Source organism: Podarcis raffonei, chromosome 1 (genome assembly GCF_027172205.1).
Source record: "Podarcis raffonei isolate rPodRaf1 chromosome 1, rPodRaf1.pri, whole genome shotgun sequence".
Classification (NCBI taxonomy): Eukaryota; Metazoa; Chordata; class Lepidosauria; order Squamata; family Lacertidae; genus Podarcis; species Podarcis raffonei.
Genome location: NC_070602.1, coordinates 74691908 through 74820622, shown reverse-complemented (window position 1 = coordinate 74820622; position 128715 = coordinate 74691908). Strand labels below are relative to the sequence as shown.

The following is a 128715-nucleotide window of genomic DNA, read 5'->3' as shown; positions in this document are numbered from 1 at the left end:
CGTCTGGAGAAGGCATGGGCTGATTCCATGCTTCTTCTTTTGGCAGCAGGGTGGAGATCTCTGATACATGATACACTGAATTCATTTAAGAAGCCAGTAACAACCATAGTAAAACATTAAAACAAAACTATAAAACACATAAAGCACTGCTGTAGACACAACCCAGAAAACATATTATGGCCAAGATTACCTAAATCTGTAAATAGTCTCCATAACAACATGTGCATTTGGATGTGAAAGCTGCCTTATCCTGTAGATAATCATTAACAAAACGCTAAGCATTACATAACACTGTTGTAAGTATCTACTTTGGACATGGAGGATGAACTTTTCTCTAGACTTTTGGTTAGCTTACTTAATAGCAAAAATAGTCATGTAAGGCACATGGAGGGCTAGAAGACTTTTGCTTAAGTGAATGCTGTCGGTCTGTGATGGTTGGTGAGCACTAGGTGACGGGCACATCCTGCCTGTTTAGGTGGGGGTTGGGCAGACTGAATGCAGTTGCAGTGGGGAAAAGGCACTGGATTCTCTGCAGTTGGCTGGCAAGAAGGGGCCTTGGCATGTGTGCAGAGGCCTTTGAAGGCATGGTCTTTCTGTGGATCATCCAGAGGACTCTGTTGACTGAGTGGCCAACAAGAGTTCGAAATAAATAAATTGTTGCCTTGCCACATTTCTTTTCTTTATACCATTGGTCCATCTGCCTCAGTACTATATATATGGACTGGCAGTGCCTCCTCATTATTTCAGATGAGGCATTTTCCAGCCCTACCTGGAGATGCTAGAATTCCCCCCCCCATGTTATTTGTTGTATTATTATTATTATTATTATTATTATTATTATTATTATTATTATTATGGACTGCAGTAAAGTTAGCAACTTCTGCTGATGGGAACAATTTGTCTGCTACATTGAAGCACCTGCTTTGCATCTGAAAGGTAACAGGTTTCATGCCAGGCAATACTGGTGTCTGGAAGGACATGTCTGAAACTCTGGAGAGAGAGTGCTGGTTAGTGTAGATAAGAATGAGCAAGATGAGCTTGTAGTCTAACTTGATATAAGGTAGTTTCCTATGTTCCTATGCACACTGATGGAGGATTTAACTTAGCAATTTGCTGAACAATGAGTAAAAAGCACATGTAGTCCTGAGTGTTGAGGAAACCTAGGGCCCTTGCTAGCCTGGGCTTAATCAGCTTCTGACAGTGCTCCCATCCTCCACTTTTTAATGGAAAAAGCCTGGTGGAACCAGAACCTATTTGTCTGCACCAGTGGTCTCTCACAAGCAGAGACTCTTCTGTAAATACATCTCATATGAGCAATTAGCTCAGACAATAAAGCAGAACATATCCCTGAAGATTACCTCAGGGAAATGTAATTTCAATAGAAGGGAAGCAGGCCAGGCCTTGACTGGAAGAGCTACAGCAGCTCTCCTCTCCACTTTCCCACTTGGGCGCACAAGGAATCCCCCAGCATCTCAGAAAGGGTGCAGCTGCCTTAGGATTTGTCTATACATCTCTTGCAACTACCTGAAGAGGTTAAGTAAGAAAAAGGCACAGATTAATCTTGGGCTCTCTGTGGTTCTGCGATCCTATGACTTCAAAGCAACTTACATTCATACATCTAAGTATGAATATAAAGTTATAAGAGAAAAAAGTACTTATTTTAGGGCTCAGGAATGTAAATCTGATGCCACTAAAATGCACTTTCCACTACGCTTGGAATATTGTTAAATAGATGTTGTTACCTGTTATGTACACATCCTGAACTTAAATTGGTTTCTTCATTCTTTCTGTGGTCACTTCTTGAGCACTTGTTTAGGTTGGTCTTTGATTGGGTGTGATCTTCTGAATAACAGAAGTTTGGGCCAGCCTGATGAAAAAGTGGCCTTGGATTAGGAAAGCAGCTGAAATTCTCCCTTACTGTCTCCAGAAAGTCATCACCAGCCTGGTTCACTAAAAAGTGGTGAGTAGTACTACATATTCCAACAGCTAGGGTGACTGGGTTTCTTCTCATCCCATTGGCCAAAGCAGTAGTTAATTATTGTATCTTTTAAGATAAGAGAATAAAATGCAATTTCACCACCTAATGGTCATATATAAAAAAGGAACAAAGCCTATTTACCCCACCATCACCCCCAGCTGATAATGGGAGGGACTGAAGTGGGGGGAAAGGAACTTACAGGATGAGTGTAAAGAGATTTTTTTAAAAAAAAAATCTGTACTCAGGAAACTTCACATGGGAAACTTCTCTTTTCTGTCCCGACTTTCAAACCACCATCTTCCTGCCCAGTCGAGAAAACAAGGTCCAGAGTGTGGCCTGCCATGTGCGTGTTGGGACAGGCCCATGGTTGTCATGGCAGCCATGAAGTCCTGCGCTGCCCCAGAACCAGCTGCCTTAGCATGGATGTTGGGGTCACCCAGAACCAGCAGTCTGGGAGTCCTCAACACTGCCTCCGAGACTAGCTCTGTCAGCTCAGGCAGGGAGACTGTTGGCCAGCGAGGCAGGCGGTAAACCAGTAGAATCTCTAATCTGTCCTGATCGCCCAACACTAGGAACACACACTCTAAATCCGCCCCCCCTGGACAGAGACCCTGAAGATAGAGAATCTCTATAGACCACAGCAACTCCCTCTCCCCACCCCTCGAGTCTGGCCTGACGCTGCACCCAAGTGGGCCAGGTGGGCACAGCTGGGTGAGACCAACCCCACCCTGTTCACCCACCCAGGTTTCAGTGATAATGCCAGATCAGCCATAATCAGATCATGGATGAGGGAGATTTTGTTCCAGGCCTACCTGGCATTCGACAGCAGCAGCGGCAGACCTGAGGGCTGGCTGATTGCAGTTGACTGCTTGCTTTCCCATTTTGTACAGCAGGGAGCAGAGCTTTAGTTGAGTGCTGACTTCTGGCTTTTTTCATGCACCGCCCTCTTTTTAGGATTTCCCAGTGGAGAATCACTGTGCAGTTCGACTCCATCTGATAATTAATGAGACTGGGCATTGAGCGGGGATTTAGCCCTTTCATCCCATGTGGCAGTCCTGAGGGAAACCTGTCTTCTGAAACTAGTATTTGCTTTGGAGGTGGGGGAGAACTTCCACTGGCATTCGAAGAACATAAGAAGAGTTCTGCTGGATCAGGCCAAGGACCATCAAGTTCAGCCTCCAGCTCTCGCAGTGACCATCCAGATGCCCAAGGTAAGCTCACAAGCAGAACCTGTGTGCAACAGCTCTCTCCCTGCTTATGATGCTGAGCACTTGGTCCTCAGAGGCATCCTGCCTCCCAAAGTGAAGGCATAACATAATAATCATGGTTAACAGACATTCCAATCCCATTAATTACCAGTCCTTCCCCCAGCCAATGCAATTAGATCAGACATGCCTAACATTACATTACTCGCCCCATCCCAACACTTTACTTTCACTGTGCGGTTATTTTCTAAACCCATGCAAACCTCCACAGGCTAACAAGTAATAAATTCTGTACCAAGGGTGCCCCTTGATTTTATTCTCTAAATACAGGAGCCCCTTCAGTTTGGAGGATTTGATATTTGTAGATTTCTTTACAAATAAGTTGCAAAGAGGCTTTTAAAGGTAGCCAGTGTGGTGCTCTTCAGATTTGCAGACTACAACTCCCATCATCCTTGTCCATTGATCATGCAGGCTGTGGTTGATGGGCATTGTATTCCAAAACATATGGAGAGCACTCTGCTGGCTACTCCCGACTTAACTGGTAGCAGGAGAGCTAAATATCATGGCTGGGATCCAAATAGCTGCTGTGGCTCATGCAAGGGCCTTGCTGTGGCCCCTGGGACTCGGGCTCGGACTCGGAACCAGAGAAGTCTCAGTCCGCACCAGAACCTTTGCCTCAGGCGGCATCAGAACCAGGTCTGGGGCCTGATTCTGAAGAGCCCCAGTCTGCACAGGTTCCCCTTCAACAAGTACCAACTGGGCCGAGTCAGGGGCCTGAGCCTGCCCTGGCTCCAGTTGTGGGGATTACCTCGTTGCCTTCAGCTGGGCCATCACTTACAGCTGCTCCACTACCAGTTGAGTTGGGTCAGGAGAGGCTGAGGTGGCCTCTGGGTCTAGTAACCCACCAACATCTCCCGAGCTGCAGAGACTAAGGTCTGAGAGAAGGAGAGGAGTGCTCGCCTTTGGGCAAGACAGGGAGGTGAGTCACCGGGGGATCAGGACCGGCCGTTACCCTGAAAAAGATAAAAGGCTGTCGGACCCCGCCCCAGGTTGCAGGAGCAACATTGCTGTTTGCTAGAACCTGCCTGAGACCCTGTGCCTGACCTAGCTTGGTTTCCTGCCTTGGCACTGTCGGACTGAGTCCTCACGGAATCCTTGGATTTGGGACCAGACCTGGACTGCATTGCTCAGGTTAACACCCGGGCCCAGCACAGCCCCACAGAAATAGCAGCTCATGATAACACATGCAAGCTTTTTAAACTTCCCTCAGGGCTCCCTTCTGTTTGATGAACAACAAATCTACTCCCCCCTTGGTGTCAACCTCTGTACTTTATGTACTGAGTAGCACATGAATTCACCACAGGAAGATAACAATGTAGCACCTTCATTATTACACTATAATAGAATTATAAGATATACACTGGGAGTGTTGTGATATGTGTGCCATATACTTTATGAGGGACTGTTGCACTGAAGTCACAGAAGCAGTAACTAAGGGGGCACTGGATTAAGAATGATTTTTTTAAATAAAAAGTATTGTGACACACTTTACAAACAATCCCTTGCATATATTTGCAAGGCAAGTGGCCATTCCACAGTCCCCTAGTAGTTGAGATTAAGAACTGGGATTTCAAACCGGGAGTTATCAGTGTGGAATCTGAATTACCTCAGGCCTGATTTTAAAAACAACCATTCTTCACCACCTGTGGCTCCTTCCCCGTCCCACCCCAGTAGCACCATGACCTCATTGCAGCCAAGTACCCCAGACCAATCTGTGCTCAATGGCTGAAATGTAACTGAAAACAAGCATTTTCTAATTAGTCATTGCAAGGGCCATGTGCTCATGTTGTCAGGCTCCAAACTAAGCCCCACTTATTTTGAGGAAACGTACTTCTGATCTCAGGGTCATTTCCCCAATAGACCTTGGAGAATAGAAGTCAGAAACATTTAATATTCAGCAAAATGCTTGACACGCTCACTTGATAGCCGCACTTTCAGCTACTGCTTCTTTAAATCCCACTCCCACAGCCTCCCTCACAGAATAACACCACAGAGAATATATGTAGGAGAAGGAAAAGTAGAGATTTCCTGAAACAGAAGCCCTCAGGGGGAAGTTTAAGTGGAGGGTGATCGATAGCTAAGCTTCCGAGAGCCTCCCAGACACTCCAGATCAGCTATAATGGAGGGATGACTTCATTGCTAACAACTCCGATAGATGCCAGACCCAAGGGCACCTACTGGCTCAAGCAGAGGTGAAACGTGGGTATCATTTCTGTGCATCCCTGTTAGTCAGCAACTATGGTGGTTCACTTCTCTTGGAGGCAGGCAGACAGAATGCTGCGCTCAGAGGCCATGCGATATGTCTTAAGAGAGCGCAAGGGCAATGATGACAGTCACCTTACAGAAGCAGACAAGATGGTTGACATACTGCTATGCTTCTAAAAAGGCTTTGCTTAGGTGCTTCAATCTGCAAGGCCTGAACTAGTTTCCTGGGGGGCTGTTTCAGAAGCTGCAGTGCTCCTTTGGGCATTCATTTTCTGCAATGTTGTCCAATGAGTAGGCTTCCTGAAGAAAACTCTCTGTGGAGAAGCAGTAAACATTACCACATGGGCCCAAGTTAAATGCATTTTTCTTCACCATCTTCTTGCAGGCTGGCCTCTCACCCACCAGGAAATCATGCTCCATTCTTGTGAGCAGGGCCTTCTCCCTGAAGTGTCTCATTCATCACTTGAAAAAAAGACAATAAAGGAGAACGCACCCTCACTTGGGCCCTCCACACTACCACTCCAGTTCCAGTGCACAGGAGAAAACTCCAGCCACGAGGACATGGTGAGGAAGAGAAGCACCCACCCAGCATGCAGAGTCGCTAGTGCTCCAACGGATGGGGAAGATGATAGGATAGGTGGACCAGAGGAGAGGCCCAGCTTTTGCTTTTGCTTTTTGGAAGAAAGTTGCTCATTCAGAGCAACTCCATGGGTGCCTCCTGAGGACCAGAACAGAACCAAGGGGACAAGAGCAGACCTGAGCTCAGTCCATGAAGTTAACTGGATGAACTTATCCAAGCATCTTACCAGAACAGAAGGATTCAATGGCCAGCCTGGGTGCGTGGAGTTAGTCCTCTGCCAGAAAGATCGTCACTGAGAAGCTGCCATCTACAGTTCAATAGTTCACCACACAGCACTGCTGCACCTAGATCAACATCTACTGACAAACATAGGTTAGCATAGGATAGATCTACTCTTTATGAATTGTGAGCTCTGATATAGTGCTCAAAGTATGGGCAAGGTATGCCACCCTGAACTCCTTGGAGGAAAGGCAGGATATAAATGAATGAATCAAAGAAAGGAAGGAAGGAAGGAAGGAAGGTACGTTACAAGGAATTCAGGACACCCAATCACAGGAGTCAGCAAACTTTTTCAGCAGTGGGCTGGTCCACTGTCCCTCAGACCTTGTGGGGGGCCAGACTATATTTTGAAAAATAATAATAAATGAACAAATTCCTATGCCCCACAAATACTTTAACGCAGAGATGCATTTTAAATAAAAGCACACATTCTACTCATGTAAAAACACCAGGAAGGCCCCACAAGTAACCCAAAGATACATTTTAAATAAAAGGACACATTCTACTCATGTAAAAGCACACTGATTCCCGGACCGTCCGTGGGCCGGATTTAGAAGGTGATCTGGCCCCAGGGCCTTAGTTTGCCTACCCATGCCCAATCATGTCTCCCAAGTTAAAGCTGAACTTCCTTGAATTGCCACTAGATGATGCCAACATGCCTCTTTATCAGAGCTGGATTTTCTGAGAGGAAAATCCAATCGAATATCTAAAGGGAAATCCTTGGGTGCTTCCAAACAGGTGGCTATTTGGGGACCAGTGCTTCACAGGTGTCCAAGTTCCCCGCCCCCTTTGCAGCAGCCACATGGCACTGTGAGCATCAAAATGCTAGATTGTGTTCCTTTCCCACCCCCTTTAATTCAGGGGAAATCCGGTAAGTGAAACAAACCTGTTGCTAACCACCCTTTTGCGACTTCCAGAGCACCTGACAATAAGCTTATTGGGCATTTGGGAAACACTAAAGAAAATGCCGTGCTTTGGCAGGTGTCAATCCTCGATGTCTTTATGAAATAAGATGATTTGGCCACCTGCCAAAGCTGGCCTACAAGAACACAGTTATATCTGAGTGCAGTTTCAGTTCAAAACTATGCGCACAAAAATCTGTGGTTTACAGAAAAAATAGCACAAAATATGTATTTTTCTTTAAAAATATGGATAGGAGATGAGTGTGTACGATGAGTGTGTACAAAATGCATACTTTAAGGAAAAGGAACTTTGGATGTGATAAAAATGGGAGCTTATGATAGAAAGCATGTGAAATAGACTGACCTGTCTACCATACTGCCTGTAAATAGGGGGCCAAAGTGCTGCGTGGCATTTGTGTTCCTATACCTGCTGAGTGTTGAATGCACTCATAGCAGCTTGATTTTTTACAGCATACTTCATCTCCTATTGCAGTACACTGGAGTGTCCTGGCACACTGTTCAGATACCATTGGCAGAATTTGTGAACTTCTACAGGATCAACTAGGGCTGCAACACAGTTTTGGCCAATTAATTGATGAAGTACGTACAGCCTCGTTTTCTAAAATTGCCATAACCACATGAGGAATGTCTTTGCTTAAAGAGCATCTTTTCAGGGATGCAATTTAGACATTTTTTAAGTGTTTGTGTATGTGCAAACTGTTTTGGCTAATCAGGTGTTACACAATAACATCTGGGTCAGATCAGTGATTCTGCTCGCTTGTTATTCTGTCTATGGTTTTAACTTTCAAAAGGAACACAAGCCAAAGCTGTGATGATTTTAGTGGACCTTTTTTGTACTTCTTGAGCCATTGCAAAGGTGTTGAAACAAGCATTTGTATATATCTATTCCTTAAAGGCATATCCTGCCTTTCTTTCCCACTGGGAATTCCAGACTGCATTTTAAAATAATAATAATAATAGAATAAAACTATTTGCATAAGATGTTCTAAAAAGGGTCACTCCATAGTCATAAAATGGCATTTAATGTTGAGATTTATACTGAGATCCAAGAGGCTGATTGGGTCCACTCCCAAAAAAGAAATCCTGGGATTATGGTGAATAACTGCTTACTGAAAAGACAAAATAAGCAACTGAGAATAATATTTAAAAGATGATCCTGATGCTGTTCTATTAATCTAGGCTGCAGCCATAATTGGAATACCGTGTGCAGTTCTTATAGCCCCACCTTGAAAAGTGAAGTAAATTCCATTAGATTCAACAGGACTTCCTTCCAGGTAAGTGTGTAGAGGGGCTGCGGCCAGAAAGCTGGAAAGAGGAACTGAAAAGGATGGTAGCAACAACTTCCCTTAATTTCACTGTCATGGGTTTGAGCCTCACATTGGGCAAAAGAGTCCTGTATTTCAGGGGGCTGGACTAGATGACCCTCGTGAACTCTTCCAACCCTGCAGTTCTATGATTCTATGACTGATGTTTTTACATCTAGAAAAAGATGACAGAGGGGACAAAATAAGCATTTATAAAATGTTGAGCAAAGCAGAAGGTGTAGGCAGAGATTCTCTTACCCCTCATCCCCTTATAATACTAGAATTTGGAGTCACTTCACGAAGCTGATTGGGAATAGGTTGTGAGCAGACAAAACAAAGTTTCTTCAAAATGCAATGCATAGGTGTCATAAGATGTGGTGTTGGCCATTATCTTAGGTGATTTGGAGGAGAGAGACAAAGTCAAATCTTATGCTATGCTGATTTCAAGAATTGCCATTGGTTCAGAACGCTGAGGAAGAAGGCCCAAAATGACTGTCCAGAGCTGTGATTCCATTTTTCTTATTTTGGACTGGAACTCAGAAGAAGCATTAGAAACAAACCTCAGGGAATATAATATACGGAATCAGTAGTGACAACCAAGTCTCTCCACAAGTGTGTGTGTGTGTAAAAACAGGACCCCAGTGCAAAAGTTCAGCCAGATTTGCCAATGCAAATCAGCTTGTCAGCATAGAGATAATGGTCACTTTATGCCTGTGGAGAAGCTTCGTGATTATGCTTGCCATAGTGAGTCACTATATTTCTGTAGCAGCTATACCATTGTTGAATTTTATTTTATTTTTGTTACTTCCTTATGCACATCATGTGAGTCTGTTCCCTTGTCTTGGATTCCTCAAAAGACAACCAAGGGAATGGCTATAACATCCATCTGCATTCACGTAAGCCACTCATACTCCAGTCAAGATGGGAGGCTTAAGTAGACACATACATGTGTGTTTGTGCGTATTTTCTTAGTGAAGTAATCCTCCAAGCTGGAGTGACACGATGAAGTAATGCCAGACCATTACACACCCTGAGTAAAGGATTCCAGTCTGTGCAGATAACTCCTGGTGCCTGGCACTGTGTCGCCATCTCAGTCTGCCAGAGATGTCTTGTTCAAGCCTTTCTCATAGCCTATAAACATTTCTCCTTTTAGCTATTATGGCCCTTTAAGTGGTTTTGCTTACAACTGTTGCCAGGGCTCTGCGTGACACAAACCAGTATCTCCAACCCAGAGCAATGTAATGGCACCAAATAAACACACTGATTTCACGTTTTGTAAGAGGGAGACCGAGAGTGCATGAGCATACTCAGAACCTTTTCACCCTCCTCCAATGTGAAATATTTTCCCTGTTGTCTGGACCAGCAAGGATGCTGTCAATCACACCATCAACAGGTTGATAACTGCACCTTTGGGAGACTGACAGCAGAGTTAACATCCATCGATTTTCCGGGGCCACTATGTGTCCATACATGTGCATTTGTTTACTATAAAGAAGAATGTCACACTCTTCTGGTTGTTCTCACTGCAGAAGCATTTCAGCTTGCTAGATGAATGATTCCCATCTTCTCCTCCTTTGTGCTGGTCCAGGGATTCCCCCCAAACTCCCCGAGCCAATTTTGGAAGAGGGGGGCACACAGGGGGAGGAGAGGGGCAAACACCCCCTAAGAAGTCACACACACACAAAGTCCTTGTGCAAGGCTGATCCTGTCCTATATATTATGCAAGTTAGTAGTGCATATTCCCCCCCCCCCAAAAAAAATGTGTTCCTTTTGCCGAACTACAGTTGGCTCACTTAAAGTGCAGCTAGGGATTTATGGGACTTTGCTGATACATGTGCCAAAGTAGGTGTTAGGAACTTGTGACCCACCAGATGTTGCTAGACTACAATTCCCATCATCCCTGAGCACTGACCATGCTAGCTGGACTGATGAGACTTGTACTGGAATAATACTTGGAGGTCTCCCACTTCTAGTACAGTGGTACCTCAGGTTAAGTACTTAATTCGTTCTGGAGGTCCGTTCTTAACCTGAAACTGTTCTTAACCTGAAGCATCACTTTAGGTAATGGGGCCACCTGCTGCCGCCGCACCACCGGAACATGATTTCTGTTCTTATCCTGAAGCAAAGTTCTTAACCCAAGGTAAGGGTTCTTAACCCCAAGGTACTATTTCTGGGTTAGCGGAGTCTGTAACCTGAAGCGTATGTAACCTGAAGCGTATGTAACCCGAGATACCACTGTATAGGGGATTGGACTTAACCGTCCAGGGGTCCTTTACCTTTTTAGTATAGGGGAAGGGTGCTGAAGGACCTCTTAAGTCTGTGTTAGCTGTTTGGAGGCTTTTACCACTCCTGCATGCATCTCAGGAGAAACAAAACAAAACAGCCATGGACCAGCAATTTCCAGGCCTGTGTCAATAATGAAAATTGACTTAGCACAGATCTAACTGAAAATCTGTTTACCATCCACAGGGATATTGTGGTAATGTTTGTTATGAGGTACTACTAACTTCAGTGATTACAAATTTTAAAAGTGTGTGTGTGTTGGTGAAAGTACAACTGGAATTAGATTACTGCAGATCTATCCGTTTGCTAGTGTTACAGGTTTATGAATTATTTAAATAAATAAATGTTTAAAATTATAAAACAAAACCTGCAGATCTTAAAATGATAGTACGCAGATGCCTTTCCTTCTAGAAACCAAGTTAGGGAATGGACCATAGCTCAATGGTAGATGCAGATGCAGAAGTGCTGGGAATATGCTGTGCCTGAAACCTTGGAGAGCTATGGCCAACCAGTATGGACAATACTGAACTGGACAGACCAAAGGTCTGACGCAGTGTGAGGCAGCTATCCATCTTCCTACGTCCAAGTGCAGATTATGAATGCACATCCTGAAAGCCATTAGGAATTGAATAGGCTATGGAAAGCCTCCACAATATGTGACCAAATCGTGATCAAATCAAGCCTACAAGACTGGACTCATTGCCCCACACTCCTGCTGGCATTCTCCTTGCATAATTGTTTTTGAAGTTTTAGCTACTTTATCGAGAGTTTGGGTTTTCTTTAGGTCAAGGAAAGGAAGGCAGAGTGTGGTGCCCTGGCCTCCTCCTCCTCCTGCCAAACTCACTCATCTGCTTAACTTGCCTTGATGCTTTGCCAGCAGAGGCTCCCGGTAGTTCAGTGAGTGGGCTCCCCTCATTATCTGGCTCTAAATTTCTATGCCTGGCTAGTTCATCGCAGCTACTGTAGTAGCCAATGAGGTCAGGAGGTGTGGTTAAAAATCTGTTAGCCCCCTGGCAATGGGGAGTGAACAATGGGTGTTGATTAGGAGTGAATATGGCTCCTATAGGTGCACTTTTAATCTTTATAAATTACAAAAGGGAGTGGAGGGTCAGAATTCAAGTGTGATAACTGTAATAACATTATAATTTATCAAAATCAATACTCAGGACTTTTAAAAGACTTTGACAGCCTCTGAAAAAAATCTCTGCTACCTCTTATTACACAAAGAAGTTCTGCTCACAAGGTAGTCCCTAGAGCCAATCAGTACCTGGCAGCCAACCCTATCTGCCAGATCAGGAATAAAGAGGTCTGGGTGGCAGGGCTGTAAATAATGTAATACTGGTGATTAGAATTGGAGATTTGTGCGTGGGGGGGGGGGACCAAAGTTCCTTCGGCTTCATTTGCATTGGCTATACAGTTCTGTTTACATGGCACAGACCCACTACGCTGATGTCATCTGTCTTTGCTGGAAGGAGGCTGGCAATGACTTCAGTGCAGTGCAGGCAGGAGCCAAAGCATTTGCGCCTCGTTCAGCCACACATCATGGAGGAGCCTTGGAAGATAAAGGAGTCTGCCGGCAGGCCCAATTGCTTTTTTCTACCTGCAATAATAATAACCAAATAAATAAATAAGTAAAAATAAAACAACTAGAGCCGGGGCTTTGGTGTTTTCTTAGGCGGTGTATGTGTGTAAAAATCCTGCATACTTTTGAAACCACAGATTTCATCTGCTGCAAAACGAAGCAGAGTAGTGTTATTAGCTGAGAGTTCTGACCTTTGGATGTCAAAATTGATACAGTAGTTATGCACACCTTTTTCTAGAAGACTTAATCCTTCATTAACACATGTGACTGACATGTTCTGAAAATCTGGAACCCAAGTAATTATGTAGGAACTGCTGAGTTATAAAGTCAGACAAAAAATTGGCCCATACATCAGTGTTTAGGTGGACACAAAGCCTTTTTCAATATCAGAAGACATTATATTGAAAAAGTGATCGTGGGAGTCCCATAGAATGGCTAAAATTCACTCATGGCATGCTTGTTACGATGATTTGGAAAAATGGTCATGTATTATTTAATTTCTCCCCCCTGCCTCTGCCCTTGCTCCATACACAAACATTCAGTTCTGAGAGGATTGGAAATATTTGTGTGGAGTCGGTGCATGCGTCCATTTAAAATGTGTATATACCTTTAATCCTTATGCCCAATAAATAACTTTGCACATAATTTTGTCCCAGCAGCGTTCAACATGGTACACAGAAAAAGGATTGCATGCAGATATTTGGAACCTATACAGTATTGGACTGAAGCTGCTAACAGAAAGCATTATGAAAATAAAGAAAATGAAAAAGAAAAGAACAGCATGCATCTTGGAAAGAGAGCCTTGGCTCCATCCTAGGGCAGCCTAGACAGATGAGTAATGGGCACTTTTGAGTAATGCCATGGCCGGCCAGCTCTGAGTCACTGAGGAAGCAGACCCATGCTGGAGCCTCAACATGGCTATTCTCAATCGCAGTCTGTTCCCAACAGATGCCTCACAGGGAATAAACAGGTTGAAGGATCAGAGGTGTGGGAAACTGGTCTCCAGCTTTGAAAAAGCTCCATGCTTTATTTTGTTTTATGACCATCTAACCTCTTCTTCCTTTCCTGGTCTTCCGTCTGCCACTTCGATCTCCCCATAGGAAGTCTGCTTGTTTCCATGATATACATTGATTGCCTCCTCAGGATGCTTATGGAAAGAACAGGCTGCCCCGTTTGCAGTTCTTCCAGTTGCAGTCCAGAAGTTCAAGGCCTTGTCAACCAGCTCATGCCAGGGATTCTGGGCACTTCAGATGGGATGGCAGAAGCCAGTTTGTAAATAGCATGTGCTCCATCTGGGGCAAATCCAGAGTGCATCCTGTTCCTCTCTGTTTCACCAGAGGTCTGAATGATCCTATTGACACCACAGAATTGTACCCCCCACCCGAGTCTGTGATCCCTGAAGCCTTTGCCCTCATCACTTTATAGTGAGACTTACAAGCTAAGTCAAAGTACTCTGTAAAATGGCAATGCCCAAGAACTGGCAAGTGTGGGTTTTCTAAGTTTCAGGTGCATGGAGCATGCTTGCAGGTGATAGCAGGTGTTCTGCTAGTGTTCTGACATTGAAAGAGGTTTTCATGCTGGTTTTCTTCCAAATTGCACCCTTGAAGCTGCACAGGAGAATTCAAGTTGCACATCGTCTGCCCATGACTCCTAAAAGAAACGACTCTGATATTGAGACTCTTTAAGCCGAAGAAAAGAAGGGTAAATGTGAGGCCTTCTGAATGTGAAGCAATACATGCGCCACTACTGAGACATAAGGTACCTTCTGGAAGCATGAGTGTCTCAGTAGGTACCTGTATTATGAATGGAGGATGGGGGAATAGCAGTTACATAATTATGTTCAAAACACCAAGTGCCACAAAGCTAGGAAAATTGCACCAGAGAACTTATTTCCAATTGTGCACATAGATTGCATAAATCTGTGTTCTACCCATGACAAAACGCCTGCTTTGCATCAGTGTTCTTCACTTTGAATGCTTAATTCTGGAAGAAGTGTTGGCGTTTTGGCACAGAATGTGACAATTCTGTAAGGAGCAATGTGTCAGGAGAAGCACATTTTAAGTGAAGGGAAGTGGGTTCACATTGGCACCCAACCTCAAAAAGGAGATAAGAACCGAGACTTTTGGGTGGCCTTTATGGCAAAGAAGATGGCTTCCTCATCAGTGCCCCTCCCTGCCCCATTATGGGATGTTCTTTCTGCAGCGCCTGCTTGCCTGGTGCCAACGTTGGTATTTTCAGTGCCAAGCAAAGACTTTTCTGTTCTCCCAGGACTTTCAACATTCTTTTAGCATCCTCTCATTCCTAATTAGCATTACTGGATATTTTCTCTGCTTGTCTTGCGGCTGTGTTGCTCTTAGCTGCTACGTTCTTAGCTTGTGTAAGATGGTCCCAACTCTCGCATACATGTAGGTGGATTTGAGTGTAGTTGTTGGATTTTTGATCCATACTGTTTTGGATTTTATTGTTATTTTATTGCTTTATGAATCAACGGAGGGGTTTTGCCTTTAGTATTCAGCTGCCATGAGTTCAAGATCTGGGAGAAAAACAAGACATTCCCTCTCATACCGAGCCGCGTATTACAGGTCAGAAGGGCCCACCAGCCTCCCATACAGGACTCAATGGAAGCTGACTCATGAGAGCTGCCCCACCAACCTCAGCCAGCCCTCATCTGCCCTGCCTTTCATGCTACAGGGGAAGCACTAGCTGTCAATTTCCTGCTCCTTAGTCCCATGCAGAACTGAGCAGGGAAGAGGATGGGGACAAAACCAGCATTTGTTGGCTCTGCCTGTCACTGGCTCTAGCTCCACTTCCTGCCCACCTTCTGCGTACCTTCTGTGCCACCACTGCTGCCCATACATCTCCCAACATGCTTTGTTGTGCTATCAGACCGGCAGAATTTTCCTTTAAAGGCCACTCATTCATGACCAGAGCAAAACAGGTACACATTCTTACCTTGGCTCTCTCCCCTCATATTTATTTGTGTGTGTGTGTGTGTGTGTGTGCGCGCGCGCGCCTGTGTGTGGTTTTATATGCCAGGAGCAAATGCAAAGCAATTGATAGAAAATGTTCCAAGCTAATAGGCTCTATTTGCATAATTAGGGAGCAATTTCCATAATATGCAACTGAAGCTGCCAGGATTTGGGAGAATTAAGGCTAGGTTGCCTCTATCAGAGTTAGTAAGAAGTTGACAGGCATTGCTGTAACCCACCCTGGGGTTTTAGGACAAAGGGCAGGATCTCAGGGTTTTTTTGAACCAATAACTAAACAAATAAATTCTCAATGCCCTATAGAGAACTGCTGGAGGAATGCAGATGCCACAAGCAAGCACCTGTGTCACAGATTGCCTATTACTGCCCTGAACAAGATGGAAAAGCCCCCCTCTCGTTGCGGGGCAAGGGCTCATGAAGATTGCACCTTGAGGGGTCAGTTTATGTGCAGAGGTTCAGCAATGCAACCTCCTTCCGCTGATGCACTGCGGCGCCTTGGCCTGCTGCCCTCCATGGGTGGTCACAGCACGATGGGGATAAAGCAGTGATAGATTGGATATTGGCAGCCTCTCATGGAGGCACCAAGCTAAATAAATAGACTGCAGCCTGTTTCAGTAGCTTCTATATTTAGCATGAGAACATTTATTTATAGGTTTGGCAGCCGCTCCGAGTCAATAAAAGCCTGAGTACTGGAAAAAGGATGTTCCAGTATTTCTCATGCAATAAATGCTGCTACCACTGCCACCTGAAGGAGGCTTTCCCCACATTCATTTACGAAGTCGTATCCTATCTTGTCCTGATGGCTCACGATAGGCTGCTTTTCCCAGTATATTGAAAATGTATATAAAGGGGTTACTAAAAATTGTTACTTTTCTATGCAATGGGGAAACAATAGCTATCATGGGATTTGCTTTGCAAGCTGATTATGTTATAGAAAGGTCAAACGATCTATATTAGAGCTTCAGAGTATTCCTTGATTAGATTACGAGACTAGAGACTGATGTTGTGGTTCTGGTGGATCCTGCTTCTTGGTGCAGTGCGGAAAACTGAATTCAATTATGACATTGATCTAATCAAGTGTAACAAAAGCAGGGAAGGAGCTGGCCAAGAACCTTTGTCCTGGATGTGCTAGCTTTCTGTTTGCATGGGGGAGCATTCAGAGCCAGTGTGGTGTAGTGGTTAAGAGCGGTAGTCTCGTAATCTGGGGAACCGGGTTCGCGTCTCCGCTCCTCCACATGCAGCTGCTGGGTGACCTTGGGCTAGTCACACTTCTTTGAAGTCTCTCAGCCCCACTCACCTCACAGAGTGTGTGTTGTTGGGGAGGAAGGCAAAGAAGATTGTTAGCCGCTTTGAGACTCCTTAGGGTAGTGATAAAGCGGGATATCAAATCCAAACTCCTCCTCCTCTCCCTCCCCCTCCTCCTCTTCTTCTTCAGAAATCATATCCCCTGTGGATACCATGTTGGTGTGGTTTTACCATGTTGATTGCTTGCTGTTCTGTGTGCCCAGACTGAGCACCACTCTGCTTTGTCCCCATGAAGTATTGCCCAGCAGAGTCAAGGAAGGATAAACTTAATTATAAATTATAGAATCAACCATGAGGCTTAAATTGCTATACATATATATATAATATACAAGTTGGGTTTGGGAAGAGACCAAACAGGATTTTTGAACAGAGAGGAAAACATATGAAGACTGTGATCCTATGCGCTTTTGCTTGGGAGTAAGCCCCAATGAATTCAGTGGTATTTCTGCCTGAGGAAGCATGCTCAGGCTGAATACATTTCAGAGGCTCTTGCTATGGACTGAATTCCGAAAGGGAGGTCCACAAATCTTTTAGAAATACATGCAGCTCAAAGGTTCATGACAATAAAATAGGTGACCTAGATTGGTCACCTCTTGCCACTTCATTATGCTGCAGAACCTTTGGTAGCTGCTAGACAGAAGCTGTACATTATCATTGATCTCCGTTAAGCCATTGGATTCTGCACTGCTATATATTTGTCACAAAGTCTGCATAAATAGGCAGGGGAGAGCGTTGCAAGGCCTCCTTTGCCAAGTACTGTAGCTGGTTAACAAACTAGCAGTACTAGCAATGCTTGGAAATAATTTAATGGGGGTGGGGGGAGACTCGGGCAGCAACCCAGATCTCTGCCTGAGCCAGGCTCCCCTTCAAAGCTACATAAGGGCACTAGCTCAATTCTTGCCAGAGGTGGAGTTGGGATCAGCACGTTGGCAGGCAAGTTGCCCACCCCTTATGCAGAATCTAAGGCCATTAATCAAAGGCCTTTGATGCATTGCAGCCAGCCATTCCAAGATTACCAACCTTTTGAAGATCTCCTACACAGGAGGCTGCCTTTGTCACTGCTCTGCGAAAATCCACTTGCAGCATTCTTTAAGCACAGCTGTCTAGGGATTTCTGAAGACGATCAACGATCCATTTTCCAGTGGGATCGATTTTTGTTACACACAGTAGCAATGTGAATGTGTTCACAGGTCAGTCTTTGGGGTTTGTTTTTTTAAAAGGGAATAAATACAAAGTAGCCGCTGATTTGCTGCAGCGAGTTTTGATTGTCCTTGCTAGAACTAGCAGTTCCGTTTCTGATTTTGTTAAATTTCCCAAGCGTTCTCAAACTGCAGGATTTTGTCCCTGGGTGGGGTGCAGTGTGGAATGTGGAACATGGCTCATGGCTCTGCAAGTGTCAGGGACACCTATTGAACACTGCCCACAACAGCATGACTAATGACTACACTTTGTCTATGCCTGTGCCATTTCACAAAGTGTTTTGGTTTTATTTATTTACACAGACTTTGAAGAAATGTCTTCCTTCTTGCTCTACCATTGCAGCTGGGGAGCACTTACTGAGTCTTGCAATCCTCTTGCCATAAAAATGCAATACACCAGAAATGGTGTACACCCTGCCCATAGCAATGTGCTGTTCTTTCATGAACTTTCTGCCAATTTCCCTTCTTAGCTCTGTGAAATTTGTGTGCTCCTGGTGTCCATTGATGAAGTGCAAAGCTCCTCAGGCCCTTTTGCAAAGAGAGCAAGTTCAGTTCCCCCTCTCAATCTGTGCTATTCCTTGGCCCCTGCTGTTATACCGGAGATGGGTATCATGATAGTAGTGTTGGACTGGAGCTAGCACAAGTGCAATCATTTGTCCAAAGTGATGAAAAAGCCTGGGCCATGTGACAGACACAAACTGGCTATGGAACAAGATTCCCCTTCTTGACCACCCAGGTTGAACCTAGAGGAAGGGCAGCTGCCAAGACATCTGCAGTTGGTTTGACTGCAGAGGTTTAACAGAAGGTGTGTAGACTAACGGAGTCCATTTCTTAATTTTTTTAGTCTACAGGAACTCTTATCCTTTGTCTTTCCTGAGACTAGCCCACAATGCAATAGGGAAGTAGGCTTATTAATGGCATCTTATCATGGTGACAGGGGGATAACTCAGTGCCACTGTGGATTGCAATAGGATATTTTTGAGACACTTTGGGATTATTATCCAATGTATACGTTCTGCATTTTGTGCCAGTGCAGATTTTGAGGGAGTTAAAGGACAGTCTGAATCTTCAGTGCTTAGACCTTGTGGTAATTACAGTAAAGCAAAGTTAGGCTTATGGTAACAAAAAAACGTGCTCTGTGGAAAGTAATTCCTGAGTGATTTTTGCTGTGTCTATTAGTCTCTGGAACCAATTTTATTTTCTTTGTATGCTTATATAGATAAAATCAATTTAATTTTCTCAATACACATAACTGAGGCTGATGGAAGCCAATAACACCTGACAGCCACAGGACAGCCACCTGTTTTAGAGCCACTAAAACAAACTTATTTTAGGTGGATATGGAAACCTTTCCGAAGATTGGGACCAAACATATGGTGAATGTCAGGTCTCAAAACTATGTTTTTACTGTAATTTTGTGTCAGCTCCTTTAAATTTATTCGAATTAAGGGAACTTCTGTCTGGGTGTTTTTATGTGGATCTCTCACACACTTAAAAGTGGGTAATGCCTTCTGGTTAACTCCATCATCCCGTCCTGATACAACCATAATTGTTTTATTGATTTTTTGTATCTACTGCTGCTTTCGGCTGCCTTGGGCATGATTCATGGAAAGGTGGGGCATAAATATTTATAGCTAATAAATAAATAATTGGTCCATGCCTCCTTATTCACCAGTTATCTCTAGTTAGCATTTAAGCCATTGTGCATTTGTTTTCTTTTGTTTTCAATCTTACCCGTTTTTGTTTGTGGACATGGGTTTCTTTTTAAATATAGCACTTTAAATATTTATCTGGATAGTTCTAAGAACCTATTGCCTCTTCTAAGCTTCAATGCGTTCCCTAACTTGTACCTGCCTATAGCTCAGTGTACCATACCAATATAGAATTCATCATGCTTTCTTCCTACATGTTTGTAACCATCCCCAGCTGCGCAGGTACAAAACCTTCAGCCTGCGGGACAACTTCCATCCCACCATTATGCAGCAGGTTGTTGCCACTGAAATGGTGGCAAACTGTCGCAAAATTCAGAGAAGTCTGGGAGGTGCCGATCTGGTTTTGTGTATGGGGGTGGGGCAGTGGCGTAGTGTGGGGGGTGCAGGGGGGCCGGCCGCACCGGGCGCAACATCTGGGGGGGGCACGCTCGCACTCGCAGCTCTCTGCCCCTACCGCGTTAGGGGGCACAAATTACTTGCCTTGCCCCGGGTGCTGACAACCCACGCTACGCCACTGGGGTGGGGTGGGGAAATGGCTTTTTCTACTGTTAAGGCAAGTCTCTTTTGAGGTAAACTTTGTGTGAACTTGGATGGGAAGTGGAGTTGGGGGGAACATTCTAGGTGTGGTGCTATGTTAAGTGGGTTGATGTTCTGTAATTGGTTCTGATATATGGGGCGAAGTTTTATGATTGGTCAGTATTTGAGCTAGTTAGAAGGTTCTGGAATGGGCATGCTCAGTCTGGACAAACTGTGGTAGCCTAAACGTAACTTATCCTACCCTACCCTATAAAGACCATTGCTTAATCTTTGCTAGGGGCTTCCAGCCTGACCATTACCGGTAAGTGTGTCCTGGCCTTCATTTGTGTGTCTGCTGGGAGCCCTTCAGATCAGAAATAAAGTGTCTTGAGGTGATTTCCCGAGTCTTCCTGTATGTCTACCTCTTAAATGGGTCCCCTGGGAATTATAGGTAATTTCTAAAACAGTGTCATATAGGAATCTTCAGAGATTTCATTTCTCTGGCATCCCTATTCCAGCCTTCGCCAACCGGGTGGGGCTGATGGGAGATGCAGAATAACAGAATTGTAGACTTGGAAGAGACCACGAGGATCATCTAGTCCAACCCCCTGCAGTCCAGAAGACCCCAAGACTGAGTGTCTCATACTCTACCAATGGAGCTATCCAAAATATCTGGACGACATCAGGTTGGGGAAGGCTGCCCCTATTCACATCCCAGCACTGGTTCTATGGCAGAATGTGGGCTTTCTTGGTTGGAACAGTAAAATACTGTTGTTTTAGCTGACCTGCCCGTTGCTCCCATCAGCTTTATTGTGATCCTCTATGAATGCTCTCATTACCCCCCCCCCCCCTTTCTTCCTCTCTTGTCACTCCACACACACACACACACACACACATTATTAAAGAACAAAACTGACACTGGCTGTTAAAACATCTATTAGGAATTTATTACAACACATTGTTCCCAAATACAAAAGAAAGGAAAAGAAAGAGAGGGTAAAAAAGCACTGCTGTTTACAGCCTCCAGTAATAAATAAATAAAGTCAAAGCCGGGGCAGAGTGCACCACTTAGTCCTGCCAGGCAACATCCAATGTCAGCATTCCTTTAGCAGGCAGAAGGGGATGCATTTTGGTTATCATGACTCATGAGAGAGGGAACGAACTCACAGATTAGATGCAAGAAGTCTATTCCCCACCCCATCCCACCCAACCTGTAGCCCACCCGGGACAGTACTCGGAATTCAATCCTAGAAAGCACAGGGACTTCAAAACTCATTCCCCAGCCTTCCAAGGGCAACCTTTGATACTGAACTGCTCAGTTTGAGACCTATTCACTTCTTGTGTATGAGGATTTCCCCACAGACTAAGACCTTCCGTTCTGCGCCTGGATTAGGGGGTTCCAACAACTCGCCCCTAATCAATCTTTGTCTGTGAATGTTTGCAAGACAGGAGACCTGGGATAAAAACATGGCTCTGAAGACAAGAGACCAAAAAGGGATTCTACGTATGCCTCCTGAGAATATAGGTAACTCAGTTTCTCTACTCCTTCCAAAAGAATTCTGAGCAACAATAAATAAATGTAAGATACTGCAATGGAAAGACCTCATTCTGCGCCTCTCTTCCTCCACCTTTTGTGTCTTTTGCATTGCAAATATAGTCTGTTTGATGGCTATTCTTAATAATCTCACCTTAAACTGATTCCTACCAAGGTTGGCTAGGAAAGTACTGTGGCACAGAGGTGTTTTTGCAGGAGACAAATAAGTCTTTTTGTTCACTGGAGTTTTCAGTAATACTGACATTTCTTTCCAATGCTGGGAAGGAAAATGTGTTTAGCAATATAGGAACGTTGAGACATGAGTCACCAGATGATACCTAAACACACAGGGGTTGTGCCTGATAGTTTCTGTCATCCTAAATTCCTTGAGAAATGGACATGGACAGCTCTTTCTCATACAGGAACAGGCCTCAGCACATTTATCAGGGGGTGTTTTGGAGACTTGTTCATGACCTGGAACTTTGTATAAATTATATTGTGGTTTTAGTTTTACTAGGACAATAATTCCAGTAATAATTTAATCTTAATTCACCTTTGAACTTTCTCATTAGTGATGTGAATCTCTGATCACTATTAATGTGGAAGAGGGAGAATTTTGCATTAGCGTAACAACGCAACTGAAGCAAGAACTCCTTTAAGATTCCTGTGTGGAAATGTCCTTACTTCTAAGTAAATCATAAGCATTTAAATCTCTTCTGGTCTGTTTGGACCAACGTAATCCCAGTTCTTGAGGTGGCTGTTAATTCTAGAGCACAGTGCTGTCAAACTCAGAGTTTTTATGATAGGATTTGGAAACTAAACGCTTCATCATCGGGCACAGATGCAGGTTTGTTTGTTTTTTATATCTCTAGGGAGAAATCTGGACAACTGAAATGTGGTCATTGCCCTATAATTCTTAGGGGGGGGGAGTTAGGGTTTGGGAAGACATTGCACTGAAACGTTTTTTGCAGTGCAGACAAGCTCTAGGACAGTGATGGCCAAACTTGGCCCGCCAGCTGTTTTGGGACTACAATTCCCATCATCCCTGACCACTGGTCCTGTTAGCTAGGGATGATGGGAGTTGTAGTCCCAAAGCAGCTGGAGGGCCAAGTTTGGCCATCACTGCTCTAGGATGAAGAAAATGTGGATTATGTTGATTCTGTATCTTCTAAAGTACTACTTAATAATTTGAAATCATTTTGGAACTCTTCTGTTGCTCCCTAGAAACTTCCGTGGAATAGAGATAGCTACTCCACACCTTTCCAAACTCCACAAGAACTGATCTGTTCCTCCTCATGACATCTAACGACCTGACGTGCCACAGTACTGACCAGCCGCTACCTACAAGGAGTCAGGGAAGGCAAAAGGGCAGTTGGAGATGGAAAAGTTCTGCATATACTCACAACAGAGAAACAAAGATCAACGTACATAGAAGTAAAATTACATAATAATAATAATAATAATAATAATAATAATAATAATAAATACTTAAATCTATAATTCATACATTGCAATTACAACATTGATAGCTTATTATCATTAGCATTAGGATCAGGAGGAAGGCAGAAAACAGCTCCTTGTAAAGGGATGGCATCCAGGAGAGGAGACAGAACAAGAGCATATGGCTACAGGAAGAAACACAGGGAAAATAAATAAAACCAGAGAGCGCAGATGAGAAAAGAGGTGGAGGGTCAAAGAAACATAGCACAGACTTACAAAGCGGGAGGGAAACTCAACCTATTTTTGTTGCTGTTGCAAAGAGAAGGTGCTGCAAGCCAGAAATTCACCATAGACCTGGGTGGTGCCAGCCTTAGTGTTTTGCACCTCAAGTGAGGTCAAAACAGCCCATCTCCACCACTTTTTGTTTTTTAAGCTTGAGGGTTAAGAGGCAGGAAAATGATACTTCTCCAGAATCTTCTCCAGCAAACTGCCTCATGGTAAGGTTGGTCCTGGACTTCAAGATTTGCATTATGAACTCAAAGAGCCTGCATTGTCCCACAAACACTAGAGCTTGGATTTATGAGGAATTTTTTAAAAGTTCCTGGGATATTTCATTGGTATCATACGCAAGGCCAGGTTGTTGTGTCTGAGGGTGGTTGTTTTGTAGTGGGTTTTTTTCTTTGCCTTACCTTTTCAATAAAGCTTAAAGACCTTATTTGCATCCCAGAAGACACTTGTCTCACAGCAAATCAAATCTTTTCATATAATTCTGATTGTCCGTGAGCAGAACCTATTTGCAGTCCCTAGATTCCTACTTCTGAGTTCTCACATGGGGGCTTTGGTTCTCCTGCATGCTGCTACTGAGTTGGCAATAATTCTGTGGCAGATAACTGTGTAGTTGAAGCATGAACATCAGATTAGAATTGGAGGTCCCCTGGAGCAATTTCCTGGCTGACAACAACTGGCGAGTTCAACTAGGGTTGCCATACGTCCAGAATTTTCCAGACATAGCTGGGATTTGGCCGGCTGTATGGCAGCCCATGTTGGACATGTAGATTTTGGCGAATTTCCTTTAAAAAAGCTTGAAATTTAGCAAAAGAAGCTCAACAACTTTTGTGGCTAGATTTTCATTTTTTGAAATATGGCAACCCTTAGTTAAACAGCTAATAATATTTTTAGGAAAAGCTGTTCTAGGTCACCTGTGGGCTTAACCTGATCCCAATAAAGACAAGACAAAGATGCCTTTTGAGTTCAACTAAGACAAGCATAATGGCATTTTTCTGATGTTTTCAATAGAAGGCAATGGTAGATTATTTCCTGCAGGATACATTCCACATAGGGCTATGGAAAATAGCCCAAATATGGCTTCTAACAAGGTTAGAAAGGAAATAGAAAATGCAAATTTGATTTTCATAAGAAGGGTGAAGATTAAGACTGTGTCTTTCACTATTTTAAATTGTTCTTCTTTTCTTGATATTCTCTTCATTTGAGAAAACCCCCAGATTTTCACCTCAGTCTCCACCAATTGTCCTAGAAATTCCTCCCCCCACTCAGATTGGCCCACTTTTTTTCCTGCTGAAGGGAATTGTTGGCAATTTTGCAGCTTGCTGGGAATGCTAGCCTGACTACCCACATATTCTTCCCCACCTTTTCATTCTGGAGGAGTGATTGCTCCGAAATGACAGCAGGTGGCAGCTCTTCAAAGCAAGCAACCATTCATTTTTGTCCTTCCCCACTGATGCTATTAGTTGCTAAAATATACTGTAAGGATTGACTTTGCAGCACTGGCTGAAATCAGATTGTGAATTGAGAAAGTTTTCGTCTGACAGAATGGACTGCAGCACTTTTGTATAAATTTCAAGTGTTCAGTAGCTGTCACGAATTTGTCCTTGTGGTATTTTCTGCACCAAACACTGCTACACTTGTAACACAGAACAGATCTCAAGGGCCCTTGGTATTCACAGAGTGCAAGTAGCACATTTTGTCACGGCAAAGATGGCAGCCGACATTGAAAAGAGATAGGGTTTTCCAGGTCATCCCTGTAAAAATTCCCAAGGGACATGCTGAACACTGCAGTGCCAATGATCTGTGAACTTTCCAAGTGACTGTTTTTAATTCCTTGTGGACTTTTTGCAAAAACAACCACCACCAACCTAGGACAGCAATTTAGTTGTGAAAAGCCGAGATGCTGGGGAGTTACTGCTGAAGACTGGATTGCTTAACAGCCTTATAAATTTCATCCTTCATGTCTACTGCATACCATTTATGAAAGCAGTGCTCCATTATGAACTGTTCTGCTCTGCAGCAATATCTGTTCTGATCACCTGCATGTCTGAATGCTATTCTCCTGTTGGTCACACAGGAAAAGAGGCACAGGATTAAGTGTTTCTCAAACTTGGGTCCCCATCATCCCTAGCTAGCAGGACCAGCGGTCAGGGATGATGGGAGTTGTAGTCCAACAACAGCTGGGGACCAAAGTTTGAGAAACACTGGTTTGAGAAACACTGGTTTAAAACATGGAGTTTCATGCTGCTAAAGGGTTAATCCACCCTTTGGATGCAATCTACTGGAGGAAATGAGGATTCTGAACTTAAAGCATCTGAAAGCATCAATATACATTAAGCACCCAGATACATTAAGTTATGGTTGAAGATGTGAAGAGGGATCAAAAAGAAACTCTCAACCTAGGTAACCCATGTTTATCCTATTCCACTTCCCCCAGCCCCCACTACTCTGTCATGCTACTTTCAAAATACTATGCAGGTCAGTCGGATCACTTCTGAGCTTGCAGCATCTAATATGAAAATATTTTGGTAAAATAAGTATCATGAGGTCTCTACCTTATGTCTTGGTAGAGTACAGACAGCAATTGTTACAGTCAGGAAACAGACAATCTGATGCAAAAACATCATATTGCTGCTCCCTGTGGTTTGTGTTGGTAAGCTCTGAACCTGAGATTTTTATTTATTTTTTGTCTTGTGTAGGATTTTTTATTTTTGTAAAAAAATCACATTTCAACAAGAAAGAAAATGGGAAAAGAAATGAAGTTGCTTTTATCTCAAATAATTTTTTTTCTCATTTAAAAGCTACACAAACAACCCTGAGGTATTGGCTCAAAAGACCAGCATGTGATAAGAAAGGAGCAAATGCAAAATCAGTTACACAAAGAGAAAAATGTGCTTTCGGCTTTAAGAGAGATGGCTCTAGGCCTGTATTCCAAAAGAAGGAAGCAGCATTGCAGTGCCTCTGCCAGGAGCTGTTGAGGGAATGTGTTGCTACTCCTCAAAAGGGAAGAAGACCAGTGTGGCCAAAGAGCGAAAATGTTCTTCCCTCCCACTTTTGTGTTTTGTGACTGGGAACTTTTGCCCTATTAGCTGAATTATCAACACTCTACTGACTTGCTAACTCATTCTCCTGCTCAAGCCCCCAGGGTCAGACTCCCAAACTTTGGGGGATGAGGCCAAATATTCAGAACGTGAGAGGGATCGATCCTTGGTCAGCTGCAAATGTCCATACTATCCAGAAACAATGGCACAGCAGAGGCCCCTTGTTCCAGCACCTTTTTGGTCCAAGATGGTCACAGTGCCCTCCTCTGACTCCAAGGACTCTAGAAGCCCTCATGCAACTAGAGTCTCCCTAACTCCATTGGATCCATTGCCTGTCAAAGCAGGAAGGGCCCCTTTAAAGGAGAATCCTCTCACCCAAAGGCGAGTTGGTTACACAGAGCTGCAGCTCCTACATAAGGTTCAGCATGAGGCTGAATAGTGCCGAGACAACATCTGAGCTCTGCTCTGAGTCTCCAGCCTGCTGTCCAAGGAGCTCTCACCTTGCCAGAACCTAGACTTTGCCTTGCCAGGTTAGTACCTGCTGGAACCTGGACCTTTGCCTTGTGGGTTGGAGCGACCATACTGCTGGGGCCATCACTTGGAGCAGAACAAGAGACCAATGTGAACAACATGGCCTCCAAAAAATACTTTGTGCAGCAGCGTCGTGACAGAATGGTAATATTTCACAGCTACATACTACATAGATCAGTCCAATCACATGGACAGATGGCAACCATGATTTGCTGGGGTTTGGCTCTCCATGCGATTGGACCCATCTGCACAGTTGGTGATTTACAAATGTTACCACCTCTGTAGAGAGCCTTCACTGCACAGCAACCTTCCTAGCAACTACACAAAAAAAAGACCACCATGTTTCAACCTGCTCTTAGGTTCAGCCTTCCCCAGGCCCCAGGTGTTGTTGGATTGCATCTCTCATCATCCCAACAAGACCTAGAGTGGGCAAGGCTGCCTTAGTTCAGCTAGGGGGAACAGACTCCAGCTCATCCTCATCCAGGGCCAGCCCCATTATGAAACGGAACGAAGCAGCCACTTCAGGCAGCAGATTTCTGCCATTAAAGAGTGACATAAGTGGTGTACTTTATTCTTATACTTTTTACCACTGGGATGAGGTGGGAAGATATGGATTATCCATTTCAAGGGTCAAAATACCCTGGGTTAACCCTGTCCTCTTCTCTGTCTTTTGGTGTACATCTTTAGAAAAGTGTCGGGAGAATCTTTCTTCCCTATCTCCGAAAAAAGGAAAAGAAATCCTGTGCAGGAGGATTTCTTACAGCCAACCATTCCCCCATGAAGTATGCCGGTGGGGATCTCAGGACTAGGTTTCTTTTGTGGGTAATATCACAGCCAATGAACACGATTTCTCAATGATAAGACAAATCGGGTCTATAGCCAAGCTAATCTCCTTGTGAACACATCAGTTGGAAGATGACTGCTGAAGGTGGGAGAGCTGGGAATGGATCCTTTGGGTCCTTTGCACTACAGCTGAAATACTTTCTATCTTTCCTAGAACTTCTTTTCTCAAAAGGCTGTTCAGTTTGGTCTTTTACTTGTTTATATATTTGTCTTTGGACTGTTTTCTGATTGGCTGAATTGCATCGTTATGAAGTCTCTGCATGGCAGCAGCTCCCTGATAGAAAGTGAACACGTACTTCAGAGTAGGCACAAATTTATGATGGAGAACTGAAGCTGGGAAGAAATTCCTGCTTGCAGCAGTAAGTGACACTTCCTTACAGTGGGATGGATCCCTAAGAACCTTCAATGATTTCCCCCCCTCTAGTACCACAATAACAGAATGCATTCAGCGGGCTAAAGCCACCCTTTGCCAAGGTTTTAGGCATCAAGCATCTCCCTAACCCCTTCCACAAAACCTGATGGAGACTGGGTTGAACACTGTTTGAAAAGAGCAGCATCTGAATGGCCATTCGCCATAATCCACCCCCTTTTGGAAGGGCAGGGAATGGCCTATTGTCACCATCATTCATCTGGGAGATATCCTGGGCTGCTGGAAAGGGACTCATCCTCTGGGACTTTAACCCCCAGGTCCAATACATTTCCTCTAGAGAGAAAATTAAAAAGAAAACCCAATACTCATCAAGCTCTCTTGATGCCCCTTCCTGACTTTAGAACAGGACTCTCCTACTCTTATAAAGTAACCCCGTGATACTCCACCCAGACCCAGGAAGAGAAAGGTTTTATGGCTTTGATTGCAGATGCGACAGGTGTAGGAAGTAAAGAAGCATTAAGAAGGATTCCTGGCTCAGTTTGTGTTGAACATTTTCTCACTTTACTTTTTAAATAAAAGTGCACGCACATGCATTCTCTCTCTCTCTCTCTCTCTCTCACACACACACACACACACTCCCTCTCTCACACACACAGATTTCTCATCCCACTTTTTGGGGTGTCTGCGTCACTGACGTGAGTTACAGAAGGAGCCGCAGGCCTAGGATATTGCTTTGAAACTCGTGTTTCAGATTTAAATACCATACACAGTAAAAATAGAGCTGATAAGTACCGCCCCTACATTGTCTGAAAATCATTGCCAGAATGAACAGCTTCAAATAAATTAAAAAGAAAAGTTGAAATATTATTTGTCTCAATAAAAACTGTAGTAAAACCATTTAAACTTTTTTCTTTGTGTTTCTCTCTCTCTCTCTTATATTATATATAATATATATTTATATATGTATAGGGCTGCCGCAGTGCAGCATTTAAGAATTCTAGCCAGAGAAACACAAGAGGAGCATGCTCAGTATGGGAAGGGGGACACACACCTAGGGAAGCTACTGAAATTTAGCCCCTCCAGGTTTCTGTAGCCCAGTCTGGGAAGGAGCCACCCACAGATAATGTCCAACCCTGATGGAACAGGAGGGAAGCTCTCCTCCTGTAATGGGAGCGGGTGGGTAATATCAACAGTTGCTAATGTACTCTCACAAGAAAAGAACCTGCTTCCCTTTAGACTTCCCCCACTGCAAACCTGCAGATCAAACAACAATAATCTTCTTTCAAGGGGGAAAAAAGCTTTTACATCAGTGGAAGTCTTTACAATGTTAATATCTCCCCTGTTTCTCTTTCACCCCACCTTTGAAGTTACACCTCAGCTCTCCCCTCCCCCCTGCCTTTTTTGTGGGGGTGGGCGGGCAGAGAGAGCACTACATGCGAAAGGAAGGAATCCAGGCTTTAAAGAGTTAATACACCCTCCACCAGCCAAAAAAGGGAATGCGGTGTGGTTTTGCCTTGGTGGTGGAGGTAGGAAAATAAAGGGGAGGGCACCAAGCATGCACCGTTATGTTTCTTGACTTTGGATTCGTTTAGCTTTGCCTTTGCTTCAGCATGTGTGCCCTTTGGAAACGCACACAGGCATATAAATAATCCCCTCCCCTCCCCCTTCCCTCTCCCTAGTTAAATATCTCGCCAGCCTTCCCCCTCCCCACCCACCCACTGGTGCACACGGAACTTGCTCTCAGATCTCACAAGGTGAGTGTCAGGACACCTCAATGATTTCCATGCTGCCCGAAAAGCTAGACTGTTTGCTGATTTTTCCCAGGTCTTCCCGAGACCTGCTCTCCGACAGGGTCTCCTCGAACTCCATCTGGCAGCTCCTGCGCTTGAACTGCTTCTCGGCCGCGGTGTCCTCATGCCAGCTGTGCCGCACGTCCCGCGGCTCGCCCCGCTGCTTGTCCCTCAGCCTGATCTCGCAGCTTGCCTGGATTGTGCTGCAGCTGAACGAGGAGTAGGTGGCGGCGCCGGCAAACAGAGCCCCGCTGCCTTTGCCGCCCGCCGCCGAGTCTGTGCTGAAGTACCAGGGGTTCTCGGAGGAAGGGGTGCCAGGGGACTCCAAGTGCACCCCCCAAGTGCCGGTGGGGGCCGGGGTGGCGGTCGGCTGCTGCCCCACACCGGGGAGGCCCGCCCGAAGCGTCTGCTTGAGGCTGTCCTCCACGCTGGCGCTCTTGTGCATGGCGCACACCCCACTGAAGTTAAGGCTCAGCCCGTGGGCAGGGGAGCCGGCTTGGTGCCTGTGCTTCCGTCTCTGCCGTACTTTGGCCTCGAGGAGGAAGTCGGGCCCACTGGGCCAGTCCGGGCTGTCTGGGACAGGGGAGAACTGGCATGTGCCGTTGGGACCTGATGGGCTGTCCAGCTTGCACAGCTTGGGAGTTTCTCCTGCCTCTGTTGGACCTGGGGGGTCCTGCTGCCTCCGGCTAGGGGTGTAGGCTGACTTGATGTCCAGGGAGAAGGAACGCTTCAGCCGGTTGGTGTCTTGGATGCGCTCCGAAGACAAGTGGAGGCCACGGAGCCCTTGTTGCAGTGCTGTAGGCGAGACAACCTTGGAGACTCCCGCTGGCTTCTCGGAGTCAAGCGAGGAGGTCTCCGAGGTTGTGCTTCTGAATAGCTCCTCAGCCTTTTCTGAGGTAGACAGAATCTGGTGCCTGCAGCCTTCAGGGGCTTCTGGCTGGTCTTGCTGGGTTTCCCCTTCGCTCTTCTCCCCTTGGGCCTTCAGAGCCTTGAGCCGCTTCAGGCTTCTCTCATACTCTAGGAGCTGACCCAGGAAGTTGAAGTTGGGCGAGATGGAGGGACGCCGGTCTTTTACAAACCTGTTGGGGCAAACGAGACAGCTGCAGTTGTTATTGGGCCCTTTCTTACTTCTAAGGATTTGGGCGTGGGATGCTGCAAGAATTGTATGATTCAATGTAGCACTGGAAATCGGCTGGATCTGTTTCCCCCACACACCCTGGGACATCAAGGAGTAAGATTGCTCCTTGTTTATGCAATGGCCATTTCGGACAACCTTCAGACTCACGGCAGTAGCCATGGGATCTGTCTGTGGATGTTGGCTCCTTGTCCCCATACTGCCACTGCCACATGTCACACCAAGGTGCTTCTTTTCTTTTTCTTCTTTTTTTGCATGTTGCACCTAACAGCTAAACATTTACGTCTGCTGCGAGCCTACTGGCACATGCATGGGGACCAGCTGGCAACAGGCTGGGAGCCAACCTGCAGATGAGATTCAAGTGGCAACTACAAGCCTGACAGTCATGCAAACCAGCCTGGTAAGCTTACACTGAAGAAACTGGCAAACGAGTAACTGAAAACACAGCACAGGTAGATTATGGGAGGTATCTAACTAAGGTATTATCAGACTAGACCTACTGAAGTTAATGGACCTGAGATAGTCACGTCCATTGATTTCCATGGGTTTACACCTGGTAGGACTATGATTGGAATCAACCCTATAATGTTTATGGCACTATGTTCTTTCATGCTTATTAGCCAGTACTCTTGAGCAAGACACATGGAAAGTATGCTTCATGATAAACGGCACCACTTTAAACAAAAAACAAAAACACCCCAAAAACATTAGTGCCCTCTCTTTCAGAAAGCAACCTACCTGTAGGCATCATCTGAAGACATCCCCATGGTCTTCATGATGTATGCAATGGCAATGGTGGCCGATCGGGAGATCCCTGCCAAACAGTGAACGATCACCTGGCAGCTGGACACCTTGGCCTTGTCTGCAGCAGAAGAAAACAGCCTTCAGGTCGATATTCTGGGACTCTACTATCTACGTTGTTCTGAACAACAAAGAGACTTGCAGTGCCTCAAAGGCTCAAAGATTTATGGCAGCGTAAGCTTTTGTGGACCAGAAGCCCCTTCACGAAAGCTTGAACGTAATAAATTTGTCAGTCTTTTAAGGCGCCACAAGTGTCTTGGTTGTTTTTCCTGCTGCATGCTAACACAGCTACCTCTCTGGAAATGACTCTGAAGGAAGACGCTTTTTAACAAAATTGGAAGAGTAAATAAAGAGGAAAAACACAAATCTAAATGGTTTAAGTAAGTCAAATATGTGCAACCAAGAAGTGGAAGCTAGAAACCATGACTTGTTTATTTGGCTTCTTGGCTTGTCAATAATGTTGCTGTTTTATCTGATGAGAAATAGTGGAGGGACTTCCTGGCCTGCAATGGGTTGTTAATAAAGCACCGGATTATTATTCTTTAAAAAAACAAACCATTCACTAGTATATGCTTTAAAGAGACTTTTTTATTATTATTTTCCCCACCCTCTCTATTTGCTAGGAAGAAAATTACTATTTGAACTCCCAGTCTCATTTAATCAATCATCTTTGGAACCAGAAAGAGCATAGTTGTTGTTGATAAAGAAAAGCACCTTGATAGAGCAAGAGGCATTTCTTTCTGTAGCAGCAACTGTTCTCCCAAGTGGTGTTAGCTATACCTCAGGTGATGCTATGGGTTTACAATGGTCTTGGTAGCTTTGCTGTCTGGGGACAGAATGGTTGTTTTGTACAAAGGGAGAAAGTGTGCCTCCCAAGGGCAGACTGAGTGTTTTGAACACATCAGAGTTAAACAAAAAACAAAAACCAGAAGTCTGTGCATGTGGATGGGGGAAAATGAACCACGCAGCCACTATTGCCCAGATGCCTTTTGCAGCAACCAAGGTTACAGCCCAGAAGAAGTAATGAACTGCCTCAAATGTGGCTGGTCCACAGTCTTACCAATGAATTCAATGGACTTGTCCAGCCAGGGCAGAAGCTTCTCACAGTAATTGTCATTGACTGGAATGCGCATGAAGTGACTGTCACATATGAAATCTGGCTTGGGACAAGAGTTGCTGGCGTTGAGGACATAGCTTATCCCATTCTGGGTCATCAGGTCCTGAGAGAGAGAGAGAAAGAGAGAAGCAATGGATGTTTGGCAGTCCAGTGCAGGATGTTTTCACCCACTCTTCCAGAGGCCCTGAGGATGTCATTGCCTCCTCTTCTTTCTCCTCCATTGGCTACTAGGCTGCCCAGCCTGCAATGTATGGCTGTGCTATCACAGGGGGGGGGGCTGTTTGGGCCGCCAGCTGGGCACTGTTGCCTGAGGTCAATGAAGATTCAGTAAAAACCACTGGCTGCTGCCACAATGAAAAAAGCAGGACTTCTGTAGGGAAGCCAAGACTCACTTCTAAAAGCAGAGTTTTACCGAAAATATCCAGAGCAAAGTTCTTTGGGGTTCCAGCTCATATTCCATTCCTCCTGTTTTCAGCCACTGATGCCCAATGCTATGCCCCTCCCCAGAGTTCTGTGGCTCCATTTTCCAAGTAGTCTCTGTGTAATAACTCTCACCTCGGTCCCTAGGAGCCAGCCGAGCTCCCAAGCTCACATTCCTGGAATTTTTCTCCCCCATTTCCTTCTAGTCCCTGTGTAAAATGTTTCCCCTTCCCCTCTCAGTGTTTCTAGTTCAGGCGCTTCTACCTAACCCTCCCCCCAAGGCAGGAATGCCCAACTGGCTCCCTCCTGCCCAGGATTTGTGCCCACTGGTATGTTCACAACAACTGCGGCTTCTTTCTTCTTCTAACTTGTATTATTTTTTCTTTCAATGAAATTCTCTTCCCCGATGTGATATCATAGCCCAAGCATTCTGGTGTCCTTTGAGAGGATGCTGCCTGTTCCCTCCCCTCTCCAATTCCCAAAGCAGATCTTTGTCCATTTTGGGGCCTGCTCAAAGGGTTCTTTGCTTGCAGATGTGGGCTGCCGTTCCCTACACTCTCCCTTGCCCTCACCTCACCATCAGTCACTGTTGAATGCCAAGCTTAATACCTCATCCTCTGGCTCTGAGGCTGGACATGGAAGAGTTGAGGTCAGTGTTATTCTTTAGCTTGGCTGGCACTGGGCTCTGGCAAGAAACAGCTGGCTCCCCTGTCATAAAGATCTCTCAGGGTCAACGTTGCAGTTTTGATGCTCCTGCTGCTAATGCCCTTAGCACTTCAAAAGGGAGCTCACGTCTATAGCTCTGTTTTGCTGCACAATTCAAAAATGGCCCACCCCTGTCCTGATCAGACAATATACAGCAAACTTTTTCAGCGGCGGGCCAGTCCACTGTCCCTCAGACCTTGTGGGGGGCCGGACTATATTTTTTTGGGGGGAAATGAACAAATTCCTATGCCCCACAAATAACCCAGAGATGCGTTTTAAATAAAAGCACACATTCTACTCATGTAAAAACACCAGGCAGGCCCCACAAATAAACCAGAGATGCATTTTAAATAAAAGGACACATTCTACTCATGTAAAAACATGCTGATTCCCAGACCATCCATGGGCCGGATTGAGAAGGCGATTGGGCCAGATTCGGCCCCCAGGCCTTAGTTTGCCTACCCATGACATACAGTTTCACACACAGGTGACCCACCTGCTCTCCCAAGTCTTAAAGGGAAGGGTTTCTTTAAGGCAAGCTACACCTCCCTCCCCTCCCCACTTCTTCTTCGTCTTTTTTACATGATGTACCTTATTTAAGACATCTTTCTGGGAGCCTAGGTAGAGATGAGGCAAGATGCGAGTTGGGCCAACATTGGCCACTGGCATGCATGGCTGGGAGATGCTCATTGGCAGGATAGCAGTAGGTTTCCCTTCGCAGAGTCCTGGGAAGCAAGATGAGAAGGTGGCAAAACCCCCTGGAGAAAGAGAGTGGAGGGAATAAGGTTATTGAGCAACTATCCCCATTTCCCCACAAAATGATTTTTATGAAAGTTCTGCAGATAGGGAACTGAATCAGAGAACTGGAAGCAAAGTCCCAAAGTCAAATAATGACCCTGTGGTAAAGAGGACAATTAAAGCCCATTCTTTCACACTGAAGGGAAACCTTAAATTCTATTCTCACATAATATAAATGCATAATGTTACATATTAAGACCCTAAGCTCCCACAAGAGCATTAGATACTAGGTGCATATAAAAGCAAGCTCCTTCGCCGTTTGCCTTGGTTACACATGATGGGCTTCTGATGCCATGTCCCTTTCTGTCCTCTAGAGGACGGAAAAGGCAACAATTCTATTCATTAGCAATAATAAAAATAAAGCAACACTCTTGGGGATAACACTGGACCTCTGCTGACACAGATTGTCTGGGTGTGTAAAATTCATCTTTTTATGATTAGTCCCTAGATCTATAAACTTCCCTGCTCACTTACCTATTACAAAGACAGGTGTTTCCCTGGTATCTAATGAAAGGCTAGAGAACCTGTGACCCCTCCCGGTGGTGTTGCACTATAACTCCCATCATTCCTGACCACTGGTCACACTGGCTGGGGCTGATGGTACTGGAGTCCACCATCAGCATACTCACCCCTGCTTTTAAAGGCTTTTAAACCCGCCTCCCTTGTCACACTTAGCTCACTCCTTTGTTGCAGTCCTGCCCCCATCCCTTGGTGCATGAAGCATTGTGTGTGGTCTCTCTGGATAGGGCAAGGGCTCTCCACCTATTACTAGGCTAGCTAATCAACTGACTGAAATAAATATTAACATACTCAAAGAAGTGTGCTGTTTTGTGGATATTGAAATGAAGGCGAACAATTCTGCAGACTAACCAATAACATCGCATCGTTTTCCCTTCGGGAAATAAACGCCCTGCTGAAATCCTGAGACATGCAATGCTTTCAACAGCGCTGTCATCAGCACTGAGCACCAAATCGAGTGTGCTGCACGCTCCAATAAAAACCCCACATTTTAAATCTGAGTTTAATGAATCAGCTCATTTATCATATCCATTAATCGCTTCATTCTTTCAGCCTTTACTATAATAGTAAACAGAGGGTGGATTTACCATTCACCATTTCTCTTCTGATTACTGTGCATATCTTTCAGTACCGGGGTTTTTTTGGGGGGGGGGGCACCAGCCGATTCACATGTGCTGTCTACTGTCAATCCCCAATAACTCACCAACAGGATAAACTATTTTTCACATTACCCTTTAACGTTTTAGGAGGCTGTCGCCTCCCAGCTGCATGAGCAAGCAGCATAGGCTGATTCCAGCCTGCAGATTTTTAAATGATTACAAAGCAACCAAGTATCTTAGTGACGGGAGAGCAGCAGATAAACACACCATGCTAAATAAAATAAATTGAATCTGCAGGGGGTGGGGGTGGAGTAAGAGAGAGAGAGAGAGAGAGAATGTGTATGCATGTAATTCTAGGAAGGCAGGAAATAAATTACCTGCACTGGAATTTGGCCAGGATGCTTTGGGCTAATTTTACTCCTCTTTTATAAATAGCCCCCCTGGGATCTTTAGCAGCCACATGTGAGCAACGCTTGTCATCTGAGAAACGGCAGTTGCCAGTGGTGTTGTTGTAGGTTTAGAAGTGACTGAGGGAAAAGCATTGCCCAGAGCAGTGTTTCTTCAAATTGCCTACCTTTTGGTACATTTTCTGTGTTGACCTCTCTGCCAAGGAAGCCTTGCTATGGCTGCCGGGATAACCCAGTGTGCTGTAGACAAATTTAGGGCATTTTCTAGAGCACACCCTCAGTTCCTTCAGGGCAGTGGCTGGAGGTGTTGGGTCTCCCTGCTACCCCGAGTGAAATCAGAATGTGACCTAGGATACTAAGTTGGGTTGCAGCAACGGCACTGCCACCATACAAATATATGTTAAAAAATAATAATTAAGAAGCGGGACATACCCCCAAGGTACATTTCATTTAAAGATAGGACCTGGATCTATTAAGATTGAAGACTACCGACCTCAAACACATCCAAGACTTTGCTGAAGCCACATATTCAAAGGGAAGAATTGTGACATTGGGTAAAAGCAGCCTTTCAGGAAAGCCCTGAGTGATCTTCTCATTGAGGATCCTCACCCTAGTGTTCCTTCTGGAACAATCTGAAAATCAGTGGCTTAGGAAATCTCTCCTAGGATCCTTTGACTGCTGCATTTCAGCAGTCTGCCTCTCTCTTTGTGGCTCCCACGCATGCACACAGAGCTCTTTTCTATTTCATGCCCGAGTGGATGGCCAATTAAGCTGCCCCGTGTACAATACTAATTAGGAAAGCGAGCCCATATACTGGGTGGGCGGCTGAGATAGATGGCAGAATCTCATTTCTGAACAGATCACAGTGATTTTTTTTCCAGATGTTGCAGAACATGGCATAGCAAGCAGCACCTGAATCAAACAGATCTTGTTCTAGCTTAGAGCTTCAGGTTTGTTCTTGTTCTGATCAGTTTCCCAAAACTGAGCAGCAAGGACATATCGGCGATAATGGCTTCTTCTGAAACACTGAAGTTTAGTAGCGAGATTCTGTGAAGCTTACTTTCCAAATTGCACATCTTATATTGGATTGACACAACTAAATTGGAAAAAGCTACAAAGGTTCAGTAGGAGGAAATATTTGCTTAAGCACCAATTTATAATACAGTTTAACAAAAAATTGTTTTACAAAGGACTTTTGTTTTCCACCCCTGTGCCAGGCACAATTGAAAAGCCACCTTTTACGTAAAATACTGTTCCTGGATACTCTTATCAGAAGGTAAAGTCTTGCTCACACAAGCATCTTCCTTGAAACAGCCTTCTGATCTAATGCTTCACAGGGTATATTTTTTGCTTTCCCTGCAGAATCTGGCAACTGACTAAACAAAAAAAAAAACAACCCAATCCCTAAACACTAATAATATTTGTGAAGAACACTATTTCTGCTGCCAGATAAATACTATATATAATTTTTTTTTACAATCACCAAGTCTTGTCCATTCGGGATGTGAGGAGTTAAATGCACTTTGCAACACCACTTCCTCTGTGGCTCTTTGTGGCATGACATCACCCCTCAACTGGGATATTAAATCAGAATGAACGAAACAAGATTAGCACAGGTGCACATGAGCTCTGGTTACTCCTAGCTGCCTCCCTCACCCCCCCCCCAATTGCATCAATTTCACCATGAAGCATAAATTACAGGGTTGGGAAGTGTGTATGTAAGCATATGTAATTCTCTATTTTTTCTTGGTCTGAGGGGTGTCGGCGGATAATCCAGGAGTCAAGACCTGGGCATCTGGAAAGACTAGACAAAAGAAGTCATCCTCTACACAACTTGTTGTATTGTTGCAAATGGATGAAGCAGTGTTATGCCAAGTTGAGTCAACTGGTCCATCTAGAGGACAGAATTGTGTATTCTGAGTGGTAGAGGCTCTCTAAGGCTAAGGTTCAAACTAGCTCTGGCAGCTCTGTGCATTTAGATATAGATCTCTCTACTCAACCCCCTCAAGACAGAACTGCAGAAAGAGGGAGTGAATGGTCTGTTTTTAACAGCAAAATGGGTGCAGAATCCTCCCCTTGCTTGCAGCTTATGTCCCTGTGGTCCTTACTCTTCAAGTACTCTCCTCAGCTGAGCACACTCCTGCTACTGGAGTTTAGCTGAGAAGGAAAGAAGGAGAGAACCATCACAGAAGCAGTGGACAGGTAAGCTGTGAACACCGGGTCGCCATGTATTTGTCCCTAAAAAACCACCCCTTCCTTCTTCCATATGGTTGGGGGTAGAGCCACATTTAAGCATACAGGTCTGCTGCCATCAGATCTATTCTGCTCATGATCTTTTCACTGAAGGTGTCAGAAACTGAGCCTGGCACCCTTATGCATGCTATTGAGCTATAATTTCCTCCTTCCCTAATGTGTTTTTCTGAATACTCAGAAGAAAACCTAAGAATAGCCAGCATTCAGCGTGTCAGGCAGGGAGGGGGGTTGTTGTTTTTTGCTTGCTTTTTTGTCTCCCAATAGATGCAAGAAACAAAGAAACAAGGTTGCATGTCCTGGAGCACAAAGCTATGGCTTGATTTTGCACTGGGTATGTGCTAAATAATCTGTACTGTGGTGTGAATTGGTCATACATGTGCTATGCATCACTGTTCCTTCTTGCCCTGTTGTAATCTGTATTGCAGAGTGATGCGGTCGCCAGTTGTCACTATGCTGCAGGATGTCATAGGAAGGAGGTCATGTAGTGCAGGGTTGTGCCCTACCACTTCCTAATTTAAGTAATACCCTCTTGCCATGTTGGAGCAGTAGCTGTCTTAGGGCTCAGTCCACTGGGCACTGCTAAGCTCTTGCACAGCTCCCATTCATTTCAGCAAAAACGTCCCCCTTGAGGTTTTAGAATCTTTGCAGATGGAGAAACATGCCATTCATTTACTTGCCTATGATGCCCATTTTCAACTGGGAGGAATTGGGGCACTGAGAAATCTGCTCAGACCCAGGCTGCTCTTATCTGTAACAGCCTTACTAGAAAATACAGGCGGAGGGAATTTAACTGTCAGCAGATTCACTGCTAGTTTTGTTCAGGAAAATGCAAGCAAGCATGCAGGGTCTATTAAGAATGCCAGTGGGGATTCGTTGAGGGAAGGAGGGCCCAGCATCTGATATTACTCTTGGCACACGTCCTCCTATCCCAACAAGCTTTTGTTTCAGAGATACAGGCCTCATTATGAGCATGATCTTGCAGAGGCTGTATAAGCTAATTTATTGGATAGAATAAAGAAACATTAAGTCTGCCTGAGCCCCACTGGAACAGGGGTGGGGGTTAAATATCCAATTAAATAGTTAATTTCCTTAATCTAAATGGGAGTTTAAGCAATCCTTCAAAGGAATGAGAGGGGGGGAACAGACCTCTCAGCCACAATAGTGGCCTTAAAACCTCTTTTAATCTTAAGAAGTCAACATAGCTTAATGCAAAAAATGCAAAGGCCACAAGCAGGATTCCAGACATGACTGATGATTGGGTTGGCTTTGCTATTATCACATGCTAGTTGCCCTTCTAGCATGAGATCAAGCAAGTGGGGGGTCAGGGAATAACAAAAGTCCTGGCCTTGTACAGTTGTGGTTCTTTTATTTGACAAGCTATATGGCCTAGGAGTGGTATTATCTTGGCATGAGTGGAATTAAGAGAGGGAGGGCATCTGTATGCGGGACAGCGTGGGCGGAAAGAGTTCTCAGATTACTTATAAGTGCTCTCTCCAACAGGAGATCTGGTTGAGGCTTCAAGAGAGGATACCTTGCCCTGTCGAAAATCCTGAGGCCGGCCAGAGCTGTAGATTTCCTGGAGGGTTTAGACAAGATTACCAAGCACAGAATGATATAACTATAAAGATGGAAGGGACCACAAGGGCTATCTAGTCCAAACTCTGGTAATGCAAGCAGTGGCTTGGAGCTTTCAGGGGGAAATCAAAGTTGCTTTTTTTTAGGGCACTTTTTTCAGGAACTGCAGAGCACCCAAAACTCTAGGAACCACCATGCCGCCCACAAACTCCCCTGCCACACAGAATCCCAATCCCTGACATGCAGCAGCTTTCGTGCCGCCCTACAGACCACTGTACCGGCCTAAGTCCCCCACAAACCCGGTGCAGCCCGCACACCCCACCCTGATTTGTTATACTACTAAATGCAGGAATTACAACTAAAGAATCCCTGGTATATCTATCTATCTATCCAACCTCTTTTTAAAGAAGAAGAGTCCACCACCTTCTGAGCTGGTTCAATCCACTTTTGAACAGCTCTTCCTGTCAGAAAACATGTCCTAATGTTTAGTTGGAATCTCCTTTATAGTCATTCAACTCTGTTGGTTTGGGTCCTCCCCTCTGGAGCAGCAGAAAGCAAGTTTGCTCCTTCTTCAGATATTTGAAGATGGCCCTCATATCACCTCTCAGCCTCCTCTTCTTCAGGCTAAACATACCCAACTCCCTCAACCATTCCTCATAAGGCTTGGTTTCCAGACCCCTTATCATCTTGGTCACCCTCCTCTGCACACCTTCCAGATTTTTAATATCCTGCTTAAAATGTGGTGACCAGAACTGAGACCTGCAAGTATAGGGTGGTATACAAATTTAATGCATAATTAAAAAATAACAATAACTGGGTATGTATCAACCCTGAATGTGTTTACATGTCCCCAAAACACATCAGTAGATGAAATGAGATGAAAAGCAATCCATGGCCACTGGAAAGCTCAAAAAGGATTTTCTTCCGTGGCTCCTCTTTCATCTCGGAGTTAGATAATCAAGAACACGGTTGCTCTCTGTGATGAATGGGGTTCACAGTTCTGCAGATACTGCACAAACAGCTTTCTGAATGGCCCGGGTGGGTGCCTGAAATGTCTCGTTTGCAAGCACTAGAGTGCTCGTTGTCCCTTCATTTTACCTGTGGTAGCAACTTATGAGTGAACAAGTCTTCAGCCTGCAGTGTCTGTGAGAAGGAAAGTGCTGCTTCATCAAACGCAAATGCTGTCTACCTGCATAGTAAAGTGCCCTATAACCTGAGAGTAGATATGGGATCTAATATGGAGAGAGCACTTGGCACCTGCCTCTCTCACTCTTTTAAAACATATGATATAAAGGTTACAAGTGATTAGGACGTCCCAGGGGCACCACCTGGGTGTCAGCAGAAAAGGGTTGGGACTACTCCACATGCAGGCACCATTTTAGCAATCAAGCTACTCATGAATCAACCTTTCTATTTAAGCATCTTAAAGCATCTTGGAGACATTAAATAATCCCACCTCACATCATCCAAGAGAAATAAGAGCATGCTTTTAAATGACACAGAAGACAGCTTTCTTAATCCTTGTCTTGTTTAGGCCATTAGAGAGGCTTGATTCACCCAATCATTCTTTGTGCAATCAACAACATTTCTCCCAGTCTGCACTACGCCATGCTCATTGCAAATGATTTGTTGGAAATTTGCTGGACCACAGGTACAGTTGGAAATTTTGCACTTTGTCTCTCAAGCTACATAAAGAAGGTTTGTTATGGCAATTTGCATAGGGTCAAATGCAGTGTTAGACACTCCCATTGTTCTAGGTGCATTTTGTGACAGGGAATTTCAGTAGTGTGAGCAGTTTCTGAGCTCTGGGTGTAGTACTGCACCTAAGTTTTCAGATTAAAACTGCAGTGTGGAAGGAAAGGAGGACCTTTTTCTGCCTCACCACTTCTAGCTACTCTCTGAAGACTGGAGAAGAGACCCTCTTAAGAATATTAGGGGGGTGGGCAGGGGAAGAACACTTGCAGTCTTGAGCATATCACTGTTCATAGCATTAGAGTGACGTGGAAATGTAACTTTTATCTCGCATGTTACACAGAGCAAGTTTTTCCAAGGCCACACAGGAAATCTGTGGCACAGCAGCTAATGGCTGCACTCCCAAAGAACACACGGAAAAGGTTTTCTCTAGACACAACACCCAACTAACTCATTCGTGGTTTATCACTTTCTCAGCCTAGTGAGCCCAGCTGGTAGCAGCTGCCTGGGAAAACTCTGAAGAAAGTCCCAAGAGTTCAGGCAGATGTCGTCTTTTCCATCTATGAGACTGAAGTCAACAAAGCTAGACTTGCAAGCCCCAGGTGAGTGCCTGATCACTAAGAAAGCCTTCTCTTCTGTAATAACCATAGTATGAAAACCAGAAATGTGAAAGAAATATCATCACCATCATCAAAGTATCAAAAAGTCCATTTGCTGGAAAAGAACTCGTTTCCACCATAATGTGGTGCCTGGTGGCTATTTATGTTTTAAGCACTTAGCATCTTTTTGATCATGCGGAAGCCAATCTATTATTCCTCTACACCAAAGATTGTCCGCTTTTGTAAATATTGGCACATACTGGCTTCCCTACAGTTCCATGGAAATCCCCTAGTTCCCCAAGATTGCTCTTGATTTAGTTATTACTTTGCAGTGCTGTCTTTGCAATTCTGTCTTCCTCTTCCTAACTACAATTTAATTACCTCTGTGATTTCTACTTCTAAATTCAACTACTCCCCTGCTTAGTTTTGTATTGATTGGGATTCTTTTTCTTCTTCTTCCTAATCTATTCTTCTGCCCTTGATTTCTTTCCCCACCTATTCTTCTGTGTTCCCTTGCAGAACAGTCAGTTCTTTTACAGCTAATTCTTTTCCTTCACTTTTCTTCTAACCTGTCCACTGATCTCCTTTGGCAACAGCTCTTGATTTCTCTTGGTTTCCAGTGGTCATGTTTGAATATTTGGTCACAAAATATTTATTTTTCTTTCTGCTTCTCCCCCCCCCCCCAATTTTTTGCTCCTCGTCTAATCCTTGCCACGTTTTGTCAAATATTATTTCTCTTTATTCATCTCCTAACCCTGCCGTGCCAACTTGCCTTTCTCCTAATGTTGTTGTCTCCTATTTTGGTGGAATCTATCTGCCATGCAACAGCTGCTAACTGCTCCTACTTTGACAAATGTGTTACTTAAATTTTATCTTGTTCCTTCAATTTATCTCACTCATGCTCCTCTTGTTATATTTTCTTTCCTTGCTCTTCCTTCCCTTTTTTGAGACTGAACATCTTTCTTAGTTTTCTAAATATTTGCTTCCTTAATCTTAAACATTTCTTTCCCCTGCCCTCTGTTCTTTACTCTTTTACACTTGGATTCCATGTTTAAATGTCCTCCCCCCCGCCAGTAAGGTGGAGTGATTTAAATTAAGGCTGTTAGAATCATGAATTACATCACCAATAAAAAGACAGTCTTAAATCAGTGATTTCAATAAAGATGCTCACTTTGAATTAATGTATTTCTTGAACAAGCATACATTATTATTTGGCTGCTATAACAATTAAAATATATTGGGCTTGTTTGCATAAAGCATATCTGGATCCTTGGTCTATGAAACCAGGAACAAGCATTGAGCCTACATATCCCTTAAAAATACAGGAATAATGGCCAGCAATCACAGCATCCAAGATAACTCCACTGATTATTCACAATTCATCTTTTTTTCCTAGCTGTTTTTACACAGGAACAAAGCAGCAGGTTAGTTTAACATCATTATGCGCCGATGTGCAACCAGCCCTTGCAATCTGCATTGTGGCATTGATCGATTGTACGTCACTCCTGCACCAATTTAAAACCAAGCCACAGGATCTGGACAAAAGGCTTGCTCAGCCATTGATGCAACCATTGTGCCAGTATCTGTATGGAGCTCTTGAATGAGGCCTGCACTTCACAGTCCATTATCTAGAGAACAATATACCTCCAAACCCCTCATGTTTTTTGTCATGTCAGTGTGGTGGCAGTGGAGGGAGCAGATGCAGCCTTAGCTTTCTTTGTGGTGCACATGCATTTTCACACTGTTCTTTAGGTGAAAAAGCCACTGCAACTAGCTAGCTGCCTATCAACAAGTGGAGAAAGATCTCCCCAGCAAACAGGTTCTGAGACAAGTTTGGCTTTGGGTTTAACCACTAGCTCAGAAATAATATATCTTGTGGCTTCTCTTGGACAGCAAAGACTAGGCAACTGTAAAAGGATGTCAAATGATTCAGGGCCTTGTATTGGTTTAACTGCAGATAGTGGTATATCATCTTCCATCTTGTGTACTTTAAAGATATGTGATCCCCTCAGACAATAGAGCTTGAAGCCATCTGCTAGGCAAGTCTGGTTGATAAAGCATTTAAAACTACCTGTGACTAGAGATTTGGGCACCTACTCTAGGGTAAGATTTAGACCAGGGGTAGGCAACCTAAGGCCATGGGCCGGATGCAGCCCAATCACCTTCTCAATCTGGCCCGTGGACAGTCCGGGAATCAGCGTGTTTTTAAATGAGTAGAATGTGTCCTTTTATTTAAAATGCATCTCTGGGTTATTTGTGGGGCATAGGAATTTGTTCATTTCCCCCCCTTCACAATATAGTCCAGCCCACCACATGGTCTGAGGGATGGTAGACGGGCCCACGGCTGAAAAAGGTTGCTGACCCCTGATTTTGACTCAACTTCCATCCCCCAGCACAGAGCTGTTGATGTGCAACATTTTCTGCAGCTCCATGGACTCATGAAAGTTCTTCCACGAGTACTGCTGAAAACCTTCCTTTACCCTAAGACAAAACTAAACATTACTGTATTACTTAAGAGGAAATAAAGAAGTCTACACTGCCTAGCTAGGACCCCCCCCCCAATTTAAGCCATAGGTGGGCAGAATGACAAAATGCATCTACTTAAAATCACTTGAACTCAGTTTAGTGACACTGTAAATCCTTATACCACCCTACCATTGTCAGAGTCAGATTTGTGAAAAGGTGCACTTCTCCCAGCCTGCAGGTTTTCAGTGCATGAGTGTAGGGGAGATGGGGATTCTACATATGAAATCAGGGTGGTAGTTATTTAATATTGACTGATAAAAAGTACAAAGCTATGTATGTAGTGTTAGAACAGGCATAGGCAAACTCGGCCTTCCAGATGTTTTGGGACTACAACTCCCATCATCCCTAGCTAACAGGACCATTGGTCAGGGATGATGGGAGTTGTAGTCCCAAAACATCTGGAGGGCCGAGTTTGCCTATGCCTGTGTTAGAATATCCGTCCCTTAATTGCTCATCTACAATGAAGAAAATGAAGTCTATCGGTTTTAAAATGAATTTTCTAACTATTCCAACACGTTAAGCCCTTGAATATAACTTTAGAAGAAAATATAAAATACTGAAGAGCACTAAAGGCAGCTCAGACTGGCGAATCATAGGATTGGAAGGGATCCTGATATTCACCAAGTCCAATTTCCTACAATGTCCAATTTCCTACAATGCAGGAATCTCAACTAAAGCATCCATGACAGATGGCCATCCAACCACTGCTTTAAACTATTAAATGGAGTGTCCACCACCACCTGAGGAAGTCCACTCCACTGTCAAACAGCTCTTACTGTCAGAAAGTTCTTCCTGAGGTTTAGTTGGAATCTCCTTTCTTTTAACTTGAAGCCATTGGTTCGGGTTCTACAGCAGGAGAAAACAAGCTTGTTCCATATTTTATGTGACAGCCCTTTAAATATTTGAAGATGGCCATTATATCTCCTCTTAGTCTCCTCTTTTCCAGGCTAAACATACCCAATTCCCACAACCATTCCTCATAAGGTTTGGTTTCCACACCCTTTATCATCTTGGTTACCCTCCTCTGCACATGTTCCTCAATATCCTTCTTAAACTGTGGTGCCCAGAACAGTACTGCAAGTGTGGTCTGCCAAAGGCAGAATTGAGTGGGATTATAACTTCCCTTGATTGGAACACTATACAGTGGTACCTCTACTTGCGTTTACCTCCGGTTATGTATCCTTCAGGATACGTATGCGGCAAACCCGGAAGTATTTTGCCGGGTTTCGCCCCGCACGCATGCACAGAAGTGCTCTATGTGCTGCGCACATGCACAGAAGCGTTAAATTGCGTCATGAGCATGCACAGAAACATCACCTCCAGTTGTGAATTCCTCAGGATGCGACTGGAGCTCTGGAATGGATCCCGTTCGCAACCGGAGGTACCACTGTACTTTTGTTGACACAGCATAGAACAGCATTAGCCTTTTTTGTTGTTGCATCACACTGTTGACTCATGTTCAAATTGTGATCTACTAAGACCCCTAGATCCTTTTTACATGTACTACTGGCAATCCAGGTGCCCAGCATCTTATATTTGTGCAGCTGGTTCTTCCTGCCTAAGTACAGAACCTGTTATTTCTCCCTATTGGAATTCATTTAGTTAGTTTTGGCCCAGTTTCCTAATCTATTAAGGTCATCTTGAATCCTGATTCTGTCTTCCGAGGCATTGGCTACCTCTCTCAGCTTGGCGTTGTCTGCAAATTTCATGAGCATCCCCTCAGTTCATTCACCCAAGTTATTTATAAAGATGCTGAACAACAATGGGCCTAGGACAGAACCCTGCAGCACCCCACTTGTCCCTTTTTTGCAAGATGATGAGGAACCATTAGTGACCACTCTTGGGGTTCAGTTAGCTACAAATCCACCTAACAGTGACCTTGTCCAGCCCATATATTACCAGCTTCTCCCCAATAATATCATGGGGGACTTTGTCAAAAGGCTTACTGAATTCAAGATGTCCGGTATTTTTGCTTAAGGATGGCTTCTATTACAAGCCTCGCCAATGATGAAATCACAGCACTTGAAAATCTTACTCAGTCCTGCCATAGAAAATTCCTTGGCTTTCACAACCATTACATCCTTTTCGCAGCTAGATGGTCTGCTCTGCTGTCTGCTCTGCTGTCTTGCCTTTACGTGCAAGACAACAGCCCTCATTTTGGTTCTTTTGTTCCCACACAAAGCAGAGTTCTCCAGCATGAGCTATATGTTTTGGTCACATACAAAACCCTGCTTAGCTGTCACACTGGAGCATTGCTACCCTCTCAACATAGCTAAATAAGTAGGAGGAGAGCGGTGACACCACTTCCAGGGCTACTTCACACCTTCACTCCCATGCAAAGGTATGAGTTTTTGATTATGGAGAAACAGCAGAACAAGCAAGTGACAGAGGCAGATCACACTATATTGCTATGGGAATTTGGCCTCTGTTCTTATTAGGGTAAGTAAGGGAGAGCTGTCATAACTGAAGAGTGTGGGTGGGATATATCAAGACCTGAAACAGCAAAATATTCTCTGAAATTCACAAGGAAAGGACACTTGGCTGCATTCCCCACCCCCTCCCCTTCTAGGATTAGCAAAAGTCAGTTCTGACTTCCTTCCTCAAGTAACAAATGGTGTTCTACTCCTTATATCGGCTCGATTATCTCACCCATTGCTGGACATTGGCCAATTCCACATAAAGCCCCTTTTCGTATGTATCAAAGCGGATGGAATGTTCAGCACATTTTTTCAATGCAGCCTCACTGGCCCCTTTTGCAAGGGCAACATTTGCTGTTTCGCCCAAGCCAAACACCGGCTTCTAAAATGGCAGTTAAAGCAGCTTTCTGAAAAGGGGAAAAAAGAATTGACACTCTCTCTTAGGTCTCTGGAGACTGCCTCCCCTGATCCCTCATTTTAAATGGCTTTAGGATCTTACCTCATCAAGATCCTATTTGAATTCTATTACTGCAGTGAAAGGGCTCGGTTGGTCTTTGCAGCTGTTCCCCTCACAGCCCCCTGCTATATTGACTCTCACCATCTTCCTGTGCTGCATCAAGTAATCTCTGTTTTCATGCCTTTGTCACCATGGCTGGTGGCACTTTTGCTGGTGGCATCATCATCATCATCAGTTATCTTTAACTCTGGGGTGATCGATTTCTGTTCCCCCCAATTCAGACAGTTTTGACACTGCCATTGTGTGAGGAAGCTCAATTATTTGTCAGATGAAAGACTATCACATCTAAATTCTTCCTAGCTGAAGGAACAGGAACCTTAGTTCACCACCATACAAAGACCCAAACCTCTATGCACACTTCTACCTATTCTATGCTCCCACCACCACAAAAAACTGTTTTAGGCATGTTATATGCAGTATATAGCCAGTTCTGATTGTCTATACTAGTATCAGAGGATAGAAGTAAGTATGGTTCTTGCTTTTACTGAGCTAACTAACATCTGTTGGGCAGGCAGTTTTGGGTTGCGTGTACAACAGAAAGAAGAGTCCATAAGGGAGAGTGGGGGGAAACTCCACATTCCCTGTCCTCAAGTCAGTCATGCTTCATTTTTTGAATCTTTGCCAACTGTTATATTTCTCCAAGGTGCAAGGCCTTACATAAATAGGAAAGCAACCATTAACACCAATATTTTTCTATTTAAAAAAGCATCGGGCAATATCACCCTTGAAAGAATCAGCCCTCCTAAGTTGCCGGTCCAGATTTTCCTCTGGTAAATGTGCCTCACCAGGACCAGCTCTACTGGTTCTAAGTAAAGAAAAATGTGTCATTTCCATAAATGACTTATTACTAATGACACAATCGCTGGGCTATGCATCTCATGACACAAAAGGGCTTCCAAGCGCTGCAGGAGAATTCTGATTTTGTAAAGAGTGCAAGGGCTGTGGGAAAGTTTCATGGTTCCATCGTTTGGTAAAAGTAGGTCATTCTACTTTTTAAAGCTGCTTTTCATTTCTCTTCTCACCTCTTGGGCTAGCCCTGCAAGTAATAAACCACTATGGATGCCTTTTCAATAAAGGAGTCTTTCTCAGTAGAGAAATGCAGTCAGGCATATTGAGCAGCAAAGCAAATGCACAAGATCTAAAGCTAGGGACAGCATAGTGCCCCCACCTTCCTCAATGCCTCTTCTCTTCTTTTGCCTTTCTAGAAGGAAATTCCCCCTTTCCTTCCTTTCCTTCCATCTGCACATCCACTTGATAGAAAGTGACCTCTAAAGAAGGTAGCAGTGAATGCAAGATGCTTTCTCATGCATGGAGATGTCCCCAGGAAATTTCCACAGCTCCCTACCCTTCTGCCCTGGAGAATGTGGTGAGTTACATAAGAAAGGAAGAATCTGCCTCACTCCTCTGAGTTTCCCATTATATTCCAATTTTAACGATCCCAGCTCATTGTGAAATTAAGACCCCCCATCTTTTTTAAAAAAATCCAGACCCTGTTAAAGGGGAAGCAACTCTTTTTTCAGATGAGTGCTGCAGCAGTGCACATGCAGGAACACAGAGGGACTCAAGGCAAGCATCACCCAATGCCCATCTTCTTGCAGCAGAGAGACAGACAGACAGAGAGAAGACCTACACTGAAAGAGCAGCACATTTTCTGATTATTCTGGGGAAGGGGGAGTGTTACTCTGTCACATTCCAACAGCCCAATTCTGAACATGTTGACTCAGAAGTAAGTCTCACGAATGAGATTTTCATGCGCGTGCTCAGGATTGCTGCCTGTTGTGTCCTGCATCTGCGAAGGCTGGAGAAATGATGGGCATTCTCCCCCTCCTGCCGCCAGAATTTTAAACTTGTCCCAGTCCTGTGATGGCAAGATGCCAGCTGCCAACCCCCTCCCCACTTGGCACACTCGGGAGGCAGGAGACATGGTTCAGGCAACAGAATCGATTCCTCCATCCCTCCCCCCCCCCAAGCACACTCCAGTCCCATCCCCATTCACTTCTCATGCACACCCCCCATCTAAAAGGGATGGGAAATCCGGGGAACCAACCTCGCATCTCCCTGCTCTCCTTCATCCGTCTCACCCTGATTTTCAGCTTCATCTGCTCTTTGTGCATGTCTGGCCAGAACTGGTCCTCAGAGGGAGCAATCATAACATCCAAAGGCATCCAGGCAGCTGCGCTGCGTCTCTCTCCAAGTGCTACCTCCTGCCCTCGCAAAACAACAGTTGCCAGAGGTGGGTGGGTGGAAGCCTCCTATTTCCCAAAAAAAGTAGGGGAGCCCGAAACACCCCTAGATCCAGCTTCGTGGAGAAATAAAAAAGGGGAGGGAGGGAGCAGGACAGGAATATTCCTGCTTCTTCTCAGCAGAACGATTCTCCCCCTCTCTCCACTCCTTGTGTATGTGCAGCGCCAGCTCCAATGAGGCTGAATGAGATCAGCACATGAGCAACAGCCGTGCTGATCCACTAAGGAGCAGTCATAGCTAACGGGTCAGGCATGCAACCGCATTCCTTACTCAGCACACAGACATGCAGTTTAACTCAAGGGCTACGCTACTGGCATATGGTTCGCTCAGCTGCTTAAAGGGACAACATCCCTTTCCCTGCTTCCTCCAACCACCCTAGTGAATGGCAGGCGGCAGGGGTAAAAGAAACAGCTCTGGTGCCTTTTGTTTTTGCAAGTCAATGTATCTGCACAGCAAACTGTGCAGCCCTGCTCATCCATTTGATACAAGCTTGGTCCCAAAGCACCAACAGAAAGCAGGAGGAAGTGTGGTATAGTGGGCAGAGTACTAGCCTGAACAGCTAACGTCTGAGCAGGCAGTTTCCTGCACAATCCATTGCATCTCCCTTGTGATCAGGGGTGGCAGTGCAGCACATTACATCCTCTTCCTGCAACTCTTTGAACTTCACCTCTCCACCACCTCCACACCCAGGAGAAAACTATGTATCTCATTAAAGACTGTTCTGGACAGGAGTCCCAAGCTGTCCTTATTTCTGGCTATTGCCCAGCTCCTGCTCCATCATGAAAGCATTGTTTTTAACAGCAAATCTGCACTGCGACATTTGCCCATTCGTTAAGCTGGAACCAGGGCTCAACTAGACTTTGCCTCCCAACACCTTTTCATCTCAACACCAACCACACAATGCATATAACAGAATGCACACAAGTACAGTGGTACATAGTGTTACAGACACTTCAGGTTACAGACGCTTCAGGTTACAGACTCCGCTAACCCAGAAATAGTACCTCGGGTTAAGAACTTTGCTTCAGGATGAGAACAGAAATCGCACAGCAGCAGCAGAAGGCCCCATTAGCTAAAGTGGTACCTCAGGTTAAGAACAGTTTCAGGTTAAGAACGGACCTCCAGCACGAATTAAGTTCTTAACCCGAGGTACCACTGTATTCATTCCAGGTCAGCCGGGGAACAATTTAAATGAAATTAATTGTGCCAACAAAGTTATCCATTTTTATGAGGGCGAGGAAGGTTTTGTAAGGCCAGCAGTTAATTCAGGAAAAAACCCTCTTGCTATCAAATCCCAATGTGTCACCTTCTCACATTTTGCCTCTTAAAATATGGCACTGCTGCCACCCCCAGTTGCCCTGGTGGTGTGAGCAGCCCACTGCATGCTCAACTTTCCAACGTGTGAGCTCTTTGCCACTTGCCACTGCTGGCCCTCCAGTCCCCGTTTGCATGCACAACATCCCAGATTCAATCCTTGCCATCTCCTTGTAGCATTGGGAATGTCATTTGAAACCCCAGAGAGCCACTGCCAGTCAGTGTAGACAATACTGAGCCAGATGGACCAATGGGCCTGACTCAGTGTGCGGCACCTTCCTAGTTTCCTAACCCGTTGGCCTGAACATATCCGTCATCCAAATCTCCTGCTCCACAGACTGCCACCCGTTCTGCACCCAGCTTCCATAGCCTTTGCACTCTGCTCTGCTTTCCTTTACAGTTCATGCTTTTTGACACCAGTGCAACAATCATAAAGGGAGAAGTGGAAGAAGCTGATATTGAGGCCTGGCTCCTAGTTCCTGAACTTGTGTGGACTGTGGTAAGGGTACTCCACACTGGTGACAGAGGAGAGCTTGATAAGGCAGTGGGGCCTAATGTTTGTTCTGCTGTGACAAGGACACTGGACAAGCATATACTCAGTATTCTTTAATTGCCTTTATGCCCTGATGCTTTCTAAGTCTGTTCATGGACTGAATGGTTCCTAGTTCTATGGAAAACCATCCAGGATTAGATGTGCTGGATGGGATGCTTTGTCTCTTTAAAGCCAACGATTTACAAGGGCAAGGAATCCAAGGCTGAACTGTTTCATGGGAGTTCAGTGTTTTTCCTTAACAGTGACATCACTCCAGATGAAGTCACCGGCATTAAATAAACCCTCCCTCCCACCCGCCGCTCCATGATTGGAACCAGTGTTCTAATGAGACTTGTTATTGTAACAAATATGGGGTTGATTATTATCATATGTGGGTTGGAGTTTAGAGACAGAGAATGAAACTACACTGGAGAAGAGGGGCAGTGTTTAAACAGAGGCAGTACGCTGAATGCTGCTCCTGTTAGCCCTCAGAACATATCGCTTGACCTCCGGTCAATGTATCATGCCAGTGTACTGCAGCAAAACTGGGGTAGAAGAACATTAGAGGACAATCGCATTTGCTTTCCTAGCATTTAGAACTGTTTCCTGAAACTGGGTAACATTTTCACTGGGTAAAGTAGGTTTAGCCAAGCAAACCTGTTATTTACTCTATTTCTGAACACTGCTTCCTGAAACTATTTTTAGGAGGGGGAGTAAGTACCCTATGCAGCCATGTCCCCTCTGCATTACAGTTGGAGTTTCTTAATGAAAAATCAGGTCATCTTTTACAACATACTACAGTCTATCATTTTCAGGTCAATATGTATGTATTCTCTGCCCAGTTGAATTGCTCAAAATTGACCTTCCTCCCATTTTTATTGGACCTTCCTCCAATTAAAAAAACCTCCACCTCCCAACAATCAAGCAAAAGGTTGATAATGTGTTTAAAGACCTGGTTTAGAACTGAGGTGCCATAAATATACCATTTATCAATGGAGAAGTCACTACACTGAGATGTACAAGCTCAGTTTCTTATCTTTTAATGTTATTTAATTCACTCCTTGGCTTGTCGCAGCTGAGCAAGCCCCTTGGACAGTAGACGCAGCTTCTTGTCAGGACTTCCTATGCTCTCTTTTTAGCACTTGGGTGAATCCTGCGGGTACTTTAAGAAAAATAAGCATCTTTTGTTGCACATTTGCAGTGCAAGTCCTCCTAGCATGCGGACAACCAGGGCCCGTGCAAACATTACAGCCGCTGCTCCCTGCAACGTCGACACTGACTGGCACAACACAATTTGTGAAAGCAATCAAGAAGTGTCTGCAATACTGAAAGCACTTTGTACTTCAGCATTCGGTTTATCAAAAGCTCCAGCTGGTGAGAAGGAACATCTACAACAGGGGTGAGGAACTTCTGGCACTCCAGATGTTGTTGGACTACAACTTCCACCACCTCAGACTATTGGCCATGCTGGTTCAGAGTGATGGGAGTTGCAGTTCACAGGATTCCTGTGATCTACAACAATGGAAACTTCCCACATTTCCATTGCATGACTTCTTTAGGTAGCTCTGTCAGAATAATAATAATAAAAACAGTTTTCTTAAAAGGAAATAAATATTAACTGGGAACAGGCTCTTATGTTATACACACACCTCCTTTCTATTTGCAAGCATTGAATTATGATGTGACACAGTACTTTTGCCATTTTTGTATGTAGAAATTTGCTGAATGCCTCTCCTGTCCCCGCCCACCCCCAGCAGCCCCACACAATGAGTTTCTTGCTCTTGGTCCAATTGTTACAAAAGCTGTCTTGGCAGTGTGGGGGGAGGGAAGACAGTGGGTGGGAGTGCATTCCAAAGAATAATTATAGAATCAGGAAAACAAGTCTTCTGATGATGACATAGCTAAACAGAATGTTATAGAACACAGGCTTGGAATACAATTCACTCAGCCATGTGACCTGGCTCAGTCTCTCTCTCTGAATGAAGCACTCAGAAACATCTAAGATTCTGGCTGGTGATTACACTTCCACTGGGGCCACTTTGTACAGGAGTGAAGGACAGGCTAGCCCATGGGTAGGCAACCTAAGGCCCGGGGGCCGGATCCAGCCCAATCGCCTTCTAAATCTGGCCTGCGGACGGTCTGGGGATCAGCGTGTTTTTACATGAGTAGAATGTGTCCTTTTATTTAAAATGCATCTCTGGGTTATTTGTGGGGCCTGCCTGGTGTTTTTACATGAGTAGAATGTGTGCTTTTATTTAAAATGCATCTCAGGGCTATTTGTGGGGCATAGAAGTTCATTCATATTTTTTTTCAAAATATAGTCTGCCCCCCCCCACAAGGTCTGAGGGACAGTGGACTGGCCCCCTGCTGAAAAGGTTTGCTGGCCCCTGGGCTAGCCCCTGACAGCAAACATAGCCACCATTCTCCTCTCTTCTGTATGATGTTTCTAGAAGAAAAGAGAAAAGAAAAAACCAGGGAAGACATCCCTCTTCCTGCTTCATCTCACCTTAATCCATCCTCTTTTCTTGAAGGGATTGATCAGGGTGTGCTCACACAGGCGCCCCTCTCTAAGTTGTTTCAGGAAGCATAAGAGGAAAGAGGTTGGGGGGAAGAGTGCAGAACTGGCAGATTGGGCACTAACACAGTCTTTGTCAGAGCTCCAAGATTCCGCATGCAGGACCTGTAGTTTACAAGCTGTGTTTCAGGGGGCTAGACAGGACAGGCAAAGACAGGGGCTTTTCATGTGCTGTTTTGATACCTGGCTGGTTAAGGCTTCCACTGTGAAGCCACTGGCTTTTACTGACATGTATGCATTTATATCCTCAAAGCATAACAAAATATTATGACATTTCAAATCCAAATGAATAAAGGAATTATGAATGTAAACCTATAAGAAGTTCAAATCAATTTCCATGTAAAATTGGAGGTCACAATGACAACTCTCAACCACCGACTGACTGAAGAGAGTGTCGAAAAGAAAAGAGAAAGGTATTTACAGCTCTCCAAAAAAGGAGGCCAGCCAAGTAGGATTGGTGGTTTTTTTCCTTCTTCTTCCTTTTTTGGCATAAGGGAGTTCTACTGTTGTGGGTCCAGCCTTGAAAAGGCCATGCTACCAAGCCTTGAGCTTGCAGCATATTCCTGAGCTTACTTTAAAGGGGGGGAGCAGCAGCAGGGGAAAACACTAAAATCATAATTCTCTGTACAGAGCTGAGAATTAGTTCTTCTTCCAAGTTGCTGGGCAGAGAGCTGTGCTTTGCTCAAAAATTAGTACTACCCATTTCACCTTTAGTTTTATTTAAAAGTAATTATATGCCACCATTTATATACTGCAGTATCAGGGTGGTGTGCAGCAATGAAACATTTCACTTACACATGCTAAGATAATCTATTGTTTGACTGTGAACAGATATGGGTATGCTCTGGAAGACTTTCTGTCTCTGCTTCAATGGACCAAAGGCCATACCTCCATGCCACTGTGACTAATGCCACTTGGTCCACATTAATCCCCATCACAGATGCCACATAACTGGCTGAATGGTGCCCACCCACGAGCAGAAATATACACCACAACTGAACAGCATAGGAGCACGATATGCTGTGTACATAAGGGGAAATTGTGCTGCTATGTCATTGCTCTAAAAACAACAACCATTTTCTGAACTTGGTCGGGGGGAACCAAGCTGAACAGGACTAAGAGGGAGGGTTTTGTACATGAGATCATGTAGATGCCCCATAAAAAGTGGGTAAACAAAGTATGGCAACACCACAGTACATGCCCAATGTGGAAGCAATCACCTGAACTTTCAGTATTAAACTAAAAGCCATCACCACCAACTATGATTCTTTGTGGATACTCAGTGATATTGAACAAGATCACTTGGAAGAATCTCTATTGGAATTTCACTGGAAAATAGAATTGTGCAAGTATCAGTACTGCTTGCGTTGGGACAGTATTCCATTGGTGTGTGTGTGTGTCTAACAGTCGCTAGGCAACTACAAATGATCAGTGTGTTGCTAACCCACTTTGCAGAAGTAAAGGCTGCATCTGTTACAGGTTATTCGACTCTATCTAATAAACCAGTTTGTACTAGGGGACCATTGAGGTTCCTGTTGAGATGAAGAGGCTAGTGAGAGCCTTTGGTTTGCTTCTGGCAAACTGCTTCATTAGCACTTCATTAACACCTGCTGTTAACAAGCTTTTAAGGAGGCTGCCGCCTAAGCAGACAGCAGCTGCAACCTCAGCTTCTGGGCCAACCCAAGAACATATTCCCATTCTCTTCCCCACCATTTATGCACAAACTACTGTTTCTATCTCAGTACGTAGTCATGTCAATGATGAACCACTCTTGTCCTGAGAGTTAACGTAAGTGTGCACAAAGGATAATTCCTTTAGAAAACTTAACTGGTACCTTAATGGTCATATCCGACAAACCCCTGAACTTTTATCTATTATCATGCATTCGATAAAGTGGGATCTTGTTCATGAAAGCTTATGTCATAGGGAACGTTCACTATTTCACTATGCAAAACGTGCTTCACTGTTTTTGCTGGAAACTGATTTATTAGACAAATCCAAACCAAGCCTAGAAGTTTTCTTCTGTAAAATTTCCAATAGTGCCTTGTGGCTCCCAAGTACAGTATTTACATGTTTTCAAAATATCTTCGTCCACGTTCCTGTAGTTTCCTTACAGGCTGGTCCTGTGGAAAACATAGCGAACTGGAAATGCCAAATCCCTTAACAAACCATATCTAAAGGCATGATATAATCTGCCACCAAACATTAGCTAGAATGGAATTCAGTGCAGAGAACATGGATTGGCAGCATATTAAAACAAGATGGAATTAAATTAGGATGCCAGGTTTCAAAGCTCTCCCTTTCTGCACAGTCAGCCACCATATTTGGACTCACAACACAATGCTCTCCAGCATTAATGGGGTACTGAGTGCCACCTCCTCAATCATTTGCCTTGAAAGTATCTTATCCATTAAGACTGATACACAACATGTATCACTGCCCTAAAGCATGATGGCTGCAAGGAAGATCAAAAGCTGGACATACAAGTTAGCCAATTAAGCAGTGCATGAAAAAGAAACACCAACATCTCAAGTCAACACAATGACTCTGCCAGTTGAAAGAGCAGTTTATCAAGTTTGTGTTGGCAGCTTTACTAAGATTTAATTAAAAAGTTGCAGTTAAAAAACCCCCAAACCCTGTCTATACCTCTTTCACTGTCACATTCTACTTATTGCTGGCCCAAGGTAAGATAAAAGCTTAGATGTTCAGTTATCATGTATACAGCAGCAATGGACCGCCTCACAGTGCTAAACTTTTTTTAAAAAAAAAACACTTTCCAAGTATCTGAAAAGTGAATGGTTTTGAAAAAGCTTTTTTTGTTTTGTTTCTTTTTAAAGAACATCTCAAACAGTATAGTTTGATGCAGTGGAAAGTTGTTTTGTTATCTTTATGTGCTGCCATGTGATCAACAATTAGTACATCTTTTGAAAGCTGTACAGTGGTACCTCGGGTTAAGAACTTAATTCGTTCCGGAGGTCCATTCTTAACCTGGAACTGTTCTTAACCTGAGGTACCACTTTAGCTAATGGGGCCTCCCGCTGCCACCGCACGATTTCTGTTCTCATCCTGAAGTAAAGTTCTTAACCTGCGGTACTATTTCTGTAACCTGAAGCATCTGTAACCCGAGGTACCACTGTATCAGAATTACAGGCGTTTCCCACTGATAACTTTCTGCTCTAAGCATCTGACCCTTCTCTTCTGTTTTACTTTTTAGTGCTTAGCCAATTTCTAACCCATTACTAAACTTTTAGATCTTACCTCTATGATACTTACCTTTTTTAATAGACTCCAGAGAACGACATCTATAGGCCCATTTAGGTAGTTCAAATAAACTATATACTTCTATGCTACTGGTTTGACCATTTCCTTTGCACATACTTGTAAGTATTGGGGCCCTGTTTTGCTTCATTTACCAGGCACCATTAAACAACCCCACATAAACAAATGGGGGAAAAATTAAATGGGCCGACACAAATATTGGCTCCTGACTTGTCAGGTGAATATAGAAGTATTTCTTCACAGCTGCTAATGTGCTTTCAACCCTTCCTGATATATATATCCCAGAGGAGGTAAAGAAAATAAACGGATCTACTGAGTTTAGGGAAATAGGAGTGGAGGAGAAACGGGCATGTATGATATGCCTCTGAAAGACACAGGCTCGCCATAGCACTGCAGGTTTGCAAGTGGTCTGGGAGTATGGCCAGACCTGTCAAAGGCAATGTGTTTGCTGAAGAGCTGGGGGATGGAGAGATCACTCATCAATTATTACCATGCCACATTCTTTCCAAATCATGAGTGTTAAATGGGTGCTCTAAATTTAGAAAAAAAGAGGGATGGAAAAATCTAAACATTCTTCACAGAACTGGTACAAGCTCTAGAGTGGGGAAGAAGATGGCTGATGAGCTCACATGTACACCAGGGCCAGATGAAAAGCTACTGGCTTGAGAAAAGGTACAAAAGGCTTTAGCACAGCTTGGTGACCAAGAGTGTGGGTGTGGGAGGGACTCAGTCAGAGCTTCAGAAGTAGCTCATTCAGTTGCAGAATACTGAATTCTTTATAACCTATGTCTTGAACTGTTGTGAACTATTCATCCTGCGCTCAAATGCTGGCTGAATTTAGCCCTCTATTTTATTTTACTTCAAAGTCTAATTCCACACAACTCTTAGTGTTAACTGTTTTATTTTTCTAGGCTGTGCACACATCCACTTCTCTTGTGAATGGCCTTAGGCTTCTCACATGAATTGCCCTAGGTTACTCCTCATGTGCCTGCAGTGAACCCTTCCATGAGAAAGATGTGGCTATTCCACACTCCCAGGCTGCATCTATGAAAGCATAAAGGATGCTGCACTTGAAAAGCCAACCGTCAGAACCACCCCATCAGTCCTGTGATGCAGAACCAGGCAGGATTTGTGCATTTTAGTCCTAAGTAGGCTACCACCAAATTATGCTCCCTAATTTTCAAGCAAGAGCTACTTCAGAGCTATGGGAAACTGAGAGCAGAGTCATACTTTCAGCAAGTCCTTTGGACTTCACCAAGCCAGGGCCCAATCTGTAACTTCCCCTCTGCTAGCATCAGACAGATTCAGCACCCACAACCTTGTCTTGTATATTCAGGGCAAAGCTCAGGATCTGGTTTGCTTGCTTCAGGATAACACAGGAAGAGGCCTCTAGTTGGAAATGAGGGTTTGTTTGTTTGTTTGTTTTTAAATAACAGGCCTTCTGGGCCGCCACCTGAGGTGAATACATCTGACTTAGCACTGACCAACTGTGAGGAAGTATAAGTCCTACAGAGAAACATCATGTGTTGTTAGTTTCATTTATCATTAGGGTCAGGTACCAACAGAGCCACAGGTACTGTGGGCAACCCGACACACACTATTTGGAGCATCTTTCAAGCTAGTGTGACATGATAATGCTAACGGTTCTACTATTAGTAAGTGCACTGGTCATGGGCATAGCCAAGGGGGGGGGATAGGGGGGCAGCTGCCCCCTAAATCAATTCAAATCAATACAAATATGAGGTTCTGCCCCCCAATCCTGGCTACGCCCATGGTGCTGGCCCTCATCATGGTGCACCCCAGCTCACAGCACCAATTTTTTGTTAGAGGAGGAAGCAAGGGAAAACACTGCTGCCAACTGTCTCAAAAGAGCTACTTGACTCAGACTTTAAATAACCAATTCCATAAACTGTTTCAAGCACTAGTGACGTAAGTTGTGATTTGTGCCATTGATGCTGAAGCACGATCCTATTCTTGACTAGCTCTGCCCCACCCTCCCCAGGAAATCTGTCTCTCCCATTCCTATTAGCAATCAAACAATGCACGCCTGGTCCTCTCTCCAGAGCAGAGTAGGTGGCCCCTGCCGAGCTGCACAGAAGCACCAAAGGCAGCTGCGGTGTCAGCACTTGGGTCCGGCACATGCCAACTCTTCACCACTCCTGTAAGCAAACATAAAAGGGGAAAGAGGCTGGTGAGGGCTCCCTTGCCTCCTCCAGCCCAACACCATCCTTGCTGACAGCATGAACTTAAGAGGACTTTCAGGCAACATGCTTGATAAGCCAATTATAATAAAAGCGCAGAGGTGTTGAGGGAGGGGCTGCAGATGTTGCTCTGGAATCAGCAGAGGTTAAAGAACAGTCAGGCTCCTGCAGGAATAGCAGCGCTGGGAGGGAGAGGGGGTACGTAATGCAGAAAAAATGTTGGCTCCATTCACTTTTTCACCGCTTCTTGTGACGTCAGGAAATCCATCTAAATCAACAGGCTTGCTCCTCCTGCAAAGGGTGGGCAGCAGGCAGGGCTGTTTACACGTACTTGCAAAGCAGTACTGGCAACCTACCTACTGCCTGAGAAATGATGAAGAACAACTCTCCTCCTCCTTCCCATCTCCCATCCTCCCACCTATACCTGCTTGCTGAGAGCTGGGGCTGCAGGAGGAATCCCTTCTACCCCATGTCAATCCGCTGGCACTATGAGCTGCTATATTCCCTGCAGGTAACATTGGCACCAAGTCGCTACATGCAGAGGTATGAGGTATGATAAAAGCATTAGGAAAGACAGCAAAGCAGAGCCATACAGCAGGTGTGTGTGCCCAAGGCATCCCAGCAAGCAAGCAAGCAACACCATCAAGGGTAAGACAGCCTGGAGTTCTAGCCCTGCTGACTGTGGAGCTGTAGCAGTGATTGAACTCTTGCTACAAGTGGGGAATTCTCACTGCAGCAAGCTCACCCGGTTGCATAAGCCAATAGATTTTAATGGCTGTCAGTGGCAGGGAAATTCCAAATGGGGTTTCTGAGGCCAGTGGGAGTGCTTTGTATCCTTACCACAAGATATCAAGGGTAAAAGAGGATACTGCTGCTTACCAGCAGTATGAAGACTAGTCTATCTGAAACAGATCTTTATCTATGGGCTTAACCATCTGGGCTTTGGATATTGCTTCTTGCCTATGAAAACATAGTCACATTTGCGCATATTCATCTGATTAATGAGATTTTTGAATAAAAAAGTTACCTAGAAGATTTAAAAAACACAATTTTGGCTCAGATGTTTTCTTTCATTTTTTGTGCCCTAGAAGAAATGCTAGCACAAAGATTCTTGAAGGCCTGTTCCTCCTCTTTCTACTGAGATATGACTTCCCAATAAAAGTACCAAGCACAGGTACAGCCCATCCAGTATGAAGGAAGCACCCATCAATGCATGCTATGGCCCTCTTTAGACCAACGTGGCTACCTACCTGAATTTAAAATATAGGTGAGCAATGGTCAGGCACAAACTGGGTCTCTCCTGACATGCATGGAAACAGCACACCTGAAAAATGCATGGATGCCGCCTTCATATCCGATTGTCCCCACATGCATTCATCATGGGGGCACCCATACCAGAATACAAAAAAATCTGGAGTTACAGTTCTGAGATGATGATGATCTTGGTTCAATTACTGATGTCATGATTACACTATATTGACATTATTGGTACTACCTGGCAGATAAGTTGTCTAATACTAAACAGGTTTCCTGTAAGTCCCACTGAATTTGGTGGGCCTTAATTGTGGGTGCTTTCAGAACAATCCTATGCATGATTACTTGGGTGTAAGTGCAGCTACTGGATGTTACTTCCCTCATTGTGAATGTTTCAACAATGCTCCCACATTTCACATATTAGAGAAATAAGCCCCCTTCCTGTGTTCCTGCTCATGTAATTAAATTACTTGAGAGGGAGAACAGGGCCACATCAGCAGACCACACATCCTTGCATTGGGACAACACCCATTCACCAGGAAAATGTCTGCAACCAGCAAGCCTGCCAAATGCATGTGGGCTCTCCCTGTCATCTGGAACCTTGATTACATAAGGGGGAAACACCTGGAGGAGGTGATAGATTACCCCAGGGGTCAGCAAACTTTTTCAGCAGGGGGCCAGTCCACTGTCCCTCAGACCTTGTGGGGGGCCGGACTGTATTTTTTTTTGGGGGGGGAGAACGAATTCCTATGCCCCACAAATAACCCAGAGATGCATTTTAAATAAAAGCACACTTTCTACTCATGTAAAAACACGCTGATTCCCGGACCGTCCGCAGGCCACATTTAGAAGGCGATTGGGCCGCATCCGGCCCCTGGGCCTTAGTTTGCCTACCCATGGATTACCCCTATGTATGCCAATTGTAGCATATAATCGCTACTCAATTGAAATTTTAATAACTGAATCCATTACAGTTTCAACAGAATCCATGAAATATTCCCCTTATAGCCACTTCTCAATGTAAGACATGCTCACACTCTTGAAACATAAAATGTTAGAAAACAGGACCACAGAAAAACAATACATTTGCACAGGAAAGCTTCTATAAAGAAACAAATGTGAAGAATATGAACCTTTCTTGGTAGTCATGGATATATGTTACAGTGTTATATCTTAAAATAGATGTTTGCATGTTTAGGCAGGTATACCTTTGAAAATTGACACCAAAGTAAGCTTCAGACCACCCAGGCACTGAACCATTTAGTCTAAATTAATAGCCTGTATATTAGACCAAAGAGGAAATATTGTGTGTGTGCATGTTAGAAATCTGCTCTGCCTTCCTCTTTTAAGTTTTCAGCAGCCTTTTTCTTATTTTGAGTCATGCTTTCCACATAAAACTCAGCAGCCGTGACCCAGTGTTCTACATTTCAGTTCCTCTCCTCCACCCAGCACATTAGTGGTCTGTGTTTGACATTAGTGAATTGGCGGGCTCCAGGGCATGCAGTTCATGACGCCACAGCAAAAACACACATAAGAATCTTTGCCAAAACCTCAGGAAGGAAATTACCAGCAACTTCTGAGAACGGGCTCACTCCCCTCCCTGAATGTAATGGGGTGGGTGTGCATGCACACGCCTGAGAAACCGAGTATATGTGCAAGTTGGGATATGTGAATGTAAAACAGAAACGTATATGGAGTCTGATAAGCCACTTTTTCTTCAATGGCAAAAGTTCTGCTAAATACACAAAGGATTGTATTGGAGAACGCTGAGAGAACATTTACAAGACACTTATACTGATTTTTTAGTTTAAAAATGAGGTTTTTTAGCATGCTTATCCTCTAAGGAGCTCAAGGCAGCTCATTTTATCCTCATAATTCTGCCATGTGCTTGATTATGCATTGAGCTCAATGGGAGATTTGAAACTGTTAATCCCAAATCCAAGCCCAACATCCAATCCCTTACAAAGGGGTCAGGTGGATGGAAGTAGATCAGGATCTCCTGGCATATTTTCAGTTAGATTGTCAAAGGTTTCTGACTCTCAAATGTTAATAGCAAAACTGCATTTCTTCTGCTATTAAACTGGGTTGTTAGAATCCTGTCTCAGTAATAACTCAGATGTAGGTAAGCTAATTTTATATGCAAGTAACTGGCTTTGTCCCCAAGCCATCATTTTGCATCTGTCTCTGTTCCCTTGAGCCACTATTTTGCAGCTTGCTCTGGTTAGAGGACCTCAGGGGTTGTGTAAAAATTAAATGATCCCACAGGCCTCCTGCCTGTCCACACCTACAGGGGGAATGTGATAGCGAGTTGGTTTGCACATTAAACTAAGCCAAATCATGGCTTACCATGAATCCGCAAGCTGCCAGAGAGATCCTGACCACTGCGCTCCTCCCTCATGGTTTGGGCTAGTGTGTCATCTAAATCTGGGCTCAGTTTGTCTCATCTAGCCAAACAACAAGATGTAAACGCAAGAACAAACCTGGGTCACTGCTTGTGGCTTGGACAACAAACTAAGTCAAACAGTACAGGGAGGCTGGGGGAAGAGTGCTCTGGCTACAGTCTTCTGTCCAGGAACCCATGTGCTTGTGCTAAGCCACGGTTTGGCCAGTCAGTGTAGACAAAACTGAACTGGACAGAGGCAACATAAGGCAGCTTCCTGTATTCCTATACATACTGGGAGTGAGAATGGGCAGAGAGGAAAGGCAAACATGGTCAGGGACTGCAGGGACATGAGAGAGGATGAAGTTCACATACTGATTGGAAATAAACAGCTACAACTTGGGCAGCAAGACTCCAGGGTAAAAAGGCTGCTCTTTATTTGTAGTTGTGCCTAGGAGATACAGTAGTACCTCAGGTTACATACGCTTCAAGTTACATACGCTTCAGGTTACACACTCCACTAAGCCAGAAATAGTGCTTCAGGTTAAGAACTTTGCTTCAGGATAAGAACAGAAATTGTGCTCTGGCGGCGCGGCAGCAGCAGGAGGCCCCATTAGCTAAAGTGGTGCTTCAGGTTAAGAACAGTTTCAGGTTAATAACAGACCTCAAGAACGAATTAAGTACTTAACCCAAGGTACCACTGTACTGAAATGTATGACCAGTGAGCTGTTTTACAGACTCTACCCCCAGGAAAACAGAAGGGATTTCTGGGAGTTCAGGGTAAATTACAAATACTCTGGATGTGCTTGGCACAGCCCTACACCTTAAACAAGCTCACAGAAGACCCAGAATTATGTAATTTGTGCAGGGGCTGCTTGTCCTTGATTTATACCACCGTGACCTTGCAACCGTGGCACACAGTCTGCTGCCCGCAAGTCCCGCCTTGCCTACATCCATTCTCCTTCCATGGGGAATTGCTGTCATGTGAAAATTGTTCAGAGCACAGCAAATACACTTGGCTGAATCACCACCTTCCTCCTCTCCCCACTGCTTGTGTTCTGTAACAATCAAACCTAAAGCAGTGCAGGGCATGGGCAGCAGACTCTAAAGCCATCTTTACAGATACTATCTTCCTAAGCTAGCGATTATTTTACGGCTATATACTGTAGCGAGAGTAAGCATCTTTAGCCAATATAACATCAGAGCTCTGCTATGCCAAATGCTGTTTGTTGCTGAGCAACAGTCTCTGCCCAGAAGGACTCCGGTACCAACTGATAAGACACTGACATTTGCATTCTCCATTTTATAGGTGTTGGACAAAAGATTATTCAACTTGTCAATAGCAGACAGCAAGCTCATGGTAAGAACTATTCTCCAGAGATCAAATATACTCTTGGGAGCGAACTAAAATTCTGCAGTGAAGACACTCTGACTGTATTTCTGAGATTTTTATTCGCATTGCTTCCAAGAGATTCTCCTTGCATCACATGCTAGTTCCTGTGATCCCATGTCTAAAGAAATTCTACCCCCTCTCCACACCCGTGACATTATCATCATCATCATCACCATCATCAAATGTGTACGCCACTTAAAGCAGTTATGCATTCAAGGCATCCAGATAAATGCAACATTTCACAAAAACAACCATCATGGCACAAACCTGGTACTACAAGTGACATTTCTGGTTGGACAAGTTTGGCAGAGTTGTAAACAAAGCTATATAAACAGCAGCTCTGTTCAATCTACGGTGGCAATACACATTATAATGCAAGGGCTAAAACAGAAACATTTCACGTGCTATATTGTAACTAATTTGCTTGACTTTAACGCCAGACATGAATGTGGAAAAGTTAGCTGAACGAAGAAAGGACTTTGGTACTGGGGTGTCTATTGCGGCACCCTGTGTATTGAGGCATGTGGCACTCTCAGACAGCCCCTTTGGCATCTGCCAGGGTTCCCTGCCCCTCCCAAATTTAATGAGTTGAAAACTGAGATGGGGGCCCCCTCTTTGGATAGTTGCTGTGGGTAATTCCTGTTTTGGGGGGTGTTGATTGCTTGATTTCCTTATCTGTGTTTTATTTTTGGGGGAGGAGAACAGATGTTTTGTCTGTTATTTTCAAAGGGATTCTGAGCACCACAAGTTTTTCTTCTGCAATTTGCACAGGGGGGATGAAAATTTTATTCTTGATATTGGAAGCTAACCCCCCTCCCCAATGCAAATTGCAGGCATGAGAGTCCCTGATCCAGTTTAGGACCATTGCATGAGGGTGCATGTGTTAAAGCTCCCTAACTTCTATGCTAGGATCTGAACCCATATTGTGGTGTGGGGAGGGGGCACGCTGGCAGTTTTTGGAAAAAATAAGGGTTGCACTCAAAAGCAAGCTATGGAGTAAATGCCATGTGTCGCTTGGCCCAGAGTGCTAGGTAACAATATAAGCAGCAGATCTGGCTCCCAGAGTTATGGAATGAATAAGTGGGTTTAATCTTCATCTGCCTTTTCCTTTCTTTGTCCACTTGGGAGATTTCATTCATTCACACGCCTTTCCTTTGGAGCTCGCTAGCACTGTAACTGTACACACTCTGCAGAAAGCTATAATTAGAATATCATGCTTACTTAGCCACTTTACCATATGGGCTGTGGTTTGGGATAAGAGTCCCTCTGGGACCCTGATTCATTGCAATGAACCCCCCGCCACCACCCTCCTTTTCCTCTTTCCGAATGAATCCATTGATTATTTTTTTTAAGTGTTCTGGAAAAGAGCCCTGCTCATTCATTCACTCTGTAAATACTAACAAGGTTAGCGGGGAAGATTTGTTGACTCCCTGAAATTCTACCTACTTTTCTACTCTGATTGTCCAGTTCTGCAAACTCTGTTGGTTACTAGTTTCATGGAAATGACGCCAAACAAGAGCCAAGATGCAAGATCCATGCCAGCAGTTATGGCACAGGTAAGAGTGAAAGGCACAGAAAGAAGAAAGCTTTGCAGTGGCACGACTATGTGCTCATGTTCAGTAAGCCTGGGCTCGCTGCCTCAGACTGGCTCAGGCTGATTCCTGCAGATGTGCAACACTCCCCTCTACTGGGCAAAATGGGATTTGTAGAGCATCGATGCAGCAATCCTTCTGCCCACCCCCCAGCACAGCATACAGAACTTTTCCATGCTAAGTGGAACAGGTCAGTGGAATAGGTGTCTATAGTTACTCCTGCTTCCTTCAGAACATATTATTCAACCAGCCCATGGCCAAAATCAGGCAGCCTTCTCTTCCAATGGTGTTCCCCAATATTCAAAGGTGCACTACATCTGAACATGCAATGTTCTATCTAGCCACCATGACTACTAGCCATTGATGGGCCTCCACTCTCTATGCCTTTGACTTATACCCCTGTAAAGCTATTTGCATTGTGGCCATTGCAACATTTTGTGGCAGACAATTCCTCAGGCACATTAGGGTGTAAAAGCTCACAGCAGCAGAATGTTTTTAACTATTGCTAGAATTAAAATTAAGAATTTATACTTTCACATTTCATAAAAATGCCAAACACCACACTTTTTCCTGCTACCTAAATTATACATAATGGATTTCATGTTCCTAACTTAAGCTTGGTTGGATAAAAATTCTGTATATTGTCATTCTTTCCCCCTCCCTCAATTTCCATTCTCCTTACCTCCAAAAACATTTTTCTCCCTAGGCTTTTATATTCCCTGATATGTTACACCTCTAAGTAGAGGAACAGATTACAAAACCCCAAAGGGTTATAACAATTAGCAACTGAATAAAAATCACAAGATAATCTTAATATATGGAACAAACCGTATCCTTAGAGTCCCTAATTGAGTCCACAACACATATCCATATTTAACATCAATTCCTGTCCAATATAAGAGGGCAAAAGAGAAGACCATGAATCTTGCTCTCACACAATAGCTAACAGAGTTAAGCAAGGCAACTAGAACTTGGGAATAAAGGTATATGGCAAAGAAGCCCCAGAAGGTGCAATCATATGAGTGCTTGAGTTTTGTAGGAACACGGCCTATTTTCTCTATCTGATATTTTAAGCTCAGTAGCATCATCAGGCACCCGCATCAGGCATCAGGCATGATGGTCAATTTAAAGCTCCTTCCATGGGTCTGCAAGTTCTTGAATCCTAGCAGAATCCCTGCTAAAGGCAGTCAAGGTATCTAGTAACATAGGAGTGGGAATAATGTGGTCCTGTAGATGTTTTTGAACTGACTCCCATTATTATTATTATTATTATTATTATTATTATTATTATTATTATTAATATTAATATACCACCCTATACCCTGGGGTCTCAGGGCAATTCACAGAATAAAATCAAGATATAAAACCACAAAATACCTAATAAAAATAAAAACAACCCAATAGTGCCCCCCCATAAAAACCACATTTTAAAAGGGCATAGGATATAAATCAAATCAACCAAAGGCCTGGTTAAAAAAGAATGTTTTTTGCCTGGCACCTAAAGGTGTATAATGAAGGCGCCAGGCGAGCCTCCCTGGGACAGCATTCCACAAATGGGAAGCCACTGCAGAGAAGGCCTGTTCTCATGTTGCCACCCTCTGGGCCTCTCAAGGAAGAGGCACATGAAGAAGGGCCTCAGAAGATGATCTCAGCGACCCGGTAGGTTCATGTGGAAAGAGGCGGTCCTTGAGATATTGTGGTCCTGAGCCATTTAAGGCCTCAGCCAGCATGGCCAATGGTGGGATTTATAGTCCAGCAACATTTAGGGTCACAAGCTCCCTTCCCAAAATTATATCAGCATGCACATTCCACTTCAGATAATGTTAATGTTTCCGAAGAGGAGGGTTTACAAAACAAAAACAAAACAAAACTGTGACATGGCTGCAGTAAAGCACTTTCAGGAATACAGGTTGCTATTTAGGCCACAAGGTACTCGAGACCCAGAAAGCTATTGCAATAAAGGCTTACCATTGATTCCTCTCTCACACTCTAGCATCCATCTTGATGCCATGACACATCATCCAACCCCTTGGTAAAGTTCCCTTCTTCGTAGCTGTGCAATTAAATTCAGGAGTGACACAAAAGATGGAGGGGGAAGCTATTCCACCCTCGGTCCACCAATGCAGCTCTATTAGTTACAGCAAACATCACATCTGGGGCTTGTGTCCAACATAAATCACATGGAAAGAACACTAAACAGCAAGACAGAGTAGTCTGTGGCTTTCTACCGCCGCTTGTTGTCCTCTGAAGTGCTTCTTTCCCATACACTTAACAGGCAAAATCTTGGCCTTTCACTATGGCTGCCACCAATTCCTACCTGTGAGGATGGAGACATTGTGGAAGCAGCTGTCCAGCTTGCCTAGGAGGATGGAGAGAAAACTGTCAGACGCCAGTCCATTGGCATCCCGTGTGCTCTGGTCATAGACCACCACATCTTGGTGGTCTTCTGCTTCTACCTGCAAGAGAAGTGCCACAAGAAGACAAACGTTATTCCATAACCCATAAATGTTAAATTGCTACAGCTTTCAAAACAAAGAAAACTGAGTGGATCTCTTTACTGTCCCCACCCAGGGGGACAATGGTTTGCCCCACTCCTTCGTATGATCTCTCTTCATTTATAAATGCTTTGAAGGAAAGCAGGAGAGAGCAGGACTCATGTGAGAAAGCTGTTGTTAGTGGTTGCAGAAAGAGTTAACAGAGTTTATTATCCTGGCATATGTAAAATACAGAAACTCTGTTATCCACCTATGCTAGCAAAGGGTGGTCAAGCCATGCCAGAACGTAGCAGGTAACACAGCTCCGAAAATGCAGAAATTGTATCAGGAACTGTACAGTACAGTGCAGGGCTCAGTTATCTGAAGTTTGTGGAGGCCTGGAGAGGGAGAAGAGGTCCTCTCAGCACCTTCACAGAACAAATAACACAAATGATAATGGATGTTTATAGCAGAAGTACTAACTCAGCCAATTTGTCATCAACCACCCCTGTCTCTGTGCTATTAGCATCCCATGCATTCTGCGATTATTTACAAAGCAACACTAAAATGTGTGCACTGCTTTGCAAAATGAAAGTCAGATCCCTGCTCAGAAGCTTATAAACCAAAATTTGACAACAGAGGAGACAAAAAAGGAGGGTAAGAAAATGGAGGCAGCTCACAGTAGAAGAATATGCATTCATTTCGGTTACTAGTTTCCAAACGAGACAAGGACTAATGGCTAATGGGTACTTTGAAGGTTGGAGGAAGCTGGGCTAAGCCAACAGCCTCACAGAAGAAGAGGAGTGATCTGGAGAAGTGGTGTCATATACGTGCTCTGGAGGAAATTTCAGGGAAGGAAGAAAAAGCAGAGGTTGTTTTGTTTTTTGTTTTGTTTTTTAAAGGAATAGGAGCCATTTGATAGACAAGGACAGGGAACTAATTATGGGCAGGGATACATCCGCTATGAAAAACACAACCACTACCACAAGACTGAGGACTACTACAGATGTTAGCAATAAGCAGGAGCAGATGAAGTACAAATGACCCACGCTTTCTTTCACACTTCCCAGGAAGGTGTGAAGTGGGAATCTGCACACTGCATCTGTGGGGAGATACAGTAATTACAGATCTGTGTGGAGCTCACACTTCTCTCTCTGCAAAGCAGACGTGCAAAGTCCCATTGCATATGTTTCAGACAAAGCATGAAAAGAGGCTTCCTCTCGACAGTGGGTTATGGGGGGGGGAGGTCAAAGCCACTATGCTAACTCCACCCACCCAAACACAGAAATTAAAGCTGGACAACCAGGGTGGAAATGCATACTCTTTCTCTTCACCCCACATTTTCATACTTCCATCCCATACTACCCACTTCCTAACCATCCACCCCAATAGCAGTGGTATCATTTCTGAAGAATTGGGTGGGATTTGTCAGGAAGCAGGGAGAATCAAGTGTTTGTGGGTGCCCTTAAAAGGGGGCTAGGGTTAGACCTCAGCCTTCATCAGCTAAGCTAAGCCCCCTTTCAGAACAAGGGCAGAAAGCACACACCTCCTAAGGCAGCCTTTGCCAACCTGACGTCCTCCAGGTGTTTTGACAGCAACTCCCAATGGCCGTGCTGGCTGGGAGTCACAGTGCAAAACATCTGGAGGGCACTAGGTTAGCAAAGGCTGCAGGAAACACATCTACTCCCATTCCCAGAATCAGAATAAGCTGTTCTTTGCCATCTGGCCTGCAATCAGTTGTATTCTCTCAGATTCTAACAGGATTTCTCCATGGTACAAAATGCCATGTGGGGGTGGGCTGCGTGCAGATTAGAGCAGAGAAGAAGGTCGGGGGACGATTTCTCTAGTACAATTTTCTCTAAGATAAGTAAAAAAAATAAAGGTGAAGGACTGATGGATGATTAAGTCCATTCAAAGGCGTCTATGGGGTGTGGCACTCATCTTGTTTCAGGCCGAGGGAGCTGTGGTGAGAAGGTAAACAATTTTCTTTACACCAGCACAAGGAAGCAGACCCAAGTCCGGAACTTTGTACATGTGCAGAAAAGAAGGCATGAGGTTCACTGGGTTTGCGAGAATGTATCATTTGATCCCTGAGTAGGGACAAAAGGGGTTTCCCTCCGATGACAAGCCTCCGTGGCATACCTAGGGCCATGGCAGGAGCAGAGGCAGAGAGTGCGAGGCACAGTCAGGGGCTGCCGTGCCTAATGAAAGGTTAATGCATTAAAGGCCGATAAAATCCTCACAGTGCCACGGCTCAGTGCATCCACTGAATAGGCTGATGGGTGGCATACGCCGGCCTTCTGAGCTGGCGGCCTTCCTCCCTCTGGCGCAAAGCACATCTATCATTCTGCTGTCAGAGAACAGCAGCTGTGGTGAAGCAAAGCCAGAGAGAGAGACAGACAGACAGACAGACAGACAGACAGACAGACGGATAGAAAGAGAGAGGGTGCTAGCCAAATGGGGGAAAGGACTAAACAGCTCTTTCCATTACATTACAGATAGTCTCTGAGTATGTGTTTGGTCAGCTTTGAAAGACACTTAAAATCAAGTTCGCTTTCATATGCAGCCATCCTGCTGTTCAGTGTATCAGACCGAGGAAGAGCTGTGGAAAGCATACATGCCCTGGTAACAAAACTAAAAGCACATACCTTCTCCTAAAGAATGCTGGGAATTGTAGTTTGCTGAGAATTCTTTGTTTCAGATTCCTAACTCAGGCCCTGAGGAGAGGGAGTTACTAAATCTCTGGCACAAGCCTATGCACTCAAATAGACATGAAGCCAATCGGTGATTGCATCAGTAAATTTCTTTGTATAAAACCATAGAACTGCTGTGCAAAGTGGGGGGGGGAGGTCCCTACCCCTTTCTCTCCCCCATCCCCACAGCTTCTATCCAAACCCCTTCCAGAGCTGCTATTAGCAAAAAAAGGTGGGGAAACATACAGTCACAATATGGGGAAGTGTCATGGCTCAGTGGTAGAGCATCTAGTTTACTTGCAGAAGTTTCCAGGCTCTATTTCTGGCATCTCTGGGTCAGGATGGGAGAGACTTCTGACTGCAGCTTTTAGGGCTTGCTGTAATGCTGATAACTCCAAATTTCCTTTCACTTCCTTTTTATCTTCAAATTCCTTTGCACTAGCGTAGTTAATTAGATGCATGAAAATAAGAAAACCTATCTGTGGATAGAAGCTAATGCTGCTTCTGTGCACGTCTGGTTTTCAAGTGTCTGGCATGTCAGTGCCCATGCAGACTACCACTAGCCCAGATGGCAGAAAGAGTCCAGCCATGCAGCACACGTCAGGTGTGCAATTGCCATGGGAACCGTACCACCCATTCCTATATGAGACCACTTTTGTGAGAGTCCTGCAAGTAGGCCCACTAAATGGATGGACATGACTATATTAGATCCATCAATATCACTAGGTCTGGTTTAACTCAGTTGGATGCAGCCTATGGAGCCCTTATGGCTGACCCTTTTTATGCCACACCAATCTCTCACATTTCTCCCTTTATACTAACAAATCTGGGGTGGGGAACAAAAGACTGCATCCTCAAAAAGCTAGGGAAGGTCACATCAGATTTTTGTTTAATTGCAGTGTCCTTCCTTGGAGGTTTCAAAGCAGAGGCTGGATGGCCATCTGTCATGTACAATCTAGTTGAGATTCCTGCATAGCAGGGGGTTGAACTAGATGGCCCTTGGGGAACCTTCCAAGTCTACGACTCTATGTTAGCCAGTTGAGAAGCTCATGCAAGCCTAAACAAGATGAACAAAAAGCTACATCCCACGCACCTTCCTCTGGACATAGAAGAGTGTGCAAAACCAACTTCCAAATCCACAGAGAAAACAGATTCTATTCCAAGTTGTTTTGAGTTCACTGGACCTGTTTAACCATGTGTAGTTGCCTGGCAACTTTCAACACATCCCTTGCTGATTGACTCGTGTCTGGCTGCCAGCATGAAACTTGAGGGATGCTATTGATGCTAATTTAGCCCTCAATTATGACTGTCAAAACAAACCACTATAAGAGAGCAGCATAAATAAATGCCAAGCATGTCATGCCTCACTAAATATTTCCAGTGGAAATGGATATTTGGTTTTGTCTGTAGTATCTGAAACTCAAGAGGGGTGGGAGTTAAGAAGCAGAAGGACTGTGGGACATTACGGCTGGAAAAGGAGCGGGAGAGAATTCCCCTTTTTATGCTCTAACGGAGAGGTTCTCATAAGAAGGGAGCCTGGTTCTTTGGCTGATCCTGCCTTCACCAGCACCTTCACACATATATACTCACGCCACATCTTTTATACTCACTGCCTGCCATTTTCCCTAGTACATATTCCAAAACCCTGTGATCAGAATCCAAAAGATACTGAGTAGCCCGTTCCCATTTTAATTTCCCCTGCAACATGCACATTAACACCAGTTCCAAGGCTTCAGCATGACTAACCTGCTAAGAAAATGCATGTGACATGCAGTGTTGCAATGATCATTTTGCACCTGAGAGGAATACTGAGAAATTGAGTTACTGATCTAGCTGAGAAGCACCAAAGGATACACTTCATTGGCCTTTCTGACTTAAAACAAACAAACAAACAAACAAACAAACAAACAAACAACAACAATATATTTCCTGGCTTGTATTGGAAAATTTAATACAAGTACCCTGCGTTTTTTAAAGATAACAGCAGACATTTATTCTTGTGACATAACCTAAGCACATCCAGCATGGCAAGTAAAGTAATCCCTCCAGCCCTGGCCACAGGGGCAAAGGTGACAGGAGAGTCACTCATGCGCAGTGTGCACTGCTGCCACAGGTGGGAGGATTCGCTACCAGGACAGGGCTGTTAGCAGCGAAGGAAACAACAGCTTTGGAAGCAGAATTATCCCACAGTAGGATTTAGTGTTCCTTCCACATGGGGAGCTTTGTTTTGGGCATTACTGACGGGTTGCTGAGCAACGGCAGATGGATGCGACACGGTTTATATCTTATTAAAGTTATAAGGTTTCAGGCAATAGAAATCCCAGACAAGCACTGGCAGCACAGAAGCAAGCCACATCGAGTAAACATGGTATTGCCTGGACTGAATTCAGAACTGGGGAATAGCGGGAAGGGGTGTGGATGTTTCAAATACATTTTGGCTAAGCGGGATTGCGTTTCCTTCAACTATAAAAGTGTTGAGTGACGGCTGACATGGATCTATGTTTAAAAGCCTCAACTGTTAGTGCCTGCTTGCACAGGGTTCCCAAACCCTTTCTCTGCCCCCAGAATGCTTCCCTGACCAGACCTATGCAGTTTCCACTTGTCATAACCAAAGCCTTTCTTCCTTGTCTCCAGCTCAGGCTTTATCACCTACTACCTCGTCCCGACTTGTGAGAATGACAGAAGAGGCATGAAAAAGGGATGCACTTCTAAACAAACCTACCTGGGTTATACAATGCTGCATCATCGGCTGAATGAGCCTGTAGCATCAAAGCAAAACCCACAATCAAATAATCAAGCTTTACTGCAGTGATGTGCAACATTTCTTAACTCAAGAGCCCCCTTGATTCTTCCTCATTCAAAAGGTTGCGATCCTAAGCACATTTGCATGAAAATATAAATGCCATGGAAATCACCTTCCACATCAAGCATGTTTCAAGCTGCAGAGTAACAAATCAATCCCTACATATAAACTGGTTTGCCATGATAAAAGAATCCTACCCCCCGCCCTTTAGTGTTGCTAATGAAGGAAACGGATCTCAGCCCACAAATGTGATCATGCAAATTCGCCAACCCAGTAGCAAGGGACACAGACTAAGAGTGACATTCCAAACCAGAGAAGTCTCCTGTATCATTACTGTGTGTATGGAGGGGTCCTTGGGCAAAATGGCCTTAGCAAGCCATCTCCTTGAATGGGACCGCCTCCTCTTAAAACCGTGTTTATGGAAGACAATCTTACTCAGCTACGAGTGATCTCCAAAGAAGAAGTGAATGCCCCATTCACTTGCCCTCCTTCTGTGGGCTCAACCTGCATATTGGTCCAGAGGGTGAGGTAAGCAGAGGATGCTGCTCCTAATCCTGTCCCAACCTGCTCATTCAGAGAGGGAAGGTGAAAAGTTAGCCATAGCAAGGAGGGGCAATACCAGGGCCTGAAGTTAGTGCCAGGCACAATGCAGAGGCCTTGGCATGAGCAACAGATTGCAGAGTCTTGATGCCAGCCTTGGCTATAGGGAAGGGCATATTTTCCCAAAGCATTCTTCCCATCACATTACTGGAATGACAATTCCCGGGAGGTGGGACAACACACAGCACATTATCTTCCTTCTCTTAAACCATAAAGAAACAGGAGACCTTGTAGAGCCTGGAGCTGACAAGTCCAAGGCTGCAATCCTAAATCTCAAGTAAGTCACAATGAACTCACAGGAACCTGATCCTGGGAAAGCATGTCCACGTCTGGCCTGTGCACATGTGTAAAAACATACCCTTCCTGTCTCACATACCAACCCAAATTATATAGGCCATACTGATCTCCTCTTACTCTTTCCATTCCCTACAGTTGCGAATTGGGAGGAGGGCCTGACTTTATGGTCAGTACCTGACTGTTTTAGAAGCGATAATAAAATACTACTAGTCCTAGATAAACATAATTTACCCAAAAGGGAGGAATTTGGGAGGACCTCTGGCTGCCTCCCAGCACACACACACACAATTTCAAATTCTGTCAGCAGGAAACCAAAAAGGAGGGCAGGAGCTTGTCAGGAAGAATAATGGGGTAGGACAATTGTGCCTATGATGTCACCCTTCCTGCCATCTGCTACTCAGCAGCAGCTCCACTCACCCCCTGCCCCCCTCCCCCATTAGAAACAAAAAGACCCCACATAATAACATGAGGGTAATTCACAACACTGCTGCCCTCCACGTGTCCATCCTCATCTTAGGAGAGTTTGAAGAAGCATCACCGGTTAGAAAAGAAGGCCAAAACTCACAATTTAAACGTAATTGGTTTGGGGTTTTTTACTGTCCCAAAAATAGTGGCCCTGGGTTGCAGGCGAGCAATCGAGGCATGTAGTAGGGATCTGCCCTGCTCTCAGATTCTTCTGACTCAATGCTTCACGTAAATATACTATCTGAACTAAGCTTAAGGAGGCTCCCATCGACCTGCCAGAAGCCACACATGGGACTGACTCAGGGGCTGCAAGTTAAAGGAGGAGGTTGCAACTTCATGAATGGACTGGCAGTCCTCCAAAGTTTCTCCTCTCTGACCACAAGGAAAGCAAACACATATTCAATTAATATTGTTTTTTTTAAAAAAAGCTAAAGAAGAACTAGTTGTATTTCATGCAGTTGTTACATGAGCAACTGAGTAGATAAGGGTGCAACAATCAACATGCTGAAAGGGATTTGCTTCTCTCTCTCTCTCTCTCTCTCTCTCTCTCTCTCTCTCTCTCTCTCCCCTACCTCTGAACTTACCTCTAACAACAACTAAAGCCCCTTAGTCCCAGAACCCCAAAGGCTTACAGCTATAATTTACGAATGACCTTTATTACAAGCATCTTGACAACATATAAGATCTGTTTGGGCACTTACCCCTTGCGTGATTACAGCTGCATAAGGAGATCAAGGTCATGCTTCTGACTCTGCCCCCTATCCCGGCTGAATGCCCCGACTGCTGTCCATGCGCTGAGGGTAAGGTCTCAGGAAAGGGGCCTACTCTATGCCTGGGGGCTCCCTGGTGGACTTAGAACCCTGATAGCACAGGGTTCTAGATCCTGGAGGTGGGGTGCCTATGTGTGTAGAGCAGGCTCCTCTCTTCTGATCTTTGGCCACTATGTGTGGACAGCAGGGTGATGGTGAGGGTATGGCCAGGTTCAGGAGGCCAGCATAGGAGATGCAGGAGCCAGAGAGCTGCTGCATGGCATTTCTAGCCATCAGGAGGTAAAGCTTCGCTATCCTGCACAGCTCCTAGTCTATGCTCATGACCAGAAGCAGCAGAACATGGAAATCAAGCAGTGCATGCAAATTTGCTAGATATGCATAATTTATTGCTGCTGCAGAATTCTTTTTTTTTTTTACAACTGAACTTGGGTCACTTTGGCAGAGAATCCTGTTCTGTGCATATTTATTTATGTCACTTAAATTTATATCCCACCTTTACTCCAAGGGGCTCAAGGTGGCATACATGGTATTCTCCCCTAGTTTCTCTTCACAACAACCCTGTGAGGTAGGCTAGGCTGAAAGACAGTGACTGACCCAAGGTCACCCAGTGAGCTTCATGGCCAGGTGACAACTTGAACCCTGATCTCCCAAGTCCTATTTTAACCACTGCACAACACTGGCTGTAAGTTGACAGTAAACTGGCCATAAAAAGGTAAAGGTAAAGGGACCCCTGACCATTAGGTCCAGTCGTGACCGACTCTGGGGTTGCGGCGCTCATCTCGCTCTATAGGCTGAGGGAGCCGGCGTACAGCTTCTGGGTCATGTGGCCAGCATGACTAAGCCGCTTCTGGCGAACCAGAGCAGCACATGGAAACACCGTTTACCTTCCCGCCGGAGCAGTACCTATTTATACACTTGCACTTTGATGTGCTTTCAAACTGCTAGGTTGGCAGAAGCAGGGACCGAACAACAGGAGCTCACTGGTCATACTACTGTGAATAATGTGGTGTGTTTATATACTGAGTCCTACATAATATGTTTTATTAATTGTATAATTCTATGCAGACATACAAGTCAGTAGACCCCATTGAATACAATGATGCTTACTTCAGAGCAAATATGCAAACAATATGTTGTTAGAGGGCCAAGATTGCTTCCCTTTAGACAGAGTTGCTATGTCCTTGACAGAAGGATACAGTGCCTAAATCAGATGTAATGTATATAGTATTTAATGTGGACTAGAGAGACCTGGGTTCAAATCCCTACTCAAGCTCTTGAAGAATGAAGTTCACTTGGTAAGTCTTGCCACTCTCAGCCTAACCCACCTCAGAGATTCATTGCAAGAACAACATACATGGATAGCTCAATGTATTCACCATTCACAGGAATGTGACAAAATAAACAAATCCTATAGCAGAAATCTCCACCTGGAATTGCCTCATTTCCCAAGAGAGCCAATTAACTAGCACCCAAAATCTCACAAGGCATTCTTCCTTTGCTGTCACCTCTTCTCCAAATCTAGTGAAAACAAAAAACCAACCATGCAAAATTGCTGACCCCACTTTCAACAGATCACCAAACATCTAGAGCTAGGAACTTGCTGCTGTTACATGATTTACATCTTTAATGTACCTTCTTGTTAATGCCCTTTTGTTGAAAACAATGGAATTTAGGTACAGGTTTCAGGTATCTTGACTGACTCCCATTGAAAGCAATGGTGCGTATTCCATTGAATTTTTTTTCATATGATGTATAATTACTTTGTAGAAGTCACTCTCACATGATATGATGACTGCCAGACAGCTTTAAAAAGGATTCAGAAAGGATAGGGCTAAGAGTCTCTGAAGCAGAGTAAATTATGCAAGAATAAGCAAAATAAGCAAATTTTTCAGATTGGTATAGTTTGTCCAGGCTGCAGAATTTATTTACGAATCAAGCACTGTAAATCCATATCTACACACAATGATCAACAATACAACAGATGCAGTACTATTATTTACACTGAGAAATCTAGCATGATGAATACAAAAGACCTGTGCAAGTTTTTGATTACATCATTTGAATCAATAAATGTTTTGTTCCTTTGAAAGTCACCATGAAAATTCTCCCAAGTTCCTTTACTGTTGTTGCATTTTAACTCCAGTTCTTTCCCCTATAGATATTCATATTTGCTATTTTAGTAGTTATATGCAATCAAAACCTGTAAACTGCAGCAGTTTAAAACCATAAAGCAAAAACAGAAATATTTTTAAATTAAAAAAATAATGCCTTTCAACAAGTTACTTTTTCTTAAACCATCTAGTTAAAAATTTTAACTGGCAAAAATAATTTCTGGGGAGAAGATTTAGGGCCAAACTCTATTGATGAGATAGCCATCACACAGTTAGCAATTGTGTGAATGGATTTTTTAAAATAAATGGCAGCTTTGGGAGGCCCAATCTTGATCACATGTGTCAGCGCTGCCCAAGGTCCCAGCTCACACAAGACCAACGCTGCTTCTTCCTCAAGTAAAAAGGTCTTTATTGAAGTTCAGTTTCATTTCCAGACGCGCAGCGCGCAACGCTACGTCTATACCTTAGACCGTAGAAGTCCCATCTGAATCTCCTCCCCCCTGACACCAGCTTAAGATTCTAGCCTTACTCCACCTCTTCCTCTGTTCCTTCTTTCTCTGGGTCCTCCTGCTAGTCGGAGTTTCAGCCCTCCTAGATTCTTCTGACGCTGAGTCCCCTGACTCTTGTCCCCCCCCTCCTTCGGGCTTTAGGACCTGGCTCCCAATCCGGGTTTTCTGCTGTCCCGCGCTCCTCCACATTTGAACTTGGCGCGCGCAGCCTCCCACTTTCCTTCTGACCGTTACACTTGTGTCACTGCTCCCTCTTTCGGGGAGGCTAGCTGGACCTGGCCTTCCCTCCGTTTCCCCACTCCCCGATGGGGGCGTGGTTACCCCTGACTCATCTTCTCTCCCCACTGGAGGAGAAGCTGGTCCTGACTCATGTGACTCTTCCCCCCCACTGTGCTCTGGTGGGGGAACTGGTCCTGATCCTCCGCTACTCCTTTGGGAGTCCCCTCTGGTTCCTTGTTTATGGAGCGTCCCCCCTGGGACTCCCCTCGCCCTTACCATAGGCGCCCCCTCCTGGGAATCTTCTGATTCGCTGGAGAAGCTCATGGAATCTCTCGGGCCACTGTCATATTCCCCTACGCTCCCCTCTGATTCCTCTCCTCCGCTCTCTATTTGCTCTCTCCCCTGCTCTTCTGCTCCTGAGCCTCTGACAACATGACATGAGGTATAGGAGAGGTGTTGTTTTGCACAGTGGTCCTGATTTAAATCAGGCCCCCAACTCCAACTCTTCACCTTTGGAGAGCAGGGAGAGAAGAAGCTTGCATTCATTCCACAATCACCAACTAATTGTCTGGGTGTTTGGGCCACCCTCCACTAAAAAGTAAAAGCAAGATCAAACTTCTACACGTATGTAACCCAAAATCTGGCTCCCAAAGAGTCCGGTTCTTCAACATGCATGAAGGATCTAAATGAAGAAATGTGTGTAACTTTGGCTTATCATACCATTTTTTCTGCCTTTCTACAATGATCACTAAAAATCCAAGTCAACATATACCTTTGACCAGGTCACATGCACATTGAAAGCCTATCGTGTGTAATCAAAAGAGCTCAAAACCCGTTGTAGGTTTGTTTGGGGTTTGGGGGTTTTTAAGTGCAGAGCTAAGGTTCTCAGGACACTGCCCATGCTTATGTGGTACCTGCATGGAATACAGAATCATGGAATACAGGTATGTCTGCAGATGCCTTCTGAGCTGTCTCATTTGAGAGCAGCTCCTTAACTCATTTCTTGCTCTCCTTGCAACAGTTACCAGATGGCAAGTCAATTTCCCTGTACAGTATTTGGGAATAGCTAGCAAGTTATTCTAGGTCAAGAAGCTCTCTCAGAATTGCGTTTAGCTTTTAAGCATGGCAGCAGTGACAGACACACACCCTCTCACCCCTCCAGCTCCCTAAGCAGTTAAGAACAAAAAGAGATAATGCTGTATATTATCCAGTGTTCTTCGTAGTGCTTTAAAAAGCAATTCAGGAACCATTCTCTGCAACCTTCCCTTGAAGCGTCAGTAAAGCAGACTGGAGGCAAGAAGTATTTTTTTTCCCTCACACACTCCACGCTCCCCACATCCAAGCAGGGGTGATGTCACTGCTAGCCAATTGCAATGAGCCGTGTGCACACATGCAAGGGGAGGAGGGAGATTATGAGGACTCCACAGATGGCTCCAGCTGGGCCTAGCATTTGATTAATCGCTTGAATTACCATTCTTTGCTACAAAATAATAAAATGGGGGAAGGGAAAGCAAGAACAAACACTAAAAAGCAATCCAGCTGCTGAGGGCTACCCACAAATAGAGAGCCGGAGGGGAGGGTCTATTGTGAAAGGATGGCTGCTGAACTGAATAGACTGTACCTGGGCTCTTTGGAAGAAGGGCAGCAGGCTGTGTGGGAGACAACAAGGTCTATACGTCATGAGATAAAAGCTTGCCTCCTTGCTTTTCTGTTTTGTAAGGCTGGTAGCAAGGATTTAAAACCCAGCATGTCAAAAAGAGCGAGGCATACCTGACAAGGGTTGCCAGACTCTCTTTGTTGTTGCTGTTAGCTGTGCTCTTCGGCCTGACGTGCAGCTTAACCTGCTTAATTTCTACATGCCAATGGCAAATAAGCATGACCAATATAAAAGATGCTGGCAACCAGAAGCCTGCAATACAATACACACTTACCTGTGAGAAAAGCCTACTGAACGCAGAGGGATTTGCTGTCACATAAGTGTGTATACAGTGGTATCTCGGGTTACATACGCTTCAGGTTACATACACTTCAGGTTACAGACTCCGCTAACCCAGAAATCGTACCTCAGGTTAAGAACTTTGCTTCAGGATGAGAACAGAAATCGTGCTCTGGCAGCGCAGCAGCAGCAGAAGGCCCCATTAGCCATTAGCTAAAGTGGGGCTTCAGGTTAAGAAGTTTCAGGTTAAGAAGAGACTTCCGGAATGAATTAAGTACTTAACCTGAGGTACCACTGTTCTTCCTTGGAGGTAAGCACCATTGAGACTAAATTCCCTGGGTGGAGCAAAACCACACATTTTTATAAAATTTCCTTCCTTTACCCTTTCACCTGTCTCCTCCTCGGCTGTATGAATAAGCATCCCAGCTTGCCTTTGCTATAGGGCAGCATGGCGAAGCCTTGCACTTACATCTATTTTTAGATCTCATAGTGCAGCTGCACAGCCTGCTTCAGCCTATTCTGCTCTTCTACTGGACCACACGGCTGGTTGGCTATGATGAACATGGGGATATTCAGTGGGAAACGTATGCCTCATTTCACAGGGTACTATCTGCACACCTGATTGTGAAATCAGGTGTTCCTTATGGGGGACATAGGCAGCTCCCTTCTGGGTGTGCTCTATTACATCCAAAGGAAGCCTTAGTGTTGGGCACTTATGCCCTTCACACCCAAGGTGAAGGAGGCTGCATGCCAGCCCCAAGCAGCATAGCACAACAAAACTTGTTAGTAAAAAGGCAAAGTAGATGTGAGCAGAGGTTGACTCTGGAAAAGGAGGTTGATGGAATTGATCAACAATTTAGATAATGAGGCTGAATTGCTTGCCCTCAAGGTTCTAGAAAGAAGAGGCACCAGTAGTTAACCTCTCCTGCTTCAGAACATTGGCAAGCAGAAGACAGACCGTGCCAAATGGGCATGCAGAGTTATACCACCTCTGTGTCATTCACTGCCCTTTGTAAGGAAAAAGGATCAAGAATGATGGCTCGTCAGTAGCACAACGCTGCTGCTCCTTCCTCCCTTCTGCACACAATTTGCTCTGCATGCAATTATTTTCATTGACATAAATCCTACTTCAAAGGATTATCCCTGCTAACCCACGGCTCTTGAGGATAGATTATGCATCAGGCAACTGAGTTCAGAGAGACACAGAACTAGGTTCGATGAATGAATAGAGGAAACACTGCCTGTATTACAGACACTCTGAGGTTTCTTCCACACACAAATATTTTTAATGATGTGGAGTTTGGTGTGTTTTTTTAGTGATCCTCTGGAAACAAAATTAAAACAGAGTCAAGCACTAAAATAACACTATATTATCAGGCAATGTGCTATTTCACAGCCAAGAGCCTTTCACAATGTTTACTTAATAGTAAGCCCTATTCAGCAAAGGTCTCTTTTCAATGTTAATTAAAAACTTCCTGTTTGCAGGTTCAGCCTGTTTTATTGCTGACCATTGAGTATCCTGGGGATTAATGATGAACAGCCCTCTAATCACCCCTTGAACAGCCTGTCTTCATTGTTCCTTATTGTAATTTTCTGTTTTGTTGAGGGGTTAATTATATTTTCTCTTATTCCCCGCTCTGGTTTCATTTTTATACTGCAAAGCAAAAAAAGTAGGTACTTTCAGAGAAAAGAGCTTGTGTAGAACCAATCTTAAAACACTTTTGCATTGCCAATGAATATATGTAGCAATCAGAACTGCAAGCAGCATTCTCGGTGTTTGTGCAGCCTTATATGTTAGTTAATACTATGCTTGTGTTAACTCTATTTGGTCCCCACTATGTCCAAAACAGTTTGGGTCTAAAGGCAGAACTACACATTTTGTGTAATCCCAGTATGAATTTTGTGTGGGATTTTTTTTACCACAATGGAATTGGGAATTATGCAGCCATGACGGAAGCAAAAGACTAGCAATGGAGGAGAGCAGTTTCTTAACCCTTTCTGACTCATACTCATATTTCTCCAATAAGGATAAAAGCATCTGGTGTGGGGCAACTTTCAGAAGAAAAACAGCACATGGGGAGAGGATTAAAAAGCTCCTCTTTGCTGGTTCTGCACTGGCCTTCCTTTTGAACTGCAACCTGGGCTGGTGCATATTTGTAAATGAAAAGGTCTCTAATAGGACCACTAGGTAGCCTAAGTCCCAACTTAATACAACAGCATTAGCAGATCATTTATTGCATTGCTTCATATGTCAACTGCCCTTTGAGGCTAGACAGGAGCACTGAGTCACAGCAGGACTGAAGGGTGACCAATGGCACCAAGCTTAAGTACCTTGATATTGGAGGCTGGCTGGATGAGCTCTGTGATGGATACTTTGTCTTGCTGAAGCCTTCTCTTGACCAGCTTGGAGCAGCAGATGTTGACGGAGCTGAGGACATGCCATGAGTTGTACTCCACAAAGGAGCGGCTGTCAATGACCAGCATGCTTTCGGACCCACTCCTCAAGAGGCTGGCAAGCTTCTTGGGATCCATCACTTTGCGTGGAAGTCTGTCCCCAGCCATGGTAGACTTGTCCCTTCCGCAGCAAGTGAGAGAAGGGAAGGAATGCCCAGGGCAGGGGAAGCCAGCTCAGATCTCCCAGAAGCGAAGGGGGCAGGGGGGAGGGGGGAGGCAGCTTGAAAACAGCCAATTTTTGCCACGTTGCTAAGGCCCTGTATAGCAAGTCATTGTGCCAAACCTGTTGAGAAGTACAGAGACAGACAGACAGACAGACAGACAGACAGAGAAAAGAGAAAGGTGGAAAATGTAGTCAGATGCTGTAAGTATCATATACCAAACTGGTACTATTTTGCTCTTCTCTAGCTTAGACATATTTAGGTGAGACGCAGGTGGCACTGTGGTCTAAACCACAGAGCCTAGGGTTTGCCATTCGGAAGGTCGGCGGTTTGAATCCCCGCAATGGGGTGAGCTCCCATTGCTCTGTCCCAGCTCCTGCCAACCTAGCAGTTCAAAAGCACGTCAAGTGCAAGTAGATAAATAAGTACCACTCCAGTGGGAAGGTAAACGGTGTTTCCGTGCGCTGCTCTGGTTCGCCAGAAGTGGATTAGTCATTCTGGCCACATGACCCGGAAGCTGTCTGTGTACAAATGCCGGCTCCCTCGGCCTATAGAGCAAGATTAGCGCACAACCCCAGAGTCGTCCGCAACTGGACCTTACAGTCAGGGGTACCTTTAACTTTACCTAGCTTAGGTTTGACAAAAGCTACATAGAGTTCTATAACAGAGGTGGCTCCTCCAGATGTTGCTGAACTACAGCTTCCATCATTCCTGACCATTGGCATTGTTGACTGCGGATGATGGAAGCCGCGAGCCAAAAAACATCTGAAGAGCCATATGTTCCCCATCCCTTTTAAAGCAGGCACCACAGTACATTGAATGGCTTAATGGATCAGCCATCCAGAGAAAGAGAGAAAGAAAACCCTGAAATTATAGATGGCAGCCTGGAAATGATACAGCCTGGGGCTTTTGACCTTGATACTGCGCATCAGTGTATCATCACGCACAACTAAAGAAAAAGAAAAAAGACCTCAACTTTTCTGGATGATCTTCAATCCCACTCTGTTCTGTGTAGACGAAGGGTTCTCAAAGTATGTTCCAGGGAGCCTGGAGCCTGGGATTCCTCTACACCAAAGGGCACCTGTGGCCTTCCAGATGCTATTGTACTCCAATTCCCATGACTCCCAGGTAGCAGAGTTAATTATCAGGGATGTTGGGAGCTGTAGTTCAACACCATCTGGAGGACCACAGATTATCTCCCCTTCTCTAAACCCATCATGAGCCATTCAAAAAGAAAGTTTGTAATGGTGAAGCTACCAAAGAAAGCACGCTCACCATTATGGATCAAACCCTGTAATCCGTAGCTGTAAGTCAACATGCTCTAGATCACTCTATTAATTCACATGCAAAAGGTACAAGACCCAGCAGGCATGGCCACCATATGCTCTGGACTAGAGAGCAATGTGCTATGGTTTCTCAGCAGACAACTCACTGTTGGGAAGGGGTCCCTGCTAGTAGAAACTTTGAAAACCACAGGGTGGGGGATGTACCGTTTAAGTTTACACTGGAAGAAATACTAATTTGTACCCCTATTTTGCATATAAAGGTTCTACTGGGGTGGGGGAGACTAAAACAGAGGCGGTATACAGAAATTTCTCACTTCATAGTGAGATTTCTCTGTAAAGAAATAAATATCTGTATTCACCCTTATAACTTAAATCTAGCACGTTGCAACTAACCACTTGAAAGTCTTACCTGGTGTGGCTTAATTTGCCAATTATTTAGAAAACCATCACAAAAAGTAAACCATTTCCAGCTCATCATTTAAACAAGTTAAAAGAGAAGAAAACACATTTTCTGCTTTCTTTACATTTCTGATCAATTCCCACACTCCCTATGATTTGTTTTTTTAAAAGACAAAAAAAACCTGCAGGCCCAGTTTGTAATCCAATCAGCATAGATCCCATTTGAACCTTCCTCCTTCCATATTTACCTCAGACTTAAGGCTTAAGAGTAAGTCCCACTGAATTTAATAGAGCTTATTCCTGTGCAGACATGCATAGGATTTTGTTCTGATTTACTCACAGTCTGCTCTGCCTGAAGATGCTGAATTGAAAACTCTGTCTATGTACATTGATTCAAGGGGACGATGGCCCAGTAATCCTTAAATCATGGAGCATAGTACTGTCTTCATTTTTTCCTTGTAGAAGAAACATTGAAAACTATACTAGAAGCCCAGGCAAGAAAATAAACTCTTTCTGCTTAAATCTTTTCCCATGCCCCAACTCCTCAGTATTCATTATTTATTTATTTATCCATAGGTTTGGCCAAAGATACCAATTACAGCAGTTGCTTTGGCAGAGCTACTTCCGGCCTGCCCAGGAGGTGGGGTTGCGGGCTTCACGCCCACCCCCCACGTGAGCGGGGGCTGGTTTCAGCCCCCGCGAGAGCAGGGGAATCTCGGCCGCGTCTGCCCCCCCAGCCAGCCAATCGGCTGGCTGGGGGGCGTGGCCTGCCCTATTTAGGGCCGGCGCAGAGGGGGCTCGCCCTCTTTTCGCTGGCTAGCCCCCACGTTTTGGGCATTGGTAAGAAGGGGTTAAGAGGATGTGGGGGGGGAGGAACGCCATCACCTCCCCCCAGTGAGCGAAGGGTGGTCCGTTAAAGGACTCTGGGGGGCGTGGCCCTGTCCGAAGCCTATGGAGGTGTGGGCCAAAGGCACGCCCCCGAGCGGTGACCCGGGGGAGCTCCTAGTCACGTGCCTCGGCAGGAGACTCCCCCGATATAGTGTTAACCCTTCCCCGTGTCTCCAGCAAATGGGCTGGAGCCGGATAGTCGTTAGGACCAATGCCTAAGCCAATGCCTCTCATTCCTGAATTCAATAAAGTTGTGGCCTAATTCGCCCATTAACCTTAAACTATGGTGTCTCGTGTCTTTATTTATCCTGGTGGGGGGCGGGAACTCGCCACGCAATTGGCTGGCATACAACCCCTCTGCACCATCAGGTTCAGTTCAATATGTATATATATATATATATATATATTCTCTCTCTCTCTCTCTCTCTCTCTCTCTCTCTCTCTCTCATGCTCCACAATTAGATTTTCTTTTGCACTTCAGGGCAGGCTTTTAAAACTGAAACAGCCCTAATTAAGAAAGGTCTGAGGGAGAAGGCAGAGGCTCCTGCTACCATTATGACACACTTCATTATGCACTTTCCGCCTTGCTGAGGGTCCCCTGCTGTACCTGAGCTACAGAACTGAAGGTAATCAGAAAGGATGCAAATTAATTGGCTTTCTCCCCCTACATTCCTCTCCTGGTTTTAACCCATCTCTCTCCACTGGTGGGGGAAAGCTAGCTGCACATTTCTCTCCATTTCTCCAAATTCAAGCCAGGAGATCAATTGAAGCAGATAGACAAAGAGGCTCTCATTAAAGAGACAGAGATAATACAGACAAAAGGACGAGAGAAAAAGAGAGATCAGAATGAAACGGAGTGGTCCAATAGAGAAGGCTGGCCAAAGATTGAGGACAAGGTAACAAATGAAGTCCTTCCGGTCTCAAGGCTATGAAGAAGGACAAATGCCCAGGACTTTCAAAACACAATTCAAAAGAGGACCTAGAGATTTAAAAACAAAACTAAACTTTATCACAGCTGCTCAAAGAAACACGGTTTTCAGGTGCCTTGCATATGCTTAACTGTAGTGAAGAAATAAATCCATGTGAGGGTTGAATAGCAACTGAGCCAGCCTGTGCTCTGACCTTGCCTTCATTGATGAAAAAGGTTTGTGGTGGCCTGTGACATAGCTCTGGCCCCCAAAGGCCCTTTCCATAAGGTCTGCCAGCCGCTTCCGGTTGGCCCTGCGCTACCCCCACCCTCTTTCTCTCTCCTCTGCCCTTCCTGTCCTCTAGCAGCACAAGTACAAACTGAACTAAAGAACAGACAGAGAAAGGGAGACAACTGCAGGTAGGCAGGCAGGCCCCTCCTGGGCGAGGGCAGAGGCCCAGCCAGCCTGGAGCAACTTTCCACAGGGCACTCTAGTCACTGCACTCTGTGGTCAAGCCTCCAGCCCCATGGCTGTGCCCGATTCCTGCCACGCTCTCTTCTCCCTTGTTTCCCCAGCCATGATCAAGCTGCAGCTGCAAGGAGAAAAGGAGAGAGAGATGCAAGCAGGCAAACATGGAAAAGGTTTCTCTTAGGATGGCCAGCATAGGGGCAGGAGGGGGGTGGTCTCAGAGCTGTCACGCTAGGAGAAGTGCCTGCTTGCCTCCAGCAATCCCCTGCCCTTCCTCTCTCCTGCCCCACTGGATCGCAGCAAGGAGAGAAAGGGAGAGAAGGGCAAGCAGGCAGGCGTTTCTTGTCAGACGTGCTGTGATTTCTGGATAATTCTCTCTCCCTAATTAGAGGAAGGATGCATGTAGAAGAAGAAGAAGAAGAGTTTGGATTTGATATCCCGCCTTTCACTCCCTTTAAGGAGTCTCAAAGTGGCTAACATTCTCCTTTCCCTTCCTTCCCCACAACAAACACTCTGTGAGGTGAGTGGGGCTGAGAGACTTCAAAGAAGTGTGACTGGCCCAAGGTCACCCAGAAGCTGCATGTGGAGGAGCGGAGACGCGAACCCGGTTCCCCAGATTACGAGACTACCACTCTTAACCACTACACCACACTGGCTCTCTGTAAACAGGGAGGGTGTGTGGAGGAATGTAAATGGGGGGGATGTGAAGGGATAGACAGACTGAGTGAAAGGGGAGGTGCGGATGAAGGAAGGGGAAAGACAAGGATGGAGAGAGGTGACAAAGAGATGGGCGCTCCTGCCCATTTTTGGTTCTTGCCCCCATCTATTTTCTGTTTGAGCCTCCTGTATGTGCCTTCCCCCAACCTCACTATTTTCTCCCAGGGGAATGTGGTCATTTACCTGCAAAAGACTATACAAAGCCTGCCCCAAGAAAGAAAGAAAAAGGACACGTCAAAAAAGCACAAAAGCAGTGAAAGCAAACTGGAAGTGGAAATCATGAGTTACAAGACATAGGAAATGCACACATCCCCAAATAAGGGGGAAAGTGTTAACTTGAGAGGGGTTGGGTTGCACCCCCAGAGGAACTCCTCATCCCAGGAGCAATTGCCAGCAAAAACCATCCTAGTGAAGAAGTGAGTCAAAAGCTGGCCCACATTAAGGAGGATGCAGCCCACTAGCCATGTGTCAAGGCCTGCCACAGGTTCAATACACCTCTTGGAAAGGAAAGGAAAGGAAAAGGAGAGAGATTTGTCAACCACAAGCAGGCCACAGGATACGAGTGGTTGGCTGAATCTGACTTGCGGGGGTCAGCTGCTGGGAAGAGTGGCAGCAACATGACTTCAACCAAGTTATTTAAAAACCCTCTTAATTATTAATTTTAAAATAACAAAATTTCCAGGGAAGAATCTGAAAATGTTTAGCCTATTTCTTTATCAGGCTGCCAAAGCAAAGGAAAACAATATCTTCTTGGGAACCAGCAGGGAGGGGGTAAATATTTGACTTGACTCTGGCACAGCTGAATTTAAAAATATAATTTAGTCTGATCCCACCCCCAACTTAATAAGCTAGCAAAATTTACAATTTTTCAAGCTGTGTGTTATTCATTGTCTCTCTCTCACAGCTTTTTAAAAATAATATTACCAGGAAGCACTACCTGGCCTTGGAAAAAGGATATCTTCTGAGGTCCAGTTCAGATAGGAGGAGCCACTCATGGCATTGGTTCAAGTGTGTGCAGAGTCTGCTAATGGGCTCACAAAAAGTGGCTAAAAGTGACTTACAGAATAGTATAAACATTAAAACCAAATACTTAAAACCCCCAAAAGAGAATAGAAAACTAAAATCACATCCATTCAAAAAAGGGGCAGGTCTAAAATATCCTATCCCACTGGAGGCCACAAATACCTAAAACTCTTCAAGTTAAGGACCAAACGCCTTACATCACAAAAACTGTTAAACCAAATGCATAAGCTACCAACAAGAAAACAATCTTCTTTGCTATGTCCTGCCTCCACTGTCAGAGGCAGTGTGTCTCTGAACACCAGTTGGTGGGAATCACAAGTGGGGAATGTGCTGCTTTCCCATGGGCATCAGTGTGGCCACTGTGAGAACAGGATAGTGGACAAGATGGGCCTTTGCCTTGACCCAGTAGGGTTTTCATTTTCTTAAGATACTAGCTAACACAAATAGACCTTCCTCATTAACCCAGCAACAGTTTTACAAACTTCAGAGGGGATTCATGTGAGCAAGCTGCAAATCTAGGCATTTTATGAAGATGAGGTAAAATTAAGGAATTAGGTATACCTTATTACCTCAATACAATGACCACCAGGCTACTAATTCTTAAAGGTGGGGGAAGGTTAATATGATGCCCCTCTTTTATCAGTTTATCAAAGCCACTGTAATCTTCTTGAGTGCTCCTGAAGACCATTATCATAATCCTTTAATCCCACATCTCTCTTGAATGACTTTAGTGAGGAGATGGGCACAGGGTTAACCTGAATGAAAATATTAAAGGAGGAGGTGCAGTGCCAAGTTGCAGCTTTGGGACAAGACGGGCAGCTTAACATTGGTATTAGGGTAACTACAGGCTGCCTGAGGACAACATGCAGTTCCTGTAGTGAAGGGAGGAGAAGATACAGTAGAGGCATGCCAAGAGAGCACTAAGCTCCTTGAATGCAACTTCAGGAATCCTTAAAGAAGGGGGGGGGGGCAAACTTTTTTCAAAGAGGGTCAGATTTGATGAAGTGAACATGCGTGAGGGCCGACCAAAGTCATTGAGCTTTTTTTAGGATTGAAGTTTACCCCAAAAAAATAGTTGAGTTTTTTTTAGGATTGAAGTTGCTGGGCTTTTTTAAGGATTTTACCCCAGGACATATACTGCCAGATTGAATTGACCAACAGGCCCCATTAGGACTTTGGACAGGCCTGCCTAATGTAAAGCAGGCATGGCAAACTTCTGGCCTATGTGCCAAAACTTCCAGCATATGTGTCCTTATTTTTCCCTAAGCCACGCTCACCTGTCCACACCCAACACCGTACAAGACATCAGATGCGGTGCTAGTAAAACCATGGCTGAGAAAGAACAAATCAGAAACCTTAAAGTGTACTTCTAATAATTCCTTGACAAGCAGGGCTTGCATTCAGCACCTTTTAAATTGGGCACCAGATGCAAGCCATGCCCAAATGCAGCCAACGCCTTCCAAAGCAGAGTTTGCAATCAGCACCAAGGGGCTGAGGGACTTGAACGACTAGCCTGCCAGCTGACCACATCCTGTTCCCTAACCCTGATCTAGACCCATTCCAATCTGGTTTCAGGCCTAGCCATGGGACCCAATTGGTCTTGGTTGCCCCGATGGATGACCATTATCAAGAATGAGACAAGGGGAGTGTGAACTTGCCCCTTCTTCTCAGTCACTTGGTGGCTTTTGACACTATTGACCATGGTATCCTCCTGGATTAGCTCTGTGGGATGGGTATCAGGGGCACTGTGTAACAGTCGTTCCAGTCCTATCTGCTGGGCCAAGCACAGTCAGTAGCATTGGGACAGTGCTTTCTGGTCCCCAAGCAATTAAGCTATGGAGCACTACTTTATGCCCAGTGCTATTTGTGGCCATTAGGAGATTTAACACAAGCTACCAAAAGTATGCTGGTGACACTCAGCTCTATTTCTCTGTCTGAAGCAAGATGCCATGCAGGTCCTGGATGCATACCTGGATGGAGTGGTGGAATGAATGAGGAGAAACGAGCTAGAATCTTGGCAGGAAAGGCTCTGTGGGCGAGTGGTCTGTGAAGCTGGCCAACTGTCAGCCTTGAATGAAGTTACAGCCTCTCTGAAAGAGAAGACACACAATCTGGAGGTGCTCCTGCAACCAGCTACATTATAGCCTCTGCAGCCCCTTGACCAGTTTTGGCCAATATAAGAGCTATGACCATTGCTGGACCAGGATTAGCTTTTTGTTCAAGTGTTGCTAACTACACAAATAAATTATTGCATGTACAGTACTGGACATGAGGCTCTTTTTGTAGCTGAAACTGGTTAGCACGGAATGCTGCAACACAATTGCAGGCACATTGCAATGTAGAATATGTGCTCCTCCATGGTGGAGCATGTGGGGGGGGGGTATCGTGTGCCATTCAGGATCTACATCAGGGGTCAGCAAACTTTTTCAGCAGGGGGCCAGTCCACTGTCCCTCAGACCTTGTGGGGGGCAGACAATATTTGGGGGGGGAATGAACAAACTCCTATGCCCCACAAATAACCCAGAGATGCATTTTAAATAAAAGGACACATTCTACTCATGTAAAAACACGATGATATCTGGACTGTCCATGGGCCAGACTGAGAAGGCAATTGGGCCTGGGCCTTAGTTTGCCTACCCATGATCTACATCTATTTGCATGTTCACACAGCCACCAAACACATAGTGAGATGGTCTGAGTGAATCCCCAGCTATTTTCTCCATACCCCATTTGTTTCTAGTCTGGCAAGTAAGGGGCCAGATATAGCCCTGGGGCTTCCAGCTGCTGTTTAGTGAATCTTCTGTAGCCACCGCTTGGAGACAGGGCTGCCATTATGTAGGGAGCTACATGTAGCACTTGCTTCCTGGTACAGCAATTAAAGGGTAAAGGGTAACAGTGTGTGCAAGCCTTCAGAATAAAATATGTGCAGGGCAAGGGGTTGACAGAAAGTAATTCTTGGTTCAGTCTTCAGGCATGGCAGTTTATTATCTGCCGGAAGGATTACTAAAGCAAGTAACTGTCAGCTTAGAACCTGAAATGCTGGCAGGATGGCTTAAGCTGGGCAGCTACCTACAGTCTTATTAAGATGTAAATTCTGGCACTGTAGCTAAAATCTCTCCCTACCCCCTCTCTCCCTTCCACCCACCCCTTCTTCTTTCAAGTGCTTAAGTGCTTAGCAAGCCTCACTCTAGCACCCACCCCGTGCCACACAAGGAATCCCTACATCACATGACTATTACCAAATCATTATTCATCTTTTTGCCGTAGTGGCAAGCAAGGATACGAGTCCTATTAACAAGTTAGCGCCTTGTGTTTCCACAGCAACCGCACAGATGCCAGGCAACAGCTATACCTTAGAGGCCCGGCAGACACTGACCAGGTTTCTTACTATTTCAGGCATAGCCTGGTTCTCTCTGCTGCCCAGGCAATTTCCTACAGCCAGAACATCAGTTTGGAATGGGGAGACAACATCTCCACAGACTGCCCTGTTAAGGTGTTGCCCACTATGTGTGGGTGGAGATACCTTTGAAAGTCTTTTTCAAGAGATGGCCCTTATCCACTCAAATCGGGTAGGATTCCACTCTCAGCCCTCCTTTTTCTGTACAGAGAGTAGTCTCTCTGCACTCCCTCTGGCTAACTTTTGAAGAGCAAACCAATGTTGAAAACAGGTGCGATTAGAAAAATAGGGCAACATATGCGTAATTAGCATTTTCATAACATTGCTCATTAAAAGACGTTCAGCACAGAAGTTACTTTCATGAGTGCAGATTTTCACTGCTCATGCCAATCAAGTCTTATTTTATATTACTTATTTATTCAAAAAAGAAAAAAGAAGGGATAGCACACCTATCTAAAAAAAGACCTCAAAGCAACTTACAAGAATGAAATAGTCAAAAATATTTTGGTAATTAATGCCACACGCTTCACATGAATTGCCTTGGTTTCCAGTATTTACAACAGCTTTCTTAGCCTGTCCTGTGGAAACAGGGTTAGTTTACAAGAAGCACGTGAAGCAGACACTGGGCATGCTATATAACCTGAGTTCTGGACCTCTATTTGACACACAAAAATAATTAAATTAAATAATAACAAAAAATAATAATTAAAGACTGTTTAATCATTGAACAAAGTTGATTCATTGTTGACATCTCAGTCTTCTTATAGTGGAGTTTAAGTTGCATTTCCTAATATGGTCGTGGAACTGCAAATAACACACATTGTGGGCCTGGAAGGCAGTTTCTCAATTCTATACCAATAAATTAACAAAAAAACAATGGGTCAAACCATTCCTAGACCATCTGTCCTAGGCATCTTCCCAGAAAAGATTATACGTTTCCTTCATAAGATTTTGTAGCCCTCATTCTTGCTGCCCATATGGAAATTGATTGGCATTTGTAAGACTCTTTAGCACTGTGACAAGTACAAGTGAAAAGCCAAAATCTGTTAATAAGAACATAAATCAAAATACCTTTCTGTATATACAAACTAGCACACTTGGGAGTACACTAGACTAAAACCTTTCCCCCTGAACATCCAGTTTTCTGTGTTTGGAAAAGATTTCTGGAGCATATTCAGTTAGGCCAGCCTTACCTGCACTCTGAAGAGGCAGAGATAAGAAACAAGTCTAATATTTGAGGGAGCTTGTCCATAGTCTCCCAACTCAAAATGGTCCACTGGACTCCTGCATTCTCAGCAGAGCCATGACTTTTCAACAAATAAGCACATGCATAAACCTACCCAATGATATGGTTCAAATCATAGGAGTGACTCACATAAGACAACAATGTACCCTTCCCATGAACTCCAATGACTGAGTGTAAAAGCGGAATTCCAGAAAGACCTCTGCATTCCTAAGCTCCCACACAACCATTTATATTAAGAAATCTGAAAAGGGATTTTCAGCAATACCAAGAAGCCCCAAATATACAGTTATTGAACCTACAATTCTGCACCCACTTATCTAGGAGTAAGAGTTCAATGGAACAATTAGCGAATATCAACAACACCACCATGTGAGTACCTTCTTCCACAGCCTTCTAACATGCTTCCTAACAGTTCCTGACAGGCTTACATGCTTGAGTATACTTCAATAACCCATCCCATGATGGGTTGGGGGTGCAATTATTCTGAAGTGAAACAGAAGGGAGGAAAAAGAAGACTAATCAAGGACATCCCTTCCTTGCATGTATTGTACCGTACTCCCGTCTCTGATGTCCAGTGACCTTGAAATGATGGCCTCAAGATAAATTAATTTGAAAACCGGGGTGGGGAACTGTCATGGAAGATGGGATTTAGAGTCTAGCAACATCTGGAAGGCCACAGAATCCCACCCCTCATGTAAACACTCACACAGGCAATGAGTTTCTACTCTATGAAGTCACCTTTGGAGTAATGGAAGAGCACTCACGAGTGATTTAACTTCATACTGAACACAAGTTAGCAGGAGCTACTGTCCAAGTTATAATCACTCCTATGCTTAAAAATGTCACTGTGGAAACTTTTTACATATTATCATTTCCAACAATGCTGCAAATCTCTGGGAATGACTTGACAGAAGTCCTCCAGTATAATAAAAAGTAATGCAAAACACTGGCCTAGGTGTGAACAGTTCCTTAGCTGTTCAATCCAGTTCAAGACCTGTCCAACTTCCTGCAAGTACCAGTACTTGTAAGCACAATAGTTTCTCAAATAGATTCATAGGCTGGCACTATCGGGGAGCTTGGAGTACTTACATACTCTACCTTTATGCCAAGAGGAAGAACATCTGGCATGCAGATGAAGGGCCAGCACTATGGGATATGCGATTCCTGAATTTTAGGTTGAAAATTGCGATTTACAAACAGGATTGCTGTGCTTGCTGATGCAGTGTTTTGGGGGGAGGGTAAGAGATCAACCAAATGAATGTTCTTCTTCCTCCCTCATCCAGCCCAGCTACCCAGAGTAGCAAATGCGCACTGCTGGAACTTAATGGTTTTCTTCTTGCATCACAAAATCTCTCATTCCTCACTGCACCAATTTACAGAATAGGGAAAAAGCATTCCAGCACAGATAATCTCCAGTGGGATCATTGATGTAACAGCTGGCAAAATGGGTCAGCTCATTAGCCACTTTGGCTGGAAAAGGGAGGCAGAACATTCCAGTATTTGTTCTCAAAAGTGGATTCCAAAGTTGTATACTTTTTAGGGCATTCTTGTTATCAAAAGCCTGTCCTTTGTCTGATGGCATGCCCTATCCAAGGAGGCCACTTCACAATTACGTTTTAAGGTGCACAATAAAGTTTTTAGCATTATGCACCTACAAGTGTAAAGTGTTTATGCAAAAAACATTTGCAGAAACATCCAACATGAAGACATCCTCCAAGGTGAGACTGGCTCCAGCTCCTGCTTAAGTGCACAGTCCTGAATAATGTGGATTGGAAATAACCTGGTCTACTACCAGTTAGGAATGTAAACATTTGATCAGCCATTGCACCTTCGCCTTTAAGGTTGGTCTATATCATCCTTCTCCACCTGGTGCCCTCCATTATCTCCAGGCAGCACAGCTGGACTAGTGAAGGCTGATACAGATCATTAGCAGATGGCAATATGCTACGTGCCATGCCCATGCAATAAAAAGCTACCAATTTCTTTAGACCAGCCTGATGTTAACGACACAGGAGCAGGTCAAGCCAGGATGCTGGCAACCCTATCACACGTTCCAGTAGTTCTTTAGAAGGGGAAATGAAAAGCAGTTAGGGCAGCTGGTCTTTTAGGTGCAACAAAGCCCACTGGTCATGGGAAAGAACCAAGTGGATAATTTTCTTCCTTTTGAATCCCTTTCCAATTTGGCACCATATCTCCATCTTTGGGGCCAGTTACTAGTTGATCAAACCATATGCTGGTGTCAAAGCTAGGAACAAGTAGGGGGGAGGCTTAAAAAAGAACGGCCTCGTGAAAATGATAACTCAGATTTTAGCAAACAAAAGGGGAAGACATTCAAAGAACTCAAATGACCATAATTCTCACATGATAACAGAAGCCATCACTTGACTGCTTATAGGCCAAGTAATGCAAAATGTCAAGGCACCAGCCTCAAATTCTGGGGCCACTGGCACTGGATATCCAGAGGCAAAGGGAACTGAAGGAAGCAGTTTTTTATTCTGAAAAACAGCACTTCTTGAGTTTAGCTCTTGGATGGGAACCTGTGGCCCTCCATATGCTGTTGAAATATAACTCCCATCATCCTTGACTACTGACCATGCTGACTGGGGCTGATGGGAGCTGGAGTCCAGCAACATCTGGAGGGCCACAGGTTTCCCAGTCCCGGTTTAGCTCTTTGTCACAGAAATATATATTCTAATATTCCTTTTTTTTACTCGCTCCAAAATGCATTGCAGAAGGCAAGCTTTTCTTTATCAGTGCCTCCTTTTAGGAGCAATAAAAAAGGAAAGCATACTGTATATATTTAAAAAGGTATATACATTTCCCCGGACAAAGAATGTGCCGTGCTTAACAAAACTGCTTCTTGCATCCATCGAGTAATTTCTTTGTCACCAGATTTTTAAGCACTATCTTGCGCACAGCCATGCTAATTTCCTTGACAAAAGAAACAGAAATTTGAGGAACATCACCACTCAACACACACAGACACACAGCGCATTTGGGATTTTCAAGACCTGACTGGTTGCCTGCCTGTGTTGTCAGTTCTTGTTGTACTAGGTTCAAAGGTGCCCATGTTCAAATGCACAATTCATTTGGAAGCACTTTGGGCTACCTTTCAACACAGCATAGGAAGACTGGGAAAAGAAGGAGGGAGCAACACACACAGTGCTGAGCTCATAGCAGGGACAGCAAGATAAAAATGTAATCAATAAATATACACCATCAACACAGTCCAAGTCTCTTAGCATAGTATTTGTCAATGGAAAGGAAAGGAGACCCGCAGCAAGCTTGTCATGCATTAACCATTACATGAATTCATCCTGTAAGCGTTGCTCTGAAGCGGACAGGCATGCTCATATAAAGGGTTTTATTCATCCCTGTTTCAGTAATGAATTAAAACTACAGATACAATGCCTACTTATTTTCCATGACATAGTTTAAACATGGTTGAATCAGAGGCAATCCAGTGATGCGCAGCCTTAATCCTTTCCCCTACGCCATTTTGCTGCTGATCTCACTTTAGCTTTAGAATTTCACTAGAACTAGTATATGACTGATAAAAAAAGAAGAAATAGCTAAATAAATGTGTAAACACCCACTCCAGAGTAGTTTTTCCCCTGTTTATTTTGCGCATATTGCTATACACATCAACATAAACTGGCCAGAATGTGTGAAACTACTGAATATGGACCTTACTGATGTTAATTGAAGTTTTAACATTAATGGCAAAGAAAATTATTTATGCACTTCCTACCTATGTACAAAGGGAGCCTTCATGTTTCAGACCATCAGCTGAGAACATAAAGAAATCCATCTTGTATTGCCTTTTTTCATTTTTCAGTGCTGGGCAGGAGTTCCACATATTGGCACAGTCTATGAACCATACCTACTGAACAGCTTAATGTAACAAATTAGTGCACCTTGGAGCTAACCCAATTCAAATCCAGACTGACAGTGAGACAGATGAAGATCCAAGTCCTGTATCTCCACAGAAGCCAATGCTCTGAAAGGAAAATTCCTATAATGCAGATCAATAGTTTAAAGCTCATAGCAGCAGTCTCTGTCTCTGACACACACAGAGCAACTGTGGTCCAAGTGATGGGAGAGACGTTAAACAAAACTTCCGGATCTACACCAGCCCAACATATGGTAGAGGGACTTTTCATTTGCTAACTATTGTTGGAAGAGCAGTGCTTTGCAAAAGATGGGCTCTGAGTCCTGAAAGTTTCGCAAACTGTAACAGTCCAACTGAAAGGTCAGCCTTTCCCCTGCAAAGTTGATCTACTAAAATATTTTATCTTTCTTGTTTCTGTGTCTTTCACATAATCTGGAACCAGTAAGGAAATGTATAAACCCACCTCACTTGTGGCTTAAAGAACAACAAGAAATATCTGAAGAAAAATGGGGTGACCAGGACCCCAGGTACTGGAAAAGGTATCTGGAATAGATAACTCCACCAAAAAAGATAATGAGCACGAGGCATCAAAATGACATCAAGAAAATAATTTCCAATTTCAATTATCTTGCTTCCACAATTTCTACTATTCCCATGCAGCGCACCCCTACCACCAATTCTAATCTCACATCTATCCATTACACCACACTGGCTCTCTATAGTTTTAATTAATTGAAACAGTTAAGAAGCTCTTCGATAGCTTTTTACAACATTGTTGCCATGTTGGCATAAAAAGTAGGAAAGATGATTTACTGGCAGTCATGACTTAGATAGCAGTGTAAGAAATATTTGCACTGTTGATTAACTCTTTAGGTATCTTTATCATTTATGCTATTTTAATGCCTCAGAAACATGTGTGTGTTTAATTTTGCAGAGTTTAATTCACTGTATTTTCTCCTCCGCTTCCCATTTCAGCTTGATTGCAAGTGATGTAAGACTCTAGTACTTTATTCCATCAACAGTCCATTAAAACTACCATAAGAAACCACTTTGTGTCTACAGGAAAATTGCCAAAAGCCGCCTACTTTTCAGAAGCACTTGCATTTTTTCAAGTGCACTTGCTTTCAGTTTTCACTAATATGCCAGAGAGTAAACTTACAGCAGTTAAACCAGCATAAATGCTACAAAAAGAACTCAATTAGCTCACTACAAAATAAACTATGTTGGCCCACCCAGCTTCTCCACATTTAAAGAAAAAAACCACGCCAGTATAAATTTGACTGCACGATGTGGTCTAAGTCTCTATTAAATCAGCAGCAAAGATTGAACTGTCAGCCATGAGTAGAAATCAAGCCCATATTAATATATCTCATAATTGATTTCATATAAAATAGCTCTGACTAATTCTACTGATAGTCTACACTGAAACATATAAATCAATGAATTGCAAACAAGAAAACCCCCACTATTTTTAAATAAATGAATAAACAAATGTAGTAACTGCTTGCCCTTCTATATAATGCACTGTTAAACCCAAATTTATGATGAAATAGGCATTATGGTCCCACTGCTAGAGTGCAGTCATATTCATAAGGACAAGCCTTAGAAAAACCCAATAATAGGTTCACTTCTCTTCCACTATGTTATCTTGCCCTGACTAACTTACTCCAAACGAATATTTGATGAAATAATTTTGCAAAATGGGGCGGGGAAAATGCAGAGCTTGAAGAACTAGTTTTAACTTAATATTCATTTGGATAGAAAGCATTGAAATGACTCTGTCCTGCCGCTAAAGTGAAAGGTTGCTGCAGTTTGCAAGGATTTTATATGACCCCTGTACAAAAGTAAAATAAATAAAAATTGCAGCTTTCTTGCAGATAACTCAGTGACAGGGCCATACTTTATAAATACTCAGTGCTGTGTTTCTCTTGTTTACATGCTGCATACTTTCTCCATCTTTTTAAACAAGGATGTGAAATCTCATGCTGAAATAACAGCCTTTAAGTCGCCAGACTCTCTTGTCTTCTTTGCTACAACACACAAACACAGATGTGGAATCCACTAAGCCTGTGCAAATTTCACCGTGTGAAATTAAAAGCCCAGGATGAAGGGATATACAAAGTTTCAACAAGCCATATTCCGTTCATTCCACCCTGCTCTGTCAGTGCATACCATTACCTATTTAGAGCACTTTCTAAACCATCACCCCACTTTCCCCCTTTAGCTATTCCTATGGAATAATGAATAAAGAGTGAATCTGTAGTTGCCTTTTTCCACGTTTCACTGAAGACCATCTTACTACCATGTTTAACTTCATATACCACACAATATTATATGAATGTGCACGTGCGCGCGCGCACACACACACACACACACTCCTAGCCCATGGTTCTGACTGAATTATGCCAGTGGTTTGTCAGCTGCACTGGCTGCTAGTCTATTTCCAGGCCCAATTTAATGTGCTGGTCTTAAATCTTTATGACTTGTGACCACATCACCTGAAGATCACCTTCTCCTGTATCTGTGGTACAAACATATCCACACACTTAACAAGTTCACTATGCCATACTGGAGAATATTCAGGGTTAAACAGTTGGAGAATTCTTGCCTGGATAGCTTGATCTTTAGAGTAGGCGTTTTCATCCTGCACAGCCAATTGTGTGGGTTTTAAAAATCCTGCTCATTACAGAAACACACTAGCTGGACCTGTGAACAAACAAAGAAGTGTTTTCCCCAAGCCCCTGTGGAGAAATAGCCCATCTACAAACAACACCTTTCCAGCATGAGGAAATGAAATGTTGTAAGGTTCATTCATTTTCTGTCCATATTTGATACTTCCAGTACCAAGCTATGCTTCTCACCTTCATTTCTGTCAAGCCATAAGAGACGCATGTGCTCAGGACGGGGAAGGTGCTGTGACCCTTCTGTTTTCTGCAAAGCATACAGCTCAGTACTGGAGTTAAACATATGCTATTTAAGGTGCTTCTGGACAGTGCTTTTCACTGCAGTGCCAGGCCAGCAACCGGGAGGCTTGCTTTGCAATCCTCTTCCTAACTCCCACCAGTCACTGCTCTCACCTGCACTGCCTGCTGCTTGACATTTTAATGAGTGGCGCTCAGCACAACTCATATGAACTGAATCAGTGCACAGATGCAGATGGCCGTACTCTGAATCTGACTGGTCGTTCAATCTAATTGAGAGTGGGAGAGTGTTTCCTCGTACACAATCGTATTTGGCCAATGACCCCGGGCTTTGGGGATGCTTTTCATTTTTCTTTGTGGGATTCCCCTTGGAAGCGCAGGCTCTCTTCATGTGACACACCACAGTCTCAAACGTCTACACCAGCCTGCTAGTCAAGCTGCTAAATTGCAACCCAGAGATCATGCTGTTTCTGAACAACCACACAGCCATGAAGGAAGGGGCGGTTTTGAATTTTCCGAATCCACAGCTTCTTGACCAACCATTTCCACCAGGGATTTATTTATTTTTAACCACTCAGCAGTTGGAAAGAGAAGATGAACAAAGGGGCCAAAGAAGAAAGAGAGGATCAGGATGCTGTGGATGAATCCCTTTGCAGCTCTAGAATGGTTAAACATATCCAAGTTGAAATCTGGTAGCCTTGTCTGGGGGGACTGGAGGATGCCTGATCCATCTTCCCTATGATGAGGTATCTGGGCCCTTTCTGTGAGAAGAAAAGAACTGGAGATGGGATCAAACTGTGTGTGCGAGAGTGAGAGACTGAGAAAGAGAGAGAGATCATCCCATGCAAGGTTTGAGGTGAACAGAAGACATCTAGCACCCAGTGCAGTGAAGCTAGCAACCCTTCTCTCTTTATTGCTCACACCGTTTCATTCAGCCTTGAGCTCAGCTATTGTTCACATGCAAAACAAATCAGCTGACCTATCAAAATGTGTAATGCTGTCTGCTCAGCACACTTCCCTGGCTTGGATGCAATGACCATTCACACATAGCCTCCTTAGACTTCATTACAGACAAAGAGCATTTTCATCCATGACACTGAAAGTATTTTCTTTTTCTTTTTTGCATTCCCTGCATGCAAAATACGATTGCAAAGCCTACACAAATTAGAATGCACATTCGGTTTAAAAACAGCTTCGTTTCCCTTACTTTCCCATTGTTCACACCTGTACACAAGTGGCACGAAAGACTAGGCTGACCGCTTTGTGTCATCAGTGAAAATATCCATGCTTTTATAAAATAGTACCCAGAGGGTAAGCCTGATGCAATGGCTAGAATGTCTGGATAAAGCAAATCAATGTCTGCTCAGCTTTACGTATTCTCAGCCTAATTTATCTCACAGGGTTGTTGTGATGCCAAGCTTCTAGGTAGTCATGCAAACCTTAAATATAAGTTGCACTGGCCTTACCAAAAAAAGGTACAAAAAGGTAAGTTCTGGCTTGCATCGGCTAATTTACATGGGGGCTTCTGTCCCTCCACCCTGCAGTTTTTGCATTTTGACTAGCGTAATTCAACTGGGTTGTGCCAGAATTAAGCCTAACTGCAGCAAGATATTGGGAGTCATTTGTTGCAAGGCTTCAAAACAAGGGAGTACAAGCGTTTCTGTAGATGGCCGTACTATTAAGCTGATGTTTGCAGGAGCTAGGCTGAAACAACTCTTTACGTTCATTATAAGAGATGTATAGAGAAATCTTATATTTTTAATCATACTGAGATGCAGGTTGTTAATAGTGTGTGTGTGATGCCTAAAGCAATGAAGCTTGGATTAGAACCTTTGCAACTGACAGCATAGTGATTTCACACCCACCCACCCAAAAAATCCATGTATTATGACAAGTCGGCAATCCCTCTCCTACAGAAAGGCCCCAGAAGAACGTCTGCATGCAGTATTTCTTGGCCACAGCTGTAGCAAATCTTAATTCTGTATCATGCAAAAAACAAAATAAAAAAGTGCTTATTTCCCCCATCACCGCCATCAAGGGGGGGGGGAGGCGCTTCATGCTCTGTTCCTGATTGAACTGAAGACATGAAATGTGGGCAAACCTTCCTGACCATTCTATTGGATGAGGTGGTTGTTGTTTTCAAACCGTCAAATGCTGAATCACAGCACACACACACACGCACGCACTGCTGCTCCTAGTCAAGGCGCTAGCCAAGGTGAAACGCAGTAGACTCTTGTTTCCTCGGGTGCTTCCGAAGCGCCAAGGAACCGGGCGGCAAACCAAACTCTTTCGGCATTAGGAAACCACAGGGCTGTTAACAGCAACCTCACAAACCACAGAGGGAAAGCTTTATGGACCGTCTCTGTCTCTCTCTCCCCCCGCAATCCTAAGAAGAATGAGGACACTCCACGCTCCGCATCCGAAGCGAGCCTTGAACATTTCTCCTCGTCTGATCCTTCCTGGAAAAGTCTCGAGGCATAACAACCACCTCTTAGCAGAAACGCACACAAACACGTCCCCCCCACCCCGCCCCGGCCACAACTGCGCACACACATATATAAGCACAGAGACTTTCCCTTCACTTCGCAGGAGCCTCCTGTTTTATTTCAGCCTAGTATAATCCGATTCTTAAAACCCTCCTGTTACTTAAACACACGTCATAAATATGCGATTCGCTGAACGCAGTTCTCCCTTCCCTGCAGCACGGCTGACTCTACTGCGCATTTTTCTGTATGCAGCATTGGAGAGGTGTTCCTCCTGCTAGAATTACACCTTTATTTGTTTTTTGCAAAAACCTTCGGCACCTACTCTACCTTCCAAAATTAGCACCACCCCACTCCCCCATCCCCAAAGCCTTCCCCTCCCAGATAAGATTACGATGCATGCACTCAATTTATGCACAGTCACAGATCTAGTAGAAGCCGGCATTACACATAGGATTCCATGGGAACGCATGCTGAATGCAGCAACATGCAGCATTCGCGTCTTGATGCGGAAGGTCCAATAAGCGTATTAAAAGCCTGTGCAGGTTGTAGTACCCACCCCGCTGCCCACCCGCCCCCCATACAAACCCGCATGGGATCTCCCGTACTGCAGTATTCTACAGGGTCATTAAGCGATATGTGGAAGTCCAGTCCCCACCGCCACCCCCGACTCTCGCGCGGATCCTTAATAACATTTAAAAACACTTACCTTCCTGGCACTTCCTCTGCAGCCCAGGATCAAAGCCCTTTAAACCCTCCAGCTGATTGCAGATTTCTGCACATTCGTCAGGATGATTTAACCACAATTAGGAGAAGGTCGGATGGGAAACGCTCTGAAAATGCTGGGGCAAGTGCTGATGATGCAAGATCTAACCCTCTGCAAATACACGCGCGCAGCCACACTGAAATGCGCTCATAATGCCAGCCCTGTAACTAAGGGGCAGGCATGTATCTGCAGAAGGGGCGAGGGTAGTGTGAGGGGGGGGGAGGTAGCACAGATAAGCATTAACAGGGCTGAAGGGATCCAGGAAGACAGAAGGTTGCACTTTAGAACTAAAAATGAACTGAGGATGAGGTCATGCCTTGAAAAAAAGCACCTGACGTCACCCTCAGCCAATCAGAGAGGGAGGCTCAGGGGCAGGATGACGTCAGCCTCTGATCCTGGGGCTTTGGGTGCAGATTAAAGGGAGACAGGCAGGCAGAATTGCAGCTTAAAAGGGGCAATGGCCTAGATTTTCCTTCTTTGCCTCGTTCCCTTCCAGTTTTGCAAGCTCTTAAAAGGGAAATGCCCCAGCCTCGGTGGAGAAAGCTGGTGCAGAGATGCAGCACTGTAAAACAAGCCACTCATTCTAAATCAATGTGGCATTTATTGTTGCAGGAGGGAAAGGGAGGGCTGGCTCATTTCAGCGGCGCACAGATAATCCCTGCTGCTCAGAAGGAGGAACTGGGAAAGATTTTTCCCTTGTGCCAAAGGCAAGACAAAGTTTAATTGGTTGGCTGCTGAATGAAGCAGGCTTAAGATTTTCACATCAGATGGAGTGATGTACCAAATGACCTCCAATACAAATGCATTCTTGTATCGAAACCTTAGCGGTGCTTTTTCTATATGACAAAGAAGCACAAATGCTGGTCCTGATGACCCAAAGAAGGATAGATTTAGAAGATGAAGCAGTTCCAAAATCCATATTAGGGCAACACCCTTATTAGGCCAACCAAAATATCGCAAAATAGTATCTAAGCTACTGTAACATTTTGGTTGGCATAATAACAGAAGTATTGCCCGAGTGTGGATTTTGGAATTTTTCATGCGGGCCAACACATATGAAAATGCCTTTACATTTTGTGTGACAAAGTAAACAGTGTTAATAGTAATAACACAGGTATTCTCATAGAATCGTGGAGTTGTAGAGTTGGAAGGGACCCCAAGGGTCATCTAGTCCAACCCCATGCAATGCAGGAATCTCAGCTAAAGCATCCATGGCATATGATCATCCAACCACTGCTTAAAAACCTCCAAGGATGGAGAGTCATAACCTTCCAATGTGGTGCATATGTATTTTAGCATAAGCTGTAATCAAATTCAACACATGGGCAAAACATATCCAGGACTGACTTCTGAATAGCAAGCTTTCATAAATGCTGTCACCCTTTTAAGGCCTTTTTAGTCACCACCAATCTTGTATTCCATCCCCTAATTTTAACCAAAACCCAACCCCCCATGTGTCACAATTTTGCTCCTCCTGCTTTTCCTTGATGAGGTGTGACATACTTTAGGGAGAGTTCCTTCTGTCACAGATACTCCAGTTAGTAACATTTTACCTGAGATTTCCACACATAATCCTTTAAGTCTATTAATCCAAAACCATAAGGAATGTAAGATAAGGAAAAGGGAATGTGGGGGAGTGTCTTCCTTAATTCCTCCCTTGTTCAGACTAAAGTTTTTATGCATGCCTGACTTTTCTCTCTATAAATTGGTAGGCTTTTGAACTGTGATATTCTTCCAAACCAAGAGCTGAGAGAGAGAGGGAGAGAGAGAGAGACAGAGAGAGAGAGAGAGAGAGAGAGAGAGAGAGAGAGTTTTGACATTTCCCTAATTTCCCTTGTGGCTGTTCTGAAGAGGTCCAGCTGAATTTTTCCAGTTCCCTCTCCGCTGCCAGTGCAGGGTTTTATTGTCAACTGAATGGCTTGGGCATACCCAGTAGCCTACATGTGCAACATTTAATTAAATTGTCAGCGTTTCTAACAAATCCCAGTAGGGATTTTTTTTTTCAAGCAACGGTACATTTAATAGCTAGATCATCTAAATTTTATTAAGCTTGGGTACTTTACATGGGAAAATTAAAAACAACCCAACCCAAATTCTTCACAAATGTTTCGGGAAGAGCCTTTGCTATGAGGGCGTGCCTCCTAAAGGTGCAGTGACACAACATCTTTGATTAGTTGAGGATTTTCTGCAAGATGAGGGATGTTATAGACTCCCAACACTGAAATATGGCTACCAGAGTTACCCATTTCAGTAATATCCTTTTATTGTAAGAACATGGGGAACAATCCAACTTCACTTCCAGACATCCCTTTGCTGCCGGGTTCCTTGGTTTTCTTCATTTCTCCCAGTGAATGCAGTTCCTGTTGAAGCAGAGGCCTAGTATAGACCGTGGCTCACAGCTTCAACAGAAGCTGGGTTTTCTAATCCTCAGGCCCAAAGTGCCCTTTTCCCACCCCTTCCAATTCCCTTAAGGTTTCCCCCCTTTAACAATATATAGCCCCTAGAGTCCAGTGTGGCATCAACAATCTCTGTCCATCTGGCCAAAGACAAAAGTCTTTTCTGAGCTCATCAGTTTTTCCTGCATAATTGCGTTTTTAAAAATGAAAGGCTGTTCTCCCCTTGAAAGCTGAGGATGCTGTGGGTTGATCTCAGGAAGCGAGATAATGGGCAGGGACTCCATTTAGGGAAGTCAGGGAACATCATCCACCCACCTCTGTTTCAGAATAAGGTCAAAAACAATGATTTCTCAGGAACACCTATCTTTCTGGATTACTCACTACATACAGGTTGACTACTGTGATAATCCATTAAGCAGGCATATTTTCTTGACTCACACCTCAAAGGAATGATACTTTTGACTCATGTTGAAGACACTGTTAAAGTTACTATGAGGTATAAAAATGTTGCTACAATTTAAAATACAGTCTTCTTGCCATAATTTAATCTTGAAATATATTTAAACTAGACAGAGACCCTTAATCCTTTCCCACTAACATCTGTTTGCCTTCACCACAGCTGAAATCTGAAATGGTGGCCCTGAATGTGGAAAATCCTTGTGTGGTAGGTTCCAAAAGAGTAAGGGACATTTGCTTTATTAACGTGAAAAACAAATCAGGCACACCCTATATTTAATAAATATTTCTGTATCTGTGCCATATCTTTTCAAACGAAATTATTTTTCAAGCTTGTGCAATATAAACACATAAACTGCCATTCAGGATCAGGTCAAATGCCTGGCCTTCAAGCACCTAGCTAGACACCAGACTCAGAAAAGCCCGTAAGAAATTAATACCACAAGTTCAGAAAAACAGGCCACTGGACTAGCTTGGAGTGAGTGAAACACACAATGCACGCAAGAGGCTGTCGATATGTGTTTGGACAGAGGTAGGGGGGAAGCCTTTGATCTTTACCACTCACTTCTCCTTGATCGGGCATCAAAATCAGAAAAACACAGTTACAGTGGCAAGAAGACAATGATTCACTCAAGTTTAGCAAATCCAAGGTGTTAAGAGACTGAGCTGGATAATGGGTTGTTCTCCTCTACTGTTGTCAATATCTGAAGGCCTGCCTCCTTCTGTTCAGACCCTCTAATATTGGCAGAGAGGGTCCTCTTGGTAGTTCCACTGCCCTCAGAAGTGGGAGGAACGGCAGCCCAGGAAACAGCTTCCCTTGTGGCCAGGTTATTCTTTACCTCAATTCAAGCTGAGAGGAAATGCATTATTTCATAAGAAACGCATTTCATAAGTACTGCATTTTCTAAGAAACAACAGATAGATATGGATTGTGGCTAACATCTTGTGAACACTGCTTACAGAACCAGTAGTTGGAGTACACTGGATGCAGAGAAAACAGGAGTGTGCTGGGATGTGGGAGAGAGACTAGTTCCCCATTATTTGTCTGATTCCTGTCTGTTACTGTGGGTAAAAGGGTAGGGAACTTCTCTGCAGAGCTTACAGAAGGGGTTTCAGTTCCAGAAGCTCTCATTTACCTTGACATGACTGGTTCCCCTGCACCAGACCTTTCAAAAGGTGAGTGGGAGCACCTTCTCTTTCAGATTCTGCCTGGTGGGGCTCAAATACTCCTCTCCTGCTTCCCAGTTCCTCTTTCCTACAGAGTGACGCTGAGTGAGTCACTGGAAGGGGTGGCTGTGTTTGCTGTCATCAGGGTGTGCCTGTGGTTCCCCCTGTTGAGTGTCTTGGCCCTCCCCTGGCTTTCTTTTTTTCTCTCTGGGTGGGTCTTTAACCTTTGCCCCAGAACTCTTGTCCAGGAAGCTGTGTGGGTGCTAGGCTCTGTGTCCTTCCTCCCCATTGTGTGGTTATCGTGCTCTAAAACACAACACATGAGCAGTGTAAGTAGACTTGAGATCCTTGCCTGAAGGATGCCTGGGGACTTGGAAGGACCAAGGCTGTGCCATTGGAGCTGATCAGGAAGGAGGGTTCTTGTGCATGTGATGGGCATGGGTTTGATATACTGTAGAGGTTTGTGATGGGGAGACTCCTCATTGTCATGGGTTCCCTAGCTCCCTCCATGTGTGGGAAGTATGGGAGTGTTGTTGCTAGCACAATCCCTGACTAGTGAGACCTGGTAGTATTTCAAGGGACACAGAGGACTCGGATACATTAGTCAAAAAACTGTGTTTTGAATGAGTTATAAACATGCAACACCAGATGGTGCTGGAGAGCAAAGAAATTTCTTTGTGATTTTCCATAGAGTTTTCCCCCCAGGTGTAGATCCACCCAGAGGGTGTGCTTAACTCTGGATGTGGATTTACTTCTTCACCTCCCAAACTGAGCATGCATATGACATGCCCTATCACAGAAGAACTGCATTCTCCTATCTGGGATAACTGGTACATAGGATAGTTCCACCAGGGCTGTTAGACCCATGGCCTAAATAGAAAGGCAGAATTCCTCTAATTAGCCATAACTAGGCAAACAACTGTGAATGCTGCCACATTTATGCCCAGATCCGCCATGAGTGCTCTGTGCAATCTGGCTGGTCACTACTGTGGAAATCCATTTAATATAAAGTTCTTGGGAAATGGACCTTGCTCTGATCCAGAAATGCAAGTCGTGTACTGTACAGTGGTACCTTGGGTTACAAATGCTTTGGGTTACGTGTTTTCAGGTTGTGGACCATGGGAAACCCGGAAGTACTGGAAAGGGTTACTTCTGGGTTTCGTCACTCGTGCATGTGCAGAAGCGCCTAATCGCGTCACGCCAAGATTCATAAAGAACAACAACAGGGCAAGGTATGTCAATGGAGACAGGGAGTGGAAAACCCATGCAGGTTTAAACTGACCTTGAACTGCTTTGGGCCTCCCTCAGCCTATTTGTGGATCAGCTTTGCGGTGCTAGATTAGATAGCAGTTTTGTCAGAACCCCAGTCTTGAGGAGCAGTCCTCACTCCAGCTGCCGACTCAGAAGTGCAGGCCTGACTGGACCTTTCAGGCCAGTAGTGCAGGAGCCAGAGGTGCTAGAAGGCAACCCAGGAAGCAGCATCATGCCCAGATGAAAGCCACACACACCATACCCTTCAAGCCTTGCCCCACACCAGGAACTGTCTCCCTCTATGTCAGGCACCTATAAGTCCATGCTGACCCATTTATAGAGATGACTCAACTGGAGTCAGAAAGGGGAAGGAGTAGAAGACTGTAAGCCACAGGGTCAGGGCCAGCCCTATACAATTTGGCACCTGAGGCAAACCACAATATGGCACCTCCCTCCCAGCCAGGGAAGAAGGGCTGTGAAGACCTACACCCAGGAGCAAAGGGGGAATAAATATCTACTACATCAGGAACAAAGGGTGGGGAATAAAATCAACCTTCCCCAATGGCTGAAGTGGGAATCAAAGGACATTACAGGGGGGAAAGGGGCTTGTTCTGAATCACGCTGGGCAGCTGCAGAGCCCAGGAGACCCCAAAGAGCAGCTCTAGGCAGAAGAGGAGACCAGCAGTGCCTCACATTCCCTGAGAGGCCGTTGTGGAGGCAACTGCCGAGGAGGCAGAAGATCCTCCCTCCAAGAAGCATGCAACAGCTCTTGCTGACACTGCGACAGCAGCAGCAGCGGTGTGTGTGTGTGTGTGTGTGCATTCCTTGGAGGCTGGATTCTGTGGATCCTGCTGCCCAAGGTGGTTGTCTTGCCTTGCCTCATGAGTGGGCAAGTCCCTTGAAGATCTTCCATTCTTTAAGGAAGGGGATGAGCCTGGGATGGGGTAACCTGAAAGCATAAAGCCAACTTGAATGGTTTAAATTGCTCTCTTGAAGCTTTCCTTGATATCGTAACTACTACGAGACTACTTGCTCTATACAAGATCCTTATCAAGATCAGGAGAGTCTTGGACCAGGCATTCATCTTCCTATTTGGGGGAGAACACCCTGAATTTATCTCACCACAACATTAGAGAATTCTACGTTTGTTAAGTACAACTATAGGCCTGACTGTTGGGCTGAGAAAAGGTCAAATTAAATGTGCTGTGGGGAGCAGGGTTACTTGCATTTGCAATGCTAATCAGCAGCCCCTCACAGGTGCTCTGAATACTAGGTCTTAACCCTGTTCTCCATCAGTTCACCAATCTACATTGTAGGGTTGCAGTTTGCTCTGCAAGGGTTAAAAAAAAGGCGGACGTATGATGCATGTGCCTGTGTTTTCCTGTGGTGGAGCTAATAGCAGCACTGGTGGGGGAGTGGTTTTAGATCACAGAAAAAGGGTTCCGACCTCCTTTCTCCTGCAGCCCTTCCTTACTTTCTCCACACAGTGATAGTCACAAGCAAATGGTGGTATTACATAGCTTCCATCATTCACCCTGGAGTGCCACCCACAAATGTATCCATGACAACACACATTTAACAGATGGTGCATTTACAAATACACTTAAGATTATGGACTGGATCCGAACTATCCTTTTTGTGAATGGAACGGAGCTCACATTCATGAAATGGGACTTTCTCACCCCCTTTCCTTTTGCAACTCTCCCTGCTTGAGAGGGGTTGGAATAGATTGTGTAGGAGCTGCTGATGGAAGAGGGAACTGGTGGTTGTTCCTTATGTGAATGGCATTGAAATGTAGGTTCCAAGCCTAAGACAACTCAGCATTTGGTTCCTTATTCACTTTTCCAGCAGGAGCCTGAAGCACAGATGGTCCTTCATAACTTTTGGGGTTCTTTACCATTCCTTCTGGGAATTGGCGGTGGAGGGGGAATTGGTGAACCCAGTAACCGATAGGGCTTTCATTGCCACTGGAGGTAGTAACAGATTTATTTGTTTAGGTGTCAGTTGCCAGCTTTTCCAGCAGAAAGACATAATCTCACATTGTGATCTCCTGGAGAAAGAGATAGAGAAAGAACCAGTGGTAAGGTTGGTGGCCTTTGCATAAGAACAGTGGAGTCATTCAAAGGCACTTTCTCCCAGCAAAAGAGAATCTGCCAGGCTAAGTTTGTCCACCTAGCGTCTCTTTTAGCAGTCTTTTTTCCACAAGCAGCCAGAGGGGTGAACCCCCAAAACCCATTTAGTTCAACTTCAGTTTCATGACAATACTAATCACATTGCCAACAGTGCACTGAAGTTCTTTTTAAAAAGGTTTTATTGATTTCCAATATATAGCAGCAATAAAATAAAATGAGAAAAAATGCAAAATCAAAACCCCAATTTATGCCCCCCCCCGATTCCAGGACTGATCAGTCTATTTAAGTTTGCCAAAGTTCAGTCTGTGATTTCGGTGGTTGCCATTGTTCAGGGTTATCAGTAAAGTATTTCATAAAAGGATGTTATATTTCAACAAAATTATCTACATCGTTTGTATAATTGAAGATCTTGATGTGTGTGTGTGTTGTCAAACCTGCAGGCACTGAGGCATGTACAATGAGAGGTCATTCAGTGCAAAGGTCTTAGAAGGAACTGAAGAGCTTGATGTCTTTTGGAAAGTGGCAAAACATCTTTATATTAGCATTAGGGAAAAAAAGCCACAGGATTCTAGTGACTACCAGTTACGCAAGCTCTTCACTCACCTAACAAGTTCTCCGTCCGCGGCATCCACAAATGACAGGGAAGAAGACAAATCTCCTGTGAAGAGTACATGAAGAGTCAGCCTAGTCCCAGGGCCATGAAAAATGATGTAAGAGAAGATGAAACATTCAGAGGGCTTGTGTTCCAAAGGCCTGTTCGGGGAGCAAAAAATGTAAACAAATCCACTTCAGGTTCTTCTTCCCTGACTACATAAAGATTGCACAGTCTGAGGGGGCCCTCTGCCTGCCACATCAATAACGCTCTCCAATAAATGCTTTGTTACCTCAGGCAGGATCTATGGAAGCCCCACACTGTGCAAGGCACTAGTTGTGTCGGTTAGCCCAAATGGATATGACTACAAGCACAGCCCTGAAGGAGGTGGCAGATCTTAAAGTCAGGTCCGCAAACAAGTGGGAGCTTTATGTTGTTCAGTGAGGGCAAAAACATTTATACACATATTGATTTTGATATAGGTCACCATTGTGTTCTTATGGACTTCCTGTTTATTTCATTTAGCACAAGGGGTTTCATTTTTATTTTTTTTACCTCAGGCACTAGAAATGGACAGCCTTGCCCACAAGTGGCAAAGGTGCCATCACTTTTTCGGCTTGGAAGGCAACTGTCTGAATGCTGCTGCTGCTTCTTTGGCGATCACTCATAGCCAAGTAAGATTGTCTTCCATAAACACGGTTTTAACCATGAGCCCGTAAGTGACTGTGGAGGCCAATTCTGGATCCACACGTCCTTCCACAGTGGACATTGGTTTCTGGGCGGGAGTTGATCACGGTGTGGATTTGCCAAGCGTGCCTTCCTCTTAGCATGGTAAAGGCTGTTCTCCAACTGGAGCACTCGCAGGCCAGTGTTTCCCAGTTGTCGGTGTTTATACTACCTTTTAAAAGATTTGCCTTGAGACAGTCTTTAAACCTCTTTTGTTGACCACCAGCATTATGCTTTCCATTTTTAAGTTCGGAATAGAGTAGTTGCTTTGGAAGACAATCATCAGGCATCTGCATAACATGACCAGTCCAACAAAGTTGATGTTGAAGAATCATTGTTTCAACACTGATGATCTTTGCTTCTTCCAGTACACTGATATTAGTTCGCCTGTCTTCCCAAATGATGTATAAAATTTTTTGGAGGCACCGTTGATGGAATCTTTCAATGAGTTGGAGATGGCGTTTATAAGTGGTCCATGTTTCACAAGCATATAGTAAGGTTGGTAGTACAATAGCTTTGTAAGCAAACATTTTGGTTTCCCTGTGAAATGCACAGGTATTCTGGAGATAGGGTTATTTCCTTTGCTTGTCCCTCCATACCATCTTCTATCCAAGAGTGGCTGTGGCTTTTAGAGTCCCTCACAGAGCAACCATGGGCAAAGTCACTTAAGAATGAATAGGCCAGGGTGGGGGAGATGAGGAATGGAGTTGGCACCTCCTAGGCCTAGCTCAGCAGTAAAGCAGCCACAACTTGCATGCCAAGGGTCCTGGATTCCTCAGGATGGAAGAATCAGATAGCAGGTGATGAGGCAACACTGTCAGGCAGGCAACACTGGATTAGATGGGTCAACAGGGAGGTAGCTGCCTTATGCTAGGTCAGACTGTGTTCACTGATACTTGCTACAGGGGAGAGACTGCTGGAACAGTCAAGGGGTAAAGCTTTTCACCTGCCGGGGACCCTTAGAAGAAATTGCTTTTTTCCTTTGCTCTCACTGACAACCTATTGCCTTTTTTTTGGCAGGAATATGAATGCATTTGATTTTTAATACTTTCTGAAATGTTAATATTTTGTTGCCTTGGATTTTGATAAGCTGCACTGTTCATGTTTAAATTTTGTATTTGTATAACTTCAAGAAGAAGAAGAAGAAGAAGAAGAAGAAGAAGAAGAAGAAGAAGAAGAAGAAGAAGTCCATCTTCTAGGAGGGATGTATGGCATATCTTGGAAGGTAAGGTGGGGACCAAAAGCAGTTAGTTTCTGATGTGGTTTCACTATGTCTTCTCAGACAGAATGTACAGGAAGTTCTTCCAAAGCCATAATTAATAACAAAGCACTCATGCTGAAGGTGGTTGAGCAAGGTGACATTTGGAAGCTATCCCCCCCCACACACACACATTGTGTTGGACTGCTTCAAACTTGTGAGTGCTGGGAAGGCATTATTGCAGATGATGCAACTGCTCAAATTTCCTGATGCTGGCAGTGAAGACTCGGGGTTGCGAACATGCAGGGGTTGAGGCGACACTTGCAAAAACAGGCAGGAGGTAGAGGAACTTAACTTCTCCTAGGTCTGCTGTTATGAAAATGCACTTCCCATGACTGTATATACACACACACACACACACACACACGGGTTACTTCATACTTTGAGTCAGGAGTGTGTGTGGCTAATGAGAAACAGCCTGTGAGAATCTACGGGGAAGAGCTGGCGCCTGGGAGAAGACTGTGTGATGAAAGCAATGGCGCCACCTTCCTATCACTTTAAGAAATGTCTTCTCATTTTAAGAAATTCCCTATCCATACAGTGTCTAGCTGGGAGAGACTGCCTTGGGTTTGCGGTTTCCTAAAACTATTTCCCTGAGCTACCAAGGTGTTATGTATTGTTATTCTGCTACATGCTGGAACTGGTGAACCCAAAGATCCTCTCTTACCGATTGCATCCCTCTCCCATAGCCCCCTTCTGGAAAACAGCATAAAAGTAAGGTGGCTTGAGTATGTCTTTGTCTCTGTTCACCCTGAATATGGCTTATTCCTTGTCGGGGCCTCCAAAGGAGTCCAGTGCATCTCTGCTGTAAAGGATGCAGAGTTTTATGTAAATGTTAAACTGACTTAGAAACTGTGTAAAAGTTAGCTAGAAAACAAATTGCCATTTCTTTTCTTTTTCTGCAGCCTCCTCTTCCTCTTCCTCTTTTATCTTGAATCATTTAATAAGCAACTGGAATTATAGGCCAGGAATTGAAGAAGTACAGTATTGTGCTACCTCACAGGTTTGGCCTTACTCAGGTGCCAAGCTATTGTGGGTTATATGCTACTCATGTGTATGGAGGGATAAACAGGAGTAGCAGGGTGGGGTCTGGGCTGGTGGCAACCAGTGGACCTGATAAGCATTACTTCCCTAGTCTCAGGAAACCCCATAGCTCTGAAACCCCACCGCCTTCAAAGTCAGGGGAACCTAGGAGGTGCTGGCAGTCAATCACACACAAGGAGCTTCCCAACCTGTCCTACTTCACAAGGTAGGCGGGGACATGTGCCTTTTCATACGGGGTCAGCACCCTCCCACTTGACAATACTCCTTTGAGAGTGTCCCCCATGCCCAGTTCAAGGAAAATGCTGGGTTGGCAACTCTGTGTTTCCCCAGTGGTGTCCAAACTTTTTTCAAAGAGGGCCAGATTTGATGAAGTGAAGGGCCGTGAGGGCCTACCAAAGGGCTGACCAAAGTTGTTAACTGAAGTTGTTGAGCTTTTTTTAGGGTTGAAGTTGTTAAGGTTTTTTTTTTATTATTATTTTACGCCAGGAAATAAACTGCCACAGGGCCTGGATTAAACTGACTGGCGGGCCGGGTTAGGCCCCCGAAATGGACCTTGGACACGCCTGCTTTATAATGTGCTGTACAGCTCTGCTCACAGCACATGTAAAGATGGTGGATTTTCTTCTAGTGTTGAGACACTGGTAAAGCCCTGCACTCTCCTCAGGTCTCAGAGAGAGAGGCAGAATTGGTATGTCTGCTTAATATATACTCTCTTGTCCCACTATACACAACCCTCTCTGTGCTGTTGCCTTCACACAATCCTGTGCCTCAGTTTGCCTGTTTCTCTCTCTGCCATTCTATGCCAGTCCAGCAATCTTTTCCTGGTACTGCCCTGGCTGTGGGTATTTCTAGGCACAGGTCTTAAAGTGAGCGCTTTTTATTTTTGGCCCAGTCCTTTACCGCTGAATCGGAGCAAACCACAATATGTGGGAAACCTGAATTGTTGCTCTTTGTTCCAGTTCAGCATTAAAGAGCGGGTTTTTGCAGGGAAAGCTCTGGGCAAAAAGAAATGACTCTGGCTTAGCACTTTAAAGCACAGACCTGTGCCTAGCAAGTGCAGGGCAAGAGGTAAGTGTAGATGAGCACCATGTTTGTTCAGAGCCAGAATACCATTTCTTGGACAAGAACTGTTGCATGCATCCCTTTACTAAGTTTAGTAAGTGATGATGCCTCAGGAATGCTTGTTGTACTGACCTGCCCACAGCTGATGTGATACACAGACATTTTTAGTGATCCTGGGAAGGTGTCAAGGGACAAAAGGTCTACTTGTGAGCAAGGAATCCTGCAAAGTGCCTCAGCCATCTCCCAGTCTTCACCAATTCCACACTCACCCCATGAATCGCTTCAAGAAATTGCAAAAACAAATCACAGCACCTTCTAGAAAGTGTTTATGAAAGAAAGAAAGAATCTTGTATGACTTCTGTGCTGCATTGTATAATCAAAACTTTCTGGCTGGAATGATCATCCAGGTGTTATCCTTTGAAACAAAAGATGAATGGCTTGTCTTGCTAATCCTTAGCTATTGTTCTTTTTCAAGGAACCTACAAAGGAAGTTTACTTACAGCCCTGATCCTGCCCCCCTTCCATTGTTGCTGTGTACTTCTGATAGTGTGTGTGTGTGTGTTGCTGGCATTAACATCATTACTCATGATACACGCATGGATATTCCTCTCAAGTGTTCTGTAAGAAGGGGATGCAGAGGGTTTGTCTATTACTAAGTGCCGGCAGCCAAAAAGTAAATAAATGTGGAAATGTGAAATTTAGCCTAGTCAGTCCCACTGGTTCTTGACCCTTCCTCCTTCCTCTGGACTGACCATCAAGGTTTTGCAGGGACCACAGGAACCGTGACAGGCCAAATTCCTATCAGAATGTTCCATTTTGTGCCTCCTATTGTTTTCCAAGTCAAATGCAATATTTCCAATTTCTGCACTGTTTCATGTTTTTTTAAGCTGCTTTTATTATATTTTGCACAGGGCCTTGGAACACATATATCTGGATTAGGGAGTAATAAAATAACCCCAAATTTAATAACAAATTAGCAGCTAATAAATAACAACATAGGATGTAGTCCAACACAGAGCTATTCACATATTAATCCACCAGACTTAAATGTGCCTAACTCTTTGTTGGATTGTGAGTGCCTGCTGAGTATTTATTATTCTAAACAATTATCTAGAGTTTATGGGATAGGTGTACATGCCATATGTGCAGTATTCTTTATTTAAAATAGGATGACTATATTTGGCACATGTCATTATCATTGCTAACATCACTGTAGCTTTTGTGAGGTATGAAACAGAAGTATAAATGATCACAACAAATTCTGTTATGATAGTTTCATGTTTTGCAGTTTAGTCTTGAATTTCTCCCTGAAAAGATGTTTGGGCAAGACCTCCTTTGAAGCCTTGAAAACCCTCTGCCTTAAACCCAAAGGTGTGGAGGCAGGGTGCAATTTCTTTGTGATCAAGGAAAGGCACTCTGCATATGCTTAGGGACTGTTTGTTTCATTATGTCTTCACATATTCCTGAATTTACTGATGCTGAGCCCTGTTACGGAAAAATTCCGGGTGCGAGTCGGCTCAGCCTCCCGGCTCGTCGGACTAAGTCCGCGGGTCCTAGCGGAAAAATGAGCTCAGCCGGAAACAGGAGCAAGATGCGGAGATCCAAGGTTTATTGCGCAACAGGTTCAAGGCAAAATTGAACAGCGAGAAAGGGGTGACACCAACTTTTAAAAGTTCCCTCCAAGTCCCAGGATACAGTGCAAAAAACGTCATGAATACATTATGGGAGGGTTGGGTTTGACAACTTACATCATGAATATATTACGGAAAGGTGGAGTTATACACATTAGCATTTCAGGGAAGGGAGGGGTAGTGTGCGGAGTAAGAGATATACATAGATAAGCATTTCCTGAGTACCGGTGATGATAAAACAATAGTCCAGATATGCATCGTCTGCCACCTGGCATTGCCCGGAGGAAGGGTTTGGCAGAGCGATCCGATGGGATTAGGGTCTTCCTGAGTACGTGACTTGCCGCTCAGGGGATTATGGAAGCAAGTGGGGTGTTCTAGAGTCCTGAAAAGGCTGAGTCGATTGACACCAGAACGAAGGAAATCGGTGCTACGGTTGATTTTATATGAATTTTGGAAGTTTCAGCTCATTTCAAGTCCATTCTGACATTATTAATCAAAGTCGGAAGTGAATAGATACATTGTTGCAGTTCTTGATACTGTCAGGGGTTCAGGAGTTTCAATTCCATTGTTGGATGGATACAATGTTGCAACTTGGGTTTCAGTTCCATTGTTCCCCCAGCGGGGAGCTGTCAGTAACTTGTCAAGAGGTTAAATGAGGCGTGCAGAGCTGGCTGAGCTACCTCTGCACGGCAAATGCACGGTGCTGATTGGCCAAAGCGCGGCCATTATAGTCAATGGGGATACAATCTGATACGGTCTACCCACGTTAGAAATGGAGCGAGAGGGAAGTTTAAGAGAGATGGTGGGCTTATTTCGCCCGTATAGAAAGGGGGAAAAAGTCCTTTATTTACAGGACTAGGGTGCAGTGTGGTGCTTGTGCAACAGTGTGGGGGTTTGAGGGGTTGGGGAACCGTCGAGGTCATCGCCTCGGGTCCACTGGTGCTGGTGGAGGGACCAAGAAAGGTACCCCCCCCTCTCCTTCCGTATCAGTCCCCCATTCGGAGATAGATTTGCATTAAAGTTCTGTAAGAACTTGCAAATCCTTTCTCCGCACCCTAGATCTCTGTGATCTCATATTCCCCTTCTCCCAGGTGTCTCATCTGCACATATTCAGGGAAGACAGGGGCACTGTGTGAACGGGAATAGGCTCGGAAGGAAAGAGGGGCAGATTGTCTAGGACAGCGAAAGAGAGAACAGCAAGGTGTCACACAGTGGATAGCGCAGCAGAGTACTGAGATAGAAAAGACAACGACAAAGACAGTAATAAGTACAACCTTAAGTAATTGTCGGAGCCATCCAAGCTTCGGTAGCCATCCCCATAGGTCTAGATCAGATAGTCCCTCATGCTGGATGTCGTTCAATCTTGTTGCTAGTTCATGGATATTATTTAAATGTCCGGTGATATTTAAAGATTGGTCAGTCACATATGTGCAGCATTCGGTACCTATTAAGGCACATGTCCCTCCCTGGCTGGATAACAGAAAATCTGTCGCAATCCTGGTCTGTAAACTTAGCTGTCTTACCTCAGACAGTTCCGTCACGAGGGAGTCTGTAATTTGGGTTGCCTCTTGCATAAACTTGAGAAGAATGTCGGTGAGTCGGAGAATGTCCACATGGTTAGATCCTGCTCCGTAAGCGGGAAAGAGGGCTCTGCCTACCGTCTCCCCATTCGCAGCGACATCTGACAGGTCAGACAGCCCCTTTTGTTCTCTCTTGTTCCGTTGCCTCCCGGGGGGTAGATGTGGAACCACTCTGATTCCAGGAACGATGTACCCGACAAAACAGGATCCTGACATATGCGGGCTTACCCAGGTGTATGCGCGGTGTCCACATACCCAGAATAAACCGCTGAGGTATGATTCCATCCTCCCGGAGGCAAAAGCTTGCAGCAGCATAGAATCCGTTGACTGGGGTTTCCATTGGGGTGGGTGTCCGACTACAATGGCCCAAGCACTAGTGAGGTTTGGGAAGGTGTGGGAGCCCGTGGTGTCGGCAACGGTGACTTCGCCGGTGGGTAGGATTTCCAAGTTGGAGTTACATGTGCTGGATCCGATGAAGGTCCCGTCTCCGGTGAAGCAACGACAGAGGGGTCCCTTCATGGGGCCGGTGAGATACAGGTATTGGTGAGTCAAGTTCAATGCGGTCAGGTTCCAGGACGTGACGTCTCCGGAGCGGAACTGTTCCAAGGTTACTGGCATTGGGACCAGGGGTAAGCTTTGTTGGAGGTGGCTGGGCGCATGGGCGCAGATCCAACAGTCAGGGTAGGGTGCTTCCTTTGCCACCTGACTGAGGAGCTTGATGTAGGAGTTTTGTTCCCAGGATGAGAGGAGGTCTTCTCCGGGGATGGAGGGGTCTGTGCCAAGTCGCCGGGGTGCGGTGCCTACTGGGTGAAGGGGGTCGGTAGTGTTGAGGAGTCGCCTGTCTTTGGCGATGCCCCCGCACCTCAGTGGTCCGACATTGTCCCAGGTGGGGGAGCGTGAAGGATGCACGGGGTGGTGCCATCCTTCCAGATATTCTGCTCCCTTCCATTCATGAGTGATTCCGAGGTTCCACAAGCAACAGAACCGCCTCAGGCAAAGTCCCTGGAGTTGAGATTTCCGAGGTCCTGGGGTCATAAGGAGACATTGGAATCCGAAAATCAAATTCTCGGAGGGATGGTTCGAGTCCGTGTATGCCGGCGAAGCTTCCCGCACCTTGCTTTCGGTCCAATTAGGGCTCCGCGTGACCTCTCCATTCTCGTAAAGGAGGTATGTCCCGTTATAGCACTGCAGTCGGTAAAACGAGTGATCGAGCGTGAGGGCAGCTGACCCGATGCGGTGTAAGTCTTTATCTCGGATGAAGAGTTCCCAGTATTCATTGTTCGTGAGCCGGGGTACAAGCGAATGGCGCAGAAGGGTCCGGGACTCCGGGAGACAAAAGTCGAAGTCCCCCATTCGGTCCGGGTTAGACTTTCCCCCGGCCTCGACCTTGTGATAGTCCAGGAAATGATAATCTGTTTGTAGTCCGGTGCAGTGGTCTGATGAGAGAGATGACGTCCTGGTCAGGGTGGCGAGGAGAAGGAGGGAGGGGATCAGATTCATAGTTGGGTCGCAGTCGCACGGGATTAAAGGAAGGAGGTGATCCACGGGGTTGTCAAGGCACGCTGCAAGGCGAACTGTCAAAGCGAGCTGTCAAACTGGCTGTCGGAGCGAGCTGTCAAAGTGGTTGTCAAAGCGAGCTGTCAAACTGGCTGTCAGAGCGAGCTGTCAAAATCAACGGAAGTCTATGGAGCTGTCAAAGTGGCTGTCAGAGCGAGCTGTCAAAATCAACGGAAGTCTATGGAGCTGTCAAAGTGGCTGTCAAAGCGAGCTGTCAAAATCAACGGAAGTCTATGGAGCTGTCAAAGTGGGTGTCAATGCGAGCTGTCAAACTCGTTTAAAGCGGAGCTTGACGGCGTTGGTGTCCGGGATGATCTCCGAAGTCCAGTTGGGTGTAGTGGCGTCTGGTCCGGTCTGTTGAGCCCGACCTTGGCCCCGATCTGGTCCGGTCTGTTGGGCCCGATCTTGGCCCCGATCTGGTCCGGTCTGTTGGGCCCGATCTTGGCCCCGATCTGGTCCGGTCTGTTGGGCCCGATCTTGGCCCCGATCTGGTCCGGTCTGTTGGGCCCGATCTTGGCCCCGATCTGGTCCGGTCTGTTGGGCCCGATCTTGGCCCCGATCTGGTCCGGTCTGTTGATCCTCGTCGTCGATGTATGAAGTTGGCGAAGCGGGCGGAGTCGAAAAGGTGACGTCGTCGCCACCGAAGTCGTCTTCCGACTCTGGAGGGGGAGGCGCCGACTTGCACCTCGTGTGATGTAGCCAGGAGTTTTTCTCACCTACTTTCACAGCGGTTGGTGATGTCAGCAGGATTTGGTAGGGACCTTCCCACGGGGGTTGAAGGGGTTCTTTTTGGTAGACTTTGACGAGGATCCAGTCACCTGGATGGAAGGAGTGGGCTTCGACGTCGATGGGCAGGTTCTGTCCCTCGAGGGCCGCGTACTGGTGGAGACGCTGCAGCTGTGTCTGAAGCTGAATGACATAATTAGTGAGTTCTGCCTCCCCTAGTTCGAGTTCAGAGAGGGGAAAGTTAGCGTTATAGACGGGAGGAGGTCTTCCAAATAAGATTTCGTATGGAGATAGTTTCAGTGATCCAGTAGGAGCACTCCTTATATTATGAAGAACTAGTGGGAGTGCATTTACCCATTTCAGTCCAGTGAGCTTACAGAGTTTTCCTAGTTGTATTTTAATTTCCTGGTTCATGTGCTCTACTTGACCAGAAGACTGAGGGTGGTAGGGTGTGTGGAGATCCCATTTTATTTGTAGAGCTCTTGCCACTAATTGCACTACTTGAGCAGTGAAGTGGGTCCCTCTGTCGCTGTCTAGACGACGGGGAATGCCAAACCGAGGAATGATGTCTTGTAGGAGGGCTCTGGCTACTACAGAAGCGGTGGGCTTTCTACAGGGGAATCCCTCTACCCAGGAGGAGAGTTTATCCACTATGATCAAGGCATGTTTGAAGCCTTGGCAGTGCGGTAGGTCGATGAAGTCTAATTGCAGGCTTTCAAAGGCGACGAATGCCCACGGCCGGGCTCCGGGTGGCGCTTGGGGTTGTCGCTTGGGGTTAAAGGAGTTGCAAGTGGTGCAGTTCTTTGATGCGGCTGTGGCTGCGACTGGAAGTCCCGGAGCGTACCAGGACCTCTTAACATGCTCTATCAGTCTTCCCTTTCCCCAGTGTGTTCGTTGATGGAGGACCCTCACCAATTTTGGAACCCAGGATTTTGGAAGGACGGTCCTGCCATCAGGGAGGACCCACACACCATCTTGCTCAAATGCACCCACGGAACGCCAAAGGATCTTTTCTTCTTCGGGGGTTTCTTTGTAAATTTGTGTGGGATCTATGTTGGCTGGGATTTGTAGGGCTTGAAATTCGGACTCGTTGTTCGGAGGGCGGAGTGCAGCCGACTGAGCCGCTTTATCAGCCCGTCTGTTGCCCTTTGATACTGGGTCCCTGCCCCGGGTGTGTGCTTTGCAATGCACAACTGCGATCGCGGCAGGTAAGTGGATGGCAGTCAGGAGCCTCTCTACTAGGGCAGCATGTGAGATTTTAGAGCCAGCTGCCGTAAGGAAGCCTCTTTGTAGCCAGATTTGGCCAGTGGTGTGTACCAATCCAAAGCAGTATTTACTGTCGGTATAGATGGTAGCCCGCTTGCCCTCGCTGATCTCACAGGCACGTATGAGTGCTATTAATTCTGCAGCTTGAGCACTATACTGTGGGTTAATTGGGTTGGATTCTAGGATTTCAAAATCAGTGACCACGGCGTATCCCGTTTTCCTCTCCCCCTCCACAACTTTTGAACTTCCGTCTGTGTACAGTATTAGGTCTGGGTTTTCCAAAGGTAGGTGATCTAAGTCTTCCCTGGGTCTCTCTGCCTGTCGAACTATGGTGGCGCAGTCATGGTGTGGGGTTCCATCATCAGGGAGAGGCAGAAGGGTAGCTGGGTTAAGGGAGTTGACTCGCTTTATGGTGACGTTCGAGGGTGTTAATAGGAGGGCTTCATACTTGTTTAGTCGGGAATTGGAAAAGTGATGGCAGCCTCTCAAAGTTAGGAGGGTGGAGACAGAGTGGGGAACATGGATGACGATTTCGTGTCCCAAGACCGTCTCTTGAGCCTTTTCGAGGAGGACTGCTGCGGCGGCTATGGCCCTTAGGCAGCTAACTGCCCCCTTTGCAGTGGTGTCTAATTGTAGACTATAGTATGCCACAGGTCTCTCTTGGTCTCGGAAAGGCTGAGTCAATACCCCTGAGGCTACCCCCATTTGTTCATGGATAAACAAGTTGAAGGGGATTCTGTAGTCAGGTAAACCTAGGGCGGGGGCCGATCTTAGTTCTCTCTTTAGCCTCTCGAACGATTTATAAGCCTCCTCTTCCCATATTAAGATGTCCGGGTGGTCTTGGCGGGTCATGGCAGACAGGGGCTTCGTTATTTCACTATAACCCGCGATCCAGGCCCTGCAGAAGCCAGCCATGCCCAAAAATCCCCGTAATTGTCGCTTAGTTTTGGGGAGGGGAATTTTTGTCACTGCTTCTATCCTGTCAGTGGCTAAGCTTCGGGTGCCTACTCCTAAGATGTGCCCGAGGTACTTTACTTCTTGTTTGCAGTATTGTAATTTCTTCGGTGACACCTTATGCCCCTTCCGGGCTAGTTCAGCAAGGAGATGCTTGGTGTCAGTTTTACACGCTTCCTCACTAGTGGAACAGAGGAGCAGGTCATCTACGTAAAGCAAGAGGGAGGAGCCAGCAGGGAGGTGTACATCCTGCAGATCTTGATGCAGTATGGCGGAAAAGATTGCGGGTGACTCCACGTACCCCTGGGGTAACCTAGTCCAGGTTAATTGACTAGGCCCCCAGGTGAAGGCGAAGAGGAATTGACTGGCAGGGTCCAAGGGTATGCTAAAGAAGGCGGAGCATAGGTCCGCAGCGGTGTACCATTTAGTTTCCGCCGGTATGGCGTTCAGGAGGGAATTTGGGTTGCCCACCACTGGGTGGCGGGGTATGACAAACTGGTTCACCAGTCTAAGGTCTTGGACAAAGCGGTATCGGACTGGGGCTCCTTCTGCCGCCGGTTTCTTTACTGGGAGTACTGGGGTATTGCATGGAGACGCACATGGAACCAAGATCCCCTTTTCGAGGAAGTCCTCTATCATGGGTGTTAGTCTCTCAATGGCTTCTTTGGGTAAAGGATATTGTTTTGTGCACGGGAACGGTAGATCAGCTTTATAGGTGATTTTTACGGGAGTTGCTGATAGCAGGAGACCCACTGAGGTTGACTCGGTGCCCCATAGAGAGGAGGGTAAGTCGTGTAGCTCAGGGGGGAGCTCTGGGGATGGGCTGCCTGCCTTTTCTTCTGCTATTATTCCTTGGAATGCGGGGATAGATTCCTCAGGCATGTGTAGGTAGATTCCCTCCTTGGAACATTTAATGGTCGCATTTAATTTGCAAAGCAAGTCCCTTCCGAGGAGGTTTACTGGGCTGCTGGTTAGGAGGAAGGTATGTTCAGCGAGCAGGGGTCCGAAGGTAACTTTAGATGGACGCGAAAGTGGACAAGTGCGGGGTATCCCATCCAGTCCCATAACTTTTCTGGTCTCTGAACCCGGTTCCAAATGGCTATTTGTTAAGGTGGAATATGTGGCTCCAGTATCTAAGAGGCATTGATAGGGATGGCCGTCGATCTCTATGGTGCAAAACGGGTCTTCGGAAGATAAAGTTAGGATCGGACATATAGTTTGAGTTTGGTTGGGATCCCCTTCTAATTGTCAATAAGTTTCTCGGTCGTCCGGAGGAGGTTGGTTAGGGGGGTGCAGGGGTGGTGCGGTGGCGTTTGTCCAAGGGTGAGTGGGTGAAATTATTGCGGGCATTTGGGTCCTCGGCCCTGGTAGGGGTCTTTGGGCTTGAGCAGGTACATTTGGAGGCGTCGGTTGGTTGAAGGGGGCGGTGGAGGTTGTATGAGGGGTATAGGTGGTGGGCGTGGGGTTCCCATATCCGTGGGCCGTGTTAGGATGCGGGGTGCCATAGGTCATATTATTGAGGTAAGGGCAAAACCTTCTTATGTGCCCTTCTTCTTGACAATAGAAGCATCCTCCAGTAGTGGATCCCCATGGTCTAAGGGGGTTTGGAGGTCCTCCTCCCCGGACCCCCCTTCCCCGGCTGAGACCTCTGCCTCTGGTGGAGTGTGGTTCCATACTAAGGGCAAGGATCTGCTCAACTTCTGGTTTGGGGTCCTTTCTTTTCCTCTCATCTCGAGAATTATAGACAGACTTTGCAATCGAGAGGATTTCACTGACGCTTTTTCCGTCATACCCTATTTGTAGGTTCAGGGCTTTTCTGATGTCAGGACAGGCTTGATCTTTAAAGAAGCCTTTCACTATAACTTCGTGCTGGGGGTTATCTGGATCAATCCCTCCCCAGGTCTTGATGGCTGATACCAGCCTGGTATAGTAATCGGACGGGTGTTCATTCGTCCCTTGCAGTACAGTCTGGACTTTTGTCCAGTTGACGGTACGCTGCCCAGCTGCCTTAATGCCATCTAAGATCGCTTTCTTAAATAATTTTAAACACCAGATCCCATTCGTGGTATTATAGTCCCAGGCCGGTTCGACGCGTAGGCATTGAGCTGTGAGTGCTGTCACACCTTCTGGCCGCCCTGCCTGGTAGTCAGGGAGTTCAATTACTTCCGCAGCCTTGGCTAGGATATCTGCCTTTTCGGCCTCGTTAAAAAGGGCGTTTAGGAGAACGTGGACGTCCGGCCAGGTTGGGTTATGGGTTGAGAAAATAGCGCTGACCTGGCGGTGGCATTTGTCCGGGTCGTCTCTTAGAGATGGCATTTGATTTGACCAGGTTACCAGGTCTGCCGTGTAGAACGGTTGGTGGGTATATACCATCCGAGGGGGTCCGTCTGGCCGCAGGGGTGGGATTGGCAGGGCCCTTAGGGGCATCTGGGTGACTATAGCATCTGCGTCCCGTGATGTCCCCGGGGTCTCTTTGGGTTTCTCTGCAAGACTAGAGTCTCCCGTGGTAGTGTTCCTTTTATCTCTAATTCGTAACCTCTGTTTTATGCCCCCCCATGCTTCTGGTTCTCCTGCTCCTTCATCGCTATCCGAATTCTCGTTTGGGGCGGGTGGAGTATTCTCGTTATAATAGAAGGGGATGAGCGTTCGTTCCATGTGGTCATCTGCAGAATGCCCTTCATATGGGGGGGGTAGGGATTGTCTTCCAGGATTTAAGATTGGCAATTGATAATTCGTAGCTTCCTTCGGAACTTTGAGTAGTCCTCTGACCGTCTCGAAGGTGGCTAGGTATTCTAGCTGACGGGGCTTCTCCTCCGTCAGGTACTTTCTGAGATATCGTAAGCGATCTTCATTAAAAGAGCCTCCCTTTGGCCAACGTAACTCAGGTCTCGCGGAGGCTGTGCCTGAAGGCCAGGTCTCGTTACAAAGGTCTTCTAACTTCTGTCTCGACAGTAATTTATGCCCGGGAATAGCCTTCCAATACGAGATGACAAATTCGAGAGGGGAGTCGGGGTCTCTCTGGGATTCAGATGGCTTTCTGGAAGCCTTCTTCCCAGAGTGAGCCCGCTCGTGTTTGGAAGCTTGGGTACCCATTTTAGATTCACGCGTGTCTGGGGTAAAGAGAAAGGGGAGAGGTTTATTGAGGGGGGGGCTGGGCTGATTAGGGAATGCTATGTTCAGTTGCTTGGCAACTTCCTAACAGGGTTTCCTTTTAGAGAGCTCTTCTACCTGGTCCCTTATTCCTTCCTCACTTACTTATCCTATTTCCTGGGGTTTTCCTTTCCACTCTGCCAAATCCCGCCCAATTCCTCTTGAGCTATCCCTCCTGGCAACCTCCTACCTATCGTTACAATCTCAGGAAAAGGGGCCCTACTGGACGCCCGCGCCGTGCGGTGCCAGATCGGGTAGTCCCTTGATAGATTTTTGACGGAAAATCCCCCTTGCTTTCGGAAGCGGGCTCACGCACGATACACGTGTTACGTGGCCCGACCGGTGCGGCTGGGATTAATTGATAGAAAGGAAGACCCCTTCCTGCCCCCTCCGTAAGGGCGCTCGGGAAGTTCGGAAGAAGAACTCCAGCCCCTCGCTTCGACTGAGCTGTCCGTTGCGGGGAGTCGGCTGTCTTTCCAAGCCGGGTCTCTCCGTCTTACTCTCGGACTCTCAATTGGTGCGGTTGACTGGAGGGTTTGAGAGAAGAAAGAGATAGAGCTCAGAACCCCCCTTTCGGGTCGAGCGGTAGTCCACGGTCTCTCTCAGCATCGACTGAGCTGTCCGTTGCGGGGAGTCGGCTGTCTTTCCAAGCCGGGTCTCTCCGTCTTACTCTCGGACTCTCAGCAATTGGACCAAGAGGCAGGCAAGAAAGAGCGATAGAGAGGAGGGCAGAGAGTTCAGTTGCCAGGAGATTCCACCCCCTTCCCACCAGTGCACTGGGTTTTCCTTTTCCTTATACTCACGTGTCTTCCAAGATGATCCCGGGATCGAAGAAGCCGGCTGGATGTCCTTTGCTCCCCGGCTGAACCCTGGGACGTTTGATTACCGCCCGGAGGATGGCCGGAGGTCCAAAAGGTCTTCCCAGGCAAAATGGCCCGGAGCCGGCTGAAGATTTCAGGGCCCCCGGTCAGCAACACGGGAGAACCGCCGGCCCCACGTTGGGCGCCAAATGTTACGGAAAAATTCCGGGTGCGAGTCGGCTCAGCCTCCCGGCTCGTCGGACTAAGTCCGCGGGTCCTAGCGGA

At 45.1% G+C, this 128715-nt stretch overlaps 1 protein-coding gene across 2 annotated transcripts; it reads right to left on the bottom strand.

The window, feature by feature from the left end:
- Positions 1–28888: 28888 nt before the first annotated feature.
- Positions 28889–104979, bottom strand: DUSP8 (dual specificity phosphatase 8). 2 transcript variants are annotated; one of them, XM_053394240.1, is made up of 7 exons: positions 104626–104979; positions 84005–84410; positions 69114–69252; positions 34722–34888; positions 32949–33108; positions 31826–31949; positions 28889–31031 (listed from the first exon to the last, which is right to left on the bottom strand). In XM_053394240.1, the coding sequence occupies exons 2-7, from the start codon at positions 84233–84235 to the stop codon at positions 29924–29926; spliced, it is 1929 nt and encodes a 642-aa protein (XP_053250215.1). In that variant the 5' UTR covers positions 84236–84410; positions 104626–104979; the 3' UTR covers positions 28889–29923. The 2 variants fall into 2 exon arrangements, with proteins under 2 accessions (XP_053250215.1, XP_053250225.1); XM_053394250.1 differs by lacking the exons at positions 69114–69252; positions 84005–84410; positions 104626–104979 and adding an exon at positions 50080–50539.
- Between the last annotated feature and the right edge of the window lie 23736 nt (positions 104980–128715).

Bases quoted from the DNA above. Each gene is read 5' to 3' on its own strand.
- DUSP8 (XM_053394240.1), bottom strand. From the start codon at position 84,235: ATGGCTGGGGACAGACTTCCACGCAAAGTGATGGATCCCAAGAAGCTT. The intron at 34,889-69,113 runs GTAGGAATTGGT...CTCTTTCTCCAG, and splicing joins CAATGTCTCCATCCTCACAG to GGGGTTTTGCCACCTTCTCA. The intron at 33,109-34,721 runs GTACATCATGTA...TCTCTCTCTCAG, and splicing joins AGAAAGATGTCTTAAATAAG to GACCTGATGACCCAGAATGG.